The 144,179-nt window shown below is 31.8% G+C and overlaps 3 protein-coding genes across 3 annotated transcripts; all 3 read right to left on the minus strand.

Moving 5' to 3' along the window:
- Nucleotides 1-19,438: 19,438 nt before the first annotated feature.
- On the minus strand, nucleotides 19,439-54,093 carry LOC134701847 (osteomodulin-like). Its single transcript, XM_063562967.1, has 8 exons — nucleotides 54,028-54,093; nucleotides 49,542-49,616; nucleotides 48,676-48,747; nucleotides 40,818-40,886; nucleotides 34,801-34,872; nucleotides 26,212-26,280; nucleotides 24,404-24,475; nucleotides 19,439-19,511 (listed from the first exon to the last, which is right to left on the minus strand). The coding sequence occupies exons 4-8, from the start codon at nucleotides 40,868-40,870 to the stop codon at nucleotides 19,439-19,441; spliced, it is 339 nt and encodes a 112-aa protein (XP_063419037.1). The 5' UTR covers nucleotides 40,871-40,886; nucleotides 48,676-48,747; nucleotides 49,542-49,616; nucleotides 54,028-54,093.
- A 3,957-nt stretch (nucleotides 54,094-58,050) lies between these two features.
- LOC134701849 (chondroadherin-like) lies at nucleotides 58,051-82,105 on the minus strand. The gene is made up of 7 exons (XM_063562968.1): nucleotides 82,060-82,105; nucleotides 80,402-80,473; nucleotides 68,283-68,354; nucleotides 65,546-65,617; nucleotides 62,811-62,882; nucleotides 59,864-59,935; nucleotides 58,051-58,129 (listed from the first exon to the last, which is right to left on the minus strand). The coding sequence occupies exons 3-7, from the start codon at nucleotides 68,348-68,350 to the stop codon at nucleotides 58,051-58,053; spliced, it is 363 nt and encodes a 120-aa protein (XP_063419038.1). The 5' UTR covers nucleotides 68,351-68,354; nucleotides 80,402-80,473; nucleotides 82,060-82,105.
- On the minus strand, nucleotides 80,398-108,771 carry LOC134701850 (immunoglobulin superfamily containing leucine-rich repeat protein-like). Its single transcript, XM_063562969.1, has 7 exons — nucleotides 108,656-108,771; nucleotides 106,674-106,852; nucleotides 105,447-105,518; nucleotides 104,440-104,511; nucleotides 95,107-95,178; nucleotides 82,060-82,131; nucleotides 80,398-80,473 (listed from the first exon to the last, which is right to left on the minus strand). Exons 2-7 carry the CDS (start codon nucleotides 106,835-106,837, stop codon nucleotides 80,398-80,400), a joined length of 528 nt encoding a protein of 175 aa, XP_063419039.1. The 5' UTR covers nucleotides 106,838-106,852; nucleotides 108,656-108,771.
- Nucleotides 108,772-144,179: the final 35,408 nt, after the last annotated feature.

Here is a 144,179-nt window from a genome sequence, read left to right on the forward strand (position 1 = left end):
TGGTTTTTCGACGGTTTTATGTTCATTCTATACACATCTTATGAAATAATACAATCCGTTATATTATGAAGGACAATAAAAAAAATGCTTTTTTTTCGATTTTTAGTTGTTGTTCATAGGGCCAAAGTTGTAGGCAAATTTTATTGAAATCTGTGACATAACCCATTAACTGTAACGTTATTTTCTTAGTTATACTCACAATTTGTTTAAGTTCATGTTATTGCTAAATGTATCTGACGAAATATGCGATATTCTATTACTGCTGAGGTCACTATGATAAATAAGAAACAAAATATAAAAACATAATATATCAAATTGACTCAACTTGTTTAAAAAGAGGTGCAAAAAGATACAAGTGTGACAGCCAAATTCACAGATGCTATTATACCACGTTCAAAGGAAATGATATGGTATTATGGGTCTTTTTCAGTAATATATAAATCACAAACAATAAGTTACTGTAACATTATAAATAATGGGGAAAAAATCGCACAAATTTACCAATATAATCAAGTAATAGGAGATACAAAGAGTTAACTTCAAAACGCATACTGGAACAGCAAACATTAGATACAACAGATAAATATATAAACAGCTACCAAAATGAATTTACAGCTTTCAATTTTTGAAAATTATTGTCAAACTTTTAAAATTGAAAATTAGACCGTTGGTTTTCCCGTTTGAATGGTTGTTGTTCGGTGTGAGCCAAGGCTCCGTGTTGAAGGCTGTGCATTGACCTATAATGGTTTCATTTTTTTTGAATTGTTTACATAAATCACATTGATAGTTGTTGTTGTCTACTTTTTTGGCAACTTGGTTCATGTTGTTTCAAATGATGTTTGTACAAAAATGATTTCACGCATTTCCCATATTTATATGGCTTGTTGACATAGTCATCAAAGAGCTGTTTTTACATAAATGTTTTACTTCAAACAGGGCAGGTGTGATTGAAAGCTTCTATTACTTTCTCCATATGGTAAACAGGAAGCCAGGCCAGCTCTGCTTGTAAACTGAATGGAACAATTGGTACAGATCAGGCCCTCTTTATGCTTGCAGTTTTTCTGCTCATTGAGAAACGCGTTGTCTTGAAACTTTAATCCACCCTGGTAACATTTGTGTTAGTCTTTACCTTGGAACGTGTTATGCCTGTACAATTTATCTACCAATTTGGTCGTGAAAAAAACAGGTGCAAAATTTAAAAAAAAACCCATATTATTCTCGACTGTTTATTTATCATTCTACATAACAATATTTTTATGGCATATACAGTGAAAATGGTATTTTAGGACCCGCACTTTACATACACTGTAATAAACTTTGGCCGTGTTCATATTGGTCTGAACGCAGTGTTGTGTCAGTGTAACTCACACAAACACTAAACATAATTACGTTCCCATTGATAAAGCTCAATGTTTACATGTAGTTTAAATCATGTTTTGTCTACATGAAGTGGGTAGTCGATGTAGGCCTAGTGTAGGTTCAATGTTCACAAAACTAGCCATTCAGAACTTTAATTTTCCAATGTATATTTGAAAAAGAAACGATTTTTATATAAAAATGATGCTTATAACACTTATTAAAAAAGTTCTTTACAGAAATATTTGTTTAAGCTTGATATATTTAACACTTCACGTAGCCTTATTAACCCCTTATCAAGACGCATTCCTCATCATTGCCGGGGACATAATTCATTTGAAAAGGTTTTCCCGAATCGCTGACAGAAACATTTGCCACTGGCCTATATTCAAACAACGATTAACTAGTAAATGCATAACTGAAAAGGGTTGAGTTCAATTGTTTGTTTGTGTAGTATCTCAGACCCGTTAAAATACATTTAGAAATTAAAAAAAATTGTCCCCTCCCTTTGACCAATACTCCTTGGAGAAAAAATAACATTTGAAATAAACAGAAAAAATAGAAATCGCATTATTTTTTCTTCGTCAGTAAGCAGGCTGATGCAGCCTACGTTTTTAATGCGTAATAGAGACATATTTAAACTACTGCATATCATCCAAAATGACTTTCTTAAAAAAAAGACCACTTTACTTAAAAAAGGGGGTGGGGGTTCTGAGTCAGAATTTTTTCTCGCGCGAAAGTTTATATTTAGTTTTTTCTCAATGGTACCAATTTAATATTTAACACTAAAATGTATGGTGAAACATTCGATTCAGAATATTTGTGCATTCTAATCATCTGTATGACACGATGTTTTTTTAAGCAAATTGTGAAAAAATCCTTCCCCCCCTTTTTTTAAGTCAAGTGGTCGTTCCCTAACTGATAGAAAAGATGTGCGAAAAATTTGAATTCGGTTCTACGTTATGAACATTTAAATGACATATAGTTTACGGATGTGAACAAATTTCATGTACAGGTAGCTAAGCATGGTGTATAGATATGAACAAATTTTATGTGAAACTAGTGTGAACATTACAATAAACCAAATGTAAACATGTTTACTGTACACAGCGTTTGGTGTGAACACGGTCTTTGTTAAATTACTTTACATAGAAATGTTAGGGACAATGAGCTATTGTGCATTTTAAAATATCAATAAAGACTACATTTCAAAATCATTAAGTCATCAAAGTTAAAAAATTAAGTCGTCAAATCCGTCGATCAACATTTCAAAATAAATTTTCATATGGACCACATGTTCATTTAAAAAAACATAATTGTCCTAAAACAACCCAAACAAATATATAATTAAGCCAGCGTAAAAGATAAAACGTTTTTACCCTGTTTGATATGTAATTTGTTTTAAATTAAAAAAAAAGTCAATGAATGACGCAGCAACAACATGTTTAGTGTACTTCTACAAGAGGAATGTGCTTGATCTCTTACCCCGTATGTTATTTTATATCTCATAATTGTTTTTCGTCTACTGCTTTGGACATAAACAAATCCGTTAATTTTGGGGTTTCAAGGTCAATTCTTGGTATTTCATAGATTACTATACGGTATGGTGTTTGTTAATTGTTGAAGGCCGTACGGTGACCTGTCGTTGTTAACTCCTATATAATTTGGTCTTCAGAGGAGAGTATTCTCATTGGCAATCAATCAAATCTTCATATTTAACCATTTTGATCTGAATTGTCCATTTTCCAATTTCCGTAATTGGCCCTGTAATCAGAGACCTTTTTTAAGTTGTCTCCCTTGTGAGGGATATTAACTTTTATTATCGATGTAGCATATTTACATGACGATATCGGGATATAGATATTTAGTTGGATCTTAACATGTACTTGTAATTCCGATATTGATAAAAATAAACAAACAAATGTCGAAATGTTCAGGACTTGATTAATTCTATACTTGGGTAAGATGTTGCAAGTATACGATTTTTATTGCATCTTACCCGTTAAGAAGCAAATAATCTTAAACTACTTTATTGAAATATTGTGTAAAAACGTTAATTATGAGCTATGGAAGTCAAGTGGCTCGAGCATTTTTTCTGAGGAAGTTTAAAAAAATTTCAAAGAAATATTTTTTACAGTGGGCTAGCTTTCATTAGTCTTCACTATCCAATAGATTAACAACTTTTTGTTATACTTATAATTTAGAATCTTCATTGAAGGTTGAGCACGAATGCACAGTTGATTAATCGTATTGATGTGCCATTTGTATGCAAGAGGGACATACCTTTGTATTATGTGCCGATTCGAAAAAAGTTATGCGAGTATTGTCTTCCTTTCTCAGGTTCATTATTTTACTATTAAGTAAAGGATTCTGATATGATTGTGAATAATTACAAATTGTATCAATTCAATATATTTGGTTTTTGTTATTGCTGTATCAAAAACATTGATGTACGAAATAATTTCATAAATTTGAAACGTTCAAAATTATTACATACCAATATAAAGAACCGTTCATCATTTTTGAGAAAGACTATAAAAGAAAGTCGAATTAATTATATCCCCTTCATGATAGATTGATTGGGAAATTAACCAGAGTTATCTAATATTAATCACAGAGAGGGACTAGCAAGCAATTTTTAGTTGTAGCTTATTTAACGTTAAAACAATTTTTCACTATAAACGAATGTTACTTTATACAAATATAAGGACTTTGTTAGCTAAATCTACAAATTTTATTAGATATTATGAATTTTTATTACAATAGATTAATATGCTAAACAATGGAGAGCTAGCGGAAAAAGTTTTGAAATCTTTTAATTGCATTAATTTGATGTTTAGCTGAATACTAACGACTTCAGAAGTTATTTTTCATATAAAAGTAGTTAAACCGCCGATACATCATTTTCAATTCATCACACTTTGCATTGGCGAAGGCAAAATTTTGTCCGGTATAGTACCAGTCTAAGATTGACATAGGGAAGTAATTTGTGTAAAAAATGTAAAATAACAAAATCAAATCGGTAATTGGCAGTGTATAAGAGTGTCAATACGGGAGGCTTTCACATCAAAGTTTGTAAAGTTTATCTTATTTTTAAATTTCGTCTAGTTTCAAAACAGTATTTGTTGAAGACGACTTGCTAGAACAGGAATGTTTCTGAAATAAATAAAGGCAGCAGTAGTATACCGCTATTCAAAACGCATAAATCAATGTACGAAAAACAAAATCGGGGTTACAAACAAAAACTGAGGGAAACACATTAAATATAAGGGGAGAACAACGACATAAGTACGTCTGAGCCATTGCCAACTGTACAACATGTTTATCCATCGGATTACCAGCAGCGATGGTGATACATGGCTGTGTGCATAACGTATATACAACTCATCTAAACATCAACCCAAAAATGTAAGATCTGTAAATATGCTTACGCAAAAGTTTTGTTCTTCCCTCACCGGGATTCGAATCCATGCTACTAATTTATCGGTAACCGGCGCGCTAGACCACACGATCAACTGGACTTCATAAAAATGTATATTTATATATATATACAGTCCGCCAAAAGTTAAACACCACCTATTTTTATTGCAAAGATTTTTTTTCAAATTTAAAAATTCCATTATTCCACGAAAAAAAGTAAACAATCATATAGTAATTTTGCTAATGTATACCATAAGCAAACCAGAAATGTAATTGTAGTCACTTATGAAGGTTCTATGCATGTAGGTTTTCCGTTCATAGAAATAGTGTAAATTACACAATTCAGAAACAGAATTTAAGTTTCACTGTAATTTTATTTTTTTACAACAATTGATCACCCAATATTATTAAAATTTTCTACACATGAGCTTTGGTATGTTTGGCAAAATTAATGCCAATATTTGAGTCAATAGCATGTGTAACAACCTCACTTCCGGTACAGTTTCAAAACACGACGTATCATTCTTGGTGAAAGCCTTCAAGCTTTAGTTTATGAAAATCTGTTGCATTAAACAACAAATACCACTTTTAAATGAAGTGGACCAATCTGAATAAATTTAACCCAAAAAAACTATAGGTAGGTGTTAATATAAGAAAGTTTTATCATACTTTGACGCTTTATGGGGTAAAATTTACCATGCTGTCATTTTTCTATTTTTGTGATTTTTCTCAGTTTAAAGAACAAAATGCATATTATTTCAACTTTTTTGTTATAAATGATTGATAGAAAACATATCTAAGAAATTTAAAAAGACCAAAATGAAATGGGATGTACATGATTCTTGTAAAATCATTTTTTGTATCCCTCACCCATTTTCTCAAAATTATGGCTAAAAATACTGACTTGAATGGGCGTAAAATTTTGAAAACTGCATTACTCAAAAACCGTTCATTGTAAATACACAATTTTTTCACAGAGATATATTGATTATAATATTTTTTGGAATTCATTGATATTTTCCACCTGCATCACATGTTTTGGAATTAATTCAAGAACGAGATTTCAACGAGACTGAACGAGACTGAAATGTCAGAAGAATACATCCTTAAATTTAATTAATGCCAAATTATAATATAAAATCCTGCTAAAAATGTTAATTTGACTTATTCGCATTCAAAAATATAAAGCGATACATTCTGAGATTATCATATAAAGCACAATCTTTGGTTAAAAGGGCAAAGCTTACGGAGTACAAATTTGAGACCGCAACATGTCTAAGTGTCAAAATGTGTATATTTGGTTGCTAAGGACAGTAAACAATAAAATTAACATAAATTGCATTCCTAGCAGTTTTTTTACCTTCAGAACTAAAACAAGAACATAAAAGACTAAAGATTTGTGGTCAATTTTATCTTAAAAAGTGCATTTTTGTGCTTTCTGATGTGCCATAAGGTAGCACTCCACAGTTAGAAAATAAAATTAAAAATGAGCCCCAAAATGTTTTATCATCTCCTATTCCTGGATTTCTAATACATTAATCTAACTGTTTGTGTTGTACATGTGCATATGTATGTAGTCAGTATTTTCCATAGATTCAATTTTCAAAAGTTAAAAGGATGTAAATTAATTCCTTTTATGTGTATCCATGGCAACATTCTGCATTTATTTACCATAAAATATTGTAAAAAGGGGGGTGAACATGTCATATATCCCCCCAAAATTTGGATTCAACTAGAATTTCAATGCCTTTGAGTGATACCTTTTTAGAAACTGTTTTCTTAAATCTTCCTAATGATCAAATAAAAAATGGGTGTCTTTCGCCTCATTTTTTCGTAAAATCCAATCACAAAGTTCGTGCGATAAAAAGATGGAAAAAAACATTGCAATAATTGCCGGACCAATGTATGGTATGGACATCCAAATACGGACTGTCATACAGAAAACAGCCTATATTACATACATTACATAACCTTGATGTTAATATAAACCCAATACAAAGGCTATTTTAATACTCAGCTATCCAAAAATGAATTTTATTGCACACTAGCTCTCATATTTGAAAAATCCACAGGGGCCAAAATGCGAAACTACACACCTAACTGTGGAGTGCTACCTTAACAGTCAAAACTTACAGTAAATGAAGATTTGTTAATCTGTCTAATATTCCAATTTCCAATCCTGTTAAGTCATTACGGTTCAATGATCTGAAAAGAGGATGCATTATACAATTGACCGCAATATTGGAACACAATCACTACAAAATTTAGGCCTTTTTACGTTAAATATATAACATATATACGTAACCAAATTTCAGTAGTTTTGATACCCCAGGATGACCGTAAAGCAACACTATTTGATCGTATCAATCAAAACTTACCATTTTTGCAATTTATCATGTAAATCTATTTAGCTGCATAATAATTCAGTAATATTTCATGTGAGGATGTATTGTATAATACAAGTGACAGCAATATTGGAATACAATGTGAACACAAAATGTTTCCCTCATAAACTTCGGGTTACCTACGACGAAGTTAACTTGCTTGTCTGCTTAAAATTTCTGTAGGTAACTTGAAAAGCAGTCAACAAGTTTGCTCTTAGTTAACTTTTTATAGGATATCATCCATCTATATGACCAATAACGAACCATTTTTTTTCCTTGACATCTTTACATCTGTTTTGAAGATTAATAAGTCTAAGACACTTATAAATAGTGGTTAAGATGAACAGATTGCAAAACGACAATCTGAATAAAAAAACTGCAGATTCAAGCTGAAAAGGGTATACTATAAACTATATAGCGAATATATCTATCATAGTTTACCATCGAATATATCTATCATAGTTTATCTTGGAATATATCTATCATAGTTTATCATGGAATAAATCTATCAGAGTTTTAAAAATAAAATTACAGTACGGGTCACTTAGTATTCTACAAAACACAACTGTGTATGTGGTGTGTTTCCTCGGCGAACATATGATACTTGAGGTAATTTTAAGATGACGAAAGAGTTAAAATAATTGAATCCGGAGCTATCAAATATGTTATCGATGGTTCTCTCTGTTGCGTTTCGATTTCCTTCGCCTTTAACCAACACTCGTTTAACGAATTGTATTACTACCCTCCCTTTTCTCTGTTTTCTTGTTTAGGAAATGTATCAAGCTGGACACTACAAAACTACTTTTTACATAAAAGTTGGTTCTTTTATTCATGGTTTAGTCCCTTAAACAAGATTTTTTTAAAACTGCGATTAAATTGTGAAAATTATATGAAAACATATGTTAAAATGTTAAGTTGTTTCAGTTATAAAACATTTTTGATCAATTACGTCATTCCTGACGTATTTCTGACCTCATTTATGCATGTGAATTTGTGAGTGCCTGATTCGTGAAATAATTTGATGAAATTAATGACAGTACATTGGTAAACTAACAGTGGCACACCCTCGCCAACAAATATTGTTGCTGAAATATTATAAATGAACCATGTTCATTACTTTTTCACTAAAATGTTAATGGGGGAGGGTTAGTGCCACATATATAATTAAGATACAAGACGATGAATTTCTAGAAAAAAATGAAATATATACCAACATCAGGTTAACATGTATGACGCAGATATACATTAAAAAGAATAACTGGTTAGCTATACATTCACAGTATATTTACTCGAAAAATACAACTTCACAGGGTTGGTTTTTGGGGATACTCTCTCTCATCTGTTCTTTTTTTGGTTACCGAACAAAACAGAATGTTCGATAGGCAAACGCTATCAATCAGTGTAACAATTGCTAAGCAACTATCATATTCCTTATTTTGTTTAGATATTTCCGCAAAAAAATGGTGGGCAAAAAGAGGTAAAATGCAGTAGTATACCGCTGTTCAAAAGTCATAGATTGATTCCGCAAAACAAATCTGGAACACTAACCAAAGCTGACAGAAACACATCAACTATAATAGGAAAACAACGATTATTACGTTAGCTCAACTCTATACTCTGTTAGACGGTTGTTTATTTGTATGATAAAATGATATAATTGGGTAAGCAACCAAAATAGACATAACATAATTGGCAATCGTACCACTCCCTTTTCTATATGATAAATTAATGCGACAAAAATTACGATTCAGTAGTCAAAACTATGAAAACATTCACCACAGGCAGACCATATAAAATTCAAACACGTATACATGTTATAAATGTCGTAATTAGGCAATGGTGTCAACAATAAAAAAAAAAGAGAAAATAAATCGAGACTATACCGATCTATTCGATAGATTAAGCACCACCTGAAATACATCACGTATTTTTCTTAAAAAATTGAACTTAGTTATGTAAAATTATCCCAAAAAGGAATAAAATCATAAATAAATATACAGGTATGACAATATTCTTAAATTATAAGATTGAAAAATCATTTCCATCATAAGAACAAACTGAACACATCATACTTGTTAAAGTAATCGGGATAAGAATTGTAAGACACAAGTTAAGGAAGTTCAGAGGTATGCCGCAATCTCGAATTGTAAAATCACAGTAGATAATCGTTCTAGTTCTTTGTCATAATCTGCAAATTTGAAGAAAGAGTTGGAATTTATTGGTTACACTGTTTATTTATATAAAGAAAACTTAGTTATTTGTTATTCATTGCATGTTCGAAAATGGTTTAACAAATACCAAATATTTATGCCTTTAAATTATTTTTTTTTCCAAATAAGCTATTTAAGGGGAGATAACTCTTTTAGTACAAAATTAATACTGGACATATAGGAAAATTCTCATGTTTTGCTTGTAGCAAGAAAACAAGTTCGGTTACACCACTTTTATTTTCATTTTCTAAAAATATTATATAAAACTTGTCTTCTCAAATTGTACTTCAAAACTCTGTCTCGTAGATTTGTTTTATGCACAAAAATGTTTTTGTTCATGAACAACCTAAGCAATTTTGGCAATTTTGAACGACTCTTACCTTGAATAAAGCGCAGTGACCCATACTTTTATCAGTTTTTTTGACAAATCCCAGTAAAATCTTCATTTTTGCTAAGTATAGGAAAATTCTGTCATTTTATACCCATGAACAACCTTAAACATATGACATGCTTCTGCTGAGAAATGAAAAGTTGGCAACTTTTTTATTTATTTGGTCTTGAATTCGTTCATATTTGCCCATATCAAGAAAACAGATACAAATATGAATCAGGTCGACTTTACTTTTTACCTTTTTTTATAAAGATGGAAACTGTTAACTAAATCAAAAGATATATCCTGTTGTCAATTCGTGTTTGTAATGAATATTTGTAAAGCATTCATAGATTGTTTAAGTATTAGGGATGCATTTAAGAAGATTAGAAATAAACTTCATGTTTTGCAAAACCTATGAATGAAGTCCAATCAATTATATATCCTTAACAATACTTATCTTTTATGTAAAAATAATGGAATACACTGAAGTATAAAAGATTAATAATAGAATAGATAGAACGCTCAACAACAACAATATCATTAAACTAATGATGAATTTACAAAATCATCTAACGTTCACTTAGAGGTAAGACAAATTTAATGCATGAAACCTGATAGCAACAAACATAAAATAATTATGCAACGTTGATGTAGCTGAAAGATAAATCACTCAATTTCGTATGATTCACGGTGTATTTGGTTATATTTCATATCTCTTACCAAAATTATCAAATGGTTGACGATAATTGCTGAACAATTTTATCTATATATCAGAGGCTTTTATACACTTTCCACAGGATTTTTTAATGATATGCTGAAAATATACTTACAGCTCATACATTATGTACGGAAGAGTCCTCACGAACATTAAATCAGATATTGAGTTACCATCTAAATACCTATAAAATCAAAATACATTTATGGTAGCAATACATAATGTTGGCATATGTAGTGATATATTTTAGCAATGTCTGCTACGATGTACGCCAATAAGACAATATTTGCTTAACAATTGTTTTCTTATGGTTATGGCAATATCACTGAATAAATTATAAGGACATTGTTTTGCAGTTTTTTCAGATATGATTTTGCTATTTATCCGTTAATATTATTAATGTATTAATGAATTGTAAAATCAATAATTTTATTGTTTTTTTTAAGCTAAAACCTTATGACGTTTTTTAAAATACGCTAATGGGAGAACGAAAAAAAAAGTTATAACCATTACAGCCATATCGGTGTTTTAAATTCTAACACAAAAAATGGATGATGAATGTTTTTTTAGTATCAACAAGAAATCGTATCAAGATAAAATTGAGAATGGAATGGGTAATATTTCAAAGAGATAACAACCAGACAAAAGAGCAGATAACAGCCAAAGACCACAAATTGGTCTTCAGCTCATCGAGAAAATTCCGCACCCGGAGGAGTGCCTCAGCTGGTTCCTAAACAAAAAAGATAATTAGTTTAGTAATAATGGACATAATACTAAACTCCGAAATATATACTTGAAACTAATCATACAAACTAACAAAGGCCAGAAGCTCCTGACTCGGGACAGGCTCAATCATGCGGCGGGGTTAATTTTTTGAGATCTCAACCCATCCCTGTTCCTCTAACCAATGTAGAATAAACAAACACACAACAATAAGCACATTAAAACGCAGTTTTGAGAAATCCGAGTCCGATTTCAGAATAGGTAACAAATGAAACTCAACAAAATGACAGGGATACATAAATTAACCAAAAAAACTGCTAGTATTTATTGACATGCCTGCTCTATAATTCAATTAAACCGATTGGAAGATAATGTATTCATCATGCACAATCTCTCCAGGTGGGGTTTAGTATTATAACATCATAAAAGAGTCCTTTTTTCAAACCAAATTTATCAATTTCTGAAAATTATTTCGATGCGTCCTTTGCATTTTTATTGTAAGTTTGGCAACTTGATTGGATGGAGTTCTAATTGCTTCCCCTTCACCCGTTTACATTATCATATTAGTCCTCGCGTGATTTATTTCAAAACGTGAATATTTATTGTTTACCAGAAACTTAAGTTTTGAAGTTAAATTTCTATAATAATTCTTGTTTATGAATTTACTTTTTTAGGTTAAGATTTGGCTTTAGGTTGCAGTCTTGTAATTGACTGCTCCATAGGATTACATGCAAAACAGCTGATCTTTAAAAAAAAAATTAATAAAAAATGCTACATAGAAAAAAAATCTCATGTTCATATCATGTATGTTCTAATGTGAAATTGTGATTTAATCGAAAAAAAGGTAGGTCATGCGACGAAGAATAAAAAGTTACGTAACCCTGAAGTCAAAACAATTTTTTTTCTACTTTCTGTTTGCTGTTTTTACTAGGCCGCATCATTTCCAGTAAACATGATATCCTTCCACACTTCTGGATTGATATCCCCCCAAAGAGGCAAAAATTTTTAAAAGTCTGTATATATGTTTCAATTCAGCATAAACCTATAATCAAACAGAAAAAATGAGTTCAGAAAAAAACCCAGAAAAAAATGCACTTTTTTGTTTCCCTCCAAGTTTTCCATGCACCGGAAACTGGAGTTGTAATACAAGACTTGTTTCTGATATTTTGTTTATATATAATTCATATAGATATGATAGAAACAAAATGTGTCTGGATGAGGTTAAAGACTACAAAATAAAAGGAAATATCCATAAACAGAGAAGCATAACATAAATAAAGAAAAAAAAAAGAAAACGAGACATCATGCAGACCCTTGTACTCAAAGTCAATGAACAGCAAATGGCCTATGTCGCAGATGTTAGTAATATTTTACATATAACTTTGTCTGTTGACTTATAAATTTTAAAACGACAAAGTAATGTTTTTATCTCGTTTATGTTTTGAAATATATCTACTTGAAATATTTCAAAACATATGCAAATATTTGAATAAAGCACAAAACAACAGCAAAAAACACAACTACATGTTTATTTCTCTTTGGTGTAAATATTTGTCATTTTAATTTGTTTTTCACACAGGCTATATCTTATATATAGATATATTTTTGTGATATCGTCTCTGTAACCATGTTTTAGTTTATGAGAATAGAGATTGGAAGTTCCTACAGCCATATAAAAAATATTTTTAAATAAATTTGAATCACACCTTATTTTTTTTGCATTATCTAAATGCCTTTATTTATAAAATTTAGGTAAATTCTGTATATCTAAACAATAGCTTATTTTACATTTCCTTTGCCAGTGTTGAACATCAAACAGAATGGTGATCGGGCTCATGATATTTAAATCAATAAAACAAGGTATGAAAGGATGTACCTTTTTTCTAACAATGTTTTCGTCAAACAGAAACATTTATCAATTTTCAATGTTATAATCCTTAGAAATTTGTTTTCATTGTAAGAAAATTTGTCATCTATAAGAAAATCATAGAATACATTTTACGCTATTCAGATTATCATACGAGTTTTATGAATAAGAGCAAACTTTAAGTCTTGACAAGTTATCGAATCGTAATCATAATAATGTTTTTAGGTAGTGAGATTCCTTTCCTATTGACTACTATGTGCTTTTTTGAATAACCACATGACGAATCATATTTAAAATGTCGATCTAGTACACAAAGATATGAAAATTAACTATATTTTGACCCCAAAATCAATAGGTTATTTCCATGTTCGTTTCCCGATGTCTTCCCTTTGCATTGCATTCTTCCTAATCAGTCAAGAAAAAACTCAAGTCACAGCCTAAATACTATTTTACACAAACACATTGTTTTAGGGAAAATTGTCATTGTACGTTTCCATATGAACTATTACGTTATCAAATATCCTTTTTCTATATAACTAATATGCAATAGATTTTCATATCAAACGAAACCAACTGAAGTTACTATGTAGTAAGTATCTTTCGTAAAAAATTCTATTTAAGAAATATTGACCCTAAACTTTGACCTTTTAACCCCTAAATTATAATCAATAAGCATTTCCCTCCCAATAAAAAATGCAAGTTACTACTTCGAAACTAATTTGCTATTATTCTGTAGTACTGAAATTAGACTGATGACGGACCAAGTGACACGATAACAGATAGGCGAGAATAAATGATATTTTGATACAACCGATTTTTTTACAGAATGATAAAAGTTGATAAAAAGATTACTTACAGATATTGAAGTGCAGTTAATCCAGCAAAAGTTCCATTCTGTATGAATGATATTGAATTGTTATTCAGTGATCTGTAATAAATATAGGGTAATGAGATATGTAATGCATAAACGTCTTACAGCTGGAATTTAAGGTGTCAATATTTGTCAAAACAAAGGGTGAGACACAATACATGTATAGATTATTACATGGCATTTTTCATATCAGACCCTTTATTGGCACAGGAGCCGCAGGCTCGAGGGATGATATCATGAACGAGGACCGATAAAGGCTCTGATATGAAAAATGACATGTAAGGATCTTTTTATCATATACTTCAGCAGAAGAAATACAGATAAGAAATATTGATTAAAAAGTTTGTCTTTCTACGAATTTTTAGATGATACTGAATTAACAGACAATCAAATATATTTTTTGAATTTAATTGTTTTTATTGATATTACAAGCATTTTATTTATCTTGACACAACATATATTTGCTCCTCAACTATTTTGTGAAAAGTATTAAATCACTTGCGGTTTTCCGCTTTTCGAACAAATTTCCGGAAATGCCCGAAGTTGCATGTGATAAACGTCACGGAAATTAACGGAAAGGCAAGTGATAACATTCCGGAAGCAGTCAATAAAGGTCCCTTTATCAGCACGCTTAGGGAATTCTTAGGAATCTGTTCAATAAACATAACAAACCTTAACTAGCCTTTTAATATTTTTAAATGTTATTGAACTGTAAAATTTTAGTAATATTTCATTTAAGTATATGATAAAAAATATTATTGTTTAAACCAGTCAGTTAATCAGGGAAAATAGTATAGTTAAAACGTTACTGCCTACATTTTATCTTACAGGAATTAAAGAAGGATCTGTTAACATCTTCTTACTTCATCTCAATACCCTATCAGTAAATAAAGACTTTTTACGATTCATCTTGGTATTGTATTAAGGTTCATGTGGACCCTATGGCTAAAATGGCCGTATTTTCACCTAAAAAATTTCTCTGAGTATAGGCAAACCTGTGCATCTGAAAAAGTTTTAAGGCATAGCATGCCCTAGATTAATAGAATTCAAATACATTGTATGATTTAGAAAATTCATAACTTAAGAAGATTTTGCGGTACACTTTTTTCGTCTCTGCAGAAGATGATAAAATTAACAAATAGCAGAGAATCCCATTATAGAAAAAAAAAAAGATTTACACACGCGAGCCCTTAAATTGATTCAAATATTAATATTAGTGTGTTCTTTTTACCTTTTTTTACATAGACTGACATTTTGTGTATCTAAAATATTCTAGTTATGACTTGTTTGTGACATACCAGCACATCTTGTGTATAACTACTGTGGTCAAAAAGCCATAAATAACTTTAAGAAATAAGGGTCAACGTTCAAGTAAATTTGAAAGGCAAATCAGCCAATTCAATTTACTGTGTAGATTGACGTGAATATAAGAAAAAATGTATCGACAACATTGTTTTTGAAATGGATAAATGTTTACAACAAATAGAACATCCAAAATATCGAAAATTCTATGTCGTAACAATTTAGGATGTACTAAAGTAAAATTAAAAAAGAACAAAAATCTAAAATCGTTGTTTTAAGACATTAGTTATAAGGGCACTTGCTGTCAAATTCATGGTTACCGATTTGACTCAAATTCTCATATTTGATTTATAACAATTAAAAGCATTTTTCCAAACTACATGAACTATCAAAAGTATAAAATAAACAATTTACAGAGAATGGGGTCGATAATATGTAGGTTCGTTTCGTGTGTATTTTAGTCCCGATGCCATCTATTCAAATATCGAGTTGACCTCAGATGACCGTATAAGCGATGTAAACATCAATAAAGATATAAATAGATTAAGCCAACTCGTGCAATTGAATTTTTATAGGTCTGTTAAATTTTATTTTATAGATTAAACATATTTGTTTCTCATCGTTTTATCCGTATGATAATGATTTTATGTGGATGGAATCAGTTTTCAAATGATTTACCTTTTTGTGACTGTCACTTTCATTGTGACATTCTTTTCCTTTAAATAACCATTACAATTACAAACCATGCGTTGTCAATCTCTAGCTAGGGGTTAAATTGAAGTTCCCATGAATACGGATTTATTGAGGTCGAATTATTCACTTGCAAATGAGTAATTAATGATCAATGTTTCTTAACTTAATTTGACAAAATGGAATCATTTTGGCTGCGAAAAGCGATTTATTATTTCACTATTTCACTTTCATTATTGTTTGATATTTTTTTATATATATCTCGTTAGTAGTGCCCCTTTAAGGAACACATAGACTGTCGTTTGTTTATGTGTTACATATTTGTTTTTCGTTCATTTTGTTAATTAAATAAGGCCGTTAGTTTTCTCGTTTGAATTGTTTTACATTGTCTTATCGGGGCCTTTTATAGCTGACTATGCTGTATGGGCTTTGCTCATTGTTGAATGGCCGAACGGTGACCTATAGTTGTTAATGTTTGTGTCATTTTGGTCTTTTATGGATAGCTGTCTGAATGGCAATCATACCACATATTCTTTTTTATACAATAAGCTAAACATATTGATAGGTAATGGAGCTCCTTTTTGAGATCTTTGCGTTTTGAAAAATGAAGGCAAACATCTGTCTCGGACTTTTATCTTATATTTGGGTACAGATGCGCATTAGTTTCTCCATAGGCCGTAATGGTAACGTTTTCTTTGGTTGCTCAGTCCATATCGTTAACTTGGATATATATGATGGCTCGTTTCTAAGCTGAGACATTTTGACATATGTGGTTAAATTTTCTGGGTACGAAGTGAGATTACTTTTTCCGTAAATTAGCAAACCCCGAGTATCCTTTTGTGAGGCGGCTCCTCATGGTAAATAATCATTTTTAACACAATAATATTTCAGGGTAGATAGAAATTGACTTAATTAGCATTAAACTTCGTGTCAGATTTGCTCTAAATGCTTTTGTGTTAGAGATAAAAGCCAAAATTTATACTTTACCCCTATGTTGTTTTTTTTCGCCATGGCGGACATGTTCGTTAGTTGGCCGGTTCATCGGGAATTTATTTTAGACTAGAAACCCTAATGGTGATAGTGGCTAACTTTTGTTAAATTTGGCCCATTAGTTTATGAGGATTTTTTTTGGTAAAAGTTAACGACGGACGACGAACGACTGACGCAAAAAGCCAAGTGATGAGAAAAGCTCACTTGTCCACTTGGGCTATGTGCGCTAAAAGTAATTAAATAGTGCATTATCATAGATGTGATTAACAGAAAAATAACGGACATCTTCCGTTAGCTTAGGACAGTACACCAATACACCAAGTACACCACACAAAAAAAAATAAACTGTGCGTCAATAAAAAGTTAAGTCACAGGTAAATTTCTAAAACTAAAATATAAAAATGGATCAATTTGTAATGATTTTGTCATATATATTTTCTAACCATAATAAAAATGTTAATATAGAATTGTGTTAGTAATGGTACTATTATTTGTATTTTATAACCATTTTTGTGTTCCTTCTAAACAAAAAATGCGTGAATCAAATAACGCAAATGAAGATACTTGCTTTAAACCAAAAAATCATATAAATAAGCTAGCTGATTAATTATCTTAATTTTACTTACATATGTAGAATTAAAAAAGATTACAACCCACAAACAATAAGAAACAACCTCGACATAACACACAATAGGCAACCAAACTGACAAAAGAAACAACTAAATACACGGATATTGAATGAATAAATACTGAGACACGTCTAATGGCAATGAAAATTCCCACTAGCGCAAAACAGTCATATTCGGGAATAGGTATTGTTCGGTACTTATCAGACCAGATGACGTATGCAAATGTAGCTCTTAATAAGTGCCTTCTCCAATTCATCGGCTGTAGACAAACTTTGTTTTTATCATTTTTTTTCAATCTGTCACTAATGTTAACTCAACACTCGATTGGCATGTTTGGGTCATGATAACATATACATAGTTATCAAAGGTATCAGGATTTAATTGAATTCTAGTAGGTCAGACGCGCGTTTCGTCTTCAGAAGACTCATCAGTGACGCTCAGATCAAAATAGTTATAAAACAAAACAAGTACAAATTTGAAGAGCATTGAGAACCCAAAACCCTATACAGTTTTACCAAATACATTATGTTTGTAGATTTATTTTATTGGAATAAGATGTCACCTCACTTTTGAATCCTTTTAAATAGTAAAGTTAGTTCATCAAAAGTATTGCTCTAGCTTAAAGATTTGAATCTCAGCTGGTTTTATCCTGATTTCGAGGTCTTTTTTTTCTGTAGTATCATCTGTTTTGTTGACTTGGTTGTCTTTAAAATTCTATTGGTTCTTATGTATTAATACGTCTTTTTGCTTTCCGTGAGAATTTCGAATTCTGCCTTCGTTGGTTTCATCAACATTGTCCAACTCGAGACTAAAGGGTTTTTCTTTTATTATACTGCGACCGTTACATCTCATTTGAATACTTGTTATCGATTGCAGATACATTTTAGCCTCAAATTTCATAACAGTAAGAAGCTTGCTATTTTTTCTTTGAAAGATACTATCCCTTCATCTTCCCCATCAATAAATTTTGACAGCTTGCTTCAATATTAACTTGACTGTCATTAATTTAGTTTAATGATTAAATTTCTAATTGAAGATTTATACATATATTATTTTTTAAAAATCTTGTACTCAGATCAATCCTGTTATGTACTTCAGAAAAACGGATACACATCATAAGTAAAATTTCTCGCGAATCATTCTTCTCATACACAACGGAGTATTCTTTACTGTAAGGCCAGCAAGATATAAGCAATGGTGCCTGGTGATGAACTTTGGAAAAGCAGACTGCATTAACTTACAATATACTGGACTCAACAGTGTTATCCAAAAACATGTTAACTAATAATGATATAAAAAAAGCATAACGTTTTCCCAGGCAGAACCCAAAAAATAAAATAAAAATAAAAATGAATTGATTCCCTTCGTATGCACATACATCCACAAGTTCTGGACCAATCTAGTTTCATACGATCAAATCTCCCGTTTCTACACCAAAGCTAGAGAGTAAAACTCGCTCTTAAGGAAAACTTACTATACAATCGCCGGCAACATAAAACTTTAAAAAATCACTTCATACAAGTCAAATTCGACTCGATTCAGGTCTACAATTCAGTAATAGAGTGTTGGGATACTAAATGTGGTGACTGCTCAAAAGGATATAAGTATTTAGAGAACAACAATATGAAATGTTTTAATAAAAATTAAAAAAAAATCTATATAAATGTGACATGCCAGTCATTCAATTTGATAAAGTGCTCGTTTTAAAAACAATACCTTTCTATAAATGCAAAAGAACAGGTAATACATCTCGATAAGAGATGAAAGAGTATTTTATCAAATCATTTAAGCCGCCGCTAAATGCAAAACAAAAACAAAAACGTCGTCAATGACATAACGTCCTAAAACCTCCTCAACAACACTAACGTTAACATTGAATTATAACATCTGAGTCTTAAAATATCTGACTTACAGAAAATACAAGACTGACGACAGAGACTCAACAAATGACAGGTCATCAACCATATTACCATCTAAATATCTACAAAAAAACAGTTCAATTGATATTTAAATCAACATAATTTTAAATTTTGCAATACATGATGAAATAAATTATCTTATGCATTTCTTTGAGTTTAAACTACCATATCATATGTTTTCTCAATTTAATTGTTTTATATATTTCTATACGGTATAAGTGTTTAACATTGTTTACGACCGTGATGTTGCTTGCAATTGCTTACATCCACTATATTTCAATTTTGTTGCATAGTTTCCGTATTAGCAATCATACCTCATCTACTTATTGTTATATTATGTCTACATGGATAGCTTATATTTGAATCAAACAGTCAACTTGATCTCAGTTTAAAACTTGTTTTCCAATGTTTATATTTAAATAACTGATTTGTTATAATTTTGAAATTTAAACATAGACAAGAAGGATTACTGTTTTTACTCTAAATAAGTTTTTGATTTTATTTCAGCTTGTAACACATAGCACTCTGTCGAATACTGGTAACGGATATTAGGCAAACATAAATCAGAACGTTTAATAGCATTGTATGGCAGGTTTCACGAATGTTTATTAGGCGGCTATAGTTTATAAAAAAAATATTTAGAGTATTACATAAACAATCTCCCTGCATCTTCAACAATTGACAGGAAAAATTTAAATTTTAGTTGTTTTCGTCGAGGAGCAGTCGAGTTGATCAGGGAAGAATCGTGAAGAAGTCGAGTTTGGTAGGAACAAAAATATTTTACCGATCAGTACTCGATCAGCTAGACCCTTGCTCGACAAATATTCTATCATCTACCGATCAGCGACAATCTGTTCGATCTGTGGTACATATTACTCTACTATGCCCAATCTCTAGACCACTGCAACTCTTACTATTTAAAAAAAATCCCAGACCAACTAGACAATATAACCGATCACTACGTGACAACATTCGATCACTCTGCAATCTCTAATAGGTTATGTACGAGTAAATAAAGGCAACCGTAGTATACCGCTGTTCGAAATTATTAAATCGATTGAGAAAACAAAAACAAATCCGGTTAACAAAATAAAACTGAGAGAAACATATTAAATACAAGAGGCGAACTACGACACAATAGAAACACACCATTGAAATGTAACACACCCAGAAACGAACTACAATATAACAATGGCCATTTTCCTGTCTTGGATAATGAGATTTTAAGAAAATAATGGTGGGTTAAACCTGGTTTTGTTGCATGCCAAACCTCCCGCTTTTATGGTAATGTTAAATATAACATTAAAATGACAATAGTTCATGACAAGATTACAATAAAAATAAATGGGAGACCAAATGAGACAAAGAAACACACGAATAATAGATATCAAAAGGTACTAGGTTTAAAATTTAATACGCAAAGTTAAAAAGCTAGCATTAGGGACAAAAAGTTCCAAACAGTTGTGCCTAATACGTCCAGATTTTTCTGCCAGGAATAAGAACATCCTTATTATTTAAAATAATTCATACTTCTGTAAACAGTTATTTTTTTACGTGACAATATACATGATAAAACCGAAGTGATGACTAACTACAGAATAAAAACGGATACATTACACAACCTAAACCAGCAAATAAAAATTCGCAGCCAAGATAGTCAAAGAGATTGACGCATAAAGTGACGTAACATTTCAATTTCTAAAAATTGCCCCAAAATAGGATAGAATAAGGATAAAATTCAACATCAAGCGCCGTTCGATTTCTGGCTCAACCCACCAACGTCATGCGTTCCTTTACTGTTCACGGGCTAGAGTCAACGCTAACAGGACTATAGTTTTCTTGTGTTGGAGTCCTGCAAGGTGCCTATTCAACAGGTCCGAACAAAATCATTCAGGTGAAAAAAACACCCTCTTTAAACGGTAGACGGTATGTTTTACCAAAAATTCATTCCCGCTGAATTGTTTTCTTCTCTATAAAACGTCAATATGCTGCGAGACGAACGTACCACTGTACATGTAGTACGACAGACAATCAATGCTGTGTGAGCATCGTTCGAAATTTAGTATTCGTGAGATAACCGTGTGACTGTATCAAGAGTGTCTCACAGTCGTGAGATTGTCATACGACAGTCCTGCGACGAGTGTGTTATCTAAATGGTTTATGTTGGTACCCACGACAATGTGTGTATCGCATAACAGTGGCACGACTGTGGTCAGACAAAAAATCGTGAACAAAAAAAGTGCATATCCAAGTGTTGTCCAACGACACACGACAGCGCTACGATACTAAAGATATCGTGCTACCGTCGTGCGATTGTCGTACGACGATCACAGATGACCGATGACCTGCGATGTGAACAAGATGAGTCGGTATATCGTCACTGTGTGTTTCAAACTGTACAAAATATTAAACTTCATCTAGGTTAAATTTGTCTGTACTTTTTGAAAGAAGGGTTAATCTTTTTAAAGAGAGAAGCAAAAGGTACCAGAGGAACAATCACACTCAAAAGTTGAAAACAAACTGACACAGTTATGGCGAGAAGAAAACCGACAGGAAGACAAACAACGCTCTTCTTACACAGCACAGAAAACACGAAACTGGGATGATCTGAAGGAAGGTAAATCCAGTACCCTTCAAAAATTTGTAAGGGTTCCACGGAACCCAGTGTCTCGCCTATTTTTGCTGTAAATCGCAGGCTCAACAACAATGAGGAAAAAAATCAAAAATATTCCTCTTGTTACTATTTTATGATTGTAAGAAAATCTAAGTCCATTTAAAAGTAAATTACAGAAAAAACGGAATAATCTTTTTACAAAATATACTTCTGGATACAATCTTATGATCATAAATAAGCTTCTGTCCAAGTTTTGTACAAACCCAGGATAGTTTAAGAAAGTTATTAAAATTCTAAAAACTTTAACCACAGAGTGAATGTTTTGTTTCCCCGCAGAAAAACTAAGTCCATTTAAAAGTAAAATATGGAAAAAAGGGAATTTTACTTTTACAAAATTTACTTCTGGATACTATCTTATGATCATAAACAAGCTTCTGTCAAAGTTTGGTAGAAATCCAGTATAGTTTAAGAAAGTTATTAAAATTTCAAAAACTTTAACCACAGAGTGAATATTTGTTGACGCCGCCGACGACGCCGACGCCGACGGAATGTAGGATCGCTTAGTCTCGCTTTTTCGACTAAAGTCGAAGGCTCGACAATAAAGCGTCGAGCAATGCCTACGTAAGTACTGACTTTATTGTAGCTCTTGTTTGACGATCATTGCTACATTTATATCCATCTATTATAGTTTTCAAGATACTAGACAAAAAATAGGTGTCGACTAACACTAATTTTCATTTGACTTATTTGTAGATATGTTGATGATTTCATTTTATATTCTTTTTATCTATCTCCCATAATGTTTGAGATAATGGCTACAATTTAAACAAATCGTAGTTCAAAGGCAACGACTATCAAAAAGTCGACTGACAGTTTTGATGCCACCATTTACTAGTTAGATCTCATCTTTTTGATTAAGATAATAACCAATCATTGCATTATACCATCATGGTCTATTTGTAGCCATGTCGGCCATGTCTGTCGACAGGAAATGGTCATCGCAAACATTTTAAAACTTGATACCCCGATAATTATGGCCAAATCTGTTTTTAATTCAATTGAGAGGAGACCAGTTTTGTAAAAGTCAACTGACATCGACGGACAAAGACGAACGCCAACTGACAAGAAAAGTTCACAGGGACCGTTGTGCCAAATGAGCTAAAAACATGAAAAAGGTTTAAAAGAGATTTTTGAAAAATAATAAAATCTAAAATCAAATTTATATGAAGATTTATATACATGTTATTTTTAATATAACACAGCATATTAAGAGTATCATTATATCATGTCATTTGTACAGCTATTTGTTGCGACAAATGGAAACAACAATAGGTATTTCAGTTTTTGGCTCGCAGTTTAGATATTAACGGAAGACAGTCGGTAACTGTTTTTGTTGGTTTACTTTTTATAATATATGAAAAAAGTAAAATCACAAAAATACTGAACTCAGAGGAAAATCAATTTGGAAAGTCCATAATCACATGGCTAAATTAAATAACAAAACGCATCAAATACTAATGGACGAGAACTGTCATATTCCTGACTTGGTGCAGGCATTTTCAAATGTAGAAAATGGTGGATGAAACCTGGTTCTAAAGCGCTAACCCTCTCACTTTAATAACTGTCTCATCAAATTCCGTTATATTTACATGATGCGTTAAATAAAAAGTCACAACTAATAATATAGTCAAAATATGGGTACATCAGTCATCATCGTATAACAATTTTAAAAGGGACAATTTAACAGAACACAAAAACATCTACAATCTACGAACTGATTTTTTTTTACATAATGGAGACCGATATTTTCAAAAAGATAAACATATGTTTTTCAAACAGTAACTCTATATGTTTGTTTCATTGTCAATTATGTATTTGAATAGTTTGTAAAGAGGGATTACGAATACATTTTGTTTGTGGTTAAATGTATTTGATGTGTTGACATGCATTTATTTACCTTCATTTAGTTTTGTAGATATCTGTACTTTTTCAGTAGAATTTAATGTCTAATTTATCTTTGTATTTAAATTCTGATTGCAGACGGTATTGCAATCAAATATTGAAAGGCGTAAAAAAATTCAGACGAATTAAAATGTCAATTGCAAGTGCAATGTATATCTAGTCACTTGAAATTGATAGGACCATTATAAGAAACGAATATTACTTCAAAGTATTTCTTTTTCAAATGCCTGTCAGTTACTGTTAATTTGATGTTCACTATCTGACACATGTACCTACTTTTACTGATTTGAACTGACTAATATCTAAAAACATTGCTCCGAAAAATATAAACATCTGTTCTTTTCAAATTGAGTTTTCAAACTAAATCATTTTACTTACAATAACTGTAGTCCCGTTAATCTATCGAATTGGCTGTCGGGTAAGTCACTTAGTGAATTGTTATTCAAGGACCTAAAAATACACATTTTATATATTTAAAAAAATGAATTCTAGATTTATATTTGAGGGAGAAATCGAATAAGTTAAACTTGTGAAGTATATACTTCAAGTTTAGCGTTGAAATAATTAGCTTGGTAGTTTCCATGTAAGTGGTTATTCTATATTATATAAATTTTGATAGCAAACACCAAATCTGAAAAAATATGACTTTTTGAGAAATGAACTTGTCATATAAATATTTAATTGATGTAATTTAACTTTTTAGTCTGTCGTACAAAATATACAACCACTATTTCATAACTTTGGTTTTAGAAATGTTAAAAACCACTGCCTTAGCTTAGGTCTGCATTATAATATGTTTTAACGTTGTATCTCCTCTAAATTGATTGTAAATATACCCAATCATAATTATCATTGGAGGTTTTGTAACTACAAAAACGTTGTTTGAAAGAAGAATCAATTGGATATATTGAAAATAGGATGTGAAATGATTGCCAAGACAAGAAACATTTACAAAAGACAGCATGAACAGATTGTACAAATTTGATTAACGGTATTTAGCCAGCTTTACCTGTGTTATTTCTATAAGTTATTATCAGATCCTTCAGCCTTGATCATCTCAAAAACTCATCTCAAAGAAACTAAGCTTATTCATTTGTACGCAAGACGCATGCTACGTCTACAAACGACTGATAAGAGACACTTAAACAAGTCAAGTAAAATATTGAATAACATCGGGAAAATAAAGAAACTTGTCCGTGATTTGATCTTTTTTATAACTTCAACCATTTTGAGAAACCAAATAGTTCCGAAATAATCCATAGTTTGATGAGGCTTTGAGTATGATAAATAAAAAAACCTATTTGAATAGGACTCTAGTGTGATTTAGATTCAAAGTAAATTGATTATGTGTTCATAAAGTGCAAGATGCATATTTTCGTATTGAGTCTCTTTGAGAAAATTGTATACTTTATAAATGTCATTTTCTATAAGATGCTGTCCTTTTGTTTGGCTCTAAAACTATAAAAATTCATCTGTAATATTCCTTCATGGTAAGTTAAAACATAGTTTGTAGAAGATGTTGTTGCAAAGGGTACCTTTATTCTTCTTTTTACAGGATGCACTATACAAGCTTTTGAGAAGTAATCTTTATGACAGAGAAATATTTTAATATCCGAATGCCAACGTTTCATTTTATGTAGCAATCATCAAGCAAAATTCCATTATATAGTCAATACGACATAATTGGGCCTGCGTTGATATGGTGTTTCTTCTTAATCAGCTAAACAATTCGTGATTGAAAATGAAAAAAATTACACGAGCCAATCATGTGAGGTGGTTCATTGGTGTGAAAGTATACGCCACAAGTGACAACGGAAATGCTCTAAGTTTACAATCACTTATCTCATTCTTTGATTTAATTTTAATTGGATTCAATTTATCGAATTATTATTAACACTTCATTTGGCTTTTTTATAGTAGGAAATGTTGTCCATGTGAAGATCATCTGTGATTTCTTTTAAGGGATCGTTTGAAATATTTTTGATTTCAAAGGTTGATGGAATGTCGAGTTTTCTTTACCGATCTGATCACACAATTTTATGCGTAATAATATTAAGTTAGTGCATATAATGATGATTATATAGGAGAATAGAAATGTTTTACCTCTAAATATCAGCTAACTTTCGCATGTAAGGATTTTAAAGGGTACAGCTTTGAGATTTACTGACATAATTAGAAATACTTACAAGTGTCTTAATGAATTTGATATCGAGGCAACAAATGACAAGTCAGAAATCCTGTTACCATCTAAGTATCTATAAATATACATAAGTATCTAAACAAGCCAGGTTTCAAATTAGAAAACAAAAAGGTAGTCAAATACGTTATGCTTAAAAGTGTTTGACTTTGTTTGAATAAATGACTTCCTCTTTGAGAATTTGCCTTAGAGATTGGTATTTAAATGCTTGTTATAGCCATGCATCAAATGCTTTGCATTATAAACAAAAAGCGTTTATAAAACCGTTTGAACGGCGCAGCGTTTAGGGAAAAATAAACTCGTCCGTATCATTACGTTGTCACATTATTAAATCGCTGCTAGAAACAATGTACATTTTGTTGATTTTCGGGAAAGATCAGATGTGTCTGCGGGAATTATTGGGGTAGTATTGGATCGTTATGCTAAATATTATTAATCAAGAAAAAACCCAAAGAAAAACAAACTGAAACCGCAACTAGAGGTCCATCTGCATCTTATGTTTATTAAATCATGTAACAAAGTTTAAAATTATGATTCATTATATGAGATACTATAGATAATAAGATATAAGTTAGGATTAGATACTCTTAAGAAATATTGAAGATAATAACCAAAAACTGCAAAATTTCCTTAAAATTACCAATTCAGGGGCAGCAACCCAACAATGGCTTGTCTCAAAATTTAGGAGCTGCTAAATAAAAAAAGCAACAGTAATATACCGCTGTTCGAAAGACATAAATCGATTGAGACAAAGAAAAATCTGGGTTACATGATTTTTAATTTTAGTCTCTTGTGTATAATATGGAGTTTAGTATGACGTCCAGTATCACTGTACCAGTACACATATTATAGGGACCAGTTGAAGGACATCTACGGGTGCGGGAATTCTCGCTATATTGATGAAGACCAATTGGTTGCCTTCTGCTGTTGTCTGCTCTATGGTCGGGTGGTTGTCGCTTTGACACATTCACCATTTCCTTTTCTCAATTTTATACAAACTAAAACCGAGGAAAACACATCAAGAATAAGAGGTAAACAACGAAACAACATAAACACTGAAGTAAATAAAAAAAAAATACGACAATGCAACACACTCCTAAAATAACTAACAGATTACTACTGCCATTTTCCTGACTTGGTACACAACACCTCAACCTGATGAACATATTTACCTGATGTCAGATCTGCTCAAAATGCTTTAGTTTTAGAGTTGAACCAAAATCTGCATTTGACCCCTATGGTATATTTTAAGCCATTTCGGCTTTCTTGGTTGGCGGGCGGGATAATTGGACACATTTTATTAACAAGATTCCATCATGATGATTGTGGCCAAGTTTTGTTAAATTTACCCAAGTAGTTATAGAGAAGATTTTTTTTAAATACGACACAGACGAGGACGACGAGGACGACGGACGCCAAGTGATGAGACGCACTTGGGCCTTCAGGCCAGTTAAGTTTAATATTTAATAAATATAATTTAAATGTTTATTAGTATCGTATTAATTTAAAAGTCTAAAATATGACTAATAGATCATTGAATGGGATTTAACATATTAGTCCCTCGACCCATACTTCGATCTTTGGCTGAAACCCTCGGTTCCAAATGGGAGTGTCGGTCTGCTAAATGGGCGGATATCGAAAATGCTATGTAATAATCTATAAATAATTGTCTCTTGTGAAGTGTTGTCTCATTAGCCACATGTGACCCAAGAGATGCTTACCCTTCCGGAGCACCTGAGATCACCCCTAGTTCTGTGTGGGGTTCGTGTTCCTTAGCCTTTAGTTTTCTATGTTTTCCGTACTATTTTTTGTCTGTTTGTCTTTTTATTTTTAGCCATGGCGTTTACAGTTTATTTTCAATCTATCAGTTTGACCATCCTTCATATATCTTTCGTCCCACTTCTGCAATCGTACCAAATTTTTTCATATCATATGTGCAATTTTGGACCTGTCCTAAGTCAGGAATCTGATGTACAGTAGTTGTCGTTTGTTTATGTAATATATACGTGTTTCTCGTTTTGTTTATATAGATAAGACCGTTGGTTTTCCCGTTTGAATGGTTTTACACTAGTAATTTTGGGGCCCTTTATAGCTTGTTGTTCGGTGTGAGCCAAGGCTCCGTGTTGAAGGCCGTACTTTAACCTATAATGGTTTACTTTTTAAATTGTTACTTGGATGGAGAGTTGTCTCATTGGCACTCACACCACATCTTCCTATATCTATCTACCAATAAATGCTTGATTGTTAATACAAGTATATTGTGTGTGATAATGATGATAACAATTATATATAATGCCATTTCGATCGAAATAATGAATAATCGCTCTGCTGATGTAAAGTCCCCAAAATCGACTTCTAATGAAACTTATATGAACAACTAAAATTGTCCTTTCTTTTGGAAATTCTTTCTTTAAAGGAGACATTCTAGATGAGGATGGACATCTGAGGAGCCTCTTTAAACGCAACAATTTGAATCTTATTTTTTAACCTTGAGTTCTTTTTTATTCCTCTTTCTAACGTTTATATTTCCCCACTCCTTATATTTGACATGCTCATGTTTATAGTCTCCTCTGAGATTTAAAAACGCTATCATTTAAAAAAAAAACCACCAGAATAACGAATTAAGTTATTTACTACTACAACTTTACTTTAATATTTCGTTAAACAATCTTTTCATATTGATAATGAAGTTTGACGTTACTTTTAGAAGTTGCGTCTGACGTATATACAAAATTTAGTCCTTGTATGTATGATGAGTTTTTTTTATTACGTTGTTTAAAGATTAAAATTTTGGTCAATTGAGAAACATTTGTGTTTTTTTTATTTGCTTTATTAAAAAAAACCTATTAATAAGGTTATATTTGCATGCCATATATGCTTTTCATACCGATTATTTCCCCTATGTTGCAGGTGATTTGAAAACAAACCAATTCAGGCTAAATGGATCCTGAATAGATCGTTGCAGTTCATCTTAAAGTATATTTTTTGTTGGGACGAGAAACATATTGTCTTTTGTACCGTTCCATATTAGTTAAGTAATACCTGTTATCATTAGTACATGTATGTATTATGTCATGACCATGATATGAGTTTAAAACATATATGCTGTTAATAATCGTTTATATCCCATTCATCAAAGAGAAGATCATACAGTGTATATAAAGTGTGAATCCAGCTAGTTCATTTTTACTGTTATATGCGGGTATGTCTATTGTAGAATAAAGGATCATGGGAAAATTGTATTTGTTTACGTTTTGAAAATATCAAGTTAAGTGATTTGAAGGAAAGTTTTAACATATTTTCATTGTGATATGTCTTTATAATATACAAACATAGCATTAAAGTTCACATAAGTGTTATAAAAGCATCATAATATAGCATATCGATTATTGAAAGCAATCCATTTTAACTATAGATGCGATGAATTATCACTGTCAGTGCAATCATTATTAATGTAGAATTTTCAAAGATACGAGGAATTTTTATTGTACAATTATGTGATAAATGCACTTGCAACAAATGAAAAAACTTAGTTGATGACTTTAGGATTTATGATACATGTATTTTCAAATTGAAATACAAACTCCTCATTCATTCTTAATCCCCAAACTAGATACACGGTTAGATTCAGCATGTCAACGAATCCCAAATATCTATATTAAAAAGGACTTTTTTTCTGTAAATTTGGACCCCACACAATTGAAAAAGGGACCCAAAATATAAAAAAATGCATGCATCGAATACATTTGTTATTGAAGGCATGACTGTAACAATAGGATGAATATACAAAAATATCTTATTCTGGGGTCTCATTAGGGGGTTCTGATCCCGGATCCCGCTTACTGTTTTGGCAGATTCCCGTATTCAGCTTATTGTTTTGTCAGATTCCCGTATCCCGCTTAAACTATGCAGTTATATTTTGTAATTATCCGTGTCCCGCAAGACTTCATTTCTCGTTTTTCACGACACAATCAATCTAATTAAAATATTGATCTCTGATTACGTTTTACTCATATGTAGTATAACGTAATCAGAGATCAATATTTTAATTAAATTGCGACACAATCATTTGACTTTCACCTGTCACGCTTGCAAAAAATCGGCAATCCGGCGTCACGCTTATACCCAAATGCGACCCACTATTTTACTCTATTCTGACTCATATTTACCCATTATAAATATATTAAAAAAGTAGCGTGGATTTTTTTATCCCTTTTTATCCCGTCTCGTTTCGTTTTTGAGCCATGATATATAGATGTCGTACATGTATGTGACAATGAGACAACTCTCCATCCGAGTCACAATTTATAAAAGTAGACCATTATGCGTCAAAATACGGTCTTCAACATGGAGTCTTGGCTCACACCGAACAGCAAGTTATAAACGGCTCCAGTGTAAAACCTTTTAAACGGGAAAACAAAGGATCAATCTATATCAAGATGTACGTAATTAGTGGTGAAGTGTCATGGAAATGGATAACAAAAATAAGGATAAAGATCCCTATACGCTTTATAAGAAACTAAATGGAATACATTTGAAATAAATGTATTTCTATTGAATTTATTAGAGTGTTTTAAAACCAAACTTTCCTCCGTAAGTTAAACTTTATCAAATCTTTCTCTTACTTTATCTATTGTTTGAGCAAGTCGGCTAAATTAAGGCTTTATAGCTAATTTCCTAATGCATGTACAGCAAAACTTTGGTTGGCGTGCTTGCTTTGTTTGTTTAATTGTTTATACAAACTTTGTAAATAAGATTGACATTTTTAAACAATATGAACAGGCATAGTTTAACCTGTATGTTTAATATTTGAATTAAATTGGGGTTATCATAATGATTATCCAATAAAAGAAAAGCAAGCAAGTCAACTAAAGTCTTGCTCTACATGCTTAAAGAAATTAGCTGTAATAGATAAAAAAAAAACACCATTATACAGTGAAAATGCACCGCATATACAATACTAATGATTCGCTCCACAGTGAAAATGAAAGAATAGTATCATTATTCGACAGTAAACATGACTAGCATTACGAAATCATCATGGTGGAATTTAGTTAAATATGAAGAAACTGAATGACAAAACATATTCTACGTTATACAACTTTATTAATTGTATTAAAATGAATATTTTTTACTGCAACAACATCTTATCTGTTAGTTATAAAGCACCTGCACGATCTCAAGCCGTAACTAGGCATCTTATTTTAGCGAGGCGAAATTTTTTTTGGAGGGTATGAAATGAATGGTGCAAAATCCTGCATTCTACGCATTTTTAGAGAGTTTGATAATGTTCTGAATTTGGACACTTTTTACATAATTTTTTTCATATTTTAAGACTTTTACTAACACAAAATTTTTAAAAACTTCATTTAAATTTATATGTAAGATAATCATCCAAATATCACTGATTTGAGTCTGCTGTCAGAACATAGAACAAACATCGATTCAGTAGAGTTTGCCAAATTTTTCTAAAGCCGGTTCAGTCAAATCGTTTCAGAATCATAATTTGGTCTGCCGATATCCTTATCGCGATAAACATGGAGCATGGCAAGACCACATAATCTCTCGCCACTCATGCATGCTCTTTTCCAAGTTTTCAGTGGTTTCAGGGCAGTCTGTGTTTCTAGATGTAGCACATTATCATAAACATAATGATCAATGTCTTCTTCCAATTCCTTCTCCATCAGCAATTCGGTAGCTGCATCGGTAGTAACAGTTTTGTTTGCAAAAGGAAGTTAAACTTTTCTATAAGCACCATCATACAGTCGCAGTTACAAAATAATAAACTCGCTTTTATGCTGTCAAAGAGTAGACAACTAGGGACAGAATGAGATAAGGTACATGTTTATTATTCTATCTATAGAGTTAGTATATATGAAATGGGTACAGGGAAATTGTAATTGATGTTTTGACGTTTACATGTAGGTTCGTAATTTCGAATTATTTCAGGAAACAGTTGGTGGTATTTTAGTTCCAGAATCTATAAATTTAGGGGTTAGAAGTTGGGGGTGTCCGATTCTGAAACCCCGAATATAAAGAAACGAAATTCCGTAGTCCCGAATAAGTGAAGACAAATTCCTGTGTTAAAGGTTCTATCATTCCTCAATAATATCAAATTGGAATATTGGATATTCTTTCAATTTTTAAGGTTAAAGAAACATGGATTAAAACTAATCCATGCATGTTTCATATAATTTATATTTTATTTATCAGTAAAGAGAAAGATTAAAGTTCGTGAAATGAATACTCAGACAGGACTGTCCCCTTGCGATACCCAGTACTTGATTTGTCAAAAGTTGGTGAAACGGAGAAATTAATACGCAGACAGGACTGCCCCCTTCCGAAGACCAGTACTTAATTTGTCAGTCTACTTATCGTTTTTTGATTGTTCTAATGAAGTTATATGCAATACTCAGACTCTGTTCACAAAAAACTAGTTTATTTCTTCTTTATATTCCGTGTCTCTTTTCCTTTTTCTGCAAGAGCCTGTTTTAACAAGAGATCCATGCTGATTATCGTTACTAGGTTAATGTAATCGAGAAACATCACCCATTGAGATGCTGAGTTATATCCAGAAAGAACAGTTTAAAAGGAACGATGACAGGTAATAGAAGTTAAGGTTGAGACAGAACAACAAATGACTATTATATCTATATAGATGTATAAAAAAAAATCAATGTCAAAATTTTAATGAGGCAATTGCCTCACTTGCCTCAAGGGAGTTACGGCCTTGCCGGATCTGTTCGTGAAATGTCCTAAATATTCTCTTATTTTGGTATATATTTCACAGCTGGATGGCTTTAGGCGCGATAAAACCCCGATCGCATCTCTTACTTTGTTTTATTAGTATTATGTATTTCTGAACATATACATTTTAACTAATTTTCTTCATTTTCTTCAAAAATTAAAAAAAGTTCGTCTGTTTATTTATCATTCTACATTAGACATTTATGGCATATACAGTAAATATTTTAGGATCCGCACTTTACATACATGTACACTGATCATATATGACATCTTATTTTTTACGTTAATTTTCCTGATCTTAATGTGGCATCCCCGTCCTAATCAAAACGTCATATACAAATGAATAAAAGTCTATAGTGTTTTCAAAAAGTTGCACACATGAACCTGACATGTATGCAAACGGTGGTACCAAAACCTTGTTGATAAATATTCCATATCAACTTAACAAATGATACACGATCGTCCTGCAGTTACGATTCTGCGTACGGATATAAAAAGAAGATATGGTATGATTGCCAATGAGACAACCCTCTTAAAGAGAATAAACTGACACAGAAATTAACAACAGAAGGTCATAGTATGATTTTTTGGTGAAATCAATTTGATGTGACTCTGTAATTGCACACCCCGTGATTGTGTTATGGTTCTATAATTTTGTTTTCCTATCCTTCATTTGTGCTAATGTGCTTTGTCTTTATGCCTTTTTATGTTTCTTTGATATATATATGTATGTCGTAGCTCTGTACTCTATACATCTTGCCATTGTGGTATTGTTCTATCAGTCTGATCAACTGATAACGTCAAATGCGCAAGTCTACGTCAGAGGAAATAGTAACTTAACCACGGTTTGCCAAGGTAGTGATTCGATTCTAGTACTTAAATTATTTCAATCCTTTTGGAGGGCATTTGGCATACATAAATGAAATCGTATGATAAAAAAGCAATGGATGAGGTTATTTAATTTGATATTCGCTTTTTTGTGCTTCTTTGTTACATATTTGATTGTTTGTATAGTGATTATGATTATAAAACATTTCACATTTATAACTATATAAATTTAAGAGTAAAACCTTCTGTGAAAGGAAGTATTTCATATTTGAAATACAGTATAAGATTAGAACAGCATACAGTTAATTTCTTTTCGCCTACACAAAAAGAATATATAGATAAAAAATTGTTGGCATTATAGTTTTTTATAATTTGAACGAAAATTATATTGATATTTTGTTTTATGTCTTGCTATTAGTTGTCTTATAGTTATACTTTCTTCAAGACCATACTAGAAACTGTACATGTGTGGAATCCTGTTTGATTGTTTTCTGTATTTATGTAAAAATAAACAAATAACACCAAAAAAAGAAGATTATAACACAATGGTGACTGCTGTTTCCCTATTTTTGACATTTTAGCTATTATGTCTGTTTGTTTTGTTCGAGCATATTTGTCAATATGCAACTGTCACACACGTGAGAAGTTTTCCTAGCTATAAAACCAGGTTCAATCCATTATTTTCTACGGATGAAAAAGTCTCGACCAAGTCAGAAATATGACAGTTGTTTTCCACTCGCTTGATGGTTTGAGCTTTGAATTTGCAAATGATTAGGGACATTTTCCGTTTCCTCTGAGTGCATTTTTACTCTTTATTGTACGAAATTCAAGCAATATTTTTAAACAATTTAGACAAAGTCAAAATTAAACTTTTTCAAATACTACCAACAAACCGTTTTAAGAAGTCTAATTACATGTGAAAACAGGATGATGAATATGGAAAATATTCTCTGATAAGTAAAAAAACCTATTAGTACTTTGTTATAAATAGGTATATACTTACAGGTTCTGTAACTGGGATAATCTAGAGAACGTTCCATTCGCTATGTCATCGATAGAATTGTTTTTCATCGATCTGATTAAAATAAATGTTTTATATACAATCTGAGAATCATTGAGCTAATTCATATAGATAATACAAACACTGTTAAATTTCTTTTCCTCTAGCATTTCACAGTAATAGACAAACAGAAGATAATCATCAGTGAAGACAAAGTGACAAAGCCGTGAATAAGAAAACCAAAAAGTAACGAAGCAGGACGCAATCCAAACCCCAGTCTGCAAAATACAATATAGAAAAATTAACCCTGAGTACCACAAATAGCCTCTAAAATCGGGGTTGAAATAGGCGCTCTGTATAGAAAAAAGTAAAATCACAAAAATACTGAACTCAGAGGAAAATCAATTTGGAAAGTCCATAATCAAATGGCAAAATCAAAAAACAAAACGCATCAAAAACGAATGGACAAGAACTGTCATATTCCCGACTTGGTACAGGCATTTTCAAATGTAGAAAATGGTGGATTAAACCTGGTTATATAGCGCAAACCCTCTCACTTTAATAACAGTCTCATCAAATTCCGCTACATTTACATGATGCGTTAAATAAACAGTCACAATTAATAAAATAGTCAAAATATGGGTACATCAGTCATCATCGTATAACAATTTAACAGGGCACAAAAACATCTACTATCTACGAACACATGGATTGATTTGAGTGTCTGACGTCAGAAAAATTATATACGTCACATAAATTTGTAGAAAAGCATATCAATTTCGTTGTTTGAGATGTCTAGATATAATGTTCTTAAGAGTCGTCCTATCTGTAATTTTACTATATTTGTCCCATTTCCGATATTGAAATTTTAATTAAGGATGGATGGAATAGAGGGTGCTGACAGCATAACAAGATAAAAGAGGGACGAAAGATACCAAAGGGACAGTCAAACTCATAAATCATAAACAAACTGACAACACCATGGCTAAGAATGAAAAAGACAAACAGAAAAACAATAGTACACATGACACAACATAGAAAACTAAAGAATAAACAACACGAACCCCACCAAAAACCAGGGGTGATCTCAGGTGCTCCGGAAGGGTAAGCAGATCCTACTCCACATGTGGCACCCGTCGTGTTGCTTATGTAATTACAAATCCGGTAAATAGTCTTATTCGGTAGGTCACAAGCTTACCATATTTAAGTCATATATTCGCTTTTGTTTGTTTTATTAGGTTATATGGTTCCATCAGGGTTTTTCTGTCAACTTTATTTTATATTTTTGATTGATAAATGAGGTTTGAAAAATGGCCTTAATTGTCTATATGATGAGTTTATTTATTCGAGAACACTAGTATTTTGACTATTGAATAATTTTTGCATAGAATAAAATATAACAAAAGGCAACTTAACGAAGTGCACGTATTCATGTACATGTATAAGACATTTATCAACTTCTATTGGTTTTGGAAAATTAAAATACAAAATAAACGATGATGGTTTTGTCAGTTTTGTAGGGATGTTATAACTCCATTTGTCATCCAATTGGAAACTAAAAAAAACAGTTGTATTGATATTCATTTGCGTAAGGTCAGATTTCAATCCGTCGCAACTCATTTGTAATGCATTGAGTACAATCTTCATTTTTAAGTGTTAAAGTTCACACATATTGATGACTGATCGAATTATCAAAGTAGTAAACAATTTTTTTAGTGTATTGTAATTCACTGTACATATGAATTATTTTCAAATAAAGTTAATCACGAAGCCTCCTATCAAAGATAACTCCTTGAAAACTAGTGACAACATTTTTAAAGGAATGGGTTTCATTATAAGATTTGAGGGATTTTTGTATCTTGTATTTTTGTGTCTTTCAAAGAAACACGGAATTTTCATAAAGGGTAGAAAGGAAGTTCCAATAAAATACCTTCCGATGTTATATAACTTTAGCCTTTGAATGAGGTCGATACAAGTATATATTGACATGAAAGAGTTTATTGATTGAGGACGACGTCCGAGGTCGATATACTTCTTTAGGTCGATAAATTTGCATTTTCATTAAACACTTGATGTCTCAGCCATTTTAAAACAATGTGTTTGATCATTACAAGTAATTTTTTGTGCAGTCGGTACATATAATTAGATATAACATTTATCAGCAAAGAAACAAACTATATTTAGAGAGATTATTAAGATATTGATTCCTGAATGGTTCAAAATAACCAAAATGCATGTCCTTAGACCTCCTGTTCAGCATTCATATTCAAAATATTGTAAAAAAATGGTAGAAATAAATTTTATGTTAACTTAATGTAAGTTCTTTAATTATTCAAACGTATATTTAGATCCAACATATTTTGTATTTACAGCTTTTGACAAAGGATTTTTAATTTCAGAAGGTCCGCTGACATTCCACTAAGAAACGAAGAATTTTTCTAATAAACTGCTTTATAAAATTAATGTTTGCAAGAGATATAAACATGGTCTTACAAAAGAAGTGATTGTTTTTATAACAGCAGTTAAATTGTTGGCTGATATTACATTTAAACACAATGCATATTACAATATAAATAGAAATTAACTATAATATACATATATGTCCAGTTTGTTATGAATCCAACTTCAAACGTTAATTATCGTACAGATTACGTTGAACAAAATTTAATCTAATAAATGAAGCGGTGATTATTTTTTCTTTCCATAACACATAAATATGATAAAAAAAGACGTCAACACTTTTGAGAAATCCGATGAGAATTACAAATATCACATTAAACATTTAAACTAAATACACGAATTTAGAATAGACAAGTACGGTAACACGTCTTATATTAATGCGAATTCACATTCAGCAAAACAGTCACAATCGGGAATAAGTCACGTTTGGTAATTAAAAGATAAGACGACATAATGACAAACCACAATCTACCATGTGGTAAAAATGTCCTTAGCTAGTTTGGTTAAAGACACATCGTATGGATCCACCAATTCGTGATGGTGTCCATAAAATGTACGGAGTGTAAATTTTAATCTGTCCTCCTCATCACTCTTTTGGTGCAGTTTCTGCGTAAGGAGCACACTCCTGTATATGAAGTCCGTATAGTGTGAACAGTACGTGAATACGTGAATAACGTATCAATTGTGATATGTTAACACCATACCATGGGGCAGAGGGTATGTTATTGCTGAGAAATGGGAAATTAATAATTGGGAATTTGAAATCGTCCCGTTTATCATTGATTTTCGTGTAAAGTCATCCATCTACGTCAATATTGAGGAAAAAATCAAAGTATGAAGCATTCCTTCTAGTATCAGTAGTATCCTTTATTTCAAGTTCACTGGGATATATGAGATGTAAGTATTGGCTGAAGTATAGGTTATTCAATGATAGAACATCATCAATATATCGGAAAGTAAAATTAAAGAATTTCGCAAGGTGCTTTTTCTTTTTGTCTTTTAGAATAGACAAAGCATTTTATAGAATCCACATCTGGTTTCGATCTTTTATATCTGGGCGTTATGTATTCGGGTTTAGTTTTCTGTATCTAGTTAATACTTCAGTTTCATTATGTATATCTCTTCCATATTCATTTGTTAAAATTTACTGTTTGCAATAGCATGAATTGTTCTATATAATAAGAATGTTCTTATCCTGGGCATACAAACAATGCCGTATTTGGCAAAACCTTTTCAACTTTTGATCTTCAGTGCTGTACAACTTTGTACTTTTTTCACTTTCAAACTTTTATATCTGGGCGTCACTGGTGAGTCTTGTGTGGACAAGACGCGTTTTTGGCTTATTGAATTTTAAACCTGATGCCTTTTGTTATCTATTCATCATGTTTTTCTTTGTCTATTGTGTTCTCCTATTTATTTGTATTGTAGTCCTGTAATATTATGTTGTCAATTCAATGTTATATTTAACTTTGCCATTAAAGTGCAAGTTTTGGCATGCCATAAAACTAGGTTCAACCCACCACTTTTATTCCCCTTTAAAAGTGTCCTGTACCAAGTCAGGAAGATGGCCATTGTTATAATATTGTTCGTTTCTGTGTGTGTTGCATTTTAACGTTGAGTCGTTTGTGTTTTCTCTTATTTTTGAGATATTGAGATAAGACGTGGCACGGTACCTGTCTATCCCAAATTCACGTATTTGGTTTTGATGTTATATTTGTTATTCTCGTGGTGTTTTGTCTGTTGCTTGGTCCATTTCTGTGTTGCGTTTCGGTGTTGTGTCGTTGTTCTCCCTTTATATTTAATGCGTTTCCCTCGGTTTTAGTTTGTTATCCCCGATTTTGTTTTTTGTCCATGGATTTATGAGTTTTGAACAGCGGAATACTACCGTTGCCTTTATTTAGAAGGTTTTGATTGAATTCTGCTTCATACGAGTACAAAAACAAATCAGCCAGCAGGGGTGCACAATTAGTACCAATTGGAATACCGACTGTCTGTTGAAATATAAATCCTCCAAACTCAACAAATATATTGTCGATCAAAAAATCCAGCATTTTGATAAAATCAGTATATTTTCTGGAAGATTCAGTGTGATTCTTCACAAGATATGAATTATTGTAACCCAAAACAAGAAATTTGTATCTACGATTTCAATTTTTATAGAAAAAGCTCTGTTTTATGGGATGGTGAAGTCGATCTTTCAACTGAGCATGGGGAATAGTAGTATATAGCGTAGAAAAATCAAAAGTTTTTATGTTGCTGCAAAATTGCAAAGATTGTGATTGAAGGTTAAGCAGTAGATCTTTTGAATTTTTGAGAATCCACATCTGGTGTTGGTAGAATATATCTCCTCACAATATTTCTGAAGTCCATCTTTAACTATAGAAAGAATAGTAGTCAGTACTTTAGAAAGATGTTTAGTCGAACATTTTGAAGACCCAGCTATGTATCGTTCTTTATATGGAGTTTTGTGTAATTTAGATATCCAGTATAATGAGGGCAAGTATTCTTCGTTTTCATTGATGTTGATACCAACAGAAAGAAGGACAGATTTATGATTTTGTAAAATTGAATCCTTGGTAAATGATGTTAAAGAATATGTAGGATTACCAGTAGTTTTATCAATTCCAAGCTCTGTAGTGAGACATTGTAAATACTGTTTTTTTTTTTACATATGAAGACAATATTATTGGAGGCTTTATCGGCTGGAACAAGGACATATTTGTCATGCAAAGAGGATAAAGCATCCACAACCTCCGGATTCTTGAAAGGGTTAGAAACTCTAGTACTCATATTACATCATAGTTTTTGACTGCGCCTTTGGATGCATGATCGAATAGTTTTGATCCATTCAGACAAAGTGTCCAGTTCTGGTTCGTCTGGTTCGCGCTTTACCCATTTTTTTGCATAGTCCTCAACTGCATCCATCAGTAACTTGAAATCATTTTTCCAGTTGATGGGCTGGGGGATTCTATATTTTGGTCCCTTGGCTAACAACTCTCTTAGTTGTTTATTTGTAACAAAAATTAATATAATTTGTATTTTTTACCGTATATGTTAAGTTGAAAACCTTAAAAAAGGTATATTTCTTATTTATTTAAAGCAATGTCTAGGAATAAATAAAGTAACATTTTCTTGCACTGAATGTCTTTAAAAAGACAACTTTTATACACTGGCGTTGTCAATTGTTTTTTCGATTTAATAGTTTGACTCTCCCTCTGGTATCTTTCGTCCATCTTTTATACACTACTGTATTTTGTTGATAAAAAAGCATTATGAGTAGTGAAATAATATAACATTTGATGCATAGATAGGAAGAAGTGGTATACTTGTCAATGATACAACCCTTCATTAGGGACCAACGTACGTGTGATAGTATGTTAGGTTCATTATTTAACTACTCGATCCTACATTTATGTCTGCGTTCCGTACCTCCTCGTATACAATTATAGTACAAGTATGTTTGTATCACCATTTAACGTCAATACGTGTAATCAAACATAGCGTAAAATGTTGTTAATATACATGAGGACAGGAGATATAAAAAAAGCATTATAACTTACAATAAATACAATGTCGTTGGTAGAAATTCAATAAACAACGCATCATGGAGCATGTTTCCATCTAAATACCTATAATTAGAATATATGAAATTAATAGGCGATATAAATGATGATACATGTAACAGAAATTATAATAAGAAATCGTAACATCTTTCAAAACAGAAATTTATTTTGTTTACCAGTCGGTATATTGTATTAATACATCTTTTTACATGAATACTTTTGGAGACTTCCTTGTTAAGATAGCAACTTAAAAGTTCTAGGCAAATGTTTAAAAACGCTTTCCTGTGACGAAAATATTCTATGATCTGCAGGCGCTTTGCTTCAATTGATTTCTAATATATACAAATAGAAAAAAGTATTGCAACACCAAATTGAAATTGAAAAACACTCTTTTATTTTTTGTGATATAATTTGGTTAAATAGAAGTAGTTCACGTTATTTAAGTATCACCTGAGTTTAATCAATAGATATCAACTCGATAAGTTTTAATCTGCACATGCAGCTACTGTACCCGTAAACAGCAAACAGATGTTTTTATCCTCATTGTTTTCAACAAGTTTTTTGATAACCAAGTTTTTAAAGTTATGCGATTGACACCTTATAATGGGTCCTTGAAAACTCTTAACTGCAGCAAGATGGCAGATTATAAGCATAAGAGACACAGGGATGCCGCTGTAACAACTGCACGTATTGTTGGTCAACACCATTCCATTATAAGTCGTTTTGAGAATAAAAATCATGCAATAAACGCTGTTAAAGACCTTCCGAGATAATGAAGACCCTCTATACCATTTGCTAGAGAAAATCAAGCATGATGAATGTATGTCAGAAGGAAACCCATTGCATACAAGACAATCCTAAAAAGAGAGTGGTGGCCTTTACACAAGAACTGTTCGAGATCAACTCATCGCTACTGATTATCGTGCGATAAGACCATTTCGGAGACCTTTGCTAACGAACAGACACACAGTTTTCCGTAACACGATACCGAATGCCATATCTCCTGATTTCCAAACTTTTTGGCACACGTGTTCTTTGAATCGAGTTACATCGGAATATGTAATAAAAAATGGGGGTCACCATTTTTGTTTTCTTGGTATTTTCATAAGAAAACGTCAGTTTTGGCGACAAATTTACTAAGGTATATAGAGGAAATGCCTATTTTTCGGCTAACTTTTTTTAGATTTTACAATGGATGGCTATGTACTCATATACGGAGAAAAACAAAAAACTAACATAATATCCAGGACTACAAACTGAATCCATACACGTATAGAAACTTATATGTCACCATCCTTGTTTTTGAGATAAATGGTTTCAAAGTTGATTGATACCCTTAGAATTTGGCCGAAAACGTGTGACGTTATTGAATACAGAAAGAACCGTTATTCCTACTCAGAGAAATAGAAAACAAAATATTTGTCGGAATCTGAATGGTGTTTATTTTATTTTAATTTCCCCTGTCGGGTGTCGTAAATTTCCTTGTAATGCAACATGAAATATTTTGTCCTGCACATCGAAATTTTTCTCAAATGAATTAACATTAATTTTGTCTGACTTTCACACCAAACGAGCATATTGCAATTCAGTGGTTGTCGTTTGTTTATGTGTTCCATATCTGTTTTTCGTTCATTTTTTTATATATATAAATAAGGCCGTTAGTTTTCTCGTTTTCTCGTTTGAATTGTTTATGTTGTCATTTCGGGGCCTTGTGTAGCTGACCATACGGTATAGGCTTTTCACATTATTAAAGGCGACCTATAGTTGTTAATCTCTGTGTCATTTAGGTCTCTTGTAGAGTGTTGTCTCATTGACAGTCATACCACAACTTCTTTTTTTTATATATACTTGAAACTTGCTTGAACTGGTTGGTTCCACGTGAATCTTATGATAAAAGTTCATGAATAAATCACCGGAAATAGGTACACGTTAAATTCACGAAATTTTTTCAAATAAGATAATTATTCAAACTATATCTTAATTCTAAATTCAATTAAAATCATGAAAAATAACTTCATATTTTTGTAAAGTTCGCGTGGAAATAATAAGAAATTACACGTGTGCTTCATTTGAATAACTGAGCTTTTAACTCCATCCTTTAAGACACTGATGGTGCCCGGGTATCATCGCTTCATCCATGCAGAAATAGAGTACTTTTTGATCCAGTTAACAGTTTTATAATTGCTCGTTTTTTTATGGTTGTTTAACGTTCAGTGGCAAATAGTTCATGCATGTTCGGGACGATACAATACAATTTTGAAAACAGTTGTATATAAAAGACACATGCATTTGATGCACTTGTCATAAAAGGTTGAACATTATGTTAGTTGTGAAAATAATGAGTTAAAATAATGATCCTGGTAAAATACACATTCCAATAAATAAAACAACAAAACTCAAAGGAAATTTCAGAACTCATATTCTTGATTTGCTACATACATAAGTAAAGCGTACTCTCCGTGGTTTAAATTTATCAGTTGGTGCTCAGCAAGTCGGACAAACATTGCAAACTGTACGCAACATTTCACAAAATTTAACAGCCTGTCATTTGAGAAAAGTTAATTACAAAACAAATCCTGAATTCATGCAGATATGCATTCTTTATAAGTAAAACAAGCTTCGAAACATAAAGATTCAATCTTGAAATTCCACATGTATGAGATGTAGGCCGGAGTCTGTACTCTGCGTGCCTTTTATATTTTATCAAAATGCCTTATCTAGCAACCTGTCATGATAAAAAAATAATGAAAATCCAGACGATTTGCGCAACTTTAATATAAGTTGTTACACCATGTACATAATTTAAACCTGAAGCAAAAAGACTAGTGCGAAATAATTAGCCGTATCCACCCTATATACAAAGTGCGGGAATGACGGTTGAACTGACACAAGTGACACAATATGATGTGACGTGCCTATTATGATTTTGGTGACAAAACAATTTTTGAATATCCAGTTCATATGATGGAATGTTATTCGGAGACCTAAAATGAAGTAGCAATGTAAGATAGATAGATAGATAGTTTATTCTCATAAAACCATGCAAGTACAAAGGTTACAGAGAAGTTGAAAAATAATATACATAAAAAAACAAATTATGCATTTAAAATGCATAAAATTCAAAAAAATTCGGATGAGATAACATATTAAAGAATATATATATAGATTTTGATAGTCAAGTGTAATAGTTAAAATTGTATAAAGAAATACTTCCTATAAGTATAGGTATGGTATATAAATTATAGTTGTTAAGAAGGAGTGAGCTTACTATTAATACATCTTATAAAATTGCTGAGATTTCTAAGTGTCTTTAGCAAACTAAGCAAACTATCATTTCCGTCATTTTGTCTTTGGTGAAAAGTTGATTAATTTGCAACGTTTACTAAAACTACAAATTAGAAATAAAAAGATACTCGTCCAATTAGCTTCAGTCACAATTTGCTTGATTTCTTTGGTTTTGATGTCGTTAAGTAGGTATAGGAAGATGTAGTGTGAGTGCCAATGAGACAACTCTCCATCCAAATAACAATTTAAAAAAGTAATCCTTTATATGTCAATGTATGGCCTTCAACAAGAAGCCTTGGCTCCTGAAGTTGCTTTCTTATTAATTGCATATCCCATATCTTCATTTATCATTATAACAGCTAACTGATGTTCCTTATAGTTGTTTGCTTTATTTATACTTGTACTTTTACTAGTCTCATGTTACCCCACTTCCATAATGAGCAAGCGGTCAAGTAGATATTTCTTATTGCGTAAATGTTCATAAAGTTTGTCGATTCCTTAGAAAAGTTTAGATGCAATGATTTGAATTTTAACAACTAAAGTTTCAAGTGACGGTTGTAAGTTGTAGGATTAGTTGCTGTTTTCTAAATACGTCCAGTGGCAAATAGATCATGCATGTTAAGGGCGAGAACAAGTTACAATAAATAAAATTGGTAGGTTTAGGTAATAGAGGCGTTTCGGGATTATGGTCGAGTAAATTTGGAATGACACTGGAAAATGAGGGTACACTGGATAGGGACAGAAATTTTATCTTGCAACAGGCCACATACGGACCCCTCAAATAGGTGTTGCAAAGGTTTTTGATTTTCAAAGAGCATAGCACTCTCTTTATTCGAGGCATCGGATTTAATGTCCCCATTCTGACCGGATGTGGCTTCAGATTTGATACATCCCGCACAGCCAAATGAACGCCTCACTTTGGAAGCATTTTACTGCTGGTCGGAAGAAGACCAAGTGACCATTTCTATTTCCTAGACACCCTTACAGTGTAATTTCGTAAATTAAAAACAAAACATAAAAATTATGTACATTGTCAGAAATATAAAATCTATTTGTACTCACTACGAAACAAGTCTCTTTCTGTCGTTTGAATAAAAAGTTAGTCAGTTGGTTGCTTGTAAATTTCGAGAGAGAGAAAATTGTAACAGAACCAGTCTGACTAGAGCCAGTCCTGACTATCAACTTGCGTTTATAGACGCAAGTGGATATATGGGTCTGTCTTTAATCAGACTTTAACTGGACCTGAATTGTTTTCAATTTTATTTTTGCCGAATCAAGTTCTCATGTATTTCTCAGTCTACGTTAACTTTATCAGGCCTCATTCCGAATGTGCTGTCTGTCCCGTGTAGATTTGATCAATAGCATTGCAAAGCTAGCAATTTATTTTATAAATGTTTCAGAAACTTTATCGGATTTACTTTCTACAGACCAATGCATTTCAGATAATGTTTAAATTTGGAACACAGGGAACGTTTTTCGGCAAAATAACAAAGTTACATCACTGTTTTACATTCCATACTAACAAACTATTTTTTGTATGAGTTTCAAAGTCTGATTGAACAATGTATTGTTCTTTTTCGCCCAATTCTATTCGAATTCTAATCCAGATGATAACCTTTTTTCCATTTTGCCCGAGCGGTGTTTTTGGTGACCATTTTAACGTGAATTAATAGTTGTACAACCCCTACTTTTTTACACATAAAGTTGCTTTAGATTAGATTTCTACTTTAAAAGAAAATTTCATGGGGTTACGGCGTGTATCATGAATAAGTTTTTATTACAAAAATGAACCAAGAATAAAATAAAGTGACAAAACTCAATCTTTTATGCATGAGAACATATATAGATAAATCGTGCAGATGACTAAATATTCAAGAAACAGATTATTTAAAAGTAAAGTAACAAATCTTTAAAGGTTTACCATGAGCAGAAGAATTGCGGGAAAACGATAAAGCAATCTACAATGTATGTGTAAAATGTCACATAGTTACTAAAAGTATTTTTTTTGTTATTCAAAATCACTTTGTGATTGCTGAACCTGCTGCATTGGCTTGTATACATGTGTGAACGTATAATATATACGATAACGTCAGGAACGATAACTCGTGGCGTAACGTCATTCGGTATCGTGTTACCTTAAGATGCGGTTATCCGTTTGAAAGGAGGCTGCGCACAAAGTACTAATTCTTTGGCGTATAACGATCAACCATGATGTGAACAGTCATCTGAAGATTATTTTGAAATGTCTTACATTGTAAAGTTCGACTACAGTAAAAGTTGTAAAATGCATTTTTTGTACAAAAAATACTTTATTTTGTAAATAAAATTTAGTTATATAAATCATTTTTTTCGAACATTTTTTGTTCGTTTCAATGCCAATGTTATTATAAACCATGTTTCAATAATATTATACACATATTTTATTATATTTCAGGTGTTGCAAAACTGTTTTTCATCTGTATAGAATGATGTTTTGGTTGTTCCTACATACATTTAACATAATGACGGTATTGCAGTTACGTCTCGTAATCGAATAGCGTTCCAAACTAAATATTTCAAGAGAGACGAAGTATTTTTATTTCAGTTTAGGGTAAATAATTTAAAAACACATTCGTCTTTCAAGTAGATAGGTGTCGAAATTTTTTTGGAAAGTTTGACATTGTAGACAGTGTCAATGAATGGAATTCAACGATTTGTAGTTCATGCTAGTATTTGATTTGATAACGTTGACATGAAATGGGACAAGGGAGACCAAAAACTACAAACTTTTATAACAAATGCTAACAATCAACACCCTACCATCAAATTCACCCATGAAACATCTTATTCCACCATTAACTTCCTTGATACATCTAGCACCCTCTCTGTAGGTATAATAAACACAGATATATACTCTAACCTACATATACTCGTAAACACTTGTCGCATTAAAGTTGCCATCCTCCACACTGTATGAAGAGCATTCAATACAGCCAAGCTCTCAGAATAAGGCGAATATGCTCATCTGAAGACACTGCAAACCAACGTCTGGGCAGCTCAAATGACATTTGAAAAGAAGGGGATATAATCACAAAAACATCAAAAATAGTTTTCGAAAAGCGGAATCCATCCCCAGAAGCAGTCTGCTAACTTACAAAGATAAACAGAAAAGTAAAAGAATCCCATGCGTGCTCACTTACCATCCATGCCTGAGAGAAATAGATCCAAGACCATTCGTGATCATTGGACAGCAATCGAGAAACATTCGAAGTTATCCAAAATCTATCCTGAGACTCCCATGATTGCCTTCAAACAACCTAACAGCCTGAAAAATATACTTGTCTGTGCTGACCTTTCCAAACCTAACCATACTGTAGGTAATTGCCAGCCCTGTGGGGATAAGCGCTGCAAATGTTGAAACCAATTACAGCATTCATCAACATTTCACAGTAGTAAGACCACGGAAAAGACATACAATATTTCTTGCAATGCCAACAGCAAAAGCTCAAACGTGCTTTTCGTTCTTGAGTGTCCTAGATGTGGTCTCCAATATGTTGGCGAATCTATGCAGCCATTTCAGAAACGCCTTAATGGCCACAGAAGTGACCTCACAAAAAACATATATTCCTGTCAGCCAACACTTCAGGTTACCAGATCACAATTTGAAAGATTTTGATCACATGAAGATCCTTGTGATCGAACAGGATTGTACATTGCACAATAGGCAAAGAGAGAATCGGGAGAAGTTTTGGATAAAAACACTGGGTGTCCTCCATCCAGATGGAATCAACAGAAAGAAATGAATTAAATTAAATTTAGACTAGTGTTTATATTATTATATCCAGGATTTTGAATTAAAATCAATCGACCAAAACTTACCTGTATTATTACTGATCTATGTCTACACCTTATACATTATATATCATTATTGTTAATTTTTTTGTCACCGAAGAAGGCCATTTGTTCAGCCGAAATATTTGCAATTATTGTATAATTTATATCATCTGTTCAGTTTTTTTTATCTTTGTGCGATGATATTCCATACTTTAAAAAAAAAAAAAAAAAAGAAAACGAGTGTGTTCCAACAAGATTACATGGAATAATTAGGGTTGGTGGAAGTGATTCATACCTAGCCAAAACGTCGTGAACTCAATTTCATCACAATTTACTTTCAAAATCGAGGTAATTTTCTTTTGGTTTTTACAAGATAAATTCGTCGATGATTTTGGTTTATTCCAAATTTGTGACATAGAAATAATTCAACACATATGTGGGAATATTTTTTTGAAATTTCAAGTATTTAAAGAGACATAAAACGGCAGCCCTTTCACATTCTTATTTCTTCTTCAAAAGGTCATGATACAGGTAACTTCATTATTTAACTTTTTGTCAGTTCCTTTTTGGGACATATAACTCTTCAACTGTTCAGTTTTTTGTTGTTTGTTTGTACATTCATTTATTCGCCTCGAAGCGTTCATGATGGAGGTGAAAAAAAACTATGGGTGACCGGACGCATACCATTCATAAAAATAAAATATGTTTTCATTGTTTTACACATCTCTTGATATAGCAATACTTAATAAATACTTACAGATGTCGAAGTCCAGTTAGATGATCAAGCGACCCAATTGCTATGTTTGTCAATAAATTGTGTCTTAAGTACCTAAATCATATCAAGCTAACATGAGAGCTGTTTAATGAGATACATGCAGTTATGAACTGTGTAAGTGTCTTTTTCGTTATTTTTAATGGTCTATATCAATATTTTCATTCTTAAAGATTCACGATTGTGTGACAGAGTTGCTTGACATATATTTAAAAAAAGGTCCTAACTTATTGATTTGAGTCAGACCTATTACTACCAGTTGTCGATCGTTCCGATTTAGAATTTGGAATTGACATCTCTTAGACATACATTTTGCATATGTATGTACCTGTTCAAAGTCAGGAGTCTTTATGTCAGTTCTCACAAATTTCACTCCCGGTTTTTAGTGGAGTTCGTGTTGTTTCTTAATTATTATTTATAACTGTTGATGTAAATGTCCTTTGGTTTTGTGAGGCTTTGTTTACTCCTTGGTTTTGATTGTTATTGTCTCATCGTTATCGTTTAAATTGGTGAACACGCTACAGGTATAATGGCAGGACATTTAAAGATTACTTTACGTTATACATGTTATAGATGTTTCTAATTGTTGATAGCCATACAGTGCCTCATTGTTACTTGTAGCCACGTCAAATTTTTATGATATTACCATCATTGGTAAACAGGCTACATCTCCTTGTCTTTATAAAAAAACACTACAAATTATATGCACTTCGTCTGCAATTCAACATTAAATCTGGTCACATTTTGTATTACAAATTGTTATTTGTGAACGCATGGTAACTTAGCAAGTGGTACTGCAATAAAAGCGTCTAAATATATCAGGAATAGACAATACAATTAACTATACTCACAAGTAATAAAGATTTCCTGTCAATCCTGCCAATGTATTATTGTTTATCTCTGTCAATGAATTGTGTTCCAAATTTCTATGGATTGAATAAAATGACTGACCATATTGAAACATGACTAAAACATAGAGCCTCGTTTTTCATTTTATACGATTAATTGTAACGTGAAAATTTCGTATTAACATTTTGTCTACGACTGTTTAAGTCTGAAAATTCACCAGTTGTCAATAAATGTTCTATTTATGATAACACTTTTTAACAAAGATCACGGTAGGTATAATGTCCGGCTATGATCGTAGTTTTTCGAGTGATTCGGTCCATTTGTTTCGGTTGTAGTTGGGGCTTTTTCGAGTGATAAAACATGCGATAAGTTCAATTATCTGCCTTTTCGTAATTATTATAGTTTTTCACAATACTTCCCATCTTGTATTAAATGCTAAACATGTTTTGATCAACAAAGAAGCACACTTTCCTTGTATTTAACCAAAGAATTCACTGTTTGTTATTGTCCGTTTTTTTTTAAAGTTTGAAAAAATCCGGGTTTTTTAAACAAATGGTCCGCTTTTTATTTATAGAAAATTTGAATAAAAAAAGGTATTCTAGATTTAAAAAAAATGCCTTTTCTAGTTTATAACTGCAATTAAGTGAAGTACAATATTATGTATTTCAAAAAAGTCATCAAAAACATATTATTACGTTGATCAAAATGAAGCTTTTTTTCAATTTCATGTACATTTTCTGTTCGGAGAGCGTTCAAAAACTGCTTTCCAGAGTTTATTTAGCAATGACTTGATCCTTTTCCTTTTACAGTGAATAATATTTCTTGTGGCGAACTCCGGCGATTTAAAAAGAGGAATAAGATACCTAATAGACTGCTGGGACGAATCAGAAAAAAAATGTTATGTAATAAAAGCTATTCTACTAAAAGAGGCCTGCCCCTCCCCCCAAAAAAAATCCTTAATAAAAAAACCACACACACTTAATCCAACCCATTTTTGTACACAAAATTTCATAATCAATAAAGAAATGAATAGTTCATTAGCATAATCAGGTTCCTTTAGAAATGATAGACACATACAAAATGTGTATATTATGTGCTATCACCAGCCAGATTGTCCAGTGCTTCGAACGACACCAGGAACAACATTGTAATGTCTTATGCACTTTTCTTTTATTGCAAGGAAGTTCTTGTGGTGTTTAGTCGCTGTATGGCCAATTATCACGAATGCATAATCAGACTCCTCTTCACAGTAGCAGCATTTAAACATTTTCGGTTTCCATTTCATAAACAATAAAATCAATATAACAAGATAAATAACAAATAGTTAATGAAATATCTAAGATATATACTCTTTTAAAAACAAACATATATCTCACCTTATACAATATATGTTTATACGTCTAAATTCGAATTATCTATTATGCTTACATTAGATTATTGACATCACGAATAAATACTGTACATGCAATTTATAAGATGTGAGAAAAAAAATATATACAAATGAACGATCTTGTTTATAAAATGCAAGTGCTAATGCACAACGTGCTAATGCACAACGTGCTTGAAGGAACTTAATGTGAACCTTTACTTTATAATTTTTAAACTTAAATACACAAACACATAACATTATTAGCTATAAGAAACCTGTATAATCATTCGATAAAACAAGGACACACTCGAAAAAGTCCGGACATGTAGAATTGAATTTAGTCTAAAAATGTCGTTTTCAACGCAATAATAATAGTGATTGTACAATGGCTGTATATCTAATGATATATAGGTTCCATGCATGCATTTCAAACATTTGCATTGGTATGGGTATGAAAATGGCCTTATTCGGTATTTGGAATAAAAGCATTGTAAGGCTGAATTGTAACTTTTTTATTATTAACGAACACCAATGTCAGAATGATAATATCTTTTTATATCAAATACTAACATACCATATATAACCTTGATTGTCAACCTCAAGCTTCAAAATCACGTCTTATTTAAAAAAGAAGTTTGTTTGTTAACATTTTTGATCATATTCACTCGAAAAAAGTGGTCAAACTCGAAAATGCTCGATCAAATCACTCGAAAAACAACGATCCTAGCCGGACACTATACCTACCGCGGATAATATCAAAACAAAAACTCGTTACGAGATTTCATTGAGATAATTAGACTGACAAAAACTATCAACTATACCAGCAATCAAAATGAAGGAAAATAAACTATCACATTCCTGTCTTGGTACATGTTTTTGGAAGAATATGGTGTTTAATTTACCTAGGCAAACCTTTCGTTGTTATCAGATCTGAGCATCAGAGAAGCATTTTTAATTAAAAAACATTTTTATTTAAAAATTGCAAACGTGACATTAACATGGATCTATTGTTTGAACACACATTAAAGATATACAACTAATTGAAGTCTTAAGGTACATGTATGTGGTTCGCTTTTTATAAAAGTTTCTTTTAAGCTACATGTATAACAACATGGACCAAAAAACCGTAAGAAAACCGGTTTGATTTTTCTAATTCCTGAAACCCCACATTTTTAATTCACATGTTATTTCCTTCAACTTTCCGTCAAGTTCACTATTGACATTTTGTAACGAAAGTGCCGCCTTGTCAGTAAATGTGCGAATAATCCAAAAGAACATCAACAGTTTTTTGTGGGGTTCTTGTTCCTGTTGAACCCCTGTTTGCGAAATTTTAATCTATCGTGACTTTTTGTTTTGTTCACACTTCATTGTCAAGATAATGGAAAGGCTATTATACTGATGCGACTGTCGTACATGTGAGATGTTTAGCGCTTTAAAACCAGGGTTAATCTACCATTTTGTACACTTGAAAATGCCTGTACCAAGTCAGGAATATGGCAATAATTGTCCATTTTTTTTATGTTTTCTATCATTTGATTAAGAACTTTCCTTTTTGACATTACCTCGGACTATTTTTGTGATTTTACTTTTTTTCCGAGTCATGACGTCCTACGAATAAAAAACCTAATGTGGCCTTTTCGTTCGTATGACGTCTTGTTTCGAAATGACGTAAATGCGCAAAAGCATTAAATGGAATTTCGCGGAACTTCAAATAATTTTGATTTTGTACATTTTTAATGTTTCCAATGAATTGATTATTTTTTTGTCATGCCTTAAAATAAGAATAAAGTGTCAGTTGGTATTTTTACAATTATGATTGTTATCGCAATGAAATAGACATAGCGTTTGTAAGTTACAATACATGTGGATTTAGGTCGGAGTTATTTTTCTACAGCCATTATAATGTCCATCTTGGAGTCAACGCTAAGTGTAGATATATCGAGATTTCAATCACGTTGTTGTTATCAATGCGAAAAAGGCACCTCATATTAAAATTTGTTTTTTACATTAAATTTCTAAATGTGCAATATTTTTAAAACGTAATTGCTGATTATTTGAAACGAACACTGCACTTAATGTGATGAAAAGAAGCACCTTTAAATACTAGACGTTTTAAGAAAAGGTAATGCATTTTGATTTAAATGAAAATATTCAGTGTAAAATTACAAAATAGCATAACTCCGAGCTCGAGGCAAGTTTAAATTGGAAAGTCCCTAATCAAATGTCAAATTCTAAAGCTCAAATATATCAAACGAGTTTCATATTCATGACCTGGTACAGGCATTTTCTAAAAAAGTAGAAAATGTTTGAGAAACCCTTCTTTTATAGTTAGCAAAACCTCTCACTTGTATGACAGTCACATAAGAAAAGTTTACACAAATATGAAGTTAACACGTTGCACCCTGTAACATGTAAATTACAGTTATAGTCTAATTCAACAATTACAATTTCAGACAAAAAACGAAAAAAAAGTTTTATGCAAACTTAATGAACGTTGGGAAATGGTCAATCATACAAACTATGTATAAATTTTAACAAACAAAAGTCTGTGTTCGGTGGCTTTGATAAAATTTGAACGGATCCTAAAACAGGTTTTGATTGTTTACACAGAACAGCTTACTTCTTAAATTGCTACGTTGTAATATTGTAAACCCAAATGTCAAATCAATACTAACAAAGACACCCAATTTTAATTTAAATTCAATAATGAGGGGGAAGGGCTAAATAATTTCCATCGAAATGAGATGTGTCAATGCTTATTAAACTACATACCAATTATTATTAACTTACCGCTGGAGTTTCACTATAAACTGACCTAATCACAAACTACTAGTAATACATGAAAACTAAGCAAAATTGTCAAAGTCAGTAGAACATAACTGAGGAGTCGGGGCCAAATAATCGCCATGAAAGTTAGATGTGCCAATACTAATACACGTGCATATCAAATATCTTTTACTTACCACTAATGGTTCACCATAAACTATACAAAATCACAAACTAATACATTGTTGATGGGGCCGCCGCCGCCGGAAACAGTATACCTATGTCTCGTGTTTTGACTCCGTCAAGCGAGAAAAAAAAATCGTGTGTTGAATATTTTTTTTAAACTCACGTACAGGTTCTGCAGTCCGAAAAGTCTAAGAAACGTCCCATCTTCTATGTGTGATAGTTCGTTGTAGTTGAGTAAACTACAAAATAACGTCAAACATCACGGATACCTTTAAGTTAATACTTAGTGTGATCAAGATAACAATTAAGCGTTTTATCTAATTCAGTAAGCCATTGTAATATTTTATAATTTTTAAAAGTAAAGCTAAAAAAAACCTTGTTAAGTCTCCCAAACAAAGTTTGGAGACTTATTGTTTTTGCTCAGTTCTTATTTTTTTTATTATTCTTCTTCTTTTTCCTCTTCTTCTTCTGCATCTTTAAAAAATGAACTTGTCCGCAGCGTTTCTCCAAAACCGCTTGTCAGATTGACTTCGGATTTCATAAAATGGTAGACTAATATGTCTAGGTGAGCTTTCAATCTTTCGTTTGTGCATTGGGGTCTCTTGAGGGGTATTTTGGGGGGTTGAAAGGAGGGAGGGGTTTACTATAGAACCCTATGGAATTTTATTTTCAAAAGAATTCAAATGAATATAAATTAAAAACTGTAAGTGATAGATACATGCAGTCTTCAGAAATGATTATAGGACAATAAAACAAATCACATGAAATATAGGGGGAGTTCCTTTGGGGTCATCCATACCCCCTTCAATTTGAGAATATGCTTTTATCTTGTAAAGGGTCCAGATCCCCACCCCTAAACCATATCTATTCTTGAATGGGACCATAAAACAAATCAAATGAATTCAAGGGAGGTCCCAGGGGGTCATCCCAACCCCGTTTAATTTGAGAATTTGCTATTATCTTCTAAACGGTACAGATCCCCACCCCTAAACCATATATATTCTTGTAGGGGACAATAAAACAAATCACATGAAATAAAAGGGAAGTCCCTAGGGGGTCTTCCCACCCCCTCTTGTTTGAAAACTTGTAAACGGTCCAGATCCCCACCCCTAAACCATATATATTTTTGTATGTGACAATAAAACAAATCACATGAAATTTGATAGAAGTTCCTGGGGATCCCCCACCCCGTTCAATCTGAGAATGTACTATTATCTTGTAAACGGTCCAGATCCCCACCCCTAAACCATATATATTCGTGTAGGGGACAATAAAACAAATCATATGAAATAAAAGGGAAGTCCCTAGGGGGTCATCCCACACCCTCTTGTTTGAAAACTTGTAAACGGTCAAGATCCCCATCCCTAAACCATACATATTCTTGTTTGGGACAATAAAACAAATCACATGAAATTAGATGGAAGTTGCTGGGGGTCACCCCCTCTCCGTTTAATTTGAGAATGTACTATCATCTTGTAAACGGTCCAGATCCCCACCTCTAAACCATATATTTTCTTGTAGGGGACAATAAAACAAATTAAATGAAATGTAGGTTAAGTCCCTGGGGGTCACCACCACCCCTCCTGTTTGAAAACTTGTAAATGGTGGAGATCCCTACTCGTAAGCCATATATATTCTTGTATGGGACAAAATCAAATCAAATGAACATGGGACCATATGAATAGGGAGTTATGGGAGCTTTGTTTCGGAGACTTCGTAACAGCATCCTGTTACAATTACTTCTTGTTATATTTTTAGCTTTATTCTTTGTCTGCGAATTTAGAAGACTTCAAGTCGATTCTTTGAAAGCAGCAATAATCTAGATTAAAGACACTTTACTTCTAAGCAGAAGGTTGATGGCCATAAAATTAATCAGATATTGAGTAGACGGGTCTGTTTATAAACTAATAAAATATACATTATTTACAACAGTTTTAATTTCTAGGATATTTAGAGCGTGTTACATATCTATTATTGAAGACCTTGCTTTAACCTTTTAGCCTGTATATCGATTTGCATTTAATGTCGAAAGGAAGAACTGCTGTCTCTTCTGAATTACTTATTGATTAATTTAATGACTAAAACATTATTCCATAGAATCTACTAAAAACTTATATTTTATTTTGATATTACTGGTTTATAGTCAACACTTCGGTGTTGAATGAATATCAATAATGTGGTAATTTTTATAAATTTCCTGTTTACAAAACTGTTACAAATCTGGACTGATAATTGTTATTATTCAACTTATTATTTTTGTATATTACATATATTTTATTGAATATTGCCGGGTGGTTAACTTCTATGGTGTGCACAAACACTGATAAATACATTGACTTTCATACTCACGATTTAAACTATTTGTACTTTGCAAGCGATAAGGGCCACTTTTTATATGTATATCATGGTAATGTTTACCTTAAATACTTTATTATCCCTTCGTGTAGTGATTTATTTTGACAAATATCGTCGTGAGATTCAACTTTTTTACATCTGCCATGACACCGTTTTGTACTTTCACTTTGCGATCTCATATTATCATTTGTTTAAGTTAACACTTCATCAATGCAGATAAATTGCGTATTTATTATGTTTGTGCCTCCCTTTTCATTAATATTGTCTTTATTTATGAAAGAACAGGGTTTTCATTGATCTCATTTAAGCATTATATCTAATACGTAAGGTTATGTAAATTACACTCAAGTTCATACATGTATGCCGTATCGAGAAAGGAATTTTCTGTCCGTTTAAAAAAAAGCATTATGTAGAAATGTCCTTTTTGTTTCATACGCTTTTAAACATAATTCGGACAAGAAGAACAAAGTTAGGACAACTTTATAATGTTTCTTTACTTAAGAATAATGAAATCTGTTTGTCATTCTAAACGTTACTAGCCAAAAGACGTAAGCATGGTAAGAGACGTTGCTTTAGACGATAAGTGATTTACTCTAACGTCATAGTTAGTGCCAAAAGACATAAATATGCGCCTTTAGATGTAACATGGCATTCTGAACCAAGCCTTTGAATCGTTCACTACCTTTTATATTGACCAACCGATTTATTGTTTTATCTGTTGAATTATGAATGTGTACTTGATGGTTATTATATTGTGAGAAGAAGTCAAAATACTACTAAAATAAATATCATTGTTATGTTTATTACAAATCTGTTTCTCTGAAATGTTGTTGATTCCACTCCTTCTGAATGATGGTTATAAACAGTCTTATACCTACCCTAGGTTTGTTAAAAAAAAAGAAGATTTTTTCGAAAAACTATGGATTTTCTTATCCAAGGCATAGATAACCTTAGCCGTAATTGGCACCACCTTTGGGAATTTTGGATCCTTAATGCTCTTCAACTTTGTACTTGTAGATAAATATTTTAATATGAGCGTCATTGATGCAGACTTATGTAGACGAAACGCGCGTCTGACGTACTAAATTATAATCCTGGTAAGATTGATAACTATTATAAGCTTTGGAAATAACTATTTGAACAAGAAATTTCTTCTAGCATGATTGTATAATATAACTATATTGTTTCTAAGCAAAAAGGTCTATGGAGACTCCTAACTCATTTTCTTAAATCTGAATGAAAGGAACTAATATAAAAAAACACCAGGCAAATTGGAACCAGAAACAAAAATCAGCTTAAATTTTTTTTTGCAAGTGATGGGAAAACTTTAAAGTTGATAAACGCTACACAACGTCAACACATACACTGTATGACTCAAGAACATGATGTTCGTATAAAACAATTTAAATAATATGTTATTACTAGGAGGAAAATCATCGGATAGTTATCTTTTGTTTTATATTTGATGAGGCTGAATACAAACTCACACATTGTTTCTTGTTTGAATGATAGGTAAACTATTCAACTTGCCTATTATAACTCCTTTTGTATTTCATGTTCAGTTGTTTAACAACTAGCCCTGGTTATCACATTTAAGGTAGAATAATTTTACGAACAGATGAAAATGATTTTTTGAGATTTTTTTTTAAATTGTGTATTTAAATTCATTTTTGAATAGTAAAATGAAAGTACTTCAGTTTACTGTGAATGTATACTTGTTTTGCAGTGTTAAAATGTGGTAAAAATTCTAAATAGGCTATCATTATCCCTTATGGCTCAGTCAATACTATCGTGCTACGTAGAAGTAGCAGGTTCAAAAACATGATTAATTATACTCACAAAGTACGGAGGTTTCCTGTCATTCCTTCGAACGTTCCATTGTTCATATTTGTCAATAAATTGTGTTCCAAAGTTCTACAGATATAATAAGTACAAATATCAAAGCATGGCTATCAAAGGACACTTTTTGTTAATAAAAACTTAAAGTACGGTAGTTTGAATTCAAAACTGTATATCATTTAATTGAACGGTTACTAAAAAATGGCATGTCATCCAAGTCTGAACAATATACAATTGTAGATGTCAATTGTCATACAAACAAGTCATGTATTCACTGTTTTGTAAACGATTTTATGAGAAATGTAGCCACTATCAAATCTAATAGCGAATCTTAAAGACGTTAATGCAATTGAACAAGCAACATATATATCAATAGTCTTTCTACAAGTTGTCATGAATCTTATATGTAGGACTCCTAATTTATAGGGGATTTTACTGTTTCTAAATCTATGGCAAATGCTGTGCAAATGGAAAACAATGCAGTACTAATACGACCAATGACTTGTCTTAAACAAGTAGTGGACATGTGGTCTATCGTCCTTTGGTTTTCGTTGTCTACGAATATAGTCCCTAGTGTAAACAGTGTATACCTTGCAAGTTTTATTTGATACACTTTCCCAATTTATTTCTTGATATTAAATGCATGAAATATTAAGTAAGGGGTGTTATTACATGTCAAACAAATTCTGGTGCTGAATCTTTATGTTAAGTAGTGAATTGGGCCAGTTCTAAAAGGTCAAATTTATCACGTCTGAAGCTGTCAAATTGACTTTTACACCCCCTTAACACAGAATTGTCAATATTTTGAGTTAGAGCTGGTAGAAGTTTCTATAATTTTGATATTATTTGTCTCACTGGTAGTACACTACAATGTAGAAATCTTTTTGAGAAAGAGCAGGTGCGATTTGTTAAATTTGAATTTATTGTTTAAAAGAAATGCACTACGAAATAACTGTGTTCTCGGGCTATGTACGACAACGGGAACATGTCTATGAACATTTAAGGAATGAACATTCCATTATTGTCAACAAAATCAGGATGACAAAAAAAAAAGAATCATAAATGATGAAATCATATACCATACAACATACTTCTGAAATGAAATAATGTGGCCCGTAACCCGTTTAACCATTCAAAAAACCATCTATTAACTTCCCCGTTTGAATGGCTTTACACAGTCATATTTTGGGTCCTTTATAGCTTGTTGTTCGGTATGTGCCAAGGCTCTGTGTTGAAGACCGTTCGTTGGCCTTTAAGGTTTTAAACCCCACCTACGATAGTAGAGGAGAATTATGTTTTCTTGTATATGCGTCCGTTTGTTTGTCCATCTGTCTCCTTTCAGGTTAAAGTTTTAAGTCAAGGTAGTTTTTGATGAAATGAATTCAATAATCGCAGGTTGTAGTTTCACGCATTAATCATAAATACTAACATTTAGTGTAGGTATTGTTTTGATTGGTTCACAGCAAGCTGGAGTCATTCTGACATTAACCTTTATTTCCATGTCTTCATGACACGAACTTCAACAATTTGTTGACAATTTTAGAATGAAATGTACTTCGGTCAACGCTTTAACAATAGAAGAGAAGTTTTAAATTCTTCAATATAACCTACATTGAAGCAGATACTAAACATGTGATGACTATTATGTTGTTGAGGATTGATATCTTGTTCATGTGTTAATAGCAAATATACATTGCATGAAACTTAATTTGCAAACAGTTTAATCAGATAGATATCGCACTGGCATTTAGTTTTTAATATGTAGTTACATGAAGATATAATATGTTTTCCTTCTAATAATAAACTTACAGGTAGTTAAGTGCTGCCAGATTGATAAATGCTCCAGTGTCAATCTCTGAGATTTTGTTGTTTGATAGGTGTCTAAATAAAGCAAAACAGTTTACATGTTTATCATGTTTATGCTATTGTTTGATTAAAATACGCTGCATTTGTACATCACAATTTTGTGAGTTTTGTCAAAAAGGTAACAAAGAGATACGTTGATATTTCACAAACATGTTTAACTCCGCCGCATTTTTTGCGCTTGTGCCATATCAGGAGCCTCTTGCCTTTGTTAATCTTGTATTATTTTAACTTTTGGTTTCTTGTGTACAATTTGGAGTTAAGTATGGCGTTCATTATCACTGAACTAGTATATATTTGTTTTAGAGGCCAGCGGAAGGACGACTCCGGGTGCGGAAATTTCTCGTTGCATTGAAAACCTGTTGGTCACCTGCTGCTGTTGTCTGCACTATGGTCGGGTTGTTGTCTACTTGGCACAATCCTCATTTCCATTCTCAATTTTAAAATAAAAAGATTTGAAAAAGCAGAAAAAATGATTAAAAATAAATACCCTAAAAAAGAAATAGAAAAAGAAAACTCAGATACAATAAAGTAATGGATAATATATCGCTGTTTTGCAACTGTAATATATAACTATAAATACATATTTAGAATGTAAAGAATTAAAAATAATCAGACGTTGGTTGTTATCTTCTGGAGTAATGCTACTATTGATTTTCGTAAATATCCACTTTTCCCAAAATGGGCCAATTTATTTTTGTTTCAACCAAATAAATACTTGGTATGAATAAAAGAAGGGCGTAAGATACCAGAAGGAGTTTCACACTCATTAATCGGAAAAAAACTTCAAACACCGTGACTAAAGAAGAAAGACAAACAATGGTATACAAAACACAACATGCAAAAATAAACACAAACCAAAAAAACTGGGGGCGATCTAAGGGTGCTTCGTAAAGGTAGGCAGATCATCTTTCACATGTGGCACCGTCGTGTTAAGATTTACAGACAATGTATCATATGTCATTCTATTTCATATAAGAGAAATAAAACCTGACCAATTAAATTATCACCCCTTTTTTTCATTTGTTCAAGCTTAAGTAACCATATAACCTCTTTTACAAAATATTCTATAGAAACACCAAACAAAAAAGAACGGTGATTTGAAACACCCAAGATATGTTTGACTCAGAAATGTTTACTGAATAATATGAAGCATACGTTTCCTACATATGTCAAATTCAGGGGAATATTTTTTTTCGAACCTTCTTCGTATACAACCGGGATTGACGTACTATGCGTAGGTGGTATAGCACCTTCTTAACACACTTAAAACATATTTTATCAAGATAAACATACACCACTAACATTTGAAAAATGTTTATTTCGTTGTCTCATTTTATTTTCTGAGACGTTTTATGCTTAATATTTAAGAAAAGGATATTATCGTTAGTGTGCAATTAATATAAAAGTATTCCGAGTCTTCAATTTTGTACCCTGTTACTAAATTGTCTAGACTTATAAGGTATGTCTATACCAAGAGAGTTCTTTAATATCATTACTGTATTTAGAAATTGACAAAAAAGTGATCACAGTCTTCTTTATCTTTACAATGCTCACATATTAAGTTGTCCTCAGTAATTTTCCACTTTAAAAAAAAAGGTTTATTACGTGGCAGAATATAATGAACAAGTTTCCATCTGAATTTTATTAATCTAATATCAGTGAGATATTGAAAATCATTTTTGTAGTTTTAATTTAAAAAAAAATATCCCTCATAAGAAAACTATTTGTTTTTTTTCGCGACTTTTTTTAAGTGTTAACATTTTATAAAGTTCACCTGTGCTCATTAAGGGAGTTGTTCTTTTGTACATAAGTTTTAAGTCACAATTGTCACCTTAGTTTTGATTCATTTTAATAACAAGAAGATTATTTCCCAATTTGTTGGAATAGAATTTTGAAATGATTGTCTAGTTATCATTTTTATCTTCACTGAATTTGGGAATCCAGCTGATATGCAGTGATTTTATGTAAGCATCAATGTCCGTCATATTTAATTTATCTCTTTTACGCTTCCAAAAAATATATATATATATTAAAGTTTTGAAATCTTGCAACATTTCTGTAGAAGTTATAGTGTTTGATTCAATATATGTTAAGTTTTTTTAAACAAGTGATTTGATGTTTATTATCTTTCCTATAATAGTGAGATTTCTTTTACTCCAATCAGATATATTTTTTTTTACATTTTAAAAGTTTTTTTTCAATGTTTAATTTTTGACATGCTTGTTTTGTAACAAAAGTAAATTCAAAGACTTTTAACAGGTGCAGTACACCAAATTTATATTTTCAAATTTATCTCGACAGCGTTTCAATTGGCCTAGCCATATCCCTTCAGTTTATGTTTTATTCAATTTCAAACGTGAAAAAGTACCAAACATTTAAATTGTATTAATTGCAAGAGCGATATCTTTTTTCGCTTGAAGAAAAAGAATAGCGCATCAGCTAATTGGCAAATTTTAATAGTATTGCTTTTACCGTATAGTTCGAAATCTAGTCCTTTTAAATTATTATTTTCCTTATCGTAATTGCCATGGCTCTCCCGTTTATTTAAGCCGAAATGACAAATATTTGAACTAATTGTATCACCATACTTCTTGTGATGTATAATAAGACCATATACGACAAAATTCAATGTGAGTAAAAATCAACGGCCTGCTATTAACATTATTTTGAATAACAACAACAAACACGTAATTATTGCTGACAAGTAACTAGAAACTCTAGATAACTAGAAAACTCGAAATATAATTATCTTATTCAGACAGGTTTGACGTTGAAATCTATGTAAGATATTGTATAAGATGTAATGAATATTTTTCTTCCTCAAACGAAGAAACCAGCAATGATGTATAATGCATTCGAAATGTAACATTTTATTGATACGCTTACTTACAGCTGGTTAAGTGCTGGAAGATCTTTAAATGCTCCAGTTTGAAGATCTGATATTTCATTGTTAGATAAGTATCTAAAATGTAAATTGTTTCACATGGTTAAACTATAGTATGATAGAAATTATAAACACTATACCGCTGCAATAAACGTGTCTTTTGTCTAAGGTAAATGATGTTTTAATTGCTATACTTTATATACGCATTTCACTTGTTTAACTGATCTATACAATAATACAACAATAATGCTCAAATGTCGTAAGTTATTTATGAAGAGACACATTAAGTTTTGTAGATGCGTAACAGATCGTCCATATCATAAATATACCCATATATAAGGTTGAACTAAAACAACTTTGCAACATGTTTCCCAAAAATATTCTCAATTCCCTATCATTTCTCTGTGTATTCGTGTTGAAGTTTTAAAAATGTTTATTCTTAACAAAATAAATATTCTGAATAAGAAATTGTTGATATATATAACGTATACTTGCAGTTTTAGTACATATTCAGTTGAACGAAGCTTTACAATAAATTATTATATTTCAAACAAAACTAGTGTTTGGAATACACTTTTCTTTCCTGGTTTCTGGGAAAATTGTAACAAATGATACAAAAGCTAATTCGTGATTTTTTTTATATCTCATATAACAGATTGCAAAAAGTAAAGGTACAAAAGTATTGAACTCAAAGGAAAATTCAAAAAGGTAAGTCCCTAATCAAATGACAAAATCAAAAGCTCTTACACATTATACAAATGGATAACAGCTGTCATATTCCTGACATGTTGCATACATTGTCTCATCAAGAAAATGGTAGATTAAACCTCGTTTTATAGCTGGTTAAAAAAGTCATTAGTAGTATACCGTTGTATACCTGTATGACAGTCGCATCAAATTCAATTATATTGACAACGATACGTGAAATAATAAGTAAAATGTCAAAAATACAGAAGTCGACATTGTGTTACAATCCAATGAATAAAAAAAAAACCAAAACAAACAAATATGTAACAAAGACGTACTAAATGGCTAAAAGACCAACCACATCGGCAAAAATTTAGAGAAAAGAATACACAAATGTACCATAGTATAATAACACAATGAAGGGATGTTTCAGTACAGAGCCACGTCATATATATAATAAAGAAATATAAAAAGGAATATAGAGAAAGCACACTATAACTAAATAAAGCAAAGCAACAAACAAGTTTTACAATAGCACAATAACGGTATTTCTAAGTACAGAGCCACGCTATATGTATCGAAGAAACTTTAAAATGCATAAAAACAAAGCACACTCGCAAAGAAAAAGACAAAAATACGTGAATGTCAAAAACAATAATGATAATGACAGAATGTTAAAGTACTACACGTATCTTAATCACAGTAAAACAAACATATTTAACAAAGAAGCACTAAAACGTATATATCAAAGTTAACGACCTAATTCATTGCTTTCTTAATTTGGATTTTTTTTTTATCTATGTTAAATCCAGCCTTTAACGATTAAAATCTTAAATACTGGTACAGAGTGGATCGATTAACATTGGCTCTATCGTATAATCGCGCGTGTGACGAAATCAGAAATCAGAAAAGTCTGTTGTACTGTTATTCATTTATTTTGAGTGTGTGCAAATAGAATTAAAAAAAAATGGATTTACCAAAAAAAGGAGAATAAAAAGGAATGTTATTAAAATATCAGCGAAACGATAGTTGCTTCCTCGATTGAAAACTGAACACCATTGCAGAAGGATTGAGTTAAAACCTACTTTAAAATAATGTTATGTCTAGTTATCATAGTTTTGTGTTATTACCTATGTGCTCAGTTTTAAAAAGAAGATAAGATATGATTGCCATTGAGACAACTATCCACAAGAGAGCAAATTTACAAAGAAATTAACATCTATAGGCCACCGTACAGCCTTTAACGAAGTATTTCTTAGTGTATTGTCATGTCACTATCATTGACGATTTTACATATGTTAAATGAATGATTTTTTTTAATTCAATCGTTTACGTTCGATCAAGTGTTGAGAAAAGAAACTGAACAAATATACCAAAATAATGTTATGTCTTTTCGACGAGATATATTCACCGATCCGCTGATATGAGATTCATGTTATCAAAGATGATTGCAGTGATTACAGCTGTTTATATAAGACGATATGACAAATATTTGAATTAATTTTTTATCACCATGGTTTCATGTAAGGTATATAAAGACCATACATGAAAAATTTCAAAGTTAGTGAAAATTAACGATTTGCTCTTTAAATTTTTTGCACAACAACAACAAACAAATAATTATAGCAGACAATAAACAAGAACATCTTGATAACTAGATAATTATATATAGCTCGAAATATAATAATTTATTTCATACAGGTAAGACGTTCAAATCTATGTTAGATATTAATTTAAATATATCAATCTTTTTCAAACAGAGATACCAGCAATGATCTATAATGCATCAATGTAAATATAACGGATTTTGATGAGATTGTCATCAAAGTGAGAGGGTCAGCACTATAAAACCAGGTTTAATCCATCATTTTCTACATTTGAAAATGCCTGTACCAAGTCAGGAATATGACAGTTTTTGTCCATTCGTTTTTGATGCGTTTTGTTTTTTGATTTTGCAATGTGATTATAGACTTTCCGAGTTGATTTTCCTCTGAGTTTAGTATTTTTGTGATTTTACTTTTTGCGATGTAACATTTAAAAACAAACTAACTTACAGGTAGTGAAGTGCTGGAAGATTGATAAATGCCCCAACTTCAAGCTTCGTGATTTTATTGTCAGATAGGTGTCTACAATGCAAATTGTTTAACATGATTATGCTATAGTTTTTATAAAAATCTTTGACACTATATAGCGCTGCATAAAATTTGTATATTATCTATAAATGTTTAATGTATTTAAAGTTTATTTTTATTATCTACCCACGAAACAGTTGTCTATATAATGATGCAACAGTAATTTTAAGATGTTTAAATCTCTGATATTGATTAAGACAAAGAAATTTCGGTTACTGCGTGTGACTAGACATTATCTCTGAAAGTGAAATAAATAAAATTTGCACGATGTATCCACCACCCGACACACATATATTCCAATTCCCCTATCATTTGTGTTTTCGCGTTAAAGTTTCAAAATATTTATTAATACCAAGATTATTTGTGTTAAAAGACATTTTTTATTATATATTACATTTACCTGCAGTTTTTAACGACATTTAGTACGTATTCAGTTCGAATGAGCTTGAAGGTAGATGGGGCGTCTACATTATTTGCAATAGATTTTTTTGATAATTTGCCAAAATGTATATTATGCTTTTAAAAAAAAAAATGATAAAAAGAATGGGTCACCAGCTTATTTTCACGCTTCACGGTGTTCAAAGTTGACAATTTTTTTATATAGATCATGCTTGAAAAACCCAATTCTCAGCAATAAAGCGTGATCTACACCATAACATTTTGAGATAAACTGTGAGAAAATGGCTTTAATATTATGTTTTCAGTTAAGAAAAAGAAACGGTGGGGTCACCGTACCCGTTTTCTTGTTACATTAAAACATGGAAATTCCTAACACTTTCTATTGTAAAAGCACCTTTATCTGTGAATTATCTGTCCTTGCATATGAGTTGCCTCCCCTTATGTGGCGAAGTTAGAAAAAAATGATCAAACAAAAGTTTTATGTTTTTTTGTTAAATACAACCATAAGAGAGGGACGAAAGATTACAAAGGGACAGTCAAACTCATAAATCTATAACAAACTGACAACGCCATGGCTAAAGATGAAAAAGATAAAGTCAAACAGAAAAACAATAGTACACATGACACAACATAGAAAACTTCAACTAATAATATTAACTGATAATTTCAACTTCACCATTTGGAACTCTTGGTTTAATAGCTTCCTTATGAGCAGCAACCCTCTAGCAAGAAAATCATGATAGGAAATACAAAATACAAGCACGGGAAAATCGTATCAATTGGGAGATATTTACCCCGTATGCAGGAGCTGCTTGAATGTTGCTACTTTGAAATGGAAAGTTCACAATTGGAAAGCTGAAATCATCTCTTTTGTCGTAAAGTTTTGTTTTCAATCGACCCTCATTGTCAATTTCTAGATATAAGTCAAGATATGAAGCCGACTTAACGGTATCTGTAGTATCCTTTATCTCTAGTTCGATGGGATAGATGCGTTCCACATAGTCACCAAATTTTGAATTTGGTTAAGTGAAAGAACATCATCTATATAGCGGAAAGTAGAGTTAAATGATATTGCTTACTTCTTATCTTTCTTCCCAAGAAGTACCTGCATGAAGTCAGCCTAATAATAATAAAAAAAGAAACAAGTCGGCAAGTAAAGGGTCACAGTTTGTTCTCATTGGAAAGCCGGCAGTCTGTTGAAACCACGTCCTCCAAACGTAACAAATATGTTGTCAATCAAGAAATCATGCATCTTGATAATATCAGTTTCAGAGAAGTTTTTTTTTGAATCAGCGTGATTCTGTACAAAGTAGGATTTATCCCTCCATTAGACAAGATACTTGTATCTACGTTGGTCATTCCTTTTTATGAAGCAAAGTAATACCAACACTTTCAATTTGTCTCTTGGTTTGGAATGTGGAATACTTGTGTAAAGAGTAGAAAAGCCAAATGTTTTAATATTGTTACAAAATGAAACAGAGAGTTAAATTGTATGTTCTCTTAAAGATCTTTGGAATTTTTTAGTATCCACATCTGATTGACGCCACCTCTAGAATAGGCAGTTTCACAATAACTTTGAAGCCCGTCTTTGATTGCTGATAAAATAAATGTTAATAATTTAGAAAGAGGTTTCATGGAGCACTTGGAAGACCCAGCAATATACCGTTGTTTGTAAGGACACTTATGTAGTTTAGGTATCCAATACAGTGATGGAAGATCCAGTTCGTCATTTTTGGTTGAATTTCCAAAGGAACTCAGAACAGACCTATGATTATCCAGGATTTCCTCTTTGGTAAGTGTCGTGAGGGTATATGTTGAGTTTGCAAATAATTGTCAATACCTAATTCGTTTATCAAGCATTTAATGTAATGACTTTTACACACACAAACAATATGACAAAACATGTCATTTTCTATACCGAAGTGGAAGTTCTCACACATAATTTAGAGTTATGAGTTTGACTGTCCCTTTGGTATCTTTCGTCCCTATTTAACTTACAACTCTATAAAATTTGAACATTTCATTAAAGATCTAGACTTTTATTTCTGGTATTTTCAAATTCAAGATGGAGGAAGACACCCTATCTTCCTTAAACGGAATAACTCTATTTACGACAAAAGAGCTTCTTAAGCATAACAACTCATCCCCTAATTTTTGTTAGAACTTGTTAATTTTCATACATATTTAGTTTATATGCAATAGTAGAGTGGGGCTTTATTTTGTTTTTGGATATAATGTTATATATAAATAATATACTCACAGTTGTTGAAGCGATGTCATACTATTGAAGGTTCCATTCTGAATCTCTGTCAGCGAATTATTTTCCATATACCTAAAACAATTTTTATTTATTAACTATAAACTATAAACGTCAAGTATGATTGTCAGTTATACAAATGTTTCTTTTTTTATATGTAAATCATAATAGCCGATAACAGTTTCTTCTGTTAAATATTGGAAAGCATGTTTTTCACAATTAACTGTAAGAGACATATATCTTGCTTGAAACATTAACTGTTTGAGTGGAGCTATTATGTGTTTCTTTATGGAACGCCGGAACTGTCTTATAGTGTAAATATTTAATGTGTTTTGTCGCTTTGCCTTTACGTCCTGTCATTTCTTCTTTATGTTATGTGCAGATGCCTTTATATCCTGACACGGCATCTCTGTGTTATGTCAAATTAGTAATTCGTTTGGTCAAACAATTGTATGATATGTCATTGCTAAACTTTGTTGTGTAAAATATGCATTACATTATGCTGTAACTACTATATATTTTGTGAATACTTCGGAACTTTATGATCAACCACCTCTACATTCTCTCATATTTTATCTATGTTGTGTCTATTATTCTTTTACGTAAGTCAGTTAATAATTGCGTCCTGTCTCAAGTGTTTTGTTTTGTTTTGTTTTATTCACCTTTGTTCTATGTTAATCTCATGATATTATAGTCTTTGGGCTTTTTGTTGTGTTACACATATGTATCTCCAGTGAAAAAACATAAAACATCATGGTATAATTCATATGCGTTTTGCCGTACAGTTGATACTCTCTGTGAGCATTCATTACGTCATGTGCAAATGTCTTTTACATTATGTGCAAACAACTAATACTTTTGGGCAAACCTCGTTTACCTTTTGTGCAAACATCGTTTACCTTATGTGCAAACATCGTTCACCCTATGTGCAAACATCGTATCTTATATGCAAACACCTATTACGTTATGTGCAAATACCTATTAAGTTATGTATGAAAACTACATCGTTATGTGCAAACACTCTTATGCGCAAATACCGTTTACATTATGTGCAAACACCGATTACGCTATGTGCAAATGCCTATTACATTTTGTCCAAACATCTATTACGTTAGGTGCAAACACCTATTACGTTATGGTAAACGCTTTTTTGACACATATAAATACAAAACGCATCAGTGATACACACTTTGAAAATTAAGAAAATTGTAAGTTTTAGCTTTCTAAAAAGCTCTGAACTACTTCGCTGTATTCTGCTGAAAGTGAATTGAAGGTAATATGTGAGCATTGGGTTGTGATTTAGTATTGGAAATGTAGTATTTTTATATATTGATTGATATAAAAATGTTTTATAAATATTTAGTTTTTTGTTCTACTTAAAGAATATGCGTTAAACATCCATTCTTTTTATATTTTGTTCACTTTACTTGTTGAAAATTCTAATATTTACAAATACATAGACACGATTCTCGAGATGTGTCTCTCTAGAGGTGTGCCTAAATTGACAAAAGTCATAAAATACAGTTAATGCAATTTTGAAAACATTGAACAGGAACATTGTAAGTTAACAAATCGTACGACGTTACGCGCAATGTTCGTACCGTTTACGTTTTTGTATGTTTTGTGGATAAAAATGCGCTGCAGGTGCAGAAAAAACGTCTTTTAAGTAGAACAAAGATATCATTGTGCTGGATATAAATGTCCTTTTTCAATTATGTCCATTAAAACATGATAAAACTCATTTCTTCGTGTTGTTATGCATTTGATTCTGGATTTTGGAAAAATAATGGGCTGTCCCGGGTAATATTTGATGACGAAAACTGAAGAATAAGCCTTCTTTTCAACTTTTTTTCGCCGATTTTTATTATTTTGTTTGTTGCGACAAATTGCCATGAAATGACAACCCACTATGATATATTTTTTACGGCTAATGGCGTCTCATTCTATTACGCCATGCAAATCTGCAAAGTTTCATAGTGTCCCATCTCCATTTTCGAAACTACTTTAACGAAACAGTTAAAAAATACGGATAAATGATGTCATCAGGTGAGAAAATGGTATAGCTAGTTTAATGCTATTTTTTTGTAATTAATTAATTTCAAAGGCAAAATCGATCAAACACAAAAACAAGAAAGATCCTACATTTTTTAACTTGGTGAATACAATGTCACGCGTTTATTTTTTACAAAAACGTTGAGTCCAGTAGAAATAAACGAAAACGATGATTAGTTTTGCACTTTATAGTCGACAATCAATATCTTATATAGACATGTTATTTTTCTAATATTTTCAAAATATCTATATTTATCTCCATTGCATTCGTACTTTCCGAGAAAACAATGTTTGAAAATTGGTGACTAGATGTCGCACGCATTAAATTTCTTACGGCGGCAACCTGACGCCATTTTGAATAGCCAAAGCAACAAAAAACGCAGTGCCATAAAAACACACAGAACAAGCGTGCAACTTATATCAATCGATTGTCGGTGCATGATATATTGTTCTACATATATAGAGAGATACTTTTTAAACTACGATTTGATTTATCTATATGTTACTGATTTTTCTGATTATTTCTATCATTCTATGATATTGATAAGTGTTGCCCTCAACCCGGAACAGATTGAATGTTTTATTTTTACTCGCAAATTTTTAATTAAGTGCAGCACTTGCAAGTTTAAACGAGTAAAACTTGGGTGCGTAATTGTACGAGCATTTTTTTGTTTGCGTTTCTATCTTATAGCACTAAAGAATCTTCTTTAAAATTTACGGACGAAGAATGTTATTCGGATGATGCTCCCAAAGTTTTTGAAACGATACGAATATATTACTGTAAAAACTAAGAAAAAACTTACACTTGTTAGAAAATACATTAAACCGGGTAACATGTTGAATTACTTTAGAGAACTTTAGGACAAATTCGCTGGACATCAGACGGAGTAGAAAGTTTGCCGGATATTTCATGTATTATCACTTTATATCATCGGTTCAGTATAAGTTACGAAATTGTTTTTGAATGTTACTAAACCGACATTAGTTTCCAACACGAATATGAAATTTTTATTGGAAATTATTCTTCGAAACTTCGTTAAAGGGACATTAAGACGCAACCAGGGGCTTTTTCAAGTGGACATTATTTTTTTTCGCGGGAACGAAATACTACAATCTGCGGTAGATTTTTTTAAATATTGCGGAAAACATTTGAACGACACTAAGTTACTGTATTGTAAGCGCCGAATCGGGAGTATAGATCGTGACACCATATCTTTTAAATCGTTCCTAATATTTATAGTCTCTATAAAGTTTTTTTTCTTCTTTGAATGATGCTTATTTGACAGTTACGTATCTGTCATGTTATTCTTGTGAAAACTATTTGTTTGGTACTTACAAAGACTGCATAAATAATTCCATTTGAAGTATAAAGACCCCATACCGACAATTGTCGAGAACAACTGAAGCCGTAATTGGAGGTCCCGCAGAAGATGTGGTATGATTGCCAATGAGACAATTAACTCTCAACAAGAGACCAAAATAACACAGACCTTAACAATTATAGGTCACCGTACGTACTACAACAATGAGTAAAGCCCATGCCGCATAGTCAACTATAAAGGGCCCCGCAATGACAATGTAAAACAATTCAAACGGGAAAACTAAGAGCCGTTTTTTATTTAAAATTAACGAAATACAAATATGTAACACATAAACAACCGACAACCACTGAATTACGGGCTCCTGTCTACATGGACTAGGGACAGGCACAAACATACATAGTGTGGCGGGGTTAAACATGTAAGCGGTATCCCAACCCTCCACCTAACTAGACAGGTAGATTAACTGTACTTATTCTAGAAGTATTTTTGTAGCGTCTTAACCATGAAAAACGTCAGATTTTAGCGAAAACGTATTTTATATTTATATATGCTTATAGGCACGAGCATCGCTCGTAACGTCTACATATTGCAGATTAGCAATGCAAGTAAAAACGTATTAATGATTGATATTATATTTTTTTTAATTTTAGTGAGTATTTTATGCATAATAAAACGACCATGAATTAATAACATTTGATCTGAAATGTAATACACATACTTAATTTTTCGGCATTTGATGTCCTCAGAAGAGAACAGTCTGTAAAGACTTATCTCATTTAAGCCAATAGTTGTTGCTGAATTATAGCCACATCATGAAGCAACCGACCATAATTTATATGTGAAAAGTAATTATTTCAAGATGGCGTGTATATCGACTGAAACTAAAAGCTCTGCCCTGTTATTCGAAGCAAATAAAAAACTATATGTAAAAAACAAAATGCAACCTCATTTCTTTACGGAAAATATGAACAGAAAATAAGTTGATATATCAAAAAAAGAAGACGTGGTATGACTGCCAATGAGATTACTTTCCACAAAAGACCAAAATGACACAGGAATGTACAGTTTTAGGTCACCGTACGGCCTTCAACATTGAGCAAAGCCCATACCACATAGTCAACAATAAAAGGCCCCGAAAAGAAAACAATTCAAACGAGAGCACTAACGGCCTTATTTATGTAATGTTCTTTTCCATCTGGCGGGTCATTTCATAGGTCGCCATATCTTGCTTACATAATTATAACATATGGGTTTGGAAGGCGCCAAATTACATTTATGAGTTAAAGACTTTTGACAAGGTCAACACATTATATATGCGTCTATTTAGATTACATTGACTGAGGACGAAGATATTTTCTCGCCACCTCTTATCTTGTATTTTTTTTAATTAGCAGGGAGTTTTGGCAAAACTGAGTCCCGAGCCCCCTCTTAATCAAACAAACTAACTAATAGAACCAACTAACTCAGCTCCATCATTTTCAAAAATTCTGGTTCCGCCACTGGTAATTGATTGAGAAATCAAAAAGAGAAAAAAAATAGGGTTTTTTTAACATAAATTAATAAGATGAAAATTTCGTTTAACTCGTTAGAAACATAAATAAAGTAAAAACATCTTTAATATTTATACACACGTACAGAAAAGTGTGTTACCGCATGCGGAGGAATATCTCAAGAACGTTTGCGATATCCCATGCAGAGTTATCTGTCTTTGCTACCTCTCTCTGCTTGGGACATTAAATGTTTTGCTGGAAAATATGAATGCCCACTCAAATGCAATCTATTAGAAAAATCGAAATATTACAGAAGAGTGTCCACCATGCACTTGCACAGCACTATAATTAAATTAGTACAATAGAATGATATACAAATGGATGAAAATTATATATACATGTAACTGTAATTTACAAATATCAAAATATTGTATAACAAAAAAACAGAGTTTACTAATTTGTATCACTTCTACGATGAGGGTGAATTTATCATCCACGCACAGAAAAAATAAATGTCTGTACTTTAACGTCACTTTTAGGTAACGAGATGTGATTTTGTTTTCTGAGACAAGTGCTTGTGACCGTCCACAAGAACTTGCGGTCATCCGATGTTAAGTATTTCAGTACTTTGATTCATATCTTTAACATAAATCGGTTCTTAAATGGAAATAAAACATAACTAGGATTTTATATTTTTTACAAATGTCTTATTGTCCTTATATTATCTTGATTCATTTTAAGAACTCAAATCGTATCAATGACATACTGCACATTTAAAGATTTTTGAAACTGGGAGTTAGTTGGAAATTGTTTCATGGTGCTTTAAACGGATGGACAAGAGGGTTCCGAAATTCCAATAATACAAATCATGACAAGTGAACTTTATTTATTTATAATCAGTAGCATGACAATTACAGAAGAATTTCCTTTCCGTGTTAAAGTCTGTCACATTTTTATTTTCGTTATATTAGAATTTTGTTTAAATAATTCTAAATATGTTACGTCGATTTCAAGGCGAACAAGATTGCACCAATTCAAGATTGTTTCCGCACTTTGAGGATAATTTAGATTGAATCATATGAACTTCATGCCTCGCTAGCCATTTATATAAACAAAAGTCTCGCTTTAACAGTAGCCGAGAAAAGGGGGACCGATATATCTAAAAATTCGTAAGGGTTCAGCGGAACTAAGTGTCTCGACTACTTTTACTGTTTATCTCAGGCTCAACAAAAATGAGGAAAAAAGTCTATAAAAATAATACTCCCTATGATACGATCTTTGATTGTAAGAAGCTTCTGTCCACGTTAAGTAAAAATACAGGCTAGTTTATGAATCTAATAAATGTTTTAAAAAAATTAACTCAGACTGGAAGTCCATTCATAAGTAAAACACAGGTACAAAATCTTAAAAAAATTTCCTTCTAGATACTAGTTTTTGATCACAAACCAGCTTCTATCAAGTTTGGTACCAATCCAAAAGAGTATAAAAAGTTATTAAAATTCTAAAAATATTACATTATAACCACAGAGTGAATATGTTATTTCACAGAATGAATGTAATATTTTCTGGCAGAAAATCTTAGTTCATTTATAAGTAAAATACGGAAAAATAGAATTTTATTTTTTACAAATTTTAATTCTGGATACTACATGTAGCTCATAAACAAGCTTCTGTCCAAGTTTGGTAGAAATCAAGTATAGTTTAAGAAAGTTATTACAATTTCAAGAACTTTAACCACAGTGTGAATATTTGTGGACGCCGCCGCCGACGACGATGACGACGACACCGACGACAACGGAATGTAGGATCGCTATGTCTCGCTTTTTCGACTAAAGTCGAAGGCTCGACAAAAATGGCAATATTTAACAAAAAGTGTCAAAACATATTTAGATTGATAACATTTAGATCCAATAGAATGTATTTGTATGAAATGTTATATTTTTTAAAATAAAATTTGTCAGAATAATGATGTGCAGGCTAGCAAATTCCTTTTATGAACATTTGGCTTAATTGTGTATTTGGCTATATTTATCGAACCATTCGCGTTCATAACTAAACGCATCGAAGCTTACCGTTTATACCGTATATCCAGTAATAATATTCATTGAATTTATGACTCTCCGTTCGATAAATAAGTTTATGTTTCTAATTTATACGACGATATTCGTTGAAATATTGAACAAAAAAATATATTCAACAACTGTGGAATAATGTATTGATTATGAATGTACTTTGTCGGTAAACGTAAAATTTATTTATACGAGCTTTAATTTAGAGTATGGCCAGTGAAGGTGAAAAAAGGCTGATAACCCTTTCATCCAGAATAATATGTGAATGCGTCATTTTTGTGGATTACAGGATAAGGCAATTTTTAATATGAAAAAAATAGTTTTTTTTTTTAGAGAAAATGCAGCTTTTTGTTACAGCCGTCTACCTGCCTGATCCAAAATCGGATCAAATTTTTCCAACATCCATGTGAGTTTAAAAAAAATTGTCAGATAAGAGAGGCGGGTCACCTGACCACCCCTTTTCAGGACATCCACCTTTTCAACACGCCTTGTCAGGGACGGAGGAAATATTAAGTCTTAGGAAGGTTATTCAGAATAATATTCACAACTGTTAAGGGAAATGAACGAAAATAAAATCTTAAACATTTTGTAGGATTCCTTAGCTGCTACGTGAATCGTGTGAGACGTCATTACATTTGTAGCATTAATCTAGTACATATGAAAACCATACTGGGAGGGTAATAACAAATCATCCTGGTGTATTGTGTAGAGTTGTCACATTGTCATTCGTACCACATCTTCTATTTTATATTGTTTTGTTCCTTTCAGTTGCACCTCTTGGAAACTTAGAGTCGTGTCTGTATATTTGTTAAAATTTTCCACAAGTAAAGTGAACAAATTTTCTAATAAAATTAAGTATGGAAATGGGGAATATGTCAAAGAGACAACAACCCGACCATAGAAAAAACAACAGCATGGATGCATAATGCACACTTTTAAAGTGGAGCAAAATAATTTCCCATAAAACTAGATAAAACTAGATACATTGAATGTATATAGCAGTTTTACATCAATCAATATCATTATAAAAATCCACAGTTTGTAAGAAAGGTAAAAAATTTAATTTTCTTCATTTTCAAAATGCATATCACTGATGCGTTTTGTTTTTAAATCTGTGTCAAAAAAGCGTTTACCAGAACGTAATAGGTGTTTGCACATAACGTAAAAGGTGTTTGCACATAACGTAATAGAGATTTCCAATAAAATGACTTTACTCGACATAACCGACCTAACTCAGCGTATTTCGTCCTACTGCATTGAAGCGTGACGGAGGGGAGCATACACTGCATGCATGTTTTGCTATTTGAACACGCATTGTTGCTGGAATATGCCTTCAGTAAAATTCAACCACAACTGGTTTTTTTTTACGCTTTTAATATTTTGTCATTAAACTTTGAATGACTTTATAGACATAAATACTATAATAGAAAAAGGAAATTACCAACTTGTAATCAAACACACCCACCATTTTTTGTCATTTCACTTGACCCATATTTTAGTTCTTCTCACATTATGAATTTTAAAAACTACCGAGACGACATTTAGCATAAAAATATTAAAATAACAAATTCCGAAGCGAGAAGGTTGCCTTTTTATTGTTTTTAATAGATTTAACGTTTAGCACACCCGAATGTAAAAGGTGTACTCGACTTTTAAAACAAAATAATATTTTTCTATAATTTAATTGAAGATAATTTCATGTGGGCAGAATTTATATCAATTATCTATTTTTCAAAAGTACTTTTTCGTCTTTGACTTTACCAAATTATGGGGCGAGGTTTTTGTTTAAGTATACCTAAACTCATTGTCATTGTCAAAACCATGAATTTACAACTCCTGTGAATCGTATGATAGGTACAGATACGTATATATACGTGGTCTTATGACAGTGAAGTTTAGGCGGGAATCTCAATAATCACGTGATATATACAAATCATGATTTCTTTCGTTTTTCATCATCTTAGAAATATTTTATATTGCTAAAATTTATTATGAATGGGTGTCATAGTTAAGGAATACTTAGTTAAAACTTGAGTAACGCATTTAACAAAATTAATTGGTTAGCAACAACCGATCCCGTTATGTGCGTACGTCGAGTTAGGTACGTATGTCATTTTATTGGAAATCTCTAATAGGTGTTTGCACATAACGTAATAGATGTTTGGACATAATGTAATGGGCATTTGCACATAACTTCCATGGTGTTTGCACGTAATGTAAGCGGTATTTGCACATAAAGTAATAGTGTTTGCACATAATGATGTAGTTTTTATACATAACTTAATAGGTATTTGCACATAACGTAATAAGTGTTTGCACATAAGGTAAACGATGTTTGCACATAGGGTGAACGATGTATGCACATAAGGTAAACGAGGTTTGCACAAAACGTATTAGTTGTTTACACATAATGTAAAAGGCATTTGCACATGAAGTAATGAATGCTCACAGAGAGTATCAACTGTACGGCAAAACGCATATGAATTATACCATGATGTATTATGTTTTTCACTGGATATACATATGTATAAACGCAAAATAACGCCAAAAGACTATAATATCATGAGATTTACATAAAACAAAGGTGAATCAAAACAAAACGTCTAGAACATTTGACATAGCAATAACATTTGAGACAGGACGCAATTATTAACTGACTTACGTAAAAGAAGAATAGACACAACATAGATAAAATATGAGAGAATGCAAAGGTGGTTGATCATAAAGTTCCGAAGTATTCACAGAATATATAGTAGTTACAGCATAATGTAATGCATATTTTACACAACAAAGTTTAGAAATGACATATCATACAATTGTTTGACCAAACGAATTAATAATATGACATGACACAGAGATGCCGTGTCAGGATATAAAGGCATCTGCACATAACATACAAAAGAAACGACAGGACGTAATGGCAAAGCGAAAAACACATTAAATATTTACACTTAAAGACAGTTTCGGCGTTCCATATTTCTTGATTAATGCTATATATGCATGATACTGTATACTCACAGTGTCAGAAACGATGTCATACCAATACAGATTCCACTTTTTTTTTTATTTATGAGGGTATAACACAATTTTTAACATTAAACCATACTCTTTTATTCTTAATCAGTAGTTTTAAGCATTTTTATTGTAATAGTGAGTAAATTGGAATATTTCCATTACAAATGTGTCATATTGTTGTATAATGTTTTATTATAAGCATTTGATAGAAGTGACATACTACCAAGGCAAGAATAGTTTACCTCAATTCAAATCTTATGAATCGATTAAGAAGACAAAGAAACAAATACAAACCGAGAGTATGGAAACACACTCTGAAAAGGAACGAGACCAGGTGCAATGAAAGGGGAATATATCAAATGCGTTCCTCCACAGCCATACAATTCCCTCCTCAGTAGGCACGTTATAATTGGGAATAGGGCATACTTGGTTAAATTATTGATTTAAGCACATATAACAAGATCATCTCTCGGATACCATTAACTTTTTACATGTTATCCCTTATAACTATATTAAGGTAGATCATAGGTATATATTTCCTTAGAGAGAATTTTCTGATACTTTACAAAAATGAAGATTTAAGTATGCTTTTTCACAAATATAATAAAAAGTATGGGTCACTATGCTATTTTCAAGCTACGAGTCATTCAAAATTACATTAATTTGCTTAAATTGTTTTTGCACAAACACATTAATAGTATTAAAAAAATGTATGAGATAGAACTTTGAAATGAAATATGAGAAGATAAAAATAAGAATTTTCCTACCTGTCTGGAATTCAATTTTTAACTTAGAGAGTTATCTCCACTTAAATGACTAAGTAATGAAAATTGATTCTCAAAAACACAACTATTTGGTAATTGTTTCTAATTATTTGGATAATGCAATACATCAGTAAATAGTTATGAAAGTTACCAGGATTATAATTTAGTACGCCAGACGCGCGTTTCGTCTACATAAGACTCATCAGTGACGCTCATATCAAAATAGTTGTAAAGGCAAACAAATACAAAGTTGAAGAGCATTGAGGATCCAAATTTCCAAAAAGTTGTGCCAAATACGGCTAAGGCAATCTATGCCTGGGATAAGAAAATCCTTAGTTTTTCGAAAAATTCAAAGTTTTGTTAACCGGAAATTTATAAAAATGACCATATAATTGATATTCATGTCAACACCGAAGTGCTGACTACTGGGCTGGTGATACCCTCGGGGACGAAACGTCAGTAAGTATTTTGATCCCTCTAATTAGCATATTCATTGTTTTCAGATCCATCTTGTTTTTTCATTCTCACATTGAATGATAAATTAAAATCTTAAACGGTCGTTTGATCTTATCACAATCTTGAAAATAAATTATTCAGTCATGTTTATTCCAGTTCAAACATTTTGCTTGCAGTTAATCAGGTACTATTCAATACCTTTTCTGACAATTCAGTATAAAGTTGATATGAACAAACACCCTCTGAATAATGAGAACATGATCTGATCAGTACTTTATTAACTTCTATGGATAAGTCTGACTGATGTGTTGCATTTAGTATGAAAAAACCTTTAAGAATTTTGATAACTAAATGCTTTTCAACTTCATACTCCTTTTGGCCTTTTTAACTTTTTTATTCGATTATTAATGATGAATCTTTGGTAGACAAAATTCGCGACTGTCGTACTTCATATTAACCTAAAATTTGATGAATTACTTTAAAACTACTGTTTCGATTGCACAGTTTAAGGAGGTTTTCTCACCAAGGGAGTAAACAACCTAGACGATTGTACTTTTTGTCGACATGAGTTTTCATTTGTATAGTATCGGTTATTGTTTACAACTGTTTACAAAACTTTGAATTTTTCGAAATACTATTGGTTTTCTAACATAGGAGCTGGTTACCTTATCTGAATTTGGCGACACTTTTCGAAATATTGGGTCCTCATTGCTTTTCAACTTTGCACATAATTTTACTTTGTCTTCTTTAAATTCAAACGTCACTGGTGGGACTATTGAAGACGTAACGCGCGTCTTGCGTATAACATTTTTTTGTCTGGTTACATTGATGTTTGTTTTCTACAAAATTGTTTTAAAATTACGTAAATCTGCAGTTTCCAATAGTTATTTAGTGCAGATTCAGTTGAGAAGAGCTACAATATCATTCAATGTCACATATACATGATAAACTCACAGTCGTTGAAGCGATGTCAGACCATTAAAGGTTCCATTTTTGATCTCTGTCAGTAAATTGTTTCGGATATTTCTACAATGTTTAACAGATATTAGTTTTCAAAAGTTAGATCACAAAAAATATTGAACTCTGAGGAATTCAAAACCGAAAGTCCCTTATCAAATGGCGAAATCAAATACTCAAACCCATCAAACGAATGGACAACAGCTGTCATATTCCTTTCTTCCGAAGAATATATAAGAATAAACGTGGTCTTATAGATAGCCGATCTTTCACTTGTATGACAGTTTCATAACAGTGTGAGAGTAAATGGCGAAAATACCGATTTCTAAACAGAGAGTAATCAAAATAATCAATCGATACAAATTCTAATTTTATTTTTTTTAATTCTTTTTATGCAATAATTTTTTTCTTTGTCTCATTTTCTTAGACGTGTTATGCTTAATATATTCAAAAAGGATATTATTGTTAGTGTGTAATTAATATCAAAATATGCTGGGCCTTCAATTTTGTATCCTGTTACTAAATTCTCTAGACTTGTAATGTTTGTGTCTATACCAAGAGAGTTCATTAATATCATAGCTATATTTATGTAAAAAGTAAAATCACAAAAATCATCAATGTTATCCGATATTTCATTGTTATATAAGTATTTAAAATTTAAATTGTTTCACACGGTTAGGCATCAATGTCCGTCATCTTTAAGGGATCTTTAAGGTTTGTCTCTTTTACCTTTCCAAATAAATTATATATTAAAATTTTGAAATCTTGCAACATTTCTGTAGGAATTAAGGTGTTTGATGCAATATATGTTAGGTTTGTTTAAACAAGTGATTAGATGTTAACTATCTTTCCTATAATAGTGAGATTTTTTTTACTCCAATCAGATGTTATTTTTTTTTACATTTTAAAAGTTGTTTTTTTTAAGTTTAATTTTTGACATTCTTGTTTATTGTAAATTCCAAGACTTTTGAAAGATGGAGTAAAATACATTTGTATCTTCCAATTTATCACGTCAGCGTTTCAATTGGCGTAGCCATATCCCTTCAGTTTTTGTTTTATTCAATTTCAAACGTGAAAGCAAATTTTAACAGTATTGCTTTTACCGTCTAGTTTTATTTTAGTCCTTTTAAGTTATTATTTTTTACCCATCTTTATTGCCATGACTTCTACCGTTTATTTCAGCCGAACGTTTCGTTGTGTTTCAGGATATTGTCGTGGTTTCGCTTAGATAGCAATGTTAAAACTTGTAATTGTAACGTGTATATCAATAATAATTATTTTATTTTTTGAGATGGTCCCTTATGTAAATGTCTTACCTATAGACCCTCGACTCTCAACTGTCAACAATTTTTATTTATCTAACATGTCTAATAGGACCATATATGACAAAATTCAATGTTAGTAAAAATCAACGGTCTGCTTTATACATTTTCTGTATAACTACAACAAACACGTAATGATGACAAACAAGTAACTAGAAACTCCAGATAACTAGAAAATTGAAATATAATTATTTATTTCATACAGGTTTGACGTTCAAATCTATGTTATATATCATATTAAATGTAATGAATCTTTTGCTTCCTCAACCGCAGATACCAGGAATGATCTATAATGCATTTGAAATATAAGATTTTATTAATACGCTTACTTACAGCTGGTAGAGTGCTGGAAGATCTTTAAATGCTCCAGTTTCAAGATCTGATATTTCATTGTTAAACAATTCTCTAAAATGTAAATTGTTTCACATGGTTAAACTATAATAAGATAAAAATTATAAACAATATACCGCTGCAATAAACGTGTCTTTTGTCTAAGGTAAATGATGTTCTAATTGCTATACTTTATATGCTCATTTCACTTGTTTAACTGATCTATACAATAATGCAACAATAATGCTCAAATGTCGTAAATTATTTATGAAGAGACAAATTAAGTTTTGTAGATGCGTAACAGATCATTCATATCATGAATATATCTAAAGGTCGAACTTAAACAACTTTGCACCATGTTTCCCCAAAATATTATCAATTCCCTATCATTTCTTTGTGTATTCGTGTTGAAGTTTTACAATGTTTATTCTAAACAAAATTAATACTCTGAATAAGAAATTGATGAGATATATATAGCATATACTTACAGTTTTAACTAACATTTAGTACATTTTCAGTTAAACGAAGTTTTACAATGAATAATAATATTTCGAACGAAACGAGTGTCAGGAATATATTTTTTTCTCCGGGTGTCTGTGAAATTTGTAACAAATGATGCAAAAACCAATTCATAATTTTGTTATATCTGATATAACAGATTGAAAAAGTAAAGTGACAAAAGTATTGAAGTCCGAGGAAAATCTCCAACACATTATACAAATGGATAACAACTGTCATATTCCTGATATGGTGCATACATTGTCTTATGTAAAAAATTGTAGATTAAACCTATTTTTTTATAGCCAGCTAAATAAAGGCTTCAGCAGTATACTGCTGTATACTTGTATGACAGTCGCATCAAATTCCATCTTATTGACATTGATGCGTGAAAAAACAAACAGAAATTATAAGTTAAAATGTCAATATTGTGTTACAATCCCCCCCCCCCCCCCGCAAAAAAACCCAATAAAACAAATTTGTAACAAAGAAGTACAAAATGGAAAATAGACCTAGACCATCAGCAAAATTTAAAAACAAGAATACACACATTTACTATAGTACAATAACACAATGAAGGAATGTTTCAGTACAGAGCCACGTCATATATATAATAAAAAATATAAAAAGGAATATAGACAAGGCACACTATAACAAACTAAAGCCAGGCAACAAACCATTTTTTAAAATAGCAAAATAACGGTATTTATAAGTACAGCGCCATGCTATATTCATCGGATTAACTTCAAATGCATAAAGACAAAGCACACTCACAAAAATGAAAGACAAGAATGCGTGAATGTCATAAACAATAATGACAGAATGTAAAAGTACTACACGTATCTTAATCACAATAAAAACAAACATATCCAACAAAGAAGCACTAAAAGGAATATGTCAAAGTTAACCACCTCATTCATTGCTATCTTATTTTTGAATTTAATATTCATTGCTTTCTTATTTTTGAATTAAATATTCATTGCTTTCTTATTTCTGAATTTAATATTCATTGCTTTCTTATTTTTGAATTTAATATTCATATTTATATATGTAAAATCCACCCATAAACGATTCAAAAAATTAAATACTGGTACCGAATGGTTAGATAAACATTGAATCTATCGTTGAACCGCGCGTTTAACGAAATCCAAAAAGTATGTTTAATTTTTATTAATGTATTTCGCGTGTGTGCAAATAGAATTTTAGATAAATTTTAATAAAGGATTTGCATTTTAAGAATAACAAAAAAAAAAACAATAAAGAGGAATGTTATTCAAATGTCAGCAAAACGATAGGTGCATCTTCGATTTTAAACTTTAATAGCACCATTGAGGAAGGATTTAGTTAACATTTACTTTAATAAAATGTTATTTCTTTTAATTATAGTTTTGTGTTACCTTTGTGCTTAGTATAAAAAAAAGATTTGGTATGATTCCAATGAGACAACTCTCCACAAGTGACCAAAATGACACAGAAATTAACAAACATCAGTCACCGTACAGCTTTCAACAAGGTATTTCCCAGTGTCTGTCATGTCACTATCATTGACGATCTTACATATCTTTTATCAAGTTTGTTTTTAATTTTATTTCAGTCGTTCATGTTCGATCAAGTGTGTTGAATAGAAACTGAACATAGATACCAAAATTATTTAATGTCTGTTCAATGAGATATATTTACAGATCCGCTGATATGAGATGCATAAAAAGATGATTGCAGGTGTGTCAACTGTTTATTTCAGACGATATGACAAATATTTGAATTATTTTTTTATCACCATGGTTTCATGTAAGGTATAAAAAGACAATTTATGAAAAATTTCAATGCAAGTGAAAATTAACGTTTTGTTCTTTACATTTTTGCCACAACAACAACAAACAAATTATTATGGCAGACAATAAACAAGAACCTCTTGATAACTAGATAATGATATATAACTCGAAATATAATTATTTATTTCATACAGGTTAGACGTTCAAATCTATATAAGGCATTATATTAAATATATTAACCTTTTTCAAACAGAGATACCAGCAATTATCTATAATGCATCAATGTAAATATAACGGAATTTGATGAGACTGTCATCAAAGTGAGAGGATTAGTGCTATAAAACCAGGTTTAATCCACCATTTTCTACATTTGAAAATGCCTGTACCAAATCAGGTATATGACAGTTCTTGTTCATTCGTTTTTGATGCGTTTTGTTATTTGATTTTGCCTTGTGATTTTACTCCTAGCAATGTAACATTTAAAAAAAAGCTAACTTACAGGTAGCGAAGTGCTGGAAGATTGATAAATGCCCCAATTTCAAGCTTCGTGATTTTATTGTCAAAAAGGTATCTAAAATGCAAAATTATTTTACATGATTATGCTATAGTTTTTATAAAAATGATTGACACTATATAGCGTTGCATTAAATTTGTATATTATCTATAAATGTCAAACATATTTAATGTTTTTTTTTTATTATCTACCTACTAAACCGTTGTCTATACAATGATGCAATAGTAATTTTAAGATGTTTTAATCTCTTATATCGATTAAGAAAAGACAAAGCAAGTTCGGTTAATGTGTGGGACTGGACATTATCTCTGAAAGTGAAATAAATAAAATTTGCACGATGTGTCCACCACCTGACACACATATATTCCAATTCCCCTATTTTGTGTATTCCCGTTCAAGTTTCAAAATATTTATTAATACCAAGATTATTAGTGTTTAAAGACATTTTTTGATATATATTACATTTACTTGCAGTTTTTAACGACATTTAGTACGTATTCAGTTAGATTGAGCTTTAAGTATCTTCAATAGATATTTTTGATAATTTGTCAAAATGTAGTTTATATTATGCGTTTTAAAAAATAATAGCAATTATTGTTTATCAAATAATTGATTTCAATGAGGCTACTGGTGTATGTTGTTTTTGGATTAGGCGTTTGAACTCAAATCAAGATTGTCCACTTACACTGTTTTACGTTTTGGAACGCCTCTCTTAAGAATTATCACGTGCAGTTTTGTTAAGATTGTAAAGCACGTTATAACTTTCTCACATAGCATCTGTTTAGCTTCATACAAAAATTTCGTTATAACAACAAATAATTTTGAGTTAGTCTTTATTCTTAGGATTTTGTGCAATTTCCACCTGTGTAGTTATTATTGCCGGAGTATAATCAAAAACAAACATTGTGTTGACTTTAGAGTGTTTTTAACGAAGAAACATTAGCCGTATATAAAAGTGTGACGTTCTTTATAGCACAAAAACTCATCCTGTAATTTTTGTTAGAATTTGTTAACTTTCATTTAGTTTAAACAATATCTATTAAAAAAAAGTGCATGAAATATAATAGTACAATATAAATACAGGGATTCGGAAACAAGAAAAACTTATATAAATCCGTCTTCCTATATTTAGTTTATATGCAATAATATACTCACAGTTGTTGAAGCGATGTCATACTATTGAAGGTTCCATATTGAATCTTTGTCAGCGAATTTGAATACATATACCTGAAATATTTTGTTATTCATTAATTATAACTATAAAGGTCAAGTATGATTATCAGTTATACAAATGTTACTTTTTTTTATATGTAAATCATATAAGCCGATAACAGTTTCTTCTGTTAAATATTGGAAAGCATGTATTTCACAATTAGCCAGATGCATATATATTGCTTGAAACATTAACTGTTTGAGTGGACCTATTATGTGTTTCTTGGTTAATGTTATATATGCATGATACTATATACTCACAGTGTCAGAAACGATGTCATACCAATACAGATTCCATTTTTTTTTTATTAATGAGGGTATAACACAATTTTTACCATTAAACCGTACCCTTTTATTCTTAGTCGGTAGTTCTAAGCATTTTTATTGGTAATAGTGAGTAAAACAGAATATTTCCATTACAAATTTGTCACATTGATGTACAATGTTGTATTTCAAGCATTTGAAAGAAGTGAAATACTACCAAGGCAAGAATAGTTTACCTCAATTCAAATCTTATGAATCGATTAAAAAGACAAAGAAACAAATACAAACCGAGAGTATGGAAACACACTCTGAAAAGAACGAAGACCAGGTGCAATGAAAGGGGAAAATATCATATGCGTTCCTCCACAGCCATACAATTTCCTCCTCAGTAGGCACGTCATAATTGGGAATAGGGCATACTTGGTTAAATTATTGATTTAAGCACATATAACAAGATCATCTCTTGGATACCATTGACTTTTTACATGTTATCCCTTATAACTATATTAAGGTAGATCATAGGTATATATTTCCTCAGATAGAATTTTCTTATACCCTACCAAAATTAGGACCCAAGTATGCTTTTTCACAAATATAATAAAAAGTACGAGTCACTTTGCTATTTTCAAGCTACGAGTCATTCAAAATTGCATTAGTTTGCTAAACTTGTTTTTGCACAAACACATTTATGGTCTTAAAATAAATGTATGAGATAGAACTTTGAAATGAAATATGAGAAGGTAAAAATAAGAATTTTCCTTTCAGTCTGGGATACAAATTTTAACTAAGAGAGTTATCTCCACTTAAATGACTAAGTAATGAAAAGTGATTTTCAAAACTACAACTATTTGGTAATTGTTTCTAATTATTTGGATAATGCAATAAATGAATAAGTATTTTGATCTCTCTAATGTATCATATTCATTGTTTTCAAATCCATCTTGTTTTTACATTCTTACATTGAATGATAAATTAAAATCTTAAACCGTCGTTTGATCTTAACACAATCTTAAAAATAATTTTTTCAGTCATATTTATTCCAGTTCAAACATTTTGCTTGCAGTAAAAGAAGTATTATTCAATACCTTTTCTGACAATTCAGTATGAAATAACCTCTGAATAATGAGAACATGATCTGATCAGTACTTTATTAATAACATTAACGGTACCAATTTTCCTGCACAAGATGCGCATTTCGACAATATACGAAAGCCGAGACGGCTCACCTATAATTCAGAATTCAGAATTCGGAATTCAGAATTGGGAAATCATTTTTTATCAAAATTAATGTTATACCATACATGTACATGTTGTTATAATGGATATATGTTTTCATTGTGATATGAAAATTCTTTGCGTGTCTTTATGTAAATAACAATTCCATCTTATATACATAGTTTATTAATCTTTAGAGGGGGTAGCTTTTCGTCATATCGTTGTGTTTTTGCAGTTTAAGAATCTACCCCTGTAAGAGTCGTGGTTCAAAATGTCCCTCACCTTCCAAACAAACATACTTACGCTACTTTAAATTCCTTTAAGTCCATTAACTCCCTCGAAAAATGTCCATTATACGAAAATATAAACTCTACCCATCCCCAACCCGAATGTTTCTTGTTCGAAGAACAAACAACCGTTTAACGTCATATGAATCAGTTCTTCTTCACTAAAGGTGCGTATGCAACTATTACAGTCATAATAACGTTCGATAACTCTGCATGTTACTGGTTCAATTCGGAATATGTAAAATTTACTGGTTACCTGATGAATGATTTACAGAAAATTAAAATATATATTTATTTCACCTTGGTTTAGATCCATTCGAGGACTTCATTTATAAATATAAAATAATATCGCAATGAATTGCATTGAGAATCGGACAACACTAACCTGCATAGGTTTTGTCAAAACTTACATCTACATAATAACTGTAAAAACTTACATCGTGATTAGGTGCCATGTTTGTTTTCTTTCATCACGTTGATGTTCTGACTTAATTAGTATCTCCTTAATCTTAATATGTCCAAGGCTATTATTATAATGACAATAACATGTCATATTAAATTGCAATATAAACAGTGAAATTAAATTGAATTATGTGGATGGACAAAATCAGTGTCGAACATTCTCTACGTTTGAAAATTATTTGGTCGTCATTTTTCAAAATTTTCTAAAAAAAACCAACAGCATGTTTAATTTTTTATCAAAAGGAACCAATGTTCGATTATATGCTGCTTTAAGGTAAGACAAAGACTAAAACACGCGAGCATCCAACAGTTATTTGATTTTCATTGTAAAAATCTTACAAATTATAATTTTATCATGTCGCCCCACGCTGTCAATGTGGTCGCCATCTTGAAAAATAATACCAGATTTTCTGAAAAAAGCATATTTTCAAATCAATTTGGAAAGGACATAATAGAAAATTAAACTATTCCATATACGATATTTCAAATATTTATGAACATAATAATAAGCACATATTTCCACAATTATTCCATCTGTTTTGTTTGAATCACAATTTCAGATTAAACAGGCCAGAAAATCCAATATTTATCGTAGTTGTATGATTTAAGGCAGTGGCTGCACGTACCCACATCCGGTTTTCTAATAAAATGTGTTCCAAATCTTTATTAGTTACATGAATCTTTTATAATAGACCACTTTCGAGTTCATCCGTCACCGGCAAAAACTCGTCAATTATACACACCTTTATGACGTCATTTACCAGATAGAGGGGCTCGCCTGTATCCCTGCACTATTTACGTTCATCAAGCGTCTTAGTGATCGTCTTTGTGCAGGATAAACTAGAAATAATGGTTGCTCTGTAGGTACTTACTGACATTTCCCTAATGACAGCAGTGTTGATTGTCAATTTTGAGAATTCAATTTGCCGAATAATTCGTACAATATAGAATTATAGTTTTCCAACCACTCGCTCAACATTGGAAGGAAGTGACGACGCCCCTAAACGCACAAATGACGATGATAAAGGCGCGTATAATTGACGAGTTTTTTCCGGTGACGGATGAACTCGAAAGTGGTCTATTGATTTAAATTGATATTATTACTTGCTTCTTTAATTTTTGTAAACTCAAGCTTTAATTTTAGTAGTTTTATTTTACTTTTTTTCTTCTCAAGGACTGTACAGTTTCATTTTGTATCATCTGCATTTAATTTTGCAATGGTTATTATGTATCATTATTTAATATATACAATTTGAAAATATTATTTTTTCATATTCTTCACTCGTTCTTCACGAAATCCCCATATCATCGATAATTTTCGTATATATTTCACGTTTCATTCCCGATTCGATGGCATTTTAATATAAAACCGGATGTGGATACGCGCAGCCTAGAGAACGACAATTTGACTATTCGTACCCGCATGCGGGTACGCGCAGACACTGCCATGATTTAACAGTGCGAACTGTCGAGGCAACAAGACAAATTTTCAAAAGCATTTGGAAGGGAGAAGATCAAAAATTTAAACTTTTCCAAAAGGCATATTTATATTTCTAAATATATAAGGAATTACTATATATTCCCACACTTTTTGTATAATGAACTTAAAGTAATGTATTTCATCGATTCAAGAAAGCCCCTATGCATTTCTATACATTTTACTTGGGCTTGATACGGGTGATGTGTGACGTCACCAAAGTCACGTGATGACTGCTATAGTTGGATATAGTAAAGTGGACATCTTCTCTGTAAAAGCAATATATGCGCGTCAAATAAAGATATTTTTACATTACTGACCTAAAATCAAGCATCACTTTATCGGACTGGTATCTAAAACTATCCGTCTGTTTTGTTGCAGATTTCATACTCCCCAAGTGGACCCTCTTCAAAGGCAACATTGGTGTTAACCCTGAATCATCTGACGAAATTTCCAGCAATTGTTTAAAAGACTTAGGTTGTTTTTCCCGGACCTTATAATTTGGTACACATAAAAAAGAAGGTGCGGTATGATTGCTAATGAGACAACTATCCACAAAAGACCTAAATGATACAAACATTAACAACTGAAAATGTATAGGACACCGTACGGCCTTCAACAATGAGCAAAGCATAAGCGGTTTTGACGTTTTAGATGTTTTAATACTCTGCAACTTCTAGTAAGATGGATTTTTTAAATACTTCGGCAAGAGAGTCGCTAACGAGTCTTTAATTGACTAATCAGACGTCCGAACAAAATAATTTCACATTAATTAGAAATGTTTAGATAAAAGCAAAACAAACATTACGCGTACATATTTAATTTATGACTATTATGGTATTCTAGGTGACATCTGATTCTAGGAGGAACATACACGTCACTAGTATCGCTATAGTCATACTCAGAAGTCCAACAAAACTTTTTGTAAAGATGAAAAGAGGTGTTAATTACTATTGGATCTACTGATCATATGGAAAAAGAGATAATAAAAAACATACATGAGGCTTTTGTGTCGCTCACCTTAGTCCATATGCTGCAGTGCATATAAAACAAAGGACAATCAATACTTTATGTACATGTAGACAAGAATATAATTCATGACAAAATTCTCTGTTTTGGTGCTGGTGCTGGTGACTTGTTTGTAGATCTAAATTTACCAAACATGTTTACTGTATACAGTTATCACTATCTATAATTGACTTGGACCAGTAGTTTCAGCGGGAAAAAATAACAACAACTTACGAAAAATTGCTAACAATTGACTTTAAAGGGCAATAACACCCGAAAGGGTCAATTGAAAATTTAGATCATGTTGTTCAAATTGTAGAGCTTACTTTGCGTAACATTTTCGCTGTATATTCAGTTTCTCTCTATCTATAATAATATAAGCTTAACATTTTCGCTGTATATTCAGTTTATCTCTATCTATAATAATATAATAAAATAACAAAACACTGCCAAATGTCCGAAAATTAACAATCCAGGGAATTGATCAAACTGCAGGTTGTCTGATGCGTTTGATAATTTCCACCGAAGATAGATCTTGATGATTTATTTTCAGAGATATAAGCTAAACTGTATTTTAACACACATCCCCCACCCCCAATTTTCTATGTTTAGCAATGGCGACTATCTTGGTTGAAGAGCGATGTTTATCTATCTCTCCACAAGAGACTAATTAAAAATAAAAATAACAAAGAAATTATCAATTATAGGTCACCGTATGGCTTTCAATAATGAGCAAAGCCCATACCGCATAGTCAGTTATTAAAGGCCCCAAATGACAAAGTAAAACAATTCAAACGAGAAAAATTACGGCCTGAATTTATGAGAAAAAAAAACATAAACAAACGACAACCACTGAATTACAGACTTCTGAAGTCAACTACACGCCATATTTAGCCCATTTACAACGGACGGATAAATGTTTGAATATCATAATATATATTTTTAAGGGGAGTATTTTATACTATAAAATTAAACTATTTATTAAACAAATTGTTGAAGGCCTTACGGTGATCTATAGCCGTTTATTTTTGTGTCATTCTAGTCTCTTGTATAGAGTTGTCTTATTGGCAAACATACCACATCTTCTTTTTCTATTTCTATTTCTATTTCTATATGTCACTTTTTTTTATTTAAAAGTTAAATGCAGTCAAGTAAAAATTGAAGATACGTGATGTGGAAAATGAAAATTATCATCGCATGTTTTACTGTATGTCAATCAACTGTTGCAAGTTACCATTGCACGCGCGTGCCTCCTACTCCGACGTCATTAACTGCAGTGTTTAAACTTTAAGTACTAGAACAAATAATTATGGTTAAATTTTAAAATACTTTAACCATTTAATATCAATCATAAGTTCCAAAATATAGACATTCTTATATACAAGTCTGAGCAATAAATTAATCTGATTATTTGTTTTTATTTTTAGTTTTCTACAGACAATCATTTATATTTATAGCATGAAAGTTCATTTATATGTTCAACAATTGTAATATCTGTAATATTTGTTCTGAATTATTTGTGTGAGGGTCTCGTGGTAGATTAGCTATTTCAACTTGAGCCACATTCTTTAAATAAAGTTATTATTATTATTATAATTATTATTATTATTATTATTATAATTATTATTATTATTATTATTATTATTATTATTATTTTTATTTTTATTATTATTATTATTATTATTATTATTATTATTATTATTATTATTATTATTATTATTATTATTATTATTATTATTATTATTATTATTATCAGAGTTAACTTTCAACTGCGACCGACTTCAAAAATACAAGATCAAGATAAAGAAAAGGAATAGACAGATTGTTTTCTTGTCAGACTATAGTATTAGAAATCTTGAGAATTTTCTGGCTTTTAAAAGATAAACATACACAATGAGTGTAATAGTTCTGTAATATATAGTTTTTGAAGATCGGTCATTGATTTCTGTTTGTATAGCGAGTGCCAATTAAAACGCAACAACCAATGGAACATTATTTACTCAAAAAATTGAAAACATTTATCTCCCATGAAATATATCAGTAGCTATGTAATTAACAGGATTTTAAAGATATTTATAATAAATATTTGTTAGGGAAGAATATATTGTATCATGGACGTAATATTTAAACTTCCATGTTTATACAAACAAACTAGAGGGTCTCGTGGTTAGCGACTGCGTGCTTGTCTGAGTACAGAATGTCGTAAATTCGACCATTTGCAAGCTAGATCAAAAAAGATACTTAGAAACTGTTATCCGGCTCACATGTCGGACAAGCACAAAGCAGAGTTTATTCATCATTCATTCACATGTTAACATCATGAATATGCATATATTATAATTGCCTCTGTACGCTAAGCAGAAATCATTCACTCACTCGTTAAAGTAATATGATCGATCAAAATGAATTAAGAAACATGTGCAATATATACCCCAGGTTATTATTTTTTGTTGCTTTTATAATTATAAATAATGAAGTAACTGTTATAAACGTTCCAAACTTGTTGTGTTGCGTTTTTGTATGTACTCAGTATTGTGAAAGTTGTTGACATGTTGATTGCAAGCAACTCACTAAAAAAGCGGGAAATTGATATCGCCTTTCTCAGCAAGATATGTACACGTTCTCATAGAGTCAGGGAAAGGGGAACGAAACAAGTATAGGATAAAATATATCGCTAAACATTTTTTCACAATCAAACAGCTGCTTTCCGAGAAAACGTTTTCCGGAACTAGTATGAACCCTTCAGAAGAATGCGTTTAGACAAGGACAAATGAAATAAAAGGAGATTGCAGTTAGAATCAGAGGAATGTTAAACAATGGTGAGACAGAGTAAACCTAAAGCTAGCAAAATGCTAGAATCCGCGTTACTTATTTTTCGCCTTGCTTTTTCCCTTAAACATGTTAAATAATCCCTTCCAAATTATAGTAAAAACTATTTGAAGGTCCGTATCTACATGCCAAATGCGGATAATTGATAATACTTTGTTTACAAAGTTTTGCCAAAGAAATTATCTTTCGATCATGCAAAAGCATCTACCTAAGTTTAATGTAATTCTTAATTTAATTCTAACGCTAAACGGATTTTCGGGGTTTGGTGAACATTTTTTAGAGAGTAAACAAAGACAGGAAATAGAAACAGCGTAGGGTTGTATGTTGGGAAGGTAGTGAGGGTAGAAATAAGAACCATAGACTTTCAGGGGTCGATTTCAAACCAGTAAAAACACAAAGATGACATAAAAAGCAAACAATCCCGTATAGCTTATGCTATGGACAAAAAAAATAATTTCGTTATATAATAAGGAGTAGATGATATTTAGACAGGTATTAAATTTTCATATCCCAATGAAACAGACAGTAAGTATTACAATAATAGTTTATAACACAAAATATCAATATTTCCGAATTCTGAATACCGAATTCTGAATTCTGAATACCGTATTCTGAATTCTGAATGCTGAAAACCGAATGTTGAATTCTGCATTATAGGTGAGCCTTCTCGGCTTTCGAAACAATACATGTCTCTTCAGTGATGCTTGTGGCCAAAATATTTGCAATCCAAAGCTTATATAAAAGATGAAGAGCTACAACCCAAAAGGTCCGAAAGTAAAGCCAAATCCATGAAAGTAATCAGAGCTTTGCATGAGGGAGATACATTCCTTAACTTATTAACTTCTATGGATAAGTCTGAGTGATGTGTTGCATTTAGTATGACAAAACCTTTTAGAATTTTGATAACTAAATGCTTTTCAACGTCATACTCCTTTTGGCCCTTTTAACTTTTTTATTCGATCATTAATGATGAATCTTTGGTAGACAAAATTCGCGACTGGCGTACTTCATATTAACCTAAAATTTGATGAATTACTTTACAACTACTGTTTCGATTGCACAGTTTACGGAGGTTTTCTCATCAAGGGTGTAAACAACCTAGCCGATTTTACTTCTGTGTCGACATGAGTTATCATTTGTATAGTATCGGTTATGTTTACAACTGTTTACAAAACTTTGAATTTTTCGAAATACTATTGGTTTTCTAACATAGGAGCTGGTTACCTTATCTGAATTTTGACACTTTTCGAAATATTGGGTCTTCATTGCTTTTCAACCTTGCACATAATTTTACTTTGTCTACTTTAAATTCAAACGTCACTGGTGGGACTATTGAAGACGTAACGCGCGTCTTGAGTAATAATATTTTTTTCCCTAGTAACATTGGTGTTTGTTTTCTACAAAATTGTTTTAAAATTACTCTAATCTGCAGTTTCCAATAGTTATTTAGTGCAGATTCAGTTGAGAAGAGCTATAATCATATTCAATGTCACATATACATGATATACTCACAGTATTCGAAGCGATGTCAGACCATTGAAGGTTCCATTTTTAATCTCTGTCAGTAAATTGTTTTGGATATCTCTACAATGTTTAACAGATATTAGTTTTCAAAAGATAGATCACAAAAATACTGAACTCTGAGGAGAATTCAAAAGCGAAAGTCCCTTATCAAATGGCAAAATCAAATGCCCAAACCTATCAAATGAATGGACAACAACTATCATATTCCTTACTAGAAACAGGCATTTTCTTACGAAGAATGTATTAGAATAAACGTGATATTATAGATAGCCGATCTTTCACTTGTATGACAGTTTCATAACAGTGTGAGAGTAAATGGAGAAAAAAAACCGATTTCAAAACAGAGAGGGATCAAAATAATCAATCGATACAAATTCCTTTTTTTGTTTTTTTTAATTCTTTTTATGCAATAATTTGTCAAATATAGATTTTAATGTGTCAATTATATTTATTACAATTGATTTTCTAAAACATTACATGGCACTTGGAAACTCAACATATACCCTGACGACACTTACCAAAGAGGAAATCCTCGATAACAATAGATAATTGTCTGAGTCACGCCACTTCTACAATAAGCAGTTTCCCAATAATTGTCTAACCCGACTTTGATAACTGATAACATAGATGTTAATAATTTAGAAAGAGGTTTCATGGAGCACTTAGAAGACCCAGCATTATACCGTTGTGTGTAAGGTCACTAATGTAGTTTAGGTGATGGAAAATCCAGTTCTCATCTTAAGTTAAAATTCAAAAGGAACTAGAACATACCTATGATTTTCTTGATTTCCTCTTTGGTGGTCAGTGTCGTGAGGGTATATATTGGGTTTGCAATTGAAATGTCAATACCTTATTCATTTTGTAAGCAACTTATGTAATGATTTACACACAAAAACGATTTGGTTTTGGGCTTTATCTGCGTGGACAATAGGATATTTGTCAAGGTAGTAGGACAATTGTTTTGCAACATTGGGTTTTTAAAGATACGATAGAAGTCAACAAAATGATAATGTCAATTAGCTCCCAGTGGAAGTTGGTTTGTTTGTGCCTATTTAAAAAAGATATTATCAATTAAAACTCAAATAACTCCTAGCAAAATCACAAATCACAATGTTCAACCAAAATCACAAAACACAATGCTGTGTGGCACCGGTAAAGTCCACAATTCCTCTTAAGTCCACAACACCGCTTTAGTCCACAACGATTTTCCGCTTAAGTCCACAACGCCGCTAAAGTCCACAAAATGACCTCCGCTAAAGTCCACAAGAAAACGCCGTTAAAGTCCACAATAACAAGTTCCGCTAAAGTCCACAAAAAAGCACCGTTAAAGTCCAAACATTTTTTTTTTATAATCAAAAGATCAATTCGCTGGTTTTATACTCCCAATAGTATATATATCTAATAAAAAGCATGAACCCTTGTTTTTTCAAAGTATTTTTACGAAAGCGTATTAGGGACATAGTAAACATAAAATTTGTAATGAAATATTTTTTCAAAGTCGAAATTTTGACTAAATCTCGAATTTTTGACCTTCTCAAATTTTTGAATTCCGACTAAGATTTTTTTAAAACTCGAAATTTCGACTATTCTCAAACGCAAACTTTCGCCTTTTCTCAAACTCAAAATTTCGACTTTACTTCAAACTAAAAAAATGACATTAAAACGTACACGTGAGTGATTTTGTTAAAAAAAAACAAAAAAAACACGTGCACACCACGACCGTGATACAACCTTACTGCGATCTACACGATCGTATTACGATCATCAAAATTTGCATTTTTTTCACAGATCGTAGTGTATATTAATCATGCTCATACCGCGACCTCACCACGTTCTCATTTTTTTTTAGATCGAGGTGAGCGTGGTGCAATCGTGGTCTAGTGGGACTGGGACTTTAAGCTGGGGTCACACATTCACGTTTTTTACTGCCGTCTCAGTTTGACAGGACCATTCCCGATTAAAATTTGTCAAGATCCTGTGAATCGTGCATGGAAATTTAAACCTTAATTAAAATTTGTAAAACAAATAATTTAATCACGACAACAGTCAGATATTGTTCAGGAAGCGTCGATATTCAACCGTTTCCAAGCGAATTTATCCCGATTATCCCATTCTAAATCCGCTTCTTATCCGATTTGTAACTTTCGCCAGGTAAAATTCGACCGAGTCTGTCACGACTGCGTCCTGATTCTACCGAATGTGATCCATCAGCCATCAGATAGTGACAAGTCAGTGAACCGACGGTGACGGAAGTTATCCGTTCGAAAACTGTCAGCATACTCGGGATGACCAGGTACTGTCGGAACGTAATCCTATCACGGTCCACTCTATCGCATTGCAAACGGCTTTGTCTGGTCTCAGTCGTATTGTATTCTGTAATTGTCGGGAATTGACGTGGGTATCATTGACGAATATAGAATTAATAACGGGTCTGTTTCGGAACGGTTTCGACAAAAACGGTTCGCAATCGACAAGATCTTGATGCAATCTGGACCCAATCGGCAGAAAAACAGCAATGAAAAGTTTCTCCAGATTATACCCGTTCATCAGGACACCTTCTCGAATACACAGAACATTGTTAGGAACTCGATCCGATATAGCAGAATCTGTCACGACATAGGCACGATTGTAATCCGACTAGACAAAATCGGCTGAGTTTCCCCGAATGTTACGGGACGCACCTAACTGTCGGGGTGCTTTGCCGAACTATTCGGACCCTTCCCAACAAGTAGGAATCTGTTAAGCTGGGGTCACACATTCACGATTTTTACTACCGTTATTGATATGACCATTCCCGATTAAAATTTATTAAAAGTCTGATCAAGATCCTGTGAATCGTGGATGGAAATTCAAACTTAAATTAAAATTTGTAAAAAAAAATAATTTGATCACAACAACAATCAGATAGTATTCAGGAAGCACCGATATTCAACCGTTTCTAAGCGAATTAGTCCCGATAATACCGTTCTGAATCCGCTTCTAATCCGATTTGTATTTTTCGCCAGGTAAAATTCGACCGAGTCTGTCACGACTGCGTCCCGACTCTACCGAATGTTATCCGACTGAGATCAGACAGTGACCGGACAGTGAACCGACGCTGACGGAAGTTATCCGTTCGAAAACTGTCGGCATATTCGGGATGATCAAGTACTGTCGGAACGTAATCCTATCATAGTCCGCTCTATCGCATTGCAAACGACTTTGTCTGGTCTCAGTCGTATTGTATTCTGTAATTGTCGGAACTCTGACGTGGGTATCATTGACGAATTTCGTATTAATAACGGGACTGTTTCGGAACGGTTTCGGCAAAAAACGGTTCGCAATCGACATGATCTGGATGCAATCTGGACTCAATCGGCAGAAAAACAACTATGAAAAATTACTCCGGATCATTCCCGTTCCACAGGACACCGTCCAGAATACACAAGACATTGTTCGGAATTCGATCCGATACAGCAGAATCTGTCACGACATAGCCACGATTGTAATCCGACTAGACCAAATAGGCTGAGTTGCCCCGAATGTTACGGGACGCACCTAACTGTCGGGATGCTTTGCCGAACTATTCGGACCCTTCCCTATCCGTAGGAATCTGTTACGAACTGAAACGAATGCGTTCAGACAATGATAGGACATTCCAAATAATTGAGGATACTAATCCGACTTTTTCACTTTTCGTGTCGTATTGCTGTCTGATCTCAATCGGGAGCAATAATCGGCAATGTGTGAACCCCGCATTACCAATTAAAACGACTGCGTTCAGACAATAATAGGACATTCCAGATAATTGAGGATACTAATCCGACTTTTTCACTTTTCGTGTCGTATCGCTGTCTGATCGTAAACGGGAGCAATATTCGGCAATGTGTGAACCCCGCATTACCTGGTGAAATTCGATCGAGTCTGTCACGACTGCGTCCGGATTCTTCCGAATTCGATAGAGATCAAACAGTGACTAGACAGAGAACCGACGCTGACGGAAGTTATCTGTTGGAAAACTGTCGGCATACTCGAGATGATCATGTACTGTCGGAAAGTAATTTTATCACGGTCCGCACTATCGCATTGCAAAAGGCTTTGTCTGGTCTCAGTCGAATTGTATTTTGTAATTGTCGGGACTCTGACGTGGGTATCATTGACAAAGTTCATATTAAAGACAAATCCTTCTATTCAGATCTACCAATAATATCTTCTTTATATTTTATATTTTCATTAGGTTAGGTAAAAGCTTCAAAAAAAGCAAATAAAAAAATGGGGTCACCGACCTCGTTTTCGATTTAGATCGCCGTCTTTTTCATGGAATTTGGAAATCGGAACCTCTAGTCAAAAGCAGTGTAATAATTTTTTTTTAAAGTTGGTTTCCCATAAAACTTGTTTGTTCTGTTAACCAAGTTGTTAATACAAACTATTTTAATAACATTACCAATTTCTGAGGGGAAAATAATAGCGATAAGTTGCTATAATAATTTTCCCGCCTTTATTTATTGTGAAATTACTATGAAAGAATGATGTTTAAAAAAAATTGACCAATAATCTCTCGATGAATATTCAACAGAATATGCGTTGTTTATTTCTAAATAAAATCATGAAATAAAACGATGGGGTCACCGGAATGGAAAAAGAGATATTTCTACAAAAGGGTTAACAATTTGAAATGGCGGGAATACATTGCGCCAATTCTAATATAACGTCGAAAGCAGTTCCGCCGGTTTTGGCGTTATTCCTATACAAATTACGGACAACACAGTCCTCGTTATTTGCTGTTATGTTGATTGCTTGTTTTCAACTACTATTAATGCATTTTAACTTACACGTGATAGTACTTAGTTTTCAGTTAGTTTCACAGACACGTAATATAAATGCGGTGGTTGGAAAACAATGCGTTGAACAAATGTACACGCGAATGGATTATGCTTCTATGAACAACATTTCTATTCAACTTATTTATAGTGCTTATGTGTTGAACATAAATTCTTCTTAAAATAGTGAATACATTTGTTATATCATTTCATAGTTCAGTCAAAGTATATCTGAAAGACAAGACAGACCTTTGCTTTGTTCATATAATTATAGAACATTCGAGATGATTGAGGATAGTAATCCGACTTTTTCACTTTTCGTGTCGTATCGGTGTTTGTTCTCAAACGGGAGCAATAATCGGCAATGTGTGAACCCCGCATAAGGGACATATTAAGGCCGTTAGTTTAAGGCCCCACATAAGGGACATAATAAGGCCGTCTCATTGGCAATAATACCATATCTTCTTTTAATATATAGCAGAAATAAAATTAGCAGTGAACTTCTTTTTTCAAAGTCGATATTTTGGCATTTCAAATCTGTAAATTTCGACTTTAACTCGAAATTTTAACTATTCAAATCTCGAAATTTTGACTTTAACTGGAAACTTTGACATTCTTAAATCTTGAAATTTATTCAAACTAAAAATTTCTGTCAACATGCATTTTCTTTCCGAATAAAACTCTTCAATATTATCCTTATCATATTTTTAGAACCAAACGAATTTCTGAAAATAAATTGCCAAAATTTCTGGATTCTCGGTTGCTTTTTAATTTGCGTCCATGTCTTCTCCTCCTAAAATTGTAATACTAGTAGCTTTGTTTGATTACTAACGGCCTATGTTTTAATAGTGAGGAAACGACGAAATTTTCAGTTTTAAAAGTTTTTTGTTTTTGTTTTAAAAAAGTCGATATGTTGTCCACACGTATATTTGATTCGAATCGAAGGCCAATCGAATTCGCTAATCGTGTTCACACACTCTTCCTTTTTAATTCGAATTGATTTGAATTGTCTAATTCGCACTAACCAATTCTCCTTAGAAATTCGTTTTTGTTGATACAAATTAAAAGTTAACGACGTTCGGACAGTAAAGCGAATTACATGTGAACGCATCATAAGAAAAGTCAAAATTTGGAGTTTAAGAAAGTAATTTTTTGAGTTTGAGGTAAAGTCGAAATTTTTTTTTGAGTTTGAGAAAAGTAGAATTTTGCGTTTTAGAAAAGTAGAATTTTGCGTTTGAGAAAAGTAGAAATTTCGAGTTTTAAAAAAAATCAAAATTTTGAATTTTTACTTAGTCGGAATCCAAAAATTTGAGAAGGTCAAAAATTCTAGATTAAGTCGAAATTTTAAAATTTGGAATGTCAAAATTTAGACTTTGAAAAATATTTCATTACAAATTTTATGTTTACTATGTCTCTAATACGCTTTCGTAAGAAATACTTTGAAAAAACAAGGGTTCCTGCTTTTTATTAGATATATATACTATTGGGAGTATAAAACCAGCGAATTGATCCTTTGATAATAAAAAAAAAATGTTTGGACTTTAACGGTGCTTTTTTGTGGACTTTAGCGGAACTTGTTATTGTGGACTTTAACGGCGCTCTTGTGTACTTTAGCGGAGGTCATTTTGTGTGCTTTAGCGGAAAGTTTGTGGACTTTAGCGGCGTTGTGGACTTTAGCGGAAAATTGTTGTGGACTTCAGTGGTGTTGTGGACTTTAGAGGAATTGTGGACTTTAACGGTGCCACAATGCTGAACCAAAACGAGAACATATAATTTAAAATGGACAACCAGTGAACATTATATAACAGTACGTTATAACTGTATCGTTTTATGTTTCTACTGGGTACGAAAAATCACATCGTACGATTTGTAACTTAACAGGACGTGTCGTAATTTACTGTTTAATGTTACCTGACTTATTGATTGTGTGTTGATTCATTTCGGTGAATGAAAAACAATACCTAAGAATGTTCAATGTTTATCATGAGTGTGTATATCTCAACTGGTTACTAAACTGACATATCATAGTATCTAACCGTAACAACAACATCGTGTTGCTTGGTCAGTCAAGCATTCCACAAAAAAATACTTTTCACAATATTACATTTGATTTTTTTTACCTCAGAAAATAAAGACAAAAAGTTGAATCTTCCACGCAATGACATCAAAAAGTCAACACTATAAAAGAAACGCTGAAAATTTTATTATCAAAATGGTACTGTAAATAACGTGATAAGTAATATTTGCTGGAATGTGTGATAACATTCACATTTCTAGACGAAAACTCACAGGGATATTCTTGACCAAGTGTACTTTGCATCAGTATGATACAGAATCATGTAAGGACTATGTTGTAACTAAGAAACGTAACATTTTACCAATTTAATGTGAGACCATTTGATTTTTACAGTAGTAATTCTTAATCAAAATATGTTCGCACCAGTATATAACCTAACCTGAACATTGTGTGTCCTTCCAAAAAGTGAACGAAGATACTAAGTACATATAAGCAAACAGAAAAACAGCAATCAACGTAGAATAGATAAAAATAATGTCCAATATAATACAGAACTGCGTCATGAGCGCATGATACGTCCAACCTTTTTGCAGAATATCAATGTAATATCAGAAAGGAGTAGGTCTGGTAAGACCCCTTTTTGGCCCAAAAATATAGCAGTTTTACGAAATTGTTAAACCGTTAACTTTTAGTTATTTATTGGACAGTAGAATGCGTCTGCTACATAAATATGGTCTGCTTTTGACAATACAGTGAACATATATCGGGTGCTAGCACCATTAAGGCATGCTAAATCACTGAAATCTTCACAATTCTAGCATTTTAGTTAGATTTAAGACGGTTTTCCTGTAAAACGAAAGTGGCCGCATTCGTGTTCATCCTTAATATTAAAATGTAAGTTGTATTTGTTGATAATGCATAACATATATAAAGATTGAAGATGAACACGGATGCGACCACTTTCCTTTTTGACAAAAATCATCTAAAAAGTGACATTTTTCGTCATGTTTGGTAGATCTTTTATATTTGAGATTGAATCAGATCGTCGTTTATAATAACAAAATCAGTTAAAATCTTTCACATAAACTAATAGAATCAAATAAAATAGACACTTAAGTGTTTAAAAAGTGGTCAAAATCTTTCGTCAGATGAACCTGAAATTTGAGGCCCAAATCGGTCCTTACCAGACCTACTCCTTCATAAATAAGAAATAACAAAAGGGCGGTTATACATATAGATTTAAACCAGTCACCATAGTTTCATGAAATATATTATCAGCACTGTTGAAAAACAAATATATCATAAACGAGTAGCAAGCTGTTTTCTACAGATAATACATTTGCACATTACATAAAAACTAGAGTCTCGAAAGAGCCTGTGTCGCTCATTTAAGTAGATATACATATTAAGCGAATGACACAGATGGATCCGTGACATAATCGTATTTTGCTGTTGGCCCAAAAGTGAAAGTGGAGAATATTTGGAACTTTCTTAAGATTGTTAAAAATTTACTCTAAAAGGCAATAACTCCTTTATGGATTAATTGGCCATTTTGGTCCTGATGACATATTTGTAGTTCCTACTTTGCAGTACAATATTGCTGTTTACAGTTAATCTCTATCTATAATAATTTTCAAGATATTTACCAAAAGCTGCGAAATTTTCTTTAAAATTATCAATTCAGGGGCTGCAACCCAACAACAAGATGATTAGTTTGCAAATTTCAGGGCAGATAGTTATTGACCTTATAAACAATTTAATGCTCATCAGAATTGCTATAAATGCTTTGGTTTCAGACATATGAACCAAAACCTGCATTTTATCCTATGTACTAATTTTGGCCATGTCGGCCATCTTGGTTCAAAGGCTAGGTCATCGGACACATTTATTAATTTAGATACTCTAATAATGATTGCGGTCAAGTTTGGTAACATTTGTCTCAGTACTTTCAGAGGAGAAGATTTACAAAAGATTATAAAAATGTACAAACAATTGTTAAAGAATTACTATAAAGGGCAATGACTCCTTGATGGGTCACCTGAAAGTTTGGTCATGCATAATTATTTGTAGATCTTACTTTGCTGAACATCATTTCCCTTTACAGTTTATCTCTATCTACAGTAATTTTCCAGATAATAACCGAAAACAGAAAAATTACCAGTTCAGCGGCAGCAACCCAATAAAGGGTTGTTCGATTCATCAGGGTCGATTTATCATGACCTGAGAAACAATTTTACCTAATGTCAGAGTTACTCTAAATGCTTTGGTTTCAGAGATATAAGCCAAAATCTACATTTTCAGCTATGGTTGTTTTCTTGGTTGGTTGGCCGGATCACCAGACATTTTTTTTTAAAAACTAGATAATAGTACCCCAATGATGAGTGTGGCCAAGCTTAGTAAAAATTGGTCCAATAGTTTGCTAGGAGAAGACTTGTGTTAAAGTTACCGACGACGGACATCGACGAGAAAAGGACAGGCGAGTTTAAAATTATTGATGATATTTACAATCTAATTAGCGACGAGCATCCAAGAAAATCTGTGTCCTGTATCAGTTCAATTTGATTGTTGTTTATATACCTAAAATAAAAACAAAAACAATAAGTAAGGTTCATCGGAACTTTTGTTTTGGTTTTATAGTCCTTCATTAATTAATTGTGGATACGTGTCAAACTGCAAAAGAAAGATGTTTCTACACATCTATATTCAGTCAATTGTTTGGGAGTAAGCTTTATAACAGTGTAATAACTTTATTACCAAACTAAGAACAAATGTGCACCAACTACAAAAAGATGTGACACTATGAATTTTCAATACTATCAAATAAATTTGGAAAAAAATGAAATTACCCTTGTGCATTTTTGTGATTTTAATCTTTATTGAAATAGTCTTATAATTTTTATTACCTAATACAAGTACCAGAATATCAAAGATACTCTACAACTTTATTACCTGATTTCATCTCATACTTGCTTGCGCATCTTATTTATTCCAGAGAACGTGAAATTAAGAATATGCCTAAACTAGAAATCCTGCTTCATATCTTGAGTTTTCTTGGAACAAGAACCTACAAACGTGAGGGTTTCCAATTGTCTACTTTAATTTTTCAGCAGAAGAGTTCCCTCTATTACATTGTACACCGTTCAAATATTCAAGTGACACTAAATGCTCGTACATGTTCTCATTATAAGGACTTCATATACAAATGTTCTCGTTCAGTCTGTATAGAGAACGATTATAACATATTATCGATTGGGATATTTTGACTGAGTATCGGATTCTAAGCACGGATGATGTGTGCATAGCAGGAGGTTCTGACACTGTTTCTCTCGTTTTGGAGTTCATCAACTTTTCTTTTCTTGTGTTTGTCTCTATGGTTTACATTGTATCTTCCTAATCAATTTTAAAAATATTATCATAGGCGAACTACTATTGCCTTCATTTAATTTATGCATTCCTTGCCAAAATTTCGGAAGTGGTTCGTTTTGAAATGTACATGTAGGTAGGATACTTACAACTGTTGTAGGTTCGGAAACTGATTACAAGTCAAAGAGCTGAGATTTCGTAAAAGCTGGTTATCAAGGTGGCTGAAAATAAAATTATAAAAAATGCCACTTAAAGAATGAACCGGGCTATCATTGCATGATATTTTTGCAGTTTTAACAAGTGAAACAGGATCTGCTTACCCTTCTGGAGCACCTGAAATCGTTTTGCTTTGTTTTTAATTTTCTATTTTGTGTCTTCTGTACTATTATTTGTCTGTTTGTCTTTTTATATTACCCATGGCGTTGTCAGTTTATTTTCAATCTATGAGTTTGACTGTCCCTCTGGTATATTTCGTCCCTTAATAACATGATTACTTCAAATTACATTTATGTCAGGATTTAAAAAAATAAAGTCAGATACTAAATGCTGTCCTATTGTGTTACAGTGAAATGTAGTAACCTAATGAATATTTTTCTCTCATTTTTACTAAATTTGCGATGGTTTTATACGTGTGCATCCCGTCATTGTTCTATGATACTTTTTGTATTCTCTAATTTTTGTGCTATTTTCACATTTTCTGGGGTTGGAGTCATAAAACGTTGATCAGTGCTCGGAGCACAAACAATCATGCTCGAAACAGGAAATCCAGTATTTTGATTGGTTGATTACAAAACATGTGCTCAAAAGTTTTATAACCGCAAGGCCTGAGTGTTTCTCACTAGAGAAAAATCTGTTTTCGGCAAATGATTAGTCGAAATTTGATTATGACGTCAACATGATTTGTTTTTTTCTCTCAATTTTCCTATTGTGACGTCATGAAAAAAGGCGATCTTGCATGATGACGTTGCATATACATGATATAACGAAAACAAGTTTTGAAAATCTTTGAAAAAGAATGATTAACGTAATCAGAGAAACAGATTCTGACACTATAACTCGTGTATTACGATATCTCTCCACTTTCGACAGGTAAATTTAATTATTCCGTCATTGTGTTATGGTATCATGGTAAATGTTTCTTTATATATGTCTTGTCAAATGAGGTTATGTTTGATGTCTCAACTTTGCGTCAGTGTATTCAGTTTGCTATAAAAAAAATTGTTACGTAATAAATAGCGTGTTTATTTTTGTTTCATATGTGAAATTACTGTAAATAATCATTGTACACATAAATTAGATGTGGAATGTAAACCCTGATTATCAATTGAATATTCTAAAATTTGCGAGTACAAAATGAGTATATATATAGTACTTACAGGTATATAGTATTTGAAGGTATATTTGTAGGTATTGCATCAAACATTTGTTGTGGATTATTACAGTAGACTCTTCGATATGAATTGCAATTACACGAGGAAGGGCAGCACAGACTATATCCCCACATTGACAAAAACCAAACGAAATGCAGATGGCGTAACATATTTATCTATGTTATCTATTAAAACAAATAAGACGAAGTAGCCTTTTCAACATTTTTCAACAATAACATTTACAAATGAATGATTGTAAGGATGGTATGAGTATGCTATCACATGTATTATAAACTTACAAATATAATGATATTTGCCACATCATGGACAATCTCATAATAAATAATAAATAATAACAAAGTCTTTAGTTTTGACATGGAAAAAATATTTGCAATCTACCAAAATCATCTTCAAATTTATGAAAGACGATACACAGGTTAAAATGTGGATTTCTAATTTGAAAGATCGTTTGGTGTTTTGTATTCGTCAAGAAGTTTTTTGTGGTATACGTATAAAATAAGAAACACATATAGTATCTTTTGAATTATTTTGTTATTGTATTTTACTTTTAAGTCTTTTGATTGTTTATTTTTTATTTAAAAACGAGATCGTCCCGATAAATGAACCAAAATAGTCACCAGCTGAGGTTCAGGTTACATTTGTCATACTGACTTTAAAAACAGATATAAATTTATCTTTAAAAATATATGGACGGTAGATGGAGAGAGAAAAATTATCAGTAATTATTTTTTTAAATGTAGATTCAGTAAATAATATCGTTTACAAAACATAAGGATGTCATCACAAAATCAGTGAAAAAAGAATTCTTAATTTGAACACTGGAATATAAAAGTTCATCTCATTTGTAATAAATAAGTAGTATGTATCCTTCATCCTACATCCTTTTGTGTATTTATCTGTCCTAAATGTTCTTGCATTTGTTTGTACTGTGGTCCTGTCATGTAATGATGTAAATTAAGTGTTTTATTTTAAATTAGCATTAAATAACGAGGTTTTGCTAGCCGCAAAACCAGTTTCAACCCACCATTTTTTCGGGTAAAATGTCATTTACCAAGTCAGGAAAATGGCAGTTGTTATCGTATAGTTCGTTTTATATTTGATGTGTTTCCCCTCAGTTTAATTTTGTAATCGAGGTTTGTTTTTTCTCAAACGATTTATGAATTTCAAACAGCGGCATACTACTTTTGCCTTAATCTTACATTTATGTTCTTTTGCGTATGAAATGTAAATATAGTCCTCGGTTATGCAAGACTGCATCCAAGTTATTAGCTTTTTCAGTTCAAAACAAATAAGGCTTGATGTTATCAATAAAGACACTATGAATGTAGAAAAATCGTCTTTGTTTGCGCTTCTTTAATATACACATACGACAAATAAGATGCAGCAAAACAATCGAAAGCGTTGTAAAATTGAGATCTGATCTAAACTTATATCAAACTAAATACAGATATCGAAGTCTTTTTAAGATATTTTTTTACAGCAAATTCCAAGAAACTTTTATATATTGCCAAAAAAAAAAATATTTTAAATTTTCGAATTAAATTTATTGCTGTTTTAACAGAAACAAAAGAAAACTTATACATCTCAATTCAAGTTCAATCCAAATGAAGCCATCAAGACCAATTTGAAAGATTTGTCAATTGATTATATAAATTTTGTGAATTGAATGTATGAACAACTTGACGTCTTCTAGATTGTAGGAAATTAAGATTTTGTGATTGGAACAGCGGATGTCAACAAAACTTTACTACAGGGAAACTAATACCCGACTTCAACCAAAACGTCATTACCCGAACTGGATACGTCTACATGCCCATGTACATATAAAACGATGTTTACAAATAAAAGATATCACAACAACGGATAAACTGATAACCGAAATTATTAGTGTTGACAATGTATATTACAGTTTTAAATATGATATATGCTAACATTTTGTTATGATAAAAAAAAAGATTATTGCCTACCTTTAATCATTGACCATTTGTACGCTGATCAGTTAAGTCTTATGTAATAAGTTTTTAACCAGGAAGTCTAGCCTAGAGTACCCAACAATTCATGTCAGAACTACTTTATCTTGTTTACTTACTTTCGTATGCATCAGTAGACATTCATAGTATATGTTCAGCTCTTTTCATTGAGACTTGAAAGAGGGGCCTTTAAACAAGTTCAATAATATTTGAATGAATCAATGTATTTTTAATAATACGGCGTGATTTAAGTATATTGAAAAATATTAAACAGTCACGTATACCATTTTAATAGCATACATGTTATTAGTATCTAAAATGTACAATTTAAAATGTGTCTCAATATATTGGTAAATCAATGACCTTTACAAGTTTAATTCTATTTTTTATAAATCAGTGATATTTTCGTTGTCGTCGTTTTCTAGTCGGAAATAAATGTTTCGAATGAAGTTGAAAATATTGTTAAGATAAAAGTGTGATAAGACAACAAGTAGAGGCGGAGTCAATCCAATTTGTTTCATCTGTAATATTGAAATTTTAGAGATTTTCTAATAAAATACTTACTACATAAAGGTCATTTTTTTAAAAACTTTGGATATATAAACAAGGTCATTGTTTTAAGTAATTATTTCGTGTAAAAGTTTTTTTCCACCTCAAACACTCTAGTTGTAAAAAAAAATTGTTGTTGTGGTCAATGTTTTGTCTTAGCATGTGTTTAACGCTTCACAAAAGCGAATGGACATTTTACAAGTTCAACATTGAAAAATAACCATAGAATGGAAATTGGCATACAAATGAGGATCATGCGCAGAAAATGTTCAATAATTTTTTTTCACTTTAACCCGCAAAGAAAAACCACAACGTAATTGGCATTGGTCTTCTATTTCAGAATCGGTTCGTTCCAGGTAATGATATCGATTTTTTTTATTTCTGTTATCTTGTTCAGACATTTACAAATCTTCCATTTTAAATAAGCTGCGAAAGATACCAAAGGGACAGTCAAACCAATAGATCGAAAAAAACTGATACGCCATGGATAAAAAAAGCATGTATACAAGTTAAATTAAAAGAAACAAATGAGAGTACATGTAAGTCCTATATTCACATAAAAGTCGTGAATGCTGAAAAAAATAAAATAAGACAAATATTATTGAAAAGTGAAGGCAAATCGAAAATCACCATGCCATTTCATCAAATCGAAATTAACACACAAACAGATATATGTCAAAAAATAAACCCGGATATGATATTTAAAAGTGCTTGGAAGAGCTTTGCAGATCTTGCTCCAGATCATACTACCATTGTTCTGTTTATTGTAGATAAAAGTACTGTTAATTCGTTTATCACATTTGACGAAAGATGCCCCGGTTGTGGCCACAATGATCGCAACATATGCGTGGTCATCTATGACAGAGGTTTACAATGACTTCCAACAACAGTACAGAAAACCAACAAAGTATTGTAACCTGCATTCTCCGTATCAACAAATATTTTATTAAAATTAGAAAGCCTTTAAATTAAAAACTTTTCAGTTTTGTTATACATGCACCTGTCCTAAGTCAGGAATCTGATGTACAATAGTTGTCGTTTGTTTATGTAATATATACGTGTTTCTCGTTTTGTTTATATATATTAGACCGTTGGTTTTCCCGTTTGAATGGTTTTACACTAGTAATTTTGTGGCCCTTTATAGCTTGTTGTTCGGTGTGAGCCAAGGCTCCGTGTTGAAGGCCGTACTTTAACCTATAATGGTTTAATTTTTAAATTGTTATTTGGATGGAGAGTTGTCTCATTGGCACTCACACCACATCTTCCTATATCTAAATAACGTAATCATAATTATGGTGTATAAAACTCATCAAAGACAAATGCTTTAAAGACGCACGTGTCGTCTTCAGAAGAAAAAATCACTAGAGACGCTCGATTCAAGAAGACCAAATAAATAAAATGACACATGACTTTGAATCAGCAAAAAAAATTGCAGTAAGGCAAACAATTACAACGTTTGATTTTTTGAAATACTAAGGATTTTCCCCTCATAAATAGATTACCTTAGCTGTGTTTGGCAAAACTTTCAGGAATTTTGGTCCTCAATGCTCTTTGACTTCTTACCTTATTTTCTCCTTTAACCTTTTTGGATACGAGCATCACTGATAAGACTTTTGTGAACGAAACGCGCGTCTGGCGTAAATAAAAATGAAATTCTAATATTTATGATGAGTTTATTAACGTAAAATTAGTTTTAGCGATTATACTGTATAGAGATATACATAGTGGTAATTCCTTTCATATCGGTTAAAAGCTAGCTTTTCGGGCCACTTAAAATTCTTTACCCTTTAGGAAAAAAAACCAACCCATTGGTCTTAATCATAAAACGAACCAGAAAAAAAGTCGTAAACGGACTTTTACATGTGAATGGCCAGTGGATTGTGATTTTTTCTGTTTAGAATGATTTCGTTAATAATAAAACTACAGAAAACTAAATTTTGTATTCATACATGTATGCTGAAAAATTACACTTTAATATAGTTGTAACTATGACTGGTCGGCACTCTTTCTCATAGAACTCATACATTTACTCGAGTAAGCTTTTAACAATTTAAATTGATGAAAATTTGTAAAATCATGGTTCCTCTATGAAATAAACATAATAATTGTTGAATACCAGTCATTATTGAGATATATGGACCGTCCGTAGGACAGTGGTATTGACTGCAACAGCAATAGTAATCTCGCTTACGGCTCGGTCATCATAGCTGTCTTGCTCAATACCACTGTCATGTGGGTAGTCCATATGTTACGATAATGACCAGTTTTTCTATAACTTATGTAATTATTAGAACAATTATTCAAAAGATATACCAATATGTTTACATAATAAAATAAAGTACCAGTCTATTATTAAACTTAGAGTGTATTATTGCAAAATTTATTGTTGATATAGCTCAGTGATTCGAATATATTATCACATACTATTTCATTTTTATAAAACTGCAATAAGTAAGTGCGCAAAAAAAGAACCGTCAATATAATTCATATGTATATAATGTTTATATTAGTTAGTACCAATTGTTCATGTAAAGCAAGTCTTTATCCACTTTATAGTTGCTTTAAACCAACCAGTATTACATATTTACAAGGAAGTAAACAATAATTTATATTGGGTACACGAACCTTTGGAAAAAGTCTAAAGAAATGTAAAATCGATAATACACATCAGTTGATTTGTATTACTTCTACCATACTTCATTTCTCATATTCAATTTGTTAAGATAGTATCATAGATTATGTTTGAACATTATTCCCGGGATATTAGTTATTTATGGAAAGCCACAGCTGTCTTATGATGAACTCTGATATTACTTTATGTTGTTTTATCATTACTTAATAATAGTTTGTCTTTTTTTGATATGATTTTGACATTACGTAATGAAGTTTTAATATAAATAAATATGTAATAGTCATTACTTAATGATATTTCGATATTACACGATCTTATTTCGTATTGACTTGATATAACTTTGTCTTTACTCAATATGGGTTTGTCATTACTCGATGTGGTTTCACCATTATTTATTATGGTTGTGTCATAAGTCAATGTGGTTTTACCATTACTTAATGTTTATGTGAAAAAAGTAAAATCACAAAAATACTGAACTTAGAGGAAAATCAATTCGGAAAGTCCATAATCACATTGCAAAATCAAATAACAAAACGTATCAAAAACGAAAGGACAAGAACTGTCATATTCCTGACTTGGTACAGGCATTTTCAAATGTAGAAAATGGTGGATTAAACCTGGTTCTATAGCGTTAACCCTCTCACTTTAATGACAGTCTCATCAATTTCCGTTATATTTACATTGATGCATTACCTAAACATACACAATAAAATTTGATGACGATTTAAATCAAATTGGTAACTGGAAATTCTGTCTTAAACGTTATAAACTTTGCCAGACCTAGCAGTGAAATATTTACTATAACTCCTTTTATAAGTATCCGGTACTTGAAAAACGGTAGTTTAAACATATTTATTTATAGGGGATTGAGAAACAAGTTTTGCAACTTATATTAATCCCTTTCCACTTTGCGGGTGCGAGTGCTGCCTTGTAGCGGCATTAGCCTACTCTTTTTCGAAATCTACAAGTGTGTCTTTAACGTGCAAGAGATATGGCTCTCTGTTAACACGGTTCAGCCCTTTATCGTCCACTTCCGACGGACTATCGTCGTTTCCTCAAGACCATACTCGCAAATGGTGTCAAGGGAGAACCGAAATAGAGTTCCTGAAATTTTCATCCAAAACGGGAATTATGGGATTACCTGAGTGCTCTTTTATACCCAATTCTTTTACAAGACATTCGTAGTAATACGATTTACATACAAAGACAATATTATTTGAAGCTTTGTCCGCAGGAACAACAACATACTTATCACGAAGAGTTGATAGACATTTCATGGCCTCTTTGTCTCTGAAAACGGACTTTGGTCGATCGTTCACACAGTTTTTCAACTTGTGAATGCGACGTTTTATCAGAGACCTGATAGTTTTAACTCATTCTGACAAAGTGTCCAATTCAATTTCTTCTCGCTTAGCCATGCTCTGGCATAGTCCTCAATGGAATCCATAATTATTTTGAAGTTATGGTTCCAATTGGTGTGTTGGTTTATTTTTTAACTTAGGACCATGAGAAATCACCTTTCGGGTATTTTCCTGTTGAATTATGTTAAGATCCTCAGTTATAACATGACCAGAAGGGATGTAATTATAAGGCGAGCGGGAACAGTCACATGTCGGAGGTTTTTTTAAGGTTATGTTTTAAGTCAAGGTCATGCAATGCTCGTTTATAGTTAAATATTTTTGGTGCAATGCGTTTAGTGTAACTGTAGGATACAATAGGAACAGACTGAGTTTGAAAATAAATAAGAATTACAGGAAGTAATCTTCTCTTTTCCTCATGTAAAGGGTTCCGATCTTACTGGTTTGAAAACACCGAAAAGAGCTACATCACAAATAATAATGAATAGTCTGTTTATTGCAGAAAATGTATTAGTGCCTCCTTTGTCAAGTGCATAATCTCTCAAACGTTTTTGAAAATTAACTGGCAGTCAAAAGAGAATAGTTCTTATGTAATGCAACCCTAGTGGATGATGAAGATGTGAAAGAAGGTCATCAAAGCTCCAAGAGGGTGATCTATATTTGGAAGACTTTTTCACATTAGACCGATGGTAATGTTTTTGCCCATGAATACGTTGATGTCGTAAGGTAGTATTACATAAACTCATTACATTAACATCACTGCAGGCAGGACTTGACAAATTTCCTACTCCTTTAATGTTGTCATTGCAACCATATGGCATTGCAGTCCCTAACTCCCTTATCCAGGAATTTACTCTATCTTTGCGGAAAGGAGTACTTAGTACAGGGCTATTTGTGTGGTGATAAATTTTCTCAATGATGCGTACATTTTGTACTTTCATAGATAAAGAAGGATCATGGTCCGGTTGATTAAAATGGTTATCAAGAACCCTAAATTGAGGATCTTTATTATCATACCGGTGTTGATTCATTCATTTATGCAAAATTTGACGAGTTTCACTAACATAAAGAAGACCACACATAGTACATTTGATTCCGTACGCGACATTGTCCGTGGAGGAGTCCAGAGGCTCGAAAAATTTAGTATGATATGTTTTAGATGTTAAATTACTTGTAAAATCAGAAGTCGTGATTAACATATCACTAACGTAATGTAATTGTTTCATTACATGATGTGGTTTTGTTATTTCGTAATGATGATTTGTCTATTCTTTAAATGTTTTTAACATTACGTAATGATGTTTCAAAATTTGACCATTTTACACTTCTTGATGTGTTTGTTTCATTATTTGATGTGGTCCTGTCATTCTTGGATGTGATTATCCCATTACTTGATAAGGTAAAACCACGTGACAAATTCTGAAAAACCTGTTCTATTTTTAGATATATTTCCTTATTGAATATGTCTTGAATGCGTTTGGCAATCCATGTAATTAGTATTCAAATTAAAGTTCGGGTTACTGTTTGAGTTAAACTTTTAGTTAGTTTTCGGATTCAAGTCATACTTATAATTAAGGTTCCAGTTTCGAGTTGGACTTCGAGTTTGAGTCACATTTAAAGGCAGAGTTCTAGTTACAACTTTGAACTTGAGTTACTTCTTGAGGTAGAGTTTGAGTAAGATTCGAATTTAAGTCTAATTTTTTTTTAATTAAGATTCGAGTTGAAATTCGAGCTATTTTATATGTCTTTTTAAGTTCGTAATTAAATTTTCTATCGCGGAACAAGGGCTTTTGCTTGGGCTTCCGAAAAGAGGGCTCCGCGCGGAATATGCGTACTAAATAAACAATGTTGCAGTATACAAAACGCAACATAGGAGTTGAAATAAAGTTAGATGTGGTGTGATTGCCAATGAGACAACTATCCACCAGAGTTTAAATGCAGTGAATGTAAGAAATCATACATAGGCAACCGTACAGCATTCAACACTCCGTATAGTCAGCTAAAAAAGGTCACCATGCACAATGTGAACACACAAATCTATTTTTTAACAGAATTTAATATGTCGTTTATTTAATGTGCTTTCGATGGGTATCGCCAAAGTTAAAAATCAAATTAAAGTTCGAGTGGTTGTTCAGAGTTATTTGGTATGAAAAAGAGGAACGGCAGACAATAATAAACAAGAACGTGTCACAAGTACACCGATGCCCCATCTGCAATATCATTTTCTATGTTCAGTGGACCATGAAAATGGGATAAAATCTCTAATTTGACATTAAAATTAGAAAAATCATATCATAGAGAACATGTTTACTACGTTTCAAATTGATTGGACTTCAACTTTATAAAAAACTACATCGACAACAAACTTTAACCTGAAGTGGGACGAACAGACGGACGGATGAACGGACGGAAGGACGCACAGACGTGAAAACATTATGCCCATAAATAATGGGCATAAAAAATAAAATCCTAAATATTTCGGCCATAATTGGGATATCCCCAAATGACTTGGTCCTGTTATTTGATCTATAAGTTTTGAAATAGAAGTAGTATTATAATAAAATTGTGTCTCGCCGGATATTGCTGCTTTCAGTGTAAAAGCGTAATGTTGATCGGCTGTACAGTCATCGGTCAAAAAAAATAAAAGATGTTTTTCTGTAGACGTTTTTTCTTGATATTGAGGAAAAACTCCTCTACAAGTTTTAATAATAAATTCATCATGTCAAAACAGTTTCATTCGGTTTTATTTTACTAAAACAAAACTGTATGGTTTTCAACAATGAGAAAAACCCATCCCCATAGTAAGCTATAGCTATATAAGGTCCCGAAAGGTTTCGATGACGTTGTTGTTTCTCACTGCCGCTACATTTATGTCGCAGGCTCGACTCAAATCAAAAGACTAATACTTTTTTCGTTAAAAACATGAGACACTGCAAATCAACTCACACTTAAGTCAAAGGAAAATCAGAGAAGGGGGGATCGGACTAAGCGACAAAGCATCAATACTATAAAATAAGAATTCTCTTTAAAAAAATAATGATCATTTGAACATATATACGAATATCAATCTTTTACTTTTAATCAATTTAATTCTTTGATCTACATGTACCTCGCATTAATTGAAAAAACCTTTTTGGAATATCTGTTTCACATGTGACGGTGAACATGTTCCAGTTGTCGTAACCATAATACGTTCATCTTTTACTCGAATGTGATCTTCCAAATAAGACCATATCGCTCGATTTGTAATTTTGCAAATAACACGACGGATGCCACACGTTGAGCAAAATCTCTTTACCTTTCTGGGGAACCCGAGATCACCCCGATGGATTTAAACTACCCAGTCATATCGTCTATTGAGCAAGTCAATTGAACTGGCTTTTTAGCCACCGCAACTTTACAGCTACTGAAAATTGGGAGCATAGTGTTTAACATTTGCCCGTCCGTCCGTCTTTCCGTCCCATTATGGGTATATAGTTATTAATACAATTTTGATCTAGAAGAAAAATAACTCCTCCAACAGTTTGAATCCTAGGTAGTTTTCTCTTTACTGTCTGTTTGTACATATATTGAAGGTGTGCTGCATGTGGTCAGGGTTTAATTTTTATCAATATGTGCTCTTCGGGAGAAAGTTAAACTTTGTCATTTTTGGGAAAGGAGTAGGTCCGGTAAGGATCGATTTTGTCTTCAAATATCATGTTCATCTGACGAAAGATTTTCACCACTTTTTACACACTTTAGTGTCTATTTTATTTGAATCAATTAATTTATGACAAAGATTTGTACTGATAAAAAACGCACCGATTCAAGCTGAAATATGAAAAATCTACCAAATAGGCCGAAAAATGTCATTTTTCAGATCATTTTTGTCAAAAATGAAAGTGGCCGCATCCGATTTCATCCTCAACCTTCATATATGTTATGTATTATAAAAAAATACAACTTACGTTTCAATATTAGGGATGAACACGAATGCGGCCACTTTCGGTTTACACGTAAACCGTCTAACACTAAAATGCTAGAATTGTTAAGATACCCGTAATTTAGCATGACTTAATGGTGCTAGTACCCAATATATGTGCATTGTATTGTCAAAATCAGCCCAAATTTATGTAGCAGAAGCCTTCTACATGTACTGTCCAATGAATAAGTAAAAAATTACATTTAAACATTTTTGTAAAATAGCTATAAAAAGGGGTCTTACTGTACCTACTCCTTTACTTGCATAAGTAGGCTGTTTCAAGATAGCTCCCCCAAAAGCTTGAATGCTAGGAATTTAACACTCTGCCAGCTGTTTGTACATCTATTGATGGTGTGCATGTGGTCATGTATTTTTACTATTTTTCCTCTTTTGGTAGAAAAATTGAACTTTGTCCTTTTTGGGGTATAAGCGGTTAAATGAGTGGCGGGCGGGTGCATCTATTTGTCTAGTTTACATTTTTTTTCTCGTGTTTTGCTGTAACACTGCTGTAACAGTTCGATGTTAATTCACATACATGTAAAATTCCACCACGTGCACTTTCTTTATGTACCTGACCCAAGTCAGAAGCACGAAGTTCAATTGTTGTCGTATAAATATGTGTCATACTTGTTTGATTTTTTAAAAAATAGACCGTTATTTTTTTCGTTTGAATTTTTTTCATAAAGTGCATGGTGGCCTTTTGTAGCTGACTATACGGAACTAAAACTTAATTACGAACTGTAAAAAAAACATATAAATTTTAATTTGAAATCTTAATAAATCTAAATGAGACTTAAATTCGAATCCAACTCAAACTCTACCTCAAGAAGTGACTCAAATTCAAAGTTGTTACTAGAAATCTGCCTCCAACTCGAAGTCAAACTCGAAAATCAAAACTAAAACTTTAATTATAAGTATTCTTCTTCCGTTAGTACCCATATATCAAAACCACATATTATTCTCATAATAATAATAACAAGAAAGAGTAAAGTGCAATACCACACGACAGAGCCGATGGCTGGTTTAATTACCAATTAATAATATATCTCATGTACATAATATAAACATCTTTATAATGTCCTCTTATATTAAATATATAAATATAGTTCATTCAGTGAACCCACACATGTAAAGCAAAATAACCTCTTTTAATGCATGATACAAAATCTATGAAAACCCTAATATAAAAAATAAACGTGACCGATCGAGTGGACCCTGCCGTGCCGAATGATTTAACCGCCAAATCAGATGAAACACATAACCTAAAAACGCCACCTATGGGCAGACAATTCAGAAGAAAATAAAATACTAATTCATAAATTCAACCGATTGAAATTATATTTCTTCTTCCGTTAATACCCATATATCAAAACCACATATTTTTCTCATAATAATAATAACAAGAAATAGTAAAGTGCAATACCACACGACAGAGCCGATGGCCGAAACACAAAGAACGGGAAAATTTTAAGAAAGTTTTATATCATGCAATAAAAGAATTCAAAATTAAAGCAATAATTTATAAGCCTAAATTTTTGGAAACTTTAAGCAAATCTTCTAAGGAATCTTTAACATAACCATCTTTGGCCGTTTCAGAACGCCATCTACCGTGCCTTTTAAAAAGGCGGTCTGGTAAACCCAAATTAGCACAAACACTAGCACCCCCAGACCTCAAACTGTGCAATCCATATCGCTTTATGTTATGAACAAAAGGCTTGAAAGCCTAAATAAAGAGCTCACGCATCCTTGAATACGACAAAGGGGTATTATCTTTACGCAAAACATATGCATCTTTACATTTTGTTAAATTTCGAAAAATAAACTCATGAGAATCACATGAAATATCAGCCCACTGCAAATATAATTACATGTTCTTAACTGGACACTTATTTGAATGTGTATGAGCGATTAATACTGAATTTCCTTCTCTATATACATCTGTTTTACTATGTTGTATTAGAATTGACATATAACACTCTAAAATAACTATATCACTTCTTCTAATATTAAGCATCTCAGAAACTCTTAAAAAACCAGCAAATGCAGTGAAACATGCACAAATTATACGTTGATTATACAAATTACCAAAAGAAAACATGGCATCATACATTTTATGCAGCAATTCCACCGAAATGGGTTCCTTTTTCTTCGTAGTAGTAGCCAAACTGAGTTTCGCACCTTCTAACACATTAATAACTAAAGATGAATCAGTCGGTGAACATAAAGATCCAATTAGTGAATGAATCCACTTAAAAGAATAAAACGCCTGCACAACTGGACTAACAGTATTGCTCGACTGTGCCAGAGAAGCTAAATATATAGCTACGTGAAATGCTTTCGCAGGTAGAATATCACAATTTTCAATTCCATTCAAAATAGCCCATTTTTTCCATCGTAAAAAACTTTGATAATACCCTTTTGTTGAAGATGCTGCTCGAGATTCCGAAAGTAATTCTGGAAGTAAAATTAATTCACTTTACTAACTAAAGACACAGGTAGATTCTGCAATTCTCCAGCGAAAGCCTGCAAAAATATATGTGTAATTGAAAGGAAACATTAATAATGAAAATCATTTAAAATTATTACAATCATCTAATACTACAATCAAAATGTCACTGTAATGTTCACCATTTACAAACGCACAAGACATCCATATAAAATAATATATTATAAGAAAAGATCAAGAGAGATCTATGTAAGAAAAGATCAAAAGAGATCTATGTAAGAAAAGATCAAGAGAGATCTATGGTACATGCTCACATCAAAATGAGCTAACTGGATGAAAAATCCATCCTTAACGCTAACATGCGAAAAGTTAAATCAACATTGCCAAATATGACCTTCTTACTCTTACCAGCTATATAAGCATTTTTGTAAGTAGGAAGATCTATAGAATCCACCACCTCAGAAATAAACCCATCCCAAAAAGGACCATGCATTGGCCAAAAGCTGGCAGAGGGCCAGTATGGTAAAATTAAAGTACCAACAGCTTTACACTGCCGCATATACATCAATACACGAGGGATCAAAGAAACAGGTGGAACAAATAACCCGTTGATCCCTCGCCAATCAACCGTGAAAGCATCAACACCTGGAATAAAAAACGTGCAATTTAAAATTGTCGTCAGAGGCAAACCAATCAACCTCGTGAGGTCCCCAAAGGGATTCAACTATCTGAAATACAAATTCAGAAATAGCCCAATCATCTGAATCAATAATTCTACTTAGATAATCAGCTCTCTCGTTCTCAGTACGGGGGATCCATACCATATCTATATTAACATTGTGTTTAATACATGTGCTAAAAATGTCTAAAGCTAGCTTTTGCAGTACTGATTTAGTGCTCCCTTTATTAAATATTCGAAAGAAACCATCAGATGTAAATTCAGGAATTCGATATACCAGATAAAAGATAACCCAAATCCATTGAAATCACTCGTAATATTTCCAATGACTCCAGATTACCTTCGTTATACAATTGAAGATAAATTGTAAGACAAACTAAATAATAATCATAATAAAAAACAACAAATAGTAAGTTTGAATTTTGGCAATTTTTTGTCATGGATTTATTAGGACAGTTCAACTATATATCAACCGGCCTATGAATTTGCATTCATCGACAATGTCTCATTAATGTCCAAGATAAAAACATAGAAGGGCAACCATCATATGTTTTCTCCAAATGTCAACTGGGCTACCAGACGCCAACTGTAATAAATTCAGCCATTCAGTAAATCAATATATTCAGATCATATTCTGTCCAATCCATGACGCTTCTTTAACGATATCTGAAAATATACAACAGAGAGCAGAAAATATTCTCAAGGGTGGGATAGGGTGGGTTTTGTGTTCCTTAAGTTGAAATCACGCAATGAACAAATCACGAAAAGCATGCTATTTTATACCAAATAAAAGCGGGAAAACCGCTTACGAAATTATGTAGGTAAATAAAAGACGCTCAAGTCCTTCAAAATTAAAGAAAAGATAACTCTAGTTTAGCAGACGATAATCTTAATTTATTAAATTGATTTAATGCTTAATGATTAAATCTTATTACTAACAATGCTAACAACATTTTGATTGTCAGTAAACCATTTTACATTCTTGCCACTTAAAAAGTCTATCAGCGACAAAATCACATTTTTCACTGCAGTCAACTCCTTCCATGTAGATTCTAACCACATACCATGAGCAATATTATATGGGTTTTCCACGATATAACCACCGTAACCCGTATTACTTGCATCACTATATACAATAGTCTGCCAAGAAACATCAGTCTTAAAAGGTTTAACATTGGCTTTATGTAAATTAAAACTCCAAAAATTAATTTGATCAATACTTTCTACAGATAAATGTATATAACTGTTCCATGAATGAACACTATTAATGTCAATAGACAAATGTTTTGTCATTAAATATACTATATTGCCTATAACGGCAGACGTAGATATAATCTGTCCTACCAAGGAAGCTACCTTCCTTACAAATACTTTACCACTTTTGGTTAAACACAAATCAATGTCTGAAATGGTACTCATAATCTTATCAATACGATTTTCAGGAATAGTAAAAACGCTTTTATCTGTATCAATATTAGTACCTAAAAAAGTTAGATTTTTAGTAGGTGTCCACATAGACTTTTCATCTTTAGGTACAAAACCGCTACTTATTATGTCTTTTTTAACTTGTATAGACATTTCAATACACAATTCCTTATCATCATGCACACCAAGCCCATCTCTCGAAGTACATTATAATCTGCTTGCCTTCTCCTCTCCACTTTTTAATAAGTGGTCTAGTTAGTTTTGTAAATATGTAACAAGCCGTACTGAGACCAAACGGTAATACTAAAAATTTAAAATATTTTTTAACACCGTTAAATTCCCATGCAAAACCTAGATATTTAGTGTGAGGCGGGAAGATATCGACGTGATGATATGCAGAATGAACGTCATACTTAAAAATATATGAATGTGCATTTATATAATGTTTTGCAATACGCATATCTTCAAATTTTACACTCTGCTTCCATAAATGTCTGTTTATCTCTCTCAAATCTAAAATTAACCGCTTTTTGTTGTTTGACTGAACAGCAACAGTTAAAGGATTAACAGTTAAAGGATTCACAACAAATGGAATATCTAATGTCTCCACAATTAAACCTCTAGCTAATAAATCGTTAATAGCCGATTTTACAAAATCTGCATTATTTAGAGCTGATAAATTATTAGATAAACAAATCGATATAGGATTGGAATAGAAAGGTAAAATATAACCATGTCTAATAGTATCTATAATAAATTTAGGAGCACCAATGTCTATCTACCTTTAACAATTAAATCAGATTGACCTAGTTCGTATTCAAAATAATTATTGGTCAAATTGCCATCAATATGATTATCTACTAAATTGTCATGTGAAAGTTCAAGATAATTAAAATACTCATCTTTTACAAATTTACTGGGGCCTGGTTTGGGTTGCTGGTTTACTGCTGTTGACGAACGGACAGCTGGACCTGTAGTGTGCGTATGACCCACACGAGTAGCATTGTTCCCTCTGTGTCTTACCAGCGTTGAAACCTTGCTGAAGGGAAATTCCAATGAAACAAGGTTGCTGAGGCCCACGAAAGGGCTGTGGAACGAAGTTGGGAGCCTGTCCTGATAGAGACTGGTTACTAGCCGTAGTTTTGGAACCATTACCTCTAACCTGCTTGGACTTCCCTTTCTTCTTGCGGACAGCTCTATTGTCAGCTCTGATAATCTTTGCTTCATCCTCGGAGTCGGATGCAATAGGATTAGCATCATATTGCCTAGCGGTATCCCAACCTCCCTCGGAAGTGTCAGCAATTTTGATGAGCTTGTTACGATGCTTGATCTTATCTACGGTAGCTGATAACAAATCTCGTGCGTAATCTACCTTCCCATTGTCTATAGCCCACAAAGTCTGAACACGATCCTCGAAATTTTCAGTATTGAACTCAAATTGAATCTTGTTACCTTCGTATTTCCATTTATAGGAAGCATCTGTTTTAAGTTTCTTGACCTGGGATTTCATTAGCTGATTGGCCCCTTGCAACTCTTCTCTTAATCCACCAATTTTCTCCGTAACTTTGGCGTCAATAATCGCCTCGATATCTTTACTCTGTTGGTTTACAGCTGTTAACACAGTTCTCAACGAAATATCTGGTTCACCTTCACTATCCATGATTAATCTCGAAGGAACTTAAATCGATAAAACACAACTACTGACTAGACCAATAAACGTGACCGATCGAGTGGACCCTGTCGTGCCGAATGATTTAACCGCCAAATCAGATGAAACACATAACCTAAAAACGCCACCTATGGGCAGACAATTCAGAAGAAAATAATTTCATACTAATTCATAAATTCAACCGATTGAAATTATATTGACTTTCATTCAAAACCAATCTCAAACTTTAATTTAAACAGTTACCTGAACTTTAATTTGAACACTAATTAGATAGATGGCCAAACGTATTAAAGGCACATACAAAATGGAAATCTATCTAAAAATAGAACAGGTTTTTCCGAATTAGTCACGTGGTTTTTATGGGATAACCACATCACAGAATGACAGGACACCATTAAAGAATGACAAGACCACATCAAATAATGAAACAAACACATCAAGTTGTGTAAAATGGTCAAAATTTGAAACATTATTACGTAATGTTAAAACCATATAAAGAATAGACAAATCATCATTACGAAATAACAAAACCACATCATGTAATGAAACAATTACATTACGTTAAGTCACATACACATCAAGTAATGATAAAACCACTTTGACTAAGGACACAACCATATTAAATAATGGTGAAACCACATCGAGTAATAACAAAACCGTATTGGGTAATGACAAAACTATATCAAGTCAATACAAAACCAGATCGTGTAATATCGAAATATCATTAAGAAATGACTATTCCATATTGAGTTATATCAAAACATCAAAATCATATCAAATAAAGACAAACTATTATTAAGTAATGATAAAACAACATAAAGTTATATCAGACTTCCGTATATGACAGCGGTGGCGTTCCATAGTTATTGGTGAAGCTTATCCAAATTACAAGGTACCGAACTCAACGGAAATATTCAAATCGGAATGTCCCTCTTCATTTTAAAACCTCAAACACATCGAGCAAATGGAAAACATTTGTCCTACTGCCGACTTGATACAGTCATTTCCTTGTGTAGAAAAATGGTGGATAAAACCTGCTATCAAAGCTAGCAAAACCTCTCAATTGTATGACAGTCGGATACAACTCCATTATATTAACAACAATGTGTGAACAAAACAAACAGAGTAAAAGTAAAAAGTGTCAGAAAGACAAATACAGCAATCATCATAGTGCTATACTCCTAATCAATATATTTCAACAATGATATTGTAACAAAATATATAACAAAATAGCATATAGATATAGCACATAAGCAAAACCGAATGACAAGAATACAAAAAAGACCACATCACAACACATTCGTAGAGTACTGAGCTACGTCTGAAGGACTGGACTATATAGTAAAGGTACAAGACAATCATTTATAACTTGTGAAGTTGATACAAAATATTTATCAACAAGTTGTTGCCATCTTCCGATGAACTTATTATTAGAAATAGAACGAGACGTTCTTTGAAATAACCCTGGTGCATCAAAATTCGGCACAGACACTGGATACGTTTTTTTAAGGGCATACGATACAGTTTTGATCCTGTATTTACAAGTTCATGAAAATTTGCATATAGGCTATTTTATGCCTGATTAAATCAAATATTATGTAATAAAAACTATACCTTCATGTGCTACTTTTTAAGTAAAATGAGGTCTAAATTTTGTATATTTGCTAAAAATTCAGATTTGTGGCCGTAATTTCTTTTTCGAAAGAAAGACATAACTTTTTTGTTATAAAAGATAAACACAAATTGTTTTTTGTAAAATAATCGGTAATTTCTGCAATTTTTAAATATCATAAAAACTATACATTTTTCTTTATCAAGAAATAACTCTTTTTATCAAATGTCCATGAATTGAGGAAAAAAACGTCATTTTTTACTGCATGTTTATCAAAATAAAAACATATCCTCTATTTACAGTTTTATAAAATTTGGGTCACATAATCTCCCTGCAAAATAAAACAAAATGCCGTTTTGAAAAATAGTGGTCCATGAACTCGTTTTCAAATTAAATCCGTTTGAATGATAAAAATCAGTCGATAAATGCATCTTTTCCCGATATGTCACAGTTTGACGTCGCGAAAATAACAAATTACGTTAGCAACGTCATTACCTTCCCTGTAACTGTATCGTATGCCCTTAAACCAAGAGATTCAATTGGTGAAGTTGGAATTATCTTTTCGTTACATTATCAAACGCCATCACGATAGGAAATATCCGTTCACAGATGATCGCAAATATGTTCTTGATATCGTTACTTCAATTCTATTCCCCTTTCCCCGAATGTGAACAACTGAATAAGATTAGTTAACGGGTTTGTACTAGCATCAGCAACAGGATATGTGCCATATGTACGATCTGCATTTCCCTCCATAGCATCTGAGATCACGCCTGTTTTTATTGGGTTCGTGATGTTCAGTTTTTAATGTTTCATGTTGTGTTGTGTGTACTATTATAAGTATGCTGGTCTTTCCTTTCTAGACAATGGTGTTGTAATCTTGTTTTCGACAAATTAATTTGAATGTCCCTTTAGTATTTTTAAATCTGAGTAGCAGCACTTTAATACTGAATAAGTAAGGACATATATATTCAATATGCATTGGTATACCGAAGCTACTAGTGTGGGGGAAAATTAATAATTACCAAATAAAAATTGGCTCGTTTGTTATAGATTCTGGTACTGAGATGACTCTCCTGTCAATTTCAAGGTACGATTCACAAAATGAGGCTGGAGAAGCCGTGTCTGTTGTTTCTTTAATTTCTAGTTCTGAATGATTACTGAAACCAAACGAGAAAAGTTTGGATTGTTAGGAAAGAACATCATCAATATTGCTGAATGGGAAATTGTATGCATATGCTAATCAAACCAAGGGAATGTTGTTACTAGAATTTGCATTAAAGTATTTTTTTCATCTAGTAAATTCAAATATGTAAAAACAAATATACCTTCATACATTTGCTACTTTTAGTGATACATCAGGTGGAGATTTTCCAATTAGTTTAACATAAAATTTCACTCTTCTTACATCACATCGATCGTTTGGATAAATATTCCTTCGTATTTATAACACATATAAATAGAAGCTAATTTTAGTAACCCTTTTGCAATATCTTCCTACATATTAAGTGTTTTTTTCTCATAAAAAATGCGACAAATATTCTTCATACACAATCCACACAAATGTCAAGAGGGGTCCATTTATTTGTTTATAAACAAATGGCTCAATTCAAAATGCAAGTTTTTATTCTCGCGACACCCTATTTAGTTGCAAAACGTGTAAAACAATATCTATTAAAAAAATATTGCCATCAGCATTCCATGTAAATGAATATAAATATACAGTTAGATCATATTCTGAAACAATATAGAAATACCTTCCTTAAAACATCATAGACATAAGTACCTGTCGAAAACTAGACTGAAAGTGTACACAATATCTATTTATGATACAGGTACTAATCAATACAATTTCATACATTTACCTATGATAAAGCTCAGTGATTCTTATTATATATGATACTCTTTTTAAATCCTCATATCATAATAAATATTTCATTGACTCAGTCGTGTTCTTACATGCTGTTTCTGTTATGGCACATGATGTCTTGGTTCCATGATCAGGAAGAAAGGATAATTTTTCAAACACATGTTAAACAATAAAAAAACTAATTTAACAAACAAATAGTAGACATCATGGATAAAAACAAAGAGTATTTTACATGTAAGGAGCAAATTGTTTAAATCAATGATAAAAGGACTCCAGGTCTGCGACGAATAACATCAGTGTCATAAGTTTTTACCAGTTAGAAATAAGTTGCAAAGCTTTTTCTTTTCTTGTATTAAAGCCCGGTGGCATTGCTTGCAGTCATTTAAATACTAGTATGAATAATGAAATATATATTTGTGATAATAAACTGACGCTGCTGAAATCTTGAAGTGTTCGGCATGCAACATTTCCAGTTGTTTAACTGCCATTCGTTGACCTTTCTTTTATTATTGCTACGTTATTATTTTCCCTTGTATTGAGCACGGTTAATCATGCATGGTTTCGTCTTCATTCCAATAGTGATTTAATGATGGAGAATGTTGGTACCACATTGTTAACTTTGACAGTGTACATCTGCACATCAAAGGTCGATTTGTTTCTATTGTTAACATGATATTTGTGTGACAAGCGTTTTACATACAATTCCTTTTATCTAAATGGGTTATAATTTAAAATAACTTGTAACAAAACGGATTGTTCTTTTCGATTAAAGGCATATGGTATTCGCATAGTCATTCTATTTGAGTTAGGAGGGAACATGTGATGACATATGATGCCCATTTGACAGATGTAAGAGTCAGACTATGATATTTAAATGGTATTGCAATGTTGTCTGGGGCCCAAGGATTGCATAACATTTTGTCCGAGTGGACAGGCATTTTTCATTTGGTTTGGGTAGATCTTCTTCAGGTCGTTCGGGGTTTGGTCTGTTGATATACAAAGGTAATATACTAGAGAGTTGCATGGAAATTCGGATGGTGGATTTTCTTTCTGAGTAGGAAACTCATTGGTGGCCTTCGGCTGTTTTCTGCTCTCCGTAATGGTTGTTGTTCCTTTCAAACATTCCAAGTTATCATTCTGTGTTCTATTGGAATGAATTTGATTAGTCATGTTGTTTAAGCAACGCATACACTAATCAACAAGCGAGGAGCTCTATATATGCTCTAATACTGCATGTATCCGATGCTGAGAAAAGCTAGCGACCAACATCTTTAATTCCTAAAGGCAAATTATTAAACGTTTCAAACTAATGTAAAACTACTGTCAATATCCTGCTAGGTTGTTTTTAAAATTCTTTTCTAGATGATGAAAAGTTTATGCCAATCTGATACATCTTTCTGGTTGTAAATTATTGTTGTATCTTGATTTTGAATATCAAACTAGGAAAATGGAAATGAATCATAATTACTGGAAGTAGTAGAATTTCGAAAAAAAAAAACAGCAAAAAGAAAGTAGAAAAAAAGAGTTTTCCTAAATCACAATTTCACATTATTATATACACGAAAAGAAATTCTTCAATTTTTGAATTTAATGAGTTCATTTTTATGTTAGCTGTTTTGCATATTGCATATGAAGCAGTCAAGTACAATACTGTACACAGAAAGTAACCAAATGTTAGCGTGCAAAAAAAATTCCAATATTGCACTAGTGCAATATATCTTAAAAAAATCATGACGTCATCTACGACAAAAATTTAGTTTAAAACAATTTTTAATTTAAAATATTATATTGCTATATAATAAAAGGAGGGGCATTATTCCCAAGTATTCATGCAATAACCCTTTATTATTAAATTTATCAAAAATTTATTAACGCCTGTAACAGTATTGTTATTAAAGCTATTGACAAAAAATCTATAACAGGACCAATACAGAAACAGCCAGTTCATAACACTTTTATAAAAGGAATTAAAGAAATATACGTTTTTTTATTGAGCTAAGCCTTCCAATTGATATTTTATCGTGTCTTTTTATGTTGTGATGTTGTTCATATTGTTTCAGAAAAAGAGAGACGGTTTGGTAGCATTAAAACTTTTAACCTCGCTGAAAATGTTTGCACCTGTTCTAAGTCAGGAATCTAATGTACAGTAGTTGTCGTTTGTTTATTAAATTTATACGTGTTTCTCGTTTCTCGTTGTTTATTTAGATTAGACCCTTGGTTTTCCCGTTTGAATGCTTTTACACTAGTAATTTTGGGGCCCTTGATGGCTTATTGTTTGGTGTGAGCCAAGGCTCCGTTTTGAAGGCCGCACATTGATCTATAATGGTTTAATTTTATAAATTGTTATTTGGATGGAAAGTTGTCTTGACACTCAAGCGACATCTTCCTATATCTAATTAAAAAAATTAAACACCGGAAGTGAACGTCCCATGGGTCAATACGGCTGTTTTCCATATTGGCCCTGTTTTTTCTGTTTCAAGACATTAAAACGTTACAAAACATTGCATTAAACCTATCTATTTTATGATTTTTATTTAAAAAAATAATCCAAATGTTTTAACGCATAACCATTCCACCAAAGTTAAGAAAGGGCATAAGAGAAATTGAAACCGGAAGTTAACATCCCGTATTAGCACATGGGTCAATACGGCTTTTTTCTGTATTAGCCCTGATCGAAAAGCAATATTAACTCTCGATTTATATCGACAGTGGAACGTTTTCAGTTTTGCACATGCTGATTTATCCGTATTAGGGCTGGTTCACTCATATCATTTATACATTGAATTTATAAAATGATCATCTAGACTTTTCTGTAAGCTTTGACAAAGACAAAAACACAATTGGCTTGCGGAAAGGATAACTATGCAGCTAAGTAATCCAGTCGGTTTATGAACGTTAAACCTAAAGTCTCGTGTAGAGGGAGTGTCATGCTCTATTCATATTTTTGAATTCTTACAACAACTCATTTATGGGTTCTTGATGGCCTGTTGCAATACAAAATTTCTGTAACTTATTCAACATATCTTCAATTTTAGATCAGTTCACATCTCACGTTCTTAATACGTGCCGGTCTACCTTACAGCACATACCTATTATGTTTAAAACTGTTCATGGCTTCATTCTTCCTGAATATTTTTTAAGTTTAAAAAAATTATATCAAAGTAAGATTTATAACCAATCTTTTGTCGCAATTATGGCGCCTCGTGTCTTCTTCAGATCCTCTACGTTTTTGAATAGACCACAAAATTATGGTTGATCTCGGTTTGAAAGATGTCATTCCTGACTTCTATTTCTATGCCTTTTTAAAATGTGAGTTAAATTGTAAGGGATGTCAAAAATACATTACATGTAGGGACGTTCAAGTTCAATCTGATGCCTCGTGAGGGTAGAGCGTAATGCTCTCCACACATAACGAGAGAACCGTTGCAAGAATTCTACGAAGGGTGTTAGTGGCCTGTTGCACCGCAAAACCTCGTACTTATCATTCGAGTCTGTCTCGATTACTTTTTTTTTTAATTTGCAGGATTTGCATACATCTACGGAAATGTTGAAGTTCTTTATACCAATAGATCAATATTCATATTCTAGATCATGATATGGATTAAATGTGAATTATTTATATTCCATAATTGCCAATTTTTCTTGTCTGTTTTTATATGAACAAAAACCTTTTTTTTCAGCTTGTGTTGTTGTCCATTTGTAAATGTTAAGTGGATATATATTCGATTTCTCACAGGCAATCGATCAATTTTGTAAGGACAATAAAAATTAATATTAATTGTTGCAAGATATTTATTCAATACATTTGTACAACTCAACCAGAGAATTATTTAGTAAGAAATAACAGAATGTAAAAACAAATGGCATTTTCCCTTAATATAAATACTTTTTAAGGAAACATGATTGAACGCACATGAAACAAATTCAAATATCACATCTGAATGCTACCGGCATACATGTTTATCCTCTCAAGTATTTATAGGTCTTGAATATTTAACTACACAATTACATATTCAATAAATTCAACAACTAGAGGCCCTAAGGTTACATAATCCATGAACTGCATTTAAAAGTGCATATATATAGCATATTCATTTAACAGTAATATTCTTCTTCTTATCCGGATCACGAGGTTCCTTGCAGTCAACACAACACCAGTACGTTAAAGTCAAATTAAATCTAGACGTGAATTATTTATCGAGGGCCGCAACAATCTTTCAGCGTTTCAAACCAACATTGCATGAAGAAACATTGAAGAAGATTGTTCAAAATAAGCCTATTAGATTCAAAAGTTGTGAAAAAATCGACAACAAGCCTTTTTGACATTGGGCTAGTGTTCAGAATTTTTTCATGAAACTGTGATTTTTTAAAAGGCTTCACTGTTAGCTATATGTCATACTTCCCAATGCAATCCAATCAACTTAAGATTAGGAATGTTAGAAGTTGGTCACACAAGTGACACAACCATCAGTTTCACTATCTTTCGCAGCAAATGAGACGTTACTTAGGTAAAGGAGCCCTTCGAAACTAAACATATCAAAATGAGAGGTTTTCGTACAGCCTAAGACGACCTCTGAAACATCATTCCTAACATATTTGTTTCAAATTGGTAAGAAATGTTTGAATATTCTTTTAAAAAGTGAAATGTTTACTGGCCTGATGACGTCGACCTGTTGAAGGGATTGCAATAGCTCACATGATCTTTGAAACCATGTGAATTAATATAAAAATAAGAGAAATACCATTATATTCTAGAAAACCATCGATTGTCAAAAAGGGCTTTCCAACGAAACATATGAACTTGCAACAACTTGGTGACCCTCTATTAGAAATCTACTGCTAGTAGACTGTTCTACCCTTATTTATGGACGGTATACACATATCTGCTTATGATGGCTGCTAAGAATAGAACTGATTTCCTTGCCTGTCTTAAGTGAGCTAGAGTACAAGTAAGTTTGTTTTCCAGAAAACATCTATACTGGTTTGAATTTGCTTGTTTGAAAGTTGATAATTCTGTAAATGAACATTTACAGACGTCATCTTCGTAAAGTCTTGTCCTTTTAGTGTAACTTTATCTTAAAATATTTTGATATCATGTTTAACATTCCGGAACTTTTGTATATTTAGGTTTGGGACTATTTGTGGCATTTATTTTATACTATGATTTTTTTTCAAAAACAAGCATTATCTAGCTCTTTGCCGTGTAGGTCCTTCGTCTGTTCATAGATATTCGAGTTCTATTTTGAAAGTCGTATTGATATTATGACAAGCATTGCCTCTCCATCATGGGGATTTGGGTGCTATATAGTGATGATTCATATTTCTATATCTTTGAACACATTGTCATTAAGGTCTTCATATTCTTTCTCATGATCGATGTGAAAGCTTTCTTTTATCATCCTAAAAACATAAAACAAAATTTATTTTGATTCATATGTTTTTACACTCATTCTGATATCAGTAATCCTATATATTTGTGTTATTGTTATTGTTGTTACCTTGTTTTCTTACTTATTAAAGCAAGGTGATATAATCAAATTAAAAATAAAATGTTTTTTTTTTTTTTATCTCAGTTTCATTTGCTAATACTACTTTACTGAAAGTACATGTTTCAAATAACTGTTTATTGCAAAACACTTTCACCAACAATTGGACGTCTGTGAACAGGTGAAATATATTTAAATGCATTGGTTAAGAATTTTTTTTACTCAAACAGTATACACATGTATACGGCTAAATATTCTGAATGCTAATTTGATTGAGACAAAATGTTCTAATAATGTATTGAATATCAAGTGATGTTTCTCTCTTATAGTCTATATGAAGACTCAACAAATGATTGCATTGAATTTATTACAATTAACATACCGTTTTTCTGTTCTTACATGCTTCTTTTTTTATGACAGCCATAATCTTTTTCAAGTTATTTCGTCCTAACGCATCTTATCGTGGTGTACCTAAAATGATATTTAGTCATAACTATCTTGGTAAACCTTCCCTAGTCTGAAATGAAGGTATAGCTGTGATATAGTAAAATCATTAATAAAAAAACAAAATTATGCTTTAGTTTAACTTATTTATCAGTTAAAATAGAAAAAAAATGTAAAAGGAATATAAAAACAATTCTTAAATTTTTTCGAAGAAATCATCTATGAACATTCTGATATTTAAAAAAAAATCATCATGATATAAAAATAGATAAACTAGGTAAAACATATTGATGGATAAAAACATTACATGTCTCAACGGAATCACATCGATGCAACTGAAATTACAAAAAGTAAACCAATATGTCAGTGTTATACGATATGACTGAAATACATCTTTAATTATACTTTTCATATTCATTTAATAGACTACTTTCGAGTTCATCCGTCACCGGCAAAAACTCGTCAATTATGCACGCCTTTATGACGTCATTTACCAGATAGAGGGGTCGCCTGTATCCCACTATTTACGTTCATCAAGCGTCTTAGTGATCGTCTTTGAGTAGGATAATCTAGAAATAATGGTTGCTCTATAGGTACTTACTGACAATTCCCTAATGACAGCAGTGTTGCTTGTCAATTTTGAGAATTCAATTTGCCGAATAAGTCGTACAATATAGAATTATAGTTTTCCAACCACTAGCTCATCATTGGAAGGGAAGTGACGACGCCCCTAAACGCACAAATGACGGTGATAAAGGCGCGTATAATTGACGAGTTTGTCCCGGTGACGGATGAATGTGAAAGTGGTCTATTCACTTATCATTTGAAATGATGAGACAATTAATTAAATCGTAAAACAAAGTACAAAGAAATGCATGACTTGTTCAATTATTTGCTGTTTATTTTTGACCCAATAGTATTCAGTTAGTCACTAATATGTAAAACTAATTCAAAGACATACAAAAAATGCTTTCCAATTAAAAAGAGTAAAGTAAATAAGAAATACAATATTTAAAGCATCAGACAACATTTATTAATAGCATAATATCTTGATATGTTAGTTATCCCTCCTTTTGCTGTGAAGAGGATACATATATTCTAAATCGTCGATAACGCCATGTTTATGGCATTAATGTGTGCATGTGCATAAGCATGTGATTGAATGTTACTATCATATAGGCTAAAATACAAATGCATCTCATTAAATGTAAGCTTTTTAAAATTAAGCTTTGAAAAAATATGAAAGAAACAGTACCCTCTGCATTTTAAAGGAGGGTAAAATATGTATGTTGCATCTCTATATATGCAAGTGAAAAAAAAATAGCACACTATTAACAATATAAGAATAAAATAGAAGTTAATTAAAATGTGTTATTTTCATTTTTCATTCATTACAATCCTCAATACATGAAACATATAAATATATAAAATGTCATTCAATTCAATGTTGAGTGATTTCAATTAATATACTTGAAAAAAGGTTCCTGTATTTGGAAATCAATAAGTATAGACATCTGATTAATTTATGAAATTATTTTTTCTCTTACCATTGCAACCGGAAAAATATAGGATAGTAATGTCAGGTATGTTGTTCCAGTTGCCAGGTGTATGTATACAAGATTGTGGGAATCTAATATCGCTATGTATGCTTAACCAATTGTTCCATGTAAATTTAAGACAAATTTCAGCTGTTGTAAGCCCACACGAAACAGGATTATCATTTATGTTTCTGTAAAATAAATATTTCATAAAATTGAATGAAAATAATATGTAGCAATGACATCAAACGTCCAGGTGTATAATGGTATTTTGATGGTAAATAAAGGCAACAGTATTATACCACTGTTTAAAATTCTTAAGAGGCAATGCCAGAGAAAACCAGGCAGAACTTGGAAATTTTGTTCAACTTGGTCATATTGGGTTATTATGTATAAAAAAATGAATTTGATTTTTCAGTAAATTTGACTGCTTATATAGGGAAATATGGGTATTAATTTCTCAACAAAAAAAGCCCACAATATAGCAATTGCTATATATTCTAAAAGGTGACCATGAATATAGCAGGAAATTATTATAACATCTCTGGTATCTGTTGATATGTAAATGTTCTAATGCAGTAAACTGTCGAGAAACAGCAGATTGTTTTCGACATTTTGGTGTTTAGACATACCATTTTTAATGTGCGTTTTGTTATGCGTTTACTTTTCTACATTGGTTAGAGGTATAGGGGGAGGGTTGAGATGTCACAAACATGTTTAACCCCGCCGCATTTTTGCGCATGTCCCAAGTCAGGAGCCTCTGGCCTTTGTTAGTCTTGTATTATTTTAATTTTAGTTTCTTGTGTACAATTTGGAAATTAGTATGGCGTTCATTATCACTGAACTAGTATATATTTGTTAAGGGGCCAGCTGAAGGACGCCTCCGGGTGCGGGAATTTCTCGCTACATTGCAGAAATGTTGGTGACCTTCTGCTGTTGTTTTTTTTTGGTCGGGTTGTTGTCTCTTTGAAACATTCCCCATTTCCATTCTCAATTTTATACCAAAAGTGATGCTCTCCAATTTAAAAACCGATAAAGGTTGTAATCAGCTGTTTGGTTAAATGAACTTCTGCTGCATATTTTTATACATAATTGACCATTTTGATACGATTTAACAAAAGTATATAACTTTTTGGTGTTTGGAAACTTATTTCCCTCATCAAGAGATTGTTGCATACATGTACGGGTGATCTATTCCTAGACACATTGGTTTAATAAAGGCAGTTACAAATTCTGTACGGGAATGAGGATTATTTATAAGACTGAAATTATTGTACTATTTGCTGGAAATGTGGAATATGAGGAATTTAAAGCCATTCGTGAGTAGTTTTGATGATTCAGCTGGAAATGATACAGTTTGCTCCCACCTTAAAACAGTACATGATATATCATGGACAGGACACCAAAGACAAAGAAAGATCTAAATGCCATAATTTTTGGCATCTTGAAAATTGGAAAGGCGGATCTCTTTGAAGCAGATGATAGTTTTAATGTATAAAAGAATTCTTTGCGACAGTTATACCAGTTGAAACAGGTAATAGTTTAAATTATGGAAGTTTGAAATTACTTCTGGGATAAATTGATACAAAAAGGCATCAATCAAAGCTGAGACTATTAAACTAGTATAAACAAGTCCCAGATCAAAGCATTCAGAAGATTAAATAAATTTTACTAAACATACTTTTCAAAATGTCTTTTTTAAATTGAATTAAAATAAAATTATTGTTTGAATTTTCTAGACACATTCATTTGTTTGATGCTGCTTTATTTTGAAAACTAGAAGACATTTACCAATTACAATGTTTTCCCAACTGACAATCATGAGGCCTTTTTAATAATCTCAATTCATCCCCACTTTCCACCATGCTTTTAGTAACAATGTGAAATTATTATCTGCAAATTTATGATCAGTGCTGAATGCAATTTTATACAATTTTATTTACATGTTCAAACATTATTTGAACATGTTGAACATGTTGAACAGGATAATAATATAAAATAAAAAAAAATTATCAGACTCAAAAGTTACAAAAGAAGAAGATTGTGTATGATCATGATGATTGCCAATGAGATAATCACATGTGCAACTACATGTATCCTCCATATACACAACAGACCATGTCATCTTATTCATTATGTTTATCATTAATATGTACATGAATATCCTGTACATGTAAGCAACTACAAATGAATACATTTGTATATACATGTAGAATAGATACATGTATAAAAAGATGTGGTATGAGTGTCAATGATACAAATCTCCACCCAAGTCACAATTTATAAAAGACAATCCTACAGTTATCAGGATAGTCATATATGTTTATGTCAGATCTACATGTAAACAGTAAGCTTAATTTGTTAAAAAGCAGGAGAAAATTGTTGCTTTTTAAATTATGAGAGTCAAATTCTTGTTGTTGTAATTTTGATTGCTACATATACAATGTACCTATATTTTATATGACCTTATGACATACGAAAGACACATATATTTTAAAGTGGTTATTGCATATACATGTATCTATTTAAAAAAATAAAACTTGTATATCAAATCTTAGATAATTGTGTTGTTAATCCACTATTTAGATGGGTTCTTTTGGGACGACAATACCTTTGTTTCATACATTTGTTGTTTATTGTCCTTCATCATGTTCATGTCCTTAAAAACAAAATCTAGACATGATATACACAATGGCGGATCCAGAAATGTTCATAAGTGGAGGCCCACTGACTGACCTATGAGGGAGCCTGCTCCAGTCATGCTTCAATGATTCCCTATATAAGCAACCAAATTTCCCCCCAAAAATCCCCCTCCCCCCTAAATCCGCCTCTGATACATGATACAAGGATTTCAAACTTTTAACATTTAGTACAAAACTGAAAAAAATAGCTTATTTTGAGATCTTGTCTTTAGTATTTACAGATACATCATTGTACATTTGTACATGTACATGTTTGATCATGGTGAGCATATAAGGTTAGTTTGACTCAAATATATCAAGTAAACTTGTTAAGTTACCTTTCTGTTCTAAATTTTTCATTTAAATCATTTTGTACATTAGCCTGTCCATTTAAAAATAGAATTAATCAAACAAAAAAGTCTTGTAACTTTAAAAGGTTGAAAAAGTCTTCTATGTTTTAATATGATAAGATGTTAAGAGATCATTACATATTTTCCACAGGTTCTTAGAATAATAAAATAACTAATTTGATATTAAATAAAATTTTCCAAATTCAAATCAAAGAATAATTGTTATACTGCAATCAGCTATTTTACTATACAGATAAAGCTATACGTATAAACATAAGCTATATAAGTCAATGACCCCAACTAACCTATAAGCCCCGCCTTCTTATTGTATTTCATCAACAACGTCACGTCACGACCATGACAACGTAAAGTAAAAATGGTCAAACTTTTATGAATTTAAACTTTTATGTCTTCAAATTGGTTATTTATATACCATGGTTATCAAATGTTATCAATTAAGTTCATTTTCCCTTTCTAATTCCTTAATATGTCAATGTTTTGCCGCCTGGACTACGCTCTTAGGGAAATACCCCAAAATGGTACCCAAAGAGGGAAATTCCAAACACTTTTTTTAACAATTTTTGTTACATAGTTTTTTCATTTTTAAATATTTTTTTTCGATTTCAGTATAAAAACAATATACGTATAGTAGATATAGGAAGATGTGGTGTGAGTGCCAATGAGACAACTATCCATCCAAATAACAATTTAAAAATTAAACCATTATAGGTTAAAGTACGGCCTTCAACACGGAGCCTTGGCTCACACCGAACAACAAGCTATAAAGGGCCCCAAAATTACTAGTGTAAAACCATTCAAACGGGAAAAGTGTCTTGAAATATGAAATTTATTTGTTTTCGGCACGAAACGGGAAAATGCTCGGTAGAACCTCGCATTTTCCCGTTTCTAAGCCTCATACAAATAAATTTCATATTTCAAGACACTATACGTATATTGTCTAAATCACCTGATAAGCTGTTATTTCTTTAAAAAGATTAAAGATACATCAGCTGACAGACTTACATTTAGAGGAGCCTTTAATTAGAGAAATGGATCAACTTGATTTTGAAGTTAACCTACTGCATTTATATGAAAAATTCAGAAGTAAGTACCAGTATCTCTTAAAGTACATTTTTTACATGTTTATCTTCATTTAGATAGAGTACCATATAAGATAAAGTATGTGGAATCTTAAATCCAATATATATGCTAGACATTATACATCAGTACATACATGCACATAATGCAAATCATAATAAGAAGGCATAACAATTGAACTGTTAAACAATTATTAGATGACCCGTGTCACCTTAATTTAAGAAAAAATTAAAACACAGAGAACACACAGGCAAAAATCAATGAGACCATGTACTCCAGATATGCAAGAAGGGTTTTAATCTCCAACAACAAATGAATATGAAGTCCTGAATGAGGAATCCTCTAAAAAATTATATCAAACTTCAAATATGTGTACTTGAATACATGTATATATAATATTCAAATTAATTTAAAACATTTTCAAGCAAAAAACTGATGTATAAATGTATAGCTTAATTGTTCCTTTATTTTTTTTCAGGTGACTGAGCTAAAAGAAAAACACACATGAAAATGTAACCAGTTTGGCACCATCACAGTGACCAACATAACATTTGAATACCTTTTAAGTTTTTTATGTATATGTTTGACTTTTGGAAATATTTCGGCAGTTTCTTCAGTAAATGAGACACATCAATGTTGAAAATGACAATTTTGATAGAGGACAATTAAAAGACTACCAACTTAATTGTTTATGGATCTTTATCTTATAAAATACTATTGGATGTCTAAAAGAATATTTCAATTTCTTGTGAAACTATTGAGATATTTATTATGATTCATGTGTTTATAGGCAAATATTTATATATGTCATTTATGTTAAGCAAGGGTTAATATCATGTTTATGAATTAAAAAAAAGATGTGTATGTGTTGAACTTGATTAAAAAAATTCCAAATTATTACAGAGTAACCAAAAATGGAATCCATGTGTATTAAAACAAATCTGTTAAAAGGAAAAAAAAAGTCAAAAGTTGTATTTTTCAAAATAATTGTGTTAATATTTCTGTGCTATTTAGAAATATGTGCACCAAAACAATTTTTTTTATATAAGTATCATTGTGGTATGCCCTTGTTTATTTTTTGTTTTGTGCAGTACATGCATTTGAATCTTGTTCAAAATCCATCGATTGAATAAACATGATAAACTAATTGTTATGTTAACACTGTAGCTAAGTATATGTCACATTTAATCAGGCCAAGATATCCATCTTATAAAAAATGGTGATTTGATATGATTGCCAATTTCACAGCGGTACGGTACCTTTTATAGTTATCTTTACGTCATAATCCTTGTGACGTATGGAAAGAATTATCTGTTGCCTTATTCTGACTTTTATACAAACCAAGTGATGAAGATAAACAATGCTTCTATTTCCAAAAGTTGTGAAGAAACTGCTATGGAACACAATAAAATCAGAAGATGTAATATAATTGTAATGAGACAACTCTCCATTAAGAGACCATACAATGTAAAAGTTTATAGTAATAGGTACAGCCTTTAATAAAGAAATAACCACTCTGCATATCATATTTGATTTTGCAAAAACCAAGAGCATGCTTATTTTGTCACTATCAAGTATATATGTGCAAATATTAATGTATTCATCTTGTGTCCGTCCTCTAACTAAAGCTGACCTTGGAAAAATGATTTTAAATCCCCCCCCCCAAAAAAAAAAAATTAAAAATTAAATGGACAAGATCTATGGTCATGATGGTCATGCCAGTTGGGAGTTTAGAATATATTAGGTTAAAAAATGAGGATCTAATCAGTTTTCATATGACTGCAAACAATTTTTGGGATCATATAATGGTATTATGTCGTCATCGTTGTCGTCTGAAGACACATTGGTTTCCGGACATTAACTTTAGTTTTAATGAATGGATTTCTATGAAATTTAGTAAGAAGGTTCAATACCCCTAAAAGGAAGGTTGGGATAAATTTGGGGATGATGGAACACTACACATTATCTTGAGGTGCTGCACACATGTGCCAAGTATCAAAAGATTTTGTCACAGGGCAAACAAATCTTGCTCCCTACACAAAAGTGTAAACAAAATCATCTTTTTACTTTGAAATCAAAGGTCAAAGTACAGCCAAAAATTGTATTGTAGGTAACTGTGGCATTGACTTATGATCTACATGCCAATTCAATGAAAGTGTTCTTGCATTTTCCAACTAAGTACTTTTATGGTGAAAATTTGTACAAAAAAGGACAAGAAATGTATAGGGTACATTTTATGGTTGCTATGGCAACCAAATGAACAAAGTGGTGATGAGACTGCAACTTTTTTTCTTTATTTTTTTTCATCAAAAACTATCACTTAAACATGATAAATACAATAAAGATGCAAAAGTTTATGGTATTTTGCAACTTTATCGATGTGATACCATTTTGATTTGCCAAAGCATAATTTTCTCAATTTTACAATTTTCTCCATTTTTGCATTTGTTTTCATCTTATTTTTTTGAAAATAAAAAAGATACCAAAAGTTTTATTTCAATTATGTTTTACACCAACATAGAACCAGACTTCCATATAGGTAATTTAGTCATAAGTGGTGTTTTCATCTGGTAATGAATAATTGAAAACGGTTGGATTTTTTTTTCAAGTCTCCTTATTTAAGCTTTTTTTTACCTTATTTTTTGAAAAAAATCAAAGAGATACCAAAAATTTTATTTTTATTATTTTTAACATCAACATAGTTGTAGACTTCCATATAGATAGTTTAGTCATAAGTGTTGTTTTTCTCCGATGATAGATAATTGAAAACGGTTAGAAACTGGCTTTTCCCCTATACATTTCAATGACAAATATCATTAAAAAAATGTTAAATTCACAAATTAAAAAAAATTTTATATTTTCCCAGTCAGTAGGTTATACTGAAAAGGTAAAATGTATGTTTGACCAAATTTTTTTTTTAGTTGAACAGTCCTGTCTGGTGCTCTCTGACATTGCCTCTTAAATCATTTGAAAAAAATATAACTTCGGGTAACAAACGAAAACTAGGGAAACGCATCGAATAAAAGAGGAGAACAACGACATAACAGAAACACAACCTTAAAAATGTAACACACACAGAAATGAACTACACTATAACAATGGCAATTTTCCTGACTTGGTAAAACAGTCGTATTCATGTTTATATAAAATATGCCATATAACATATGACTTCTGTAGAATAACCGTTTTTTTTTATTCTTGTTGCATTTGTTGACTTGTTCTGTGTCACAACCACCACACAACCAAATATATAAGCTTAAGATAAAGGAACAGTGAATGGGCTATGTCACAGATTTTGCTTAAAGTTTGCATACAATCGTTATTCGTTGAACTACAACTGAGAATCGAAAAAATAATGCATTTATCTCTTAATCTTATTATCTGAAATATTAAAGATTGATTTTTTTCATATTTATTGAATATTTGTATAGAAAGTACATAAAATCGGGGTAAAAAACCTCTAAAATTTGTTTTAAAATAATTTAATCTCTTATTCTACTCAATAGATTTTTTTTTAGAAACTATATGTTGTTGATATATACATTTCTGTGACACAAAAATAACATCTTGTCACGGACTTTTTTTTGTCTATTAATCAATTTGTTTCTTAAACTGAAGTGAAAAACGTCAAAAATAAAAAATTTACGGCCTGCAACGCGATAACGTTACGATTATTTCGATGTATTGTGCGATTTTTTTTTCACAAAAAACAATCTTGAGTGAAGTTTAATGTAAAAACGATGTCGGTGACCCTATCTTTATTTTGATTAATTAAATGGAAATTTCTGTACCAAAAACATATAAAACAATCTATGGAGTAGAATAAGAGATTTGATGATTTTAAGACAACATGTAGAAGGTTATTCGCCGATTTTATGTACATTCTATACAAAAGTTTTGAAAAAATTCAATCAGTAATATTTCAAAGGACAAATGAGAAAAATGCATTGTTTTTTCCATTGTCAGTTGCAGTTCATTGAGCTAGAGTTGTATGTCAAATTTTATTAAAATCTATGACATAAACATTTACTGTAACTTAACATTAACATTATCTTCTTAGTTATACTCACAATTTGTACAAGTTTATGTTACTGCTAAATGTATCCCAGGAAATATGCGATATTCTATTACTTAACTTGCTTAAAAAGAGGTGCGAAAGATACAAGAGTGACAGTCAAACTCATATCGACAGATATTTCTACTATATAACACGTTCAAAGGAAAGGATATGGTATTATGGCTCATTTTCAGTAATACATAAATCATAAACAATAAGTTGCTGTAACATTATAAAAAATGAGACAACTTAAAAATCACACGCATTCAACAACATGATCAAAGCAAAGTAAGTGGACATACAAAGAGTTAACAGTCAAAACGCATACTGGAACAGCAAACATTAGATACAATGGATAAATATACAAACAGCTACCAAAACGAATTTTCAGCTTACGCGCAAATAGTTTTGAAAAGTCTAGGTTTCTCTTTTTTGATAACTATTGTCAAATTTTTCAAATTGAAATTAAGACCGTTGGTTTTCCCGTTTTAATGGTTTGACTCTTGTGAATTTGGGTCCCTTTATAGCTAGTCGTTCGGTGTGAGCCAAGGCTTCGTGTTGAAGGCTGTGCATTGACCTATAATGGTTTACTTTTTTTAAATTGTTATTTGGATGGAGAGTTGTCTCATTGGCACTCACATCACATCTTCCTTTATCTATGATAAAAAGTAAAAAGGTATTTTCCTAATACACTGTTTATTCTTTTATTACATTGGTTGCAATGAATTACATTGATTTCCCAGTTAGATAAAAAACGATAATTTCACATGTGAAATAAACGTGGTTATTTCACTCTCTGACGTCATACAACAATAGGCGTTGTCAAGACGTCGATAACGTCGAAACAAGACATGCGTAGGAAAAACATATAGTTCCTAACATTTTCGTCATTAATTTGATAAAATAAGCAATTTGACAATGTAATAAAAAGTATAACTAATCGCCGTATTTGAATATCAAAAATAAGACAACTTGTGACCGAACGCCGCTATGGATTAAACTCGTGCTGCGCACTCGTTTAATCCATGCGTCGTTCGGTCACGCGTTGTCTTATTTTTTTATATTCAAATACGGCGATTAGTTATACTATAAATAATGTTTAAGTCGGCTGGTATCTTTTAACCTATTCAACGTCGTTTTTTAATTCAGATTTTTGGTTTAAACCATCACTGATGATAATACATTTCGACCTGCGTTAATGTTACATCAAATTATAATCCGTAGTTTGCAGTTTGTATCATAACTAATAATGACCTGTAGTATATCTGATATATATTGCATTATAGCCAATTCTGTTTTACCAAACATGAAGGCAGATCAGCTACTGAAAACACTGACATGCTAACCCTGTCGATGTACCCGTCTTCCTCCTTTTAAATTCATGACATTTCCCAATTTTTGTTTCTCACCTTTACTTTGAGGTATATCATAACAATGTACATAAAGTGCCAATCCAGTTGGTTCATTTTCACTGTCGTATGCGAGTATGTCTATTGTAAAAAAAAGGATCATGGGATAACTGGAATTGATTACGTTTCGAAAAGACAAAAAAAAAAATTAGTTGAATCTAAGTTTTAACATATTTTCATTGTGATATGTCGTTTAACAGTGTTAAAGTTCAAATATGTGTTATGAAGGAATCATGAAATAGAATATCGATTATTAA

Source organism: Mytilus trossulus, unplaced genomic scaffold, assembly GCF_036588685.1.
Source record: "Mytilus trossulus isolate FHL-02 unplaced genomic scaffold, PNRI_Mtr1.1.1.hap1 h1tg000350l__unscaffolded, whole genome shotgun sequence".
Classification (NCBI taxonomy): domain Eukaryota; kingdom Metazoa; phylum Mollusca; class Bivalvia; order Mytilida; family Mytilidae; genus Mytilus; species Mytilus trossulus.

What these genes read in the sequence shown, in the direction of transcription:
- LOC134701850 (XM_063562969.1), bottom strand. Translation starts at nt 106,837, where the DNA reads ATGTTACGCCATCTGCATTTCGTTTGGTTTTTGTCAATGTGGGGATAT. An exon ending in TTTCCGAACCTACAACAGTT is followed by an intron (nt 104,512 to 105,446) that starts GTAAGTATCCTA and finishes TTTTTATTTTAG; the next exon opens with GTATATAAACAACAATCAAA. An exon ending in TGCTCGTCGCTAATTAGATT is followed by an intron (nt 95,179 to 104,439) that starts GTAAATATCATC and finishes TAAACATTGTAG; the next exon opens with AGATATCCAAAACAATTTAC.
- LOC134701849 (XM_063562968.1), bottom strand. Translation starts at nt 68,350, where the DNA reads ATGGAAAATAATTCGCTGACAGAGATTCAGAATGGAACCTTCAATAGT. An exon ending in CTTCCAGCACTTCACTACCT is followed by an intron (nt 62,883 to 65,545) that starts GTAAGTTAGTTT and finishes TTTACATTTTAG; the next exon opens with ATACTTATCTAACAATGAAA. An exon ending in CTTCCAGCACTTAACCAGCT is followed by an intron (nt 59,936 to 62,810) that starts GTAAGTAAGCGT and finishes TGCTTTATTTAG; the next exon opens with ACACCTATCAAACAACAAAA.
- LOC134701847 (XM_063562967.1), bottom strand. Translation starts at nt 40,870, where the DNA reads ATGCTCCATGATGCGTTGTTTATTGAATTTCTACCAACGACATTGTAT. An exon ending in CCAACGACATTGTATTTATT is followed by an intron (nt 34,873 to 40,817) that starts GTAAGTTATAAT and finishes TATTTTAATCAG; the next exon opens with ATCGATGAAAAACAATTCTA. An exon ending in TCAAATTCATTAAGACACTT is followed by an intron (nt 24,476 to 26,211) that starts GTAAGTATTTCT and finishes GTGTATTTTTAG; the next exon opens with GTCCTTGAATAACAATTCAC.